General features: G+C 42.8%; 1 protein-coding gene and 1 long non-coding RNA gene across 2 annotated transcripts; one reads left to right on the top strand and one right to left on the bottom strand.

Moving 5' to 3' along the window:
- Window positions 1-8039: 8039 nt before the first annotated feature.
- GTSF1 (gametocyte specific factor 1) lies at window positions 8040-47389 on the top strand. Its single transcript, XM_063293956.1, has 7 exons — window positions 8040-8122; window positions 10729-10826; window positions 15536-15662; window positions 22654-22734; window positions 23056-23116; window positions 34409-34503; window positions 46886-47389. Exons 1-7 carry the CDS (start codon window positions 8101-8103, stop codon window positions 46897-46899), a joined length of 498 nt encoding a protein of 165 aa, XP_063150026.1. The 5' UTR covers window positions 8040-8100; the 3' UTR covers window positions 46900-47389.
- Window positions 47390-48350: 961 nt separating this feature from the next.
- On the bottom strand, window positions 48351-70405 carry LOC134492433 (uncharacterized). The gene is made up of 3 exons (XR_010067439.1): window positions 70293-70405; window positions 51791-51924; window positions 48351-49040 (listed from the first exon to the last, which is right to left on the bottom strand). It is a non-coding gene; the product is annotated as an uncharacterized LOC134492433 (long non-coding RNA).
- Window positions 70406-129641: the final 59236 nt, after the last annotated feature.

Genomic DNA, 129641 nt, shown 5'->3' with positions numbered 1-129641 from the left:
AGCTATCCTTGATTTGATCCTAACCATTAAGGAAAACCTACTAGGCAAATATAAGTAGTAGGAACTGAAGGTGGGAATGAGCATCTAATGCTAGAATTTTTGATGTTAAGGAAAATTGAAGCTGAGTGGCATATTTTGAACTTTTATAAAGATTATTTTTATGTACTCAGAGCAGTTATAAGCAGGGTTCCACCACAAGAAGCTAATGGGAAAAAGAGCACAAGATGGGTAGGAATTCCTAAAAATGAAATACTGAAAGCAGAATCACAAACAATTCCAATGAGGAAAAATGGAAGCCAATAGAAGGTCAGTGAGGCTTCCCAGAAAGATTTATGAAAAACAGAAAATATAGACTACTGCAATGCACTCTACATGGGGCTACCCTTGAAGAGTATCCGGAAGCTTCAGCTGGTCCAGAATGCGGCTGCGTGAGCTGTTATTGGTGCCCCAAGATCGGCACGCGACACCACTGCTGCATGAGCTGAACTGGGTACCAGTTTGCTTCCGGGTCCAATTTGAGGTGTTGGTTATGACCTTTAAAGCCCTACATGGCATGGGGCCAGGTTACCCGAGGGACCATCTCATCTCCTCAACATCGACCCGTTCCACCCGGTCATGCAGAGAGGGCATGCTGTGAATCCTGCCGGTTAGAGAATTCCACCTGGCGGGGTCCAGGAAGCGTGCCTTCTCTGCAGTGGCACCCGCCCTGTGGAATATTCTGCCCCCGGAGGTAAGGCAGGCTCCCGTGCTCCCAGAAGAACTTGAAAACCTGGTTCTGCCGCCTCATTTGGGGTGGGAGAGGTAATAGCTCGTCTTTGGGGTAGAATATAGATCTTTCCCACCGAATAAGAACGCTGCCCCTTGGGTTTGGTATTTATCTTATTCTTATTTATTGGCGTATTTATTGTAATTTATGTTTTATGATTTTAATTCTGGTTTTATTGTAAACCACCCAGAGTCCCCCTTCTTGGGGGAGATGGGCAGTAATAAAAGTTTGAAAAATAAATAAAATCAAAAGACACATGCAAGAAGTAGAAAGAGGGACAGGTCACCATATACACGGCAGTCTGGATTTGTGGAGATGATGCCAGGAAAGCAAATGCTCAGAATAAATCCAGGTTAACAAAAGATGCTAAGAACAAATGGCTTTGTCATGTATGTCAAAAAGAAAAAGATGTGAAAAGAAACCATGTCAGCTGTTCAATGAAGAAAGCAAAAGGATATCAGATCACACAGAAAAAGCAGAACTCAAGTCTTGTTCTGGCACAGTCTTTTCTGAGCAGTGTTCCATCTGACAATTTAATTAGTGATTAACAGTTAAAAGAGCAAAATTCCAACTTGACAGGAACACAGTTCAGATCTGCAGGACCAGATGGATTGCATCCTAAATGTCCAGCTCTTCACAGCAGGAAGTGAGAATTACACAGCCTTCTTTAAAGTTACTCCAGGATTATCTGTAAGATACAGAAGTTTGGAATCTGCAAAAACTTCCAGTCCTCATTATTAGTAAGTTCCTTAAGGCAGAGCCTTAATGATTTGACATTCAAGCTTTTTGCAGCCTGGACTGAGCTGCTATTATGAAGTAAGGTACTAATGAATTTTTATTTATTTCACATCTAACATTCCTCCCATTATTTTCCCAGCCTCCTTACAATCTCTCATATTATAATACTGAAGAAATCTACAGTTGGCCAAATCTCTATCCCTTATTATCCAGAAATCCTGGAAAATGGGTGAAGTGCTGGATGACTGCAGGACAAATGTTATCTTCCAAGAGAAAAAGGAGGTTTCAGGGAACTATAGAGCAATCAGTTGGAACATCAATAAGCATGTTCATAAATGGCTCCCCATCAAACTGGAATGATATCTTGAGGGAAATATTCAATTAAATGGTACCAGCTACAGGACCCTGGATAATCTATAAAAAAAAAACCTAAGCAAGATTTTACCTAATTAGAACTTTAGTGGGAGACCACACGGAATCCCAGGACTATAGTCTAGACTGGAATATTTTAAAAAATAACCTGGAAGGATTGAAATTTGTATTTTCTTCCCTCCTCCCACATATGCAGGATCCTTTCCTAAGATGCTGATTTGAACAGCTCTGTATTTTCATCTCCTCTACCAGGGAATGTTTTTGTTGTTTTTGTGTAATATTTAAAGCTAAAAAGATATTGCATTGCCTTTTTTGAAGTTTGATTCTATTAATCTCTTCTACTCACAAAGGAAAATGGGCTGATTTCCCCATGCATACAACTACAGACCTAGAAACAGCTACAGAATTTCTTCTTTTATCATTTTTTTTCCTTTACTCAACAATAACATGCACAAGCTGTGGGAATCCATTTCTCTTGTACATTGGAGGAAGTGAGGAAGATGCTAAGTCAATGTTTCCTCTTGGAAGATGGTGGTGGCCATAAGGACTACCAAGCTACTACACACCAAGGCAGGGGTGGACCATGGGTGTGCAGACCTGTTTCTGGGACAGGAAGTTCGAAACTTCTAACCTTTCGCCATATGGGCTTAACCATGCTATTACATACAGGTAACAAGATAAATTGTAGTTGATCCCAAAAGCCAGTTTGGTGTAGTGGTTAAGGCAAAGGGCTAGAAACCACAAGACTGTAAGTTCTAGTCCTGCCTTAGGCAAGAAGTCAGCTGGGTGACCCTGGGCCAGTCCCTCTCTCTCAACCCTAGGAAGGAGGCAGGGCAAACCACTTCTGAAAAACCTTGCCAAGAAAACTGCAGGGACTTGTCCAGGCAGTCACCAGGAGTCAAAAACTGACCTGAAGGCACCAAAAAAAAATTGATCCCAAACTAGGTATGAGTTACTAGTATAACATGGCTGCTGAACAGTCAAAATGTAATTTTAGGGTGCATTAATTTACGTTTTCAGAAACTATGCATTCATCTGTTCTTGAACAGAATTTATGTAACAGATTTAAAGAATTTTCAGAAAAGGGACACACAAATGCTGTTCATAAGATGCCCTTACTCATTAACTGAACCAGATTTACCCAGCTGGGCCACTTTTCTGATTTTTCATGGCACGTTGAACCATAAATCCCTAAGCTACGTTGTGGCTGAATTAGAAAACCGCTCTCTCCCTCTTTTGCAGTCAAACTCAGTCGAAGCCTACACTGTCTATTTAAAATCACCCCAGCCTGTTCATGGCAATAGCGAAGCAAAATTATCGCAGACCATCCTATTCAACCCAGCCTTGCGCCAGAAATCCCAGCACGCCAGGGCGGGGCCCAGCACGAGCCACACCGGAGGCAGAGAAAGAGGGAGGAGCCAATCGTCCTTGCCCCCCCACCCGCACCCGCCGAGCCGAGCATAAAAAGAGCGGCTGGAATTGAGGCGGTGCGCAGGCGCAGCTGGGCTTGGAGGGCCCTTTTCGCATGTGACTGTTAGCAGCTGTAGGGTTGGCTTTGTAGGTAACGGGCGCTCACGTGGCTTCGAGTGTTTTGCTTCTCATCTCTCTCTTCACCGCCCCCGGCTCGAATAAGGGGTAGTGTTTTCCAAAGGGCAGGCCCCCATTTATTAATTTCCCGCGCCCTCTGGGGCGTTTTTCCCGTCCTCCGCCGAGCACCTTCATTGTTCCCGCGCTGGGGGTATAAAGACTCCCGCGCTTACTGGTGAGCCTGCGGGTTTCGACCTGCTCGCGGAGATGTGTGAAAGAGGTGAACCTAGTGGCATCCGTGGGAAACAGAATTGACCTGGGCCTTGTCCCACCTCTCCTGTTACTTACTTGTTCGTTTATTATACCCCCTTTTTCCCCGGGAGCGCCAAGCGGGGTACGACGCATTCACTTCCGTTTTTTCTCACAACAACCGCTCTGCAGCAACGGCTTCCCTTAGCGTCGTCTTTCCTCGGGATGCATGATTTCAGAATGGTTTAGTGATGGCCCTCTTTCTCTTGGTATATGCAGTCCTGCCGTGTCTCAGCTGACAGTGACAACGAGGGTTTCATGTCTGCAGAACCAGCGGCTAATCTATTTCTGAAATGTTTTCTTCCCTTTTTCATCCTGGCTCTCAAAATTTAAAATGGAAATAGCGCGTGGTTGCAGCATCCTTAACATGTGTCCTATGTGTGTCCATTTGATTTCCTGTTTTTCCTTTCCTTGGCTTCCATTTTTCCCCCCTTTACTGGGTCATATAAGTTCAAGAGCAGTTATAAATCCAATTCTTACCAAAATAACTATTCTAGTAATTTTTCTGGTGGTCTTTCCTTGAGGTCAGTCCTCTGAGCTGGTGTAATCACAGCAATGTTGTGAGATCTATTGTTTAGCTTATTTGTCAGATAATGTCTCTGTTCAAGTGGCTTTATAATTTGGCTTTTGGATCACCAGCAAGGCTGTTTTAAGGGCTGTAGACACCTTTCCCATTTTTATCCAGGAAATACATTGTGTCTGAATCTTCTCTACTACCATTTGGAAAGCAGGCTATTATCATTTTACTGCACTTTCTGATTATAGAATGTTACAATAACTGTCCTATAATTCTTTCAAATGGTTGTCGGGCAAGCTGTCACATTTACTTTGCTCCATAGGGTTATTATTGATGTAAAATTTGTATAAAGAGTAATAAGATTATATTTTTGTAAATGCTAAGAAGTTTAAATACTGAGCAAGAACATATGAACAATTCTGTCTTTAAAGTTTCTTAAATTTTTTAATTAAGTAGACTTAGGTTGCAAATTTGTACAGAAATGTTAATTTTTCCTAAAGTATTTTATATCTTTTGAATAGAAAAATGGCAAGACTTAGAAATTTTTTGGCATAAATTTATGTAAAGGTAAAGAAACTTTAGGAAAGTATATACAATTGGCAATTTATTCCTGGAAGGTGAAAATTTATTCCCTTGTTCATCTCCATTCAGTCTGCCCATACAGTCATGTAAAAAAGAACACCCCATTGAAATTTTTGACTTTTTCAATATACAGATATCTGATCTTCATTTCAACAACATTGATAGGTAAAGGGGATATAATATAACAAATATCATGCACCATCTACATTTTGTAGTCTGCTGTATAATTTAAATAAACCTAAATGCGAATTTCACATGTGGGAAAAATAAGTACATCCCTACATTTATCACTACCTTAAATATCTAAAACAATCAAGCGTACCAGATCAGGTGTAAATGATTAGAACAGTAGGCTCTGGGAAGGACCTGTCTTATTTAAACCTCAAACATTTAGTTTGATTTACTCTTTATTGTTGAAGTGTATAGAATCACCATGCTTAGATTAAAAGAGCTCTCTGAGGCATTCAGAAAGAAGGTTATAGATGCCTATTAGTCTGGAAAGGGATTTTAAAAGCTCACCAAACAATTGGATATCAATCATTCCACTGTCTGGAAGATCATCTACAAGTGGAGATTTCAAACAACTTCCAGCTTGCCCATATCAGGCCATCCCTGCAAGTTCAGTCCAAGAGCAGAATGCAAGATGCTGAAAGGCTCTAAGAACCACAGAATTTTATGTGACCTACAGGTGGCTCTCACCACTACTGATGTCAAAGTGCATGAGTCAACTATTAGGAGAAAGCTGCACAAATTAGATATATGTGGGAGGTGTGCCAGGAGGAAATCTTTGCGGTTCAGGAAGAACATCAGAACAAACTTAAAGTTTGCTTGTGAACACCTAGGCAAAAACCAGGACTTCTAGGACAATGTGCTCTGACAGATGAGGCAAAGATAGAGTTATTTGGCCACAGTATCAGAAGACATTTTTGATGAAAGCCAGAGACGGCATTTTACCAGGGAAATCTGATGCTAACTGTAAAGCATGATGGTGGAAATGTTATGGTCTGGGGCTTGTTTGCTGCATCAGGGCCTGGGTAGCTCACTATCATAGAATTCACTATGAGTTCTTCATTGTATCAGAGGGTGCTTGAGGATAATGTGAGACCATCTGTCAGAAGATTGAAGCTCAACTGAAAGTGGACCTTGCAACATGACACTAACCCTAAACTTTCCAGTAAATCCAGGAAGGAATGGCTAAGGGGAAAAAAAGCCTTCTGGAATGACCAAGTCAAAGCCCATATTTAAATCCCATCAAGATGTTGTGGGGTGATTTGAAATGGGCTGTGCGTGCAAGAAACCCTTCAAATGTTGCACAGTTGAAAAAAATTCTTAATGGAGAAGTGGGAAAAGATATCAGAAACTAGTTTGACAGTTATACGAAATGCCTACTTGAGGTTTCTGTCAAAGGGGGCAATACCAGGTATTAGAGTCAAGGGTGTACTTACTTTTTCCACAGAAGGAAATAGAGTATCTTTTAATTGTTTGTTGAATAAATAATTGCAAAGTCAATTTTTTTGTTCAGTTACTTACCTTTATCTTTATATACTGTTTGAATGAAGATAAAATACTGATATGTCCACAAACTTTACTTTTTCACATGACTGTAGTTCTTTGAAAGGGATCTATTAATATAGCTGATTCTTGTTATTTGTGGTAATTATGCTCTCTAAAGTTGCCGTGAACACTGAATTAGCAAATACTGAACCATTGCTCTTAGGAGAAACACAGGACAGTTGTTTACAGTATGAGAACTGAAACAAGGTAGAATGTTGCCTTTGACTTCAGCTGAGCATGTGCACATCAGGCAACTCAAATTTTTTGCCTTCTGCACATGTCCACAAAAGACCACAAAAGTGCCATGAGTATTGATTCTGGGGTTACAAATGCATTTTAGCGAGTAGGTGAATTTGCAAATATGGAATCCATGAATAATGAGGACCAACTGTATCTGGTTTGTTTTGCTTAGAGTTAGCATTTTGTTTGTATCCAGCTACTGTTGTTTCTGCTTCATGATTTATGGCTTGGCTTGTTGTGCAAATTTGAGAAACTATCTGTGTTTCAAAGAGCTCACTGTAGCACCTTAGGAGTAAAATGACTATATTGTAATATATCTTGAGCTGAAAGGCAAATTTTCTGCATCAGCTCTATTGTCTTATTATTTAACAGTTAACAGCTGTTTCTTTCAGCTTAGTGCTTTCCTTTGTGCATATAATTCATTCTGAGTGTGCTGAGAACAGAGAGGTAGAAATTCAGACAAAATTAAAACAGTTTTATGAGTTCTTAACAACAGTGTTTGAAAATTCTGAGTGATCTTTTTGTGCCTTATTTTTTGTGTTAACATGAATAATAGTAACAGTGATACCTTAAGAAATGAGTTATTTCAGGTTTGAGCTTTGTACCCTTTTCTACTGGTTGATGTTCTCAACCCAGAGATCATTTTCTTTTATCCCAATTGTTTTGCTACCCAAATAGCACTTTTGGGTGTAATCTGTAATATTCTAGTATAAGTTTATATCTAGCATAAGTTATTTCAATATTTTGTTGGAACCACGGTAATCACTCAAAGGAATGATACCCAAAAGTATTTTAGGGACTGCTGGTTGTTGGCTGCCCACTAGGGGACAATACTACCTTATCCTTCCCCTTGGTGTACACTTCCCCTTCCCCCAATTATTATTTTGAAACTTAGGTGATCTCCAAATCTCACAGTATTTTGCCATTCTTGCATTAAATCTCTCAAGGCTTTAATTGGGAACACAAAAATCTTACAAGGTTTGGCACTCTTACACAAGTTGAACCATTGTGTATTTATTGGCTACCTGTGAACTTGGACATTAAAACAACTCTATTTGTACTAACTGCTCTAGAAAATAAAGCCTTCTCTTTTATTATGCCAACTGAGCAACTAGCAAAAAATAGGGTAATTGTAAGTATAATTGACTTTATTGTAGAATGTGTGTGAGTCTGTTTTTTTAATTACCTATTATGAAAACTAAAATGCCAGTTTCTTTTAGTAGTGGTAGCCAACAGTTCTGGTGTCCATTTAGAGTATAAGATGCATGTGTAATATTTGCTGGATTATTTGAAGTTTCTCACAACTTCTTTGTATGATTGCCTCCCCACCCAGCTTTTCTGACAACTATTCGTTATACGTGTAATAGCTGTATGAACCATAAAAGGTATTAATTGAAATAATTTTCATTATATCCTGGCATCTATTATTTAGAAGACTGAGAGTCCCAACAGCAGAGTTACCATAGTTTTCTGCAAGCTGCTCAGTTTCCAAACTATGGATAGAGAAGACAGCTATGGTAAGATAAATTTAGGTTAATGAAAGCAGCAGCTAGATGTGACTATACGTGCATGAATGAATATCGTGTGTTTGTTTCTCCTTAGCTGCCACCTGGGGTCCTCTTGATAATCACCCACCTGAGCAACTTGGAAATTAAGGGAAAAAGAAGACATGTTACATATTCAAGGGGAGGGAGGAATAACTGTAAATAAATGCAATAAAGTTTGGTGACATCGAGGCTCACACACATTATGGTTGGTCTTCATAGTCAAAGGTTTGTGTTGAGCAGTACCCTGTCTTACCTACTAGATCAGGAGCAAAGGGGAAATACTTTGTCCCTGACCTTGTATAGTTCTAAAACACGGCAGAACAGCAAGGACAATTCCCTGTTCCATTGTCATCTCAGTGATTGAGACTAGTGCTACAGTGCACTAATCTAGCAGTGTCACTGCTCATCTTTATTGTACTGCATTTCTGCAGTGCTAACAACTTTTCAAAAATACAGTGCTGTACAGAAAACCCCCAGCTGTGTTTGAGCTGTTGACCAGTCTGGAATCATCTCTGTAGGTCACTGAGCTTCTGAGTCCCATCAAGCACCTCTGTAATTACAGTAATGATTCTCACATCTTCTCCAGCTTAAAGCTTAAAAGAAGATCTGCTTTCCATTTCTAAGGCATCCTGAGCACTCAAAAGTGCAGTGAAATTGTACATGCAGTCCCACTTGTGAACTTCACATTGGGGGAAGTACTGGAGCTCATTTGTATCTGTTCTGCTTAAACTTGCTGTGAGCTATAGAAATTATTCCTCCACCCACAATCCAGTCCCAGAGTCAGAAGAAAGGCATGTCATACTCAGGCCTTCTTTCTACAACACATTTTATTATATGCAGAGAGGATAACATGCTGTGTGAACTCACTAACCCAGACAGTGGGTGGGTGGGAGGGGGGGGGGTTATAAATTCAGTTTGCCTCCAAATAACTCTGTGGGATGAGACTATTTCCCTAGGGCAGCCATGTCATGCACATGGAACAAGACAATTGATAAAGGGTTATCCTTCCCATCCAGCTGTTGAAACAGATGAAGTCCTAAGACGGGCTTCTTGTACGCACTCTGTTCCCTCTATGCTCGTAGCAGCCATCTGGAAATTAGGAAGGAAAAAGGTGGGTAAATCCCAACCCTAATCAGGGTACTGCAGATTTTTAAATATTTTTTTCCTCTCTGAGGGGAGAAAACCAATTGACAGCCTCCTTTGTGGCAACTAGGAGGACTTTGAAAATGCCAGTTTTCAATTTTACTAAGACATTGAAGAATGTGCACTTCCAGTGCATGAGGTAAGTCAGTTGCCAGAAGAATGACTGGGCTGATTTCGTTGGTTTACTAGTAATAGGTATGAGATACAACAGGAATTGGATCCCTTTGTTTGAAAGTATCTAGTGCTTTCAGCTACAGATCATATCTCTAAAAACTTGTCAAGTAGATATGATTTTGCTGCACTTGGGAAAATGATTTGTTGAATCGTTTCATTTCTAAAGGGAGTATGCTAAATTGTATTTCAGTTGTACAATCCAAGAGCATCTCACATATGCTATTTTGTTAAATGTATCCTTTGCACTGATGGAAGTGCAAAGGATATAGGGATGCGGTGGCGCTGCGAGTTAAACCGCTGAGCTGCTGAGCTTGCCGATCGGAAGGTCGGCGGTTCGAATCCATGTGACAGGGTGAGCTCCCGTTGCTAGTCCCAGCTCCTGCCAACCTAGCAGTTTGAAAACATGCAAATGTGAGTAGATTAATAGGTACCGCTTCAGCGGGCAGGTAACGGCGTTCCGTGTAGTCATGCCGGCCACATGACCACGGAACTGTCTACAGACAAATGCCGGCTCTTCAGCTTTGAAACAGAGATGAGCACCGCCCCCTAGAGTCGGACATGACTGGACTTAATGTCAAGGGAAACCTTATCCTTTGCACTGATGGAAGACATTTTGTTCATATAGCTTCTCATTTGAAATACCCATATTGAAGAAAAGAAAAAAAAGAATGAGAACAGTCTGCTAGTAAAGATTCAATCTTAGGCTTATTTTTTTATAGAACAATTGGGATTTTAATGTTGTTCTCCTCAGATTTTTCCTGTAACAAAGTGTTGTTGTGATCTCTGAGTTGAAAGCACAGAGGATTTTGCCAAAGGTGTGGTCTAACACAGTGAGCCTCTCTTGGCTCAGCAATAGTCAGACAAATGCCACTTATCTTATAAGGCCAGTGGGGACCATGCAGCAGCACCTCTTCAATTTTCTTGAATAACTCTTTTAATTGGACTGTCTAATTGAGTAGCTTCAGGGATACAGATTCTCTGCAGTTTTCTGTTCATTTCATAAATGTGCTCATTAACATCTGCAGCACTGTCTTGCACTACTGACTACATTTCTTTGTTTAGTACCCTAATCGCCTAAACCTTCTGAGTGAATTTAATTAGCCACCAAACTTGAAGTAATTTTGTGATTATGGAATACCAAGAACTGATAGCTGTTCTTACCTATCTGATTAATTCCAATACATTAGTGGTTTTTTTGCATTTCACTTACAAGAATACTTTTGGGATACTCATTAGATCTTCATGTTCTTTTCTAATAGATGCTTTGGATCCTGAAAAACTAATGCAATGTCCATATGACAAAAACCACCAGATCAGGGCTTGTAGGTTCCCCTATCACCTTGTCAAGTGTCGTAAGGTAAGGCATGGAAAACTTTTGTTTATATGTAGTTGCTGATACAGAGTATACAGGTTATCTGCCTACTTGCTTATTTCCCAGATGATACATTTACTTCTTCTTTTTTGGTTATGTCAGTTTTACTGCTTTTCCCAATTTCTTCAGGGTATATTTCAGTCACTTTTAATCTCCCTCACTCCATTCCCTCCTTTTTAAAATGTGGCCCTGGTGTCCTTTTTTCTATGTATTTCCAAATGACAAAGAAAGAGTTGGCTATCTGCATTTGGTCTGAGTGGTACCAAATTTGAAACTGCATTTTTAGTCTCGTAAATATGATTCTAGTAGGAATCATTTTCCAGAACTTTACAACAATGTCACCAAATAATGAAAAAGTAATCTGACCTGCTCATTACATTTCCAGCAATTTTTAGAGAATTAATAAGGCATTTTAGCAATTAAGACTGGAGTAATATACCAATAATAGAAAAGTTGTGAACTGAATAGCTGGATCAGGGAAGTAGTTATTGGCTTGTTGGGAGAGGGGATGATGCCAGCTGCTTTTTTAGGAAGGTTTTTGAGAAGATTGTGAGGCTTCGGTTACAGTGTGCCCTAAATGAAGTGAATTATCTGGATTCCTTCCAGTCAGTATTCAGGCCTGGGAATGAGACAGAAATATAATTACTCACTTTGGTTGACAGCTTATGGAAAGAGAGTGTGTCCCTCCTGGTCCTTTTAAACTTCACAGTGGTTTTCAGTATCGTTTGACTGTAATATCCTTTTGTACTGCCTCTGAGGGTTGGATGTCAGTGGTACTTCAGTGGTTCTGCTCCTTCCTAAGCAAGACAGTTCTAGTCAGAGGAGTAGAGTGGGGAGGAAATGTCAACCCAGCAGTTACTCCATGTTGTCAGAAGTAAACAGTCTGACCACTCCATTATCAGGACAGTTGGAAACAGAGCCCCTTACCCAAGAAGAGAATGGCACCTAACCTTTATGGATAGAATGCCTGGAACCTGTGAGGGACTGGATGAGAAAGAACAAGATGGAGGTACCATGAGGCTCGCTTTTGGTTACTGCCCTGATGGAACAGGTCTGTGACGGGGTGGTCATGCTATTCATGGTTAGAACAGTTCCAAAGAACATTCTTAATGTTGCTGGATGTTTTAATTAATATTTTATGGCACTATTATTTGATGAATTCATGTAAATTGCCAAGAGTCCATATATAGTTAGCAATGTTATTTGCTAACTATACAAATGTTGTAATAAATATGTGTAGAAAATTCCTTTTCAGTATAAAGTTGCAGTAATTATAGCCCCATTTGTGGTTCGAAGAAGGTGGCCTCTGGCTTCATAAAAAGTATCAGAGTAATTCTTGATGTTATCTATAATAACTCCATGTAAACATAATTCTTCCTGAAAGTAAAGGGCTTCTGTAGTTGAACACTTTTATTTTATATTCTGCAAATAGAAAGCTAGGTCAGAAAAGAGATTACTTATAGGGTTTTATTTTTGTATGGGAGATGTTTCAGTCATGTGAAGCCCACGCAGCAGCAGACTTAAGTGGCATATCTCAGAAATAGGTTCATCTATTTAGTGAGAATTTAGGCCATAGGTTTCTGTTGTGAGATATTAGGAAGGCATGTGAAATAGTGTATCTTCATTTAGAAAAATCTGCCTATGCAGGTGCTGATTCAATCCCTTGACCTGTTATATAAGATGTTATATAAACTATATAAGATAGTTTATAATATTATTCAGATGTTATTCTAGTGCACTTCATTGCTCTTAAATAAGCAATCGTACATTAGCTCACACAGCCTAGGCATAGTCTGCTTTACCTGATAATGTATTTGGGCATTCCTTGTTCCTTATTCCCCCCACCCCCAATTATGGCATAAGCTACCCATTTATTGTTAGGTTGATGTGGAAACCTTAGAATCAATGACTTTATTCATCTGTAAGAAGTTACAGAAAAAACTCTTACACAAACATTAAAATAGTGAACTCCCTTTCTGGCTTTCTTCTAACTGGGAGAAATTGCCAAACTTGTATCTTTCTCAATAAATCTGTACACTTCAGCATATCACCTCAGTTTAGCCAGCATACTCCTCAATAATAGGCCAAATCTTCATGTCCTTCTTTGAGATCTTTTCATAATATCTTAAACTGGAGGTTCCTTGGTTCCTTACTTTTGATGAAATTTATACTCCTGGAGATACGACTTTACTTTCCTTTTAGAAAACTTTATTAAAGCATTTTCAAAATATACATAAAAACTAAAAAGATTGAAACAAAGAAGCCTACAAAGAAAAAGAAACAGAACTAAAAAGGTGTGAAGGGGCTTGAAGACCTGGTTTTGCTGCCTCACCTGGAATGGGAAGGGCAATAGCTCTTCCTGGGGGTGGCTGGATGTAGAGTTCTCCCAACGGAATGGAGATCTCCCACTTGGATTTTATATTTATATTTTTATTATTTTAATATTGGTGATTTTATGATGTTAGGTTTTAAGGTGAATTTTATTGTAAACTGCCCAGAGTCCCCCTTTTAGGGGGAGATGGGTGGTGAAAGAAATGTGAATAATAAATAAATAAATAAATAAAAATCACAAAACAAACTACTACAAAGTGACTTCTGACTTTCTATTAGAAAGATATACATAAATCAGTATCAGTCCCTTACTCCATATTATAGTAAACGTTATTTCTATAAAGCATTTAAATTCTCATTATTACATTCCCTTCTAAAACAAAGTTACCCTCCCAATTAAAAACATATAAAACCCTTCAAACATAATTTGGAACCTAATATAGTAACAAACACTACCTCTCTTCACTATAATTTGCTCCTATCTGCCAACTAAACTAACATTAACCAAAAATACGATTTTACTTTCCCAAGAATATGATCAAATATTTTTCCAATGATTTGTGCAGTGCGACACTATTATTAACTCATTCAGGAAAAGGCTGAGGGTTTTTTTTCCTCTTAATATAGGCCACAAGTCCTTTCTTGGTACCAACAAGATGAATGACCCATCAGCAGCATTGAGACCACTGAGTTTTTACATGATAAAGGCTTGCATTGCAAGCAAGATTTACATTTGGAAGACTCAAACTCATACACTCCTTGATAATCTCCAGAGATTGTTCCATACACTTTTTGGGCTTTTTGGAAATAAAATAAATTTGATTTGATTTGAAGTTCCATACAAGCAGTAGTCAGTTGAGTAGAATAGTTTATCAATTGTCTCATCACCAGCCTTAGCAGTAGAAGACAGACTCTGAAGTAGTTTGTCCTCAGCCAGTCCTTGAATTGTCACAGTATCCTCAGTTAACCTATCTTTAATCTTTATTCCTGTTGCCAGGGAAGATGCATTTTTAACCACACTCTAAAACCTGGTCCCTTAACTGCAGACTCTAAATTTGCTTTCTTAAATTAATGCAAAATGCATTAGCTTCTGTACATTTTGAATTTGATAAAACATTTCAAACTGAACTCAACTTCTTTTTAGACACTATTCCTTTCCCTGGAGCACCTGGCCTTCAATTTCTTCATGTAGCTGAGATTTGGCAGTATAATGGCTTTCCATGTTTACTTCGTCAGAGCAACTGATTCACTGCTAATGAGGCAAACTGGCTTGCCTTTCACCTCCCTGCAAAATAAATCAGTTGTCTAATTCTCTTTTAAAATATGGCCCTCAAAATGAAATGATAGAAATTCAAGTTACCTCACTTCAAGAAAAGCACCATCAATATGTTTCCATCATGCATCATAAGCTTTTCCTATGCAAATCTGCTCAAAAGTGGAAGTCTTATTGAAATAGTGTTTCAGATATCACCAGTACATATCAATGCTGAAATACCTAGGCTGTGCATGCCTATGCAGAAGGAGGTGCAAATAACAGCCCCAAATGTAGTCAAACTAATTTCTCTTCATAAATTACAAAGCACCTTTAACCTTATAAATAATTATTGTATTTATGCATTGATTAATATTTAGTCATGTCCAAGGAGCAGTTTATAGAGGTGCATCGACATCTCTGGAGAACAATTAAAAGGCTTTGGAAAACAATGGACTGCCTAAGGCATGGGCAAAGCTCCAAAAGAATACATAGGAGTAACATATCTTGCCACTCAAAAGCTGCTAATAGATCAGAGAGAGGGAGAAGGACAAGGAGAATGATGCAAACTAGTATGCCAAGCATGTAGGGGAAATCCTGGTTTCAAATCATGATCTGGATGACCAGATAGATTTTCTGAATGTGACCACTATGTAAGGATTTGTGCTTGTGCCAGTGGTGGTGACAGTATGGAGAATCCAACAGGAGGAGGTTTCTGGGATAATGTTTCCCTGTGTCTTACCCCTCTATAGAGTTACTTTAAAAGAACATATTTGTGCACTTGTTTTATACAGCCCAACTAAATAATGGCACTTAGCCACCTTTGGCTGATCTTGAAAAACAAAGCAAGATTGGATATGGTTAATAGTTGGGCTGTAAGCCAGACTGGGAAGTTTTTTTTTAAAATCCCCTGAAGGAGATGATAGCAAACCGCTTCTTATTCATGCCAAATGGACATTTCTTGAAGAAATAAAGAGACTACTTATTTTGTTTCATAGCTGTATTTCACTGTTAAGATTTGTATTAAAATGTGCACATGTTGTAAAAACAATGTTCTGGTGACATGTCAGTAAGACAGCTGTGACTTTGTTATCTGTACTTGTCTTCCTAGAACCATCCTGATATTGTGCAGCAGCTGGTCACTTGTCCATTTAATGCTCGTCATCAAGTCCCCAGGGAAGAGATCAGCCAACACATATCAAGCTGCGATGACAAACGATGCATTGAGCAGGACATTGGTAAAAATAAATCTTTGTGAACTGTTGACAGCTATAACTGCACCTTACTTTGCTGTTGGGATTTCAAAAATGGTTTCTTGAATGAGTTATCTTTTGTCTTATAGATCCTTTCAGCATCTATTACAGGTATTATAGACTGTCTGATTCTCTGTTGATTGTGATTTGGAGTGGCACAAGTGAAATAACTTTTTTTTTTATGACATAGCAGGTCCTTTGAGCCTTTAGCTTCATAAACCAGTGACTTTTTATTGTTAAACATTGTGACATAAATTGTGCATGTTACAGTAAAAGCTATTTGGGGTTAGGATTCTTACCAGCAGAAAAGGGCAGTGGTAATAATAATTTTGGGTCACTGGCATCTCCTGTTCATTGGAGTGAAGAACGCAGGGCCAAAAGCTATATAATTACTTGCCCTTTTATGAAATAAGTGAATGTCATTGTGTTCTTAGTCCACAAACCCTAACTGATATAATCATTTATAGACTGTCCATTCCCTAAATAACTCCAGAGGGTTTACAGTGTTATACATAAAAATACAGTGATTAAAAATAATCAGAAACCATTTAAAACTTAACTAATAGAAACAGCCCAGTACCCTCAGCACCCAAATGTTCCACAGAATAAAAATATTTTTAAGATTTTCTTAAAAACCAGGAGGTTTGGGGCATTTCTTACCTCAGGAGGTAACGTTTTCCAAAAGGCTGGGCAGCTACTGGGAAGAGGCATCCTTGAGCTCTCAGCCCCTTCACTTTCTGTGGTGTGGGAACCTCACTCTTAAAAGATTGCATGAGCAGATTGAATCTGGACAGGATAGACAGTTCTGTAGGTACCTGGGTAACTTTTCCCATCTGCAAGTTGGACTGATACTGCAAGGAGAAAGCATTCTCTCTTTTTGCTCTTTTGATTGAAAAAAGTAGCAAAGTTTTAACCACATTTGTCACATTGAAGTACTTTGGTAATCAAAATCTCACTAGATGTTTAAGGCCTCTTCTCTAGTACGTGTATACATGTGCCAGGATAAGTAAGTGTGAAAGAACCAATACAGCTTGAATATCACTTGGCATAAACCTGAATACTTAACCCTAATTCGTGTACTGTAATCTTGGGAGTAATTCCTGCTCTGACCGAGCCAGTGCAGCTGTGCCTCATAGTAAGTGAGTATCAGATTGAGGCCTGTATTTGACAGAATATCATCACACTGACTCAATTGTTGACAAAAGGTTTGTTGGCACCAAGATTAAGTGCAGTTAAGATTGGCCAAGGATCCCCTTGATTTGGATCTGAAACTCTCTTCACACAATTTTAACTTGAACTGTATTGGCTACAATGTAGTATATATCAAGAATTAAGGCAGGAGAAGGGAATTATTCTGGGGAGGTAATGTTATGTTCTTGCAGCATAGCTCCTGATTGTAAGAAAAAAGTAAATTGGGATAACAGGAATAAGAAAAACTAGTATTATATTTGCAGTTGCCTTCAGACTTGCTCGCACAACGAAAAACAGACAGGTCTGAATGCTGAGCTTCTTTTGAACGAGGGCTAGAATGTAATAAAAGGAAATGCTTCTGTCCAATTTAAATTAGGGGAGTGTATATTTTGAACTCAGAATGCATTTCAGAGTTTTGGTTTGGAGCTTGAAGCAAAACAGGTGTTTTAGTTCCATGTTCCAAGTGTTTGTGTGTAGGAAGCAATGGGGTCCTGAAATGAACTCGTGCTCCTTCATTTTCTGGGGCCTCCAGATAAATGTTATAGAAGATGTAAACCATGCTGAGTGCTACCTATCATTCAACCAATGGAAGAAATGGTCAAGGGGATATTTTTTAAGAAAAATTGTAAACATATTAAATTCCTGTGCTCTGTATAGGTTACCAGCTCACATACACTTATAGCCTTATAACAAATAAGCAAGAGGCTTAGTTTGAATTCTAGTTGTTCCATATGGCAGAGCACTTGAAACATTTTGAGTTTGTTTTGTCTGAGCACAACTCACTTAGAGTAGGGATGTTTTTATTTCAAGTGCAGAAATATTTTGTGTATATCCCTACTTATGGCCATTTAAAGTGAGTAATATCACACTTTGTTGTTGTTATCATTTTGTTGTTTATTTGTCTAGTTGCTTCCGACTCTTTGTGACTTCATGGACCAGCCCACACCAGAACTTCCTGTCGGTCGTCAACACCCCCAGCTCCCCCAGGGACGAGTCCGTCACCTCTAGAATATCATCTATCCATCTTGCCCTTGGTTGGCCCCTCTTCTTTTTGCCTTCCACTCTCCCTAGCATCAGCATCTTCTCCAGGGTGTGGCCAAAGTATTTCAGTTTTGCCTTTAATATCATTCCCTCAAGTGAGCAGTCTGGCTTTATTTCCTGGAGGATGGATGGTTTGATCTTCTTGCAGTCCAAGGCACTCTCAGAATTTTCCTCCAACACCACAGTTCCAAAGCATCTATCTTCCTTCTCTCAGCCTTCCTTATGGTCCAGCTCTCGCAGCCATATGTTACTACTGGGAAAACCATTGTTTTAACAATGCGGACCTTTGTTGTCAGTGTGATGTCTCTGCTCTTAACTATTTTATTGAGATTGGTCATTGCTCTTCTCCCAAGGATTAAGCGTCTTCTGATTTCCTGACTGCAGTCAGCATCTGCAGTAATCTTTGCACCTAGAAATACAAAGTCTTTCACTGCTTCCACATTTTCTCCCTCTATTTGCCAGTTATCAATCAAGCTGGTTGCCATAATCTTGGTTTTTTTTTGAGGTTTAGCTGCAAGCCAGCTTTTGCACTTTCTTCTTTCACCTTCATCATAAGGCTCCTCAGTTCCTCTTTGCTTTCAGCCATCAAAGTGGTATCATCTGCATATCTGAGATTGTTAATGTTTCTTCCAGCAATTTTAACTCCAGCCTTGGATTCCTCAAGCCCAGCATGTCGCGTGATGTGTTCTGCGTATAAGTTGAATAGGTAGGGTGAGAGTATACAGCCCTGCCGTACTCCTTTCCCAATCTTAAACCAGTCCATTATTCCGTGGTCTGTTCTTACTGTTGCTAATTGGTCATTATACAGATTCTTCAGGAGGCGTACAAGGTGACTTGGTATCCCCATATCGCTAAGAACTTGCCACAATTTGTTATGGTCCGTACACTCAAAGGCTTTAGAATAGTCAATCAAACAGAAATAGATGTTTTTCTGAAACTCCCTGGCTTTTTCCATTATCCAGCGGATATTGGCAATTTGGTCCCTAGTTCCTCTGCCTTTCCTAAACCCAGCTTGTACATCTGGCAATTCTCGCTCCATGAATTGCTGAAGTCTGCCTTGCAGGTTCTTGAGCATTACCTTACTGGCATGTGAAATGAGTGCCACTGTTTGATAGTCTGAACATTCTTTAGTGTTTCCCTTTTTTGGTATGGGGATATAAGTTGATTTTTTCCAATCTGATGGCCATTCTTGTGCTTTCCAAATTTGCTGGCATATAGCATGCATTACCTTGACAGCATCATGCAAGATTTTGAACAGTTCAGCTGGGATGTCATCGTCTCCTGCCTTGTTATTAGCGGTGCTTCTTAAGGCCCATTCAACCTCACTCTTCAGGATGTCTGGCTCTAGCTCACTGACCACACCGTCAAAGCTATCCCCGATACTCTTATCCTTCCTATACAGGTCTTCTGTATATTCTTGCCACCTTCTTCTTCTGTTAGGTCCTTGCCATCTTTGTTTTTGATCATACACATTTTGGCCTGGAATTTACCTCCGATGTTTCTAATTTTCTGGAAGAGGTCTCTTGTCCTTCCTATTCTATTGTCTTCTTCCACTTCCGTGCATTGCTTGTTTAAAAATAATTCCTTATCTCTTCTGGCTAGCCTCTGGAATTTTGCATGTAATTGGGCATATCTCCCCCTATCGCTGTTGCCTTTTGCTTTCCTTCTTTCTTGGGCTACTTCTAGTGTCTCAGCAGACAGCCATTTTGCCTTCTTGGTTTTCCCTTTCTTTGGGATGTATTTTGTTGCCGCCTCCTGAACAGTGTTGCGAACTTCTGTCCAGAGTTCTTCTGGGACCCTATCTACTAAGTCCAGTCCCTGAAATCTATTCTTCACCTCCACTGCATATTGCTTAGGAATATTAGTGAGCTCATATCTAGCTGCTCTGTGGGTCTTCCCTAATCTCTTTAGTCTGATCCTAAATTGTGCAAGAAGAAGTTCATGATCAGAACTACAGTCAGCTCCAGGTCTTGTTTTTACCGACTGTATAGATGTCTGCCACCTTTGGCCGCAAAGGATGTAGTCAATCTGATTTCGGTGTTGTCCATCTAGTGAAGTCCATGTATAAAGTCGTCTCTTAGGTTGCTGGAAGAGGGTGTTTGTTATGCAGAGTGAGTTCTCCTGGCAAAATTCTATCAGCCTATGTCCTGCTTCGTTTTGTTCTCCCAGGCCATGCTTACCTGTAATTCCAGGTGTCATTTGACTGCCCACCTTAGCATTTCAGTCTCCATTTCATCAACAGTGATGAAAATAACATCTCTTTTAGGCGTGTTGTCCAGTAGGTGCTGCAGATCCCCATAGAACTGATCAGAACTATCATTATTATTATATTTTATATTTTATATAATATTTTATTATATTATTATTTTTATTATTATGATTATTGTTATCATTACTGTTTATTAAATTTCTGTGCCATGAAATCAATAGGCTAATTGCAGCTTACCAACATAAAATATAATAAAACATCCATGGTAAAGTAACAAAACAGTTCATAAATCAATTACAACAATATATGACATAATACAAAATAAACATACAGGCAGTCCTCAGTTAACAACAGCAATTGGGACTGGAATTGCAATGCAGTTGTAAAGCGCAATATCACATGACTGTGCCGCTTAGCAACAGGAATTCCAGCACTCCTGGGTTGCTGGCGTTAAGCAAAACACCGTGGGTTGTTAAGTGGGGACATCATGTGGTTGCCATTTGTGACCTCCTGCCAGTTTCCCCATTGACTTTGCTTGTTGGAAGCTGGCAAAGAAGGCCACAAATGGTGACCGCAGGACACTGCAGCGTCATAATTGCAAGCTGAATATACAGTCATTGCCCAAGAGCCTCTGGAAAAGTATGATCTTCACTACCTTCTGGAAAGCCAACATTAAGCAGGCCAGCCTGGCTTTTTGAGAGAGGCTATTCCAGAGTATTGGCTCCATAGTTGAAAAACAATATTTTCTGATTTCAGCCACCTTCATCTCACAAAACTGGGATATTACAAGCTCCTTTTTCCAGTAGAATCTTCTCTTACAGGTCAGCTCTGACTGGAGTAGGTGATACTGAAAGTATCTTGGTATCAACTCATTTCAATAAAAACTAGCACTTAAATTGAATCTGGAAATCTATTGGCAACCAGTGTAAAAGGTAAAGGTAAAGGTTTCCCTTGACGTAAAGTCCAGTCGTGTCCGACTCTAGGGGGCGGCGCTCATCTCCGTTTCAAAGCCTTGGAGCCGGCGTTGTCATAGACACTTCCGGGTCATGTGGCCAGCATGACTCACGGAACGCCGTTACCTTCCCGCCGAAGCGTTACCAATTAATCTACTCACATTTGCATGTTTTCGAACTGCTTGGTGTGCAGAAGCTGGGACGAGGGCCTTGCAAAATAGATGGAAATGTCTAAAGTGAATAGTGCTAGTCAGCAGGCAAACTGCTTTGTTTTGGACCAACTATAGCTTTTGAGATTTCTTCAAAGGTGGCTCCATGTAGAGCACATTGCAGAAGTCTTAATTATGTGGCAATAAGGCATGAGGCACAGTTAATATTTGGGCAGGCCCATGTCATGCACCTGAATGGGGTCAAGATTTACTGTACCTCCTTGGCTGGGGAGAGTGCCTATTCTTTAAAATGACATTAAACCTGTGTTAGTATATGCTATGGTTTTTGCATGTTTCCAGCTCTGAATGGAGCAAAGTAATGTCAGTTGTTCTTGGAAGTTGCAGTCAGAGGAGGCTGAGTGATGCAAAACAGAGGATCATCTAAAGAATAAGTCTGCAGAGTGTGTCTTTATTGAATATGAAGTCTTTTCAGATGAAGTACTTGAGTTACTAAAACTCTGGAGCTGGTTTTGCAGGATACATATATTTCATATAGTTTATAGTAGTATGAACGTGCCTTAAAACAAGGTTTTAAGGGTAGATTTGTATCATTTAAATAGTAACACTTTCATGTTAATGCAGAGTAGATGTTATAGTGTAAATAGAATACTAGGATCTATATTCTATGATTATGATATGATCAAACATGATTTGATTTGATTTCTCAGATATAAGAAATGAAAAAATTGATTAATACTGCCTATTCAGTATTTCAGAGATGGTTCTACAGATTTAAAAATAAAACAGGAGTGAGATAATATATGTTATGGCATCCACTAGTATTTTAAGATGCTATGAATAAGTTTCTAAAACTCCACAGAACTGCCCTTCAGCTCTTGAGCAGACAGTAGCAATTACATTCAGCACCCAATAAAAGAGTGCCTTCCAGGTATTTGTAAATCTAATATGTATGTATGTATAAAATACCATTTACTTTACAAGCAGGATGTTGAACATTTTTGGCATTTATTCTGTGTCAGAATTATGGAAGAACAGGTAAATGGAGCAGAGACTTAAGGTCCTTGTGCTGTCAGTATTATACTGTTTATTCATAAGAACATAAACAGTGCCCTGCTGAATTGGACCCCTGGCCCATTAGTCCAGCTGTCTGTTCTCACAGTGGCAACAAGTATACAAGGAAGCCCATTAGTCTTCCAGCAGATGGCCTTCAGAAGCAGTTACGCTGCCCGCAAACCTCACAGCCATCGAGCCCCACGACTTCCATGAATTGAAGCCATTTGTAGGTTACCCCTTCAGATAGGTTTGTATAGTGTAGCCATGTGTAGTCCCAAAAGATGCATGCTGACAGCATAACACAAAATTTGGCTCATCTTAAAAGCATTTTTTCTCATTGTGAGTCTTTTTTGTTATAGCAAATCAAGCAGAGAATAAGAGGGAAGTGAATGTGATAAGTTCATGGCAATCTCCTCCATGTGAAGAAGATTGGGATAAAGGTGAGAACCGTGTAGTTGATATTTCATTAGAATACTGCAAGATTGAGCCTTCCCTCTTGAAACTATAATGTTTAATATGAAAAGGTACTCCTACCAAACATCTGTTCTTCCACATCCATTATTTTCTACCACCTGTGCTAAGCAGAAATTGGAACATTTTATAATCCAAGATTATGCATTTTCATGTTAATTAATTATATTTCTGTACTGCTTCCTTTGACAGCAAACCCTCGATCTGTTTTATTCTTCTTAATAAAATACATAATTTATTTTCTTTTCCACAAGTAAGAGTTTTAATTGATATTTTTTGTGCCATAACAGATATAGCAGACCAGTCAGACTCTACCTTCATTTGGGGCACAAGCTGCTATGCAGTGAACAGGTAAGTTGTGTTTCCTTTCTATTCCTAAACTAAGGGTCATCCTCCCCACCCTGAGGTTTTAGATAGAGAAGTGGTTTTTAGTAAGTTTTATGGAAAGGTTTTGCTATAAATTAGAGACATTGTGACTTTTTGCTGACATTGAAGAAAGATATTTCTTTGTATACTGTTACACATTTCTATTTCTATCCTAGTGGGAAGTTGGGGAAAATATATATAAAGGGGCTCAGGACTCTATCCATGTGACTTGGCACCAAATTTGCTATGGTGAGATAAGCCAGCAAACAAAAGGACATGTTTGAAAATGGGCCAGCAGGGGCTGCAGAGAAAATCATTCCAGAAGACGTTTCCCTGATGCACCCCTACAAGAGAGTTAGTTCTGCATTACTCAGGATGTTGCCATCTCCTCCATTTCTAAGCCTTCTTCCATCTTCTCTCTGGTTATGTGACCCAGACGAAGCATATGCATCCCACCATGTACTGTGTTTGCCCATGCTGTGCTTGCCCATGCATATACACACACAAACACACACAAATACACCATGAGTGGAAAGCAGACAGTGATGCAGCACATTCTTTTGTTACTCAGTAGAAGATGCAGACACCACCTATAGCCATTGTTGGTAAAGAACCTGGATAGAATTCAAAAAGCCAGATTGGGAAGTAATGATGTAAAGGGGGTTAAGCCTATCCATCAGCATGATAAGTTTCAGAAAAGAGGAGAAAGAGGGAGAGAAGCTGGCAAAATAAAGATTGAATTCAAAACTGGACTAGATCTTGCCGGGGCTGTGGAAAAGAAATTCCAGGATAGTTTCCTCAATTCATCCCTATGGAAGAGGCAGTTGAGCACCAGATTGGAATGTTGCTGACTCCTGACTTCCAGTGGGGACATGGCGGACTGAACAGCTGTGCCCGTGGGCTCAGTGGGCAGAACTGACAACACGGCAGTTTTTTCAGGCTCAGGCAGGTTTTTCCTGAAGCCCAGGAGTGTTTTTCCAGAAAAAGGAAAACACCTGGAATCACCCCATCTGTCCTCTGGACGGCTGCTTGCAGCCAGGAGATCGCAAACAGTGTTCGTGCTTGACTGATACACATTGAATTGGCTGTTTTGAACTTTCAGTTTTCTGCTTCTACTTTCGCTGGGGAATTGTCTGCAATCTCACTCTCACCTGTGTAAACACATTCTTTCATATTTTTGACTTTTGCTGGTTAAGCTCCTAGGGGGCACCATAATCTACTGCTTGAGACATGGAAGACTTTAAACAAACTTCCTCTGACTTCCACCAAGACTTCAAACAGATTTTTTCTGATTCTTACCAAGTTTTTATGCAAGGCATTCAGGACATTGTGGAAAATAGGAGCTCTACAATGTGTCACCTGGTTGGGGATGTTGGGGATGAAATTGAGGAATTTAACAGCGACAGAAATGTCTCTTCGACTTCTGTTGAAATGCTGGATGAAGATCGGATAGGCGAGTTGGAGAAATTTAAGGGAGAGATCGAGCTGCAAGCCACAAGTGAAATTGATCTTCTGGTGGAATGCCGTGGAAAAGAAGGGGTTATTATGTATGGGAGGTCTCCTGAAGGGAAGTCGGAGTTTTTGTGGGGTTTGGCAGTTGGGCTGTTCGATTTTTTTAAAGAAAAAGCTCTGTGCGCATTGTGGGGATATGTAAATGCTCTGGTTTATTTTGAAGTGGGATGAGGGTTTGAGAATATTTATCTGGATTGCTTTTGGGGTTTGGCTGACCTCATTTATCATTAAATATTTGGATTAAGATTATTAAGGTATAATAAAAGAATAATGTCTGGTTTTGGGTTTAATATGATTAAGATTATTAAAATTGTTGTATTAAATGTAATGGCAGACAATTTATATGTTTTTTAGTTTGATCTTTATTATAGTAGACAGGAATGTATAAAATAGTAGTAGGGAGGAAATAAATAAATGTTATCTTTGGTGGGGGAGTTGATTAGGAGGTGTGTGTGTGTGTGTGTGTGTATGTATATCTATATCTTCTTTTTCTTTTAATATAAGGGGAGGGAGCAGCTGTATTTAGTGATTTTTATAATGTGCCAATGGAATGATTTATAGAAATAATGTGATTTTGGTTTAATATAGAGTAAGGGATTGATTATGGAAAATGGTTGTATATCCTTGCTGTCAAAAATGGGAAGTCACCTCTTTTTGTAATTTAAAATTTTTTTCTCATGTGTTTCCACACTTTTTTAGTTCTTTCTTTTTTTTTGTAGTTTTTTGTTTTTCTGTAGCTTTTATCTTTGCTTGAACCTTAATAATATTCTTATTTTAAAAAAAAGGAATGTTGCTGACTCCTCTTTGTAAGCCCTCCTTCCTCCCAAAGCAGAACTACTATTAAGGGGTTGGAAAGAATTCTAGCAGCCATGCACGGCAAACTCCCCACCCCCAACCCATTATTGAGAATGACAGGGCATAGTACAACCTGACACCAGCTACAGTTCTCTAGCTTTATTCAAGATGACTGACTTCATGTGTTCTACAAGTAGGTCATGTTAAAATGAGGATTACTACTATCTAGAAAAGTTAGCGTCCATTTGTCTTTCCTTTATTGTATAAGCACAGAGAGGTCAGACCCTCCTTAAACTTTCAGATTTTCTTTTCCTCGAGACTTCTCTTGTCTTTTTCTCTCTTCCCCAACTCCAACTTAAAGATACTGTATAGGTCAAGCAATGCTTCTAGGCATTGGCTGACAGCACAGATAGCATAAGATCTCCTGAAAGCATAATCAGTGTTCCTAATAACCACTCTTGAAAATTCAGGAAAGCAAGATTAATACTCCCCTCCTCCCATCCCTGATTTCTTGATTAGGCTTTATCTTTTTATCTTCCCACTACCACCATCAAGTGGATGGCCAGTTGACTTGTCTGCATTAGGCAAGCAGCAGTAAAAGAAAGCACTCCAGGATGCCTCCATTAAACGTCATCTTTTGGGACCAAGGACGTGTGCTTTCTCTATCGCTGCCCTACCCTCTGGAACAGCATCTCCAGAGAGATACGTTTAGCACCCACTTTCCTGGGGTTCCAGTAGGCCCTTAAGACCTGACTCTGTTCCCCAGGCCTGGGGTTAGTGTGTCTGTGGAGCTCCTGTTGTCTTTTTATTGTTATGGTTGTTTTTAGTCTGGGCTGCCACATTCTGTTTCATGCTTTTAACTGTTTTAATTGTGGATACTGTAAGCCACTCAGAGTTTTCTGGAGTGGAAGGCCATAATAAAAATTTTATTAACATCTGCTCACAACTAGCTGCCTGTCACCTCCCTAGGCATCTTTACCATCCAGGTAGAGGAAGGATCTAATCCAAAGGTGGCAAAATACATTGCACAGAGGTCCTGGCTACTTCCTCAGAATCCACAGGCTCAAACTGATTCTAGAGAACTCCAAAGATGAAGCCTCAGTAATTTCAGCTCTGTTTGCCCAATTCTGTCCAACTCCTAGTAAATGCAAGCAATCTTATCTTTCAGAGACTTAGCAAATTCATTGCAACAGCCCAGCAGACTCTCTCTGGTTCAGTTTTCCATTATGGGTACCAAGTCACTTTAAACAATGCTGCTAGGTGGGTATTCTTTATCAGTAAGAGCAAAGAAGTAAGCTCACTTCGCTACTTTTACCACCATGATATAGGTCAACATTGAGTTCTTACCTATATTTGGTCACATTCATGTCTTATGCCAGTGTTTCTGTATATATCTCTTCTGTCACTTCATCTTCCAGAGCTGCTCAGTAAACCAGGTTGCTCCCATGGATCAGCAACAAAGGAGAAATCACTCAGGAGCAAACCTGTCAAATGATACTGCTGACCTCTTATTTCAAAAGTTGACCAGGCACTCAACATAACTACTTGTCAGGGCTTCAGGAAACTCCCCAAATGCCCTTGGGAAGCCAAAAGGATCCATTAGTCATCTGGGGCAAACCAGTTGAAATCCATGCATCAATTACCTCCATGGAAACCAGAAACTGATTATGGCAAGAGACTGATGAAAATGTTCCCCATCCTCAGATCAAGCAGACCCAGAGATCAGCTTTTAAAGCTGCCTCCGTTTCGCTTCAATATTTTCAGTAGCCTCGTGTTACAGTAAGTTACAGCCAGTTTTCTTGCCACACCTGCCATTGTGCCAAGGCTTTGGCAATTGAGCCAGCTGGTCTGTTAACACCCCTTTCCCTCCATAAAGGGTGATGGGTTTTATTACTAAACTGCTACATGTCGAAGGTTTGGACTCCTGGCTGAATGCCTCCCACTTGCAACGTCTTGTAATGAGCTCCTGTAACAAGTTCCTTTTATTTCTATTTTATCACATTTTAAACTCACCATTCAACTTCAGATAGTTTTTTATCCTACTACGGAGCCTCCCTTGCTTATTTATATTTGACTTATACCACTTATCTCTTGATATGGGGAAAAGGAGGAAGAGACAAAGGATTCCCTCGGCAACCCAACCCTCTTCTAAACTGCTAAAACAACAGAAGGTGGACAGATTTGTTACAAGTAAGCGAACCTTGCCAGTAAACTATGATTCCCCAACTTATTTATTGAATAGAAAGGATTCTTTGGAGTGGGACTTACAGGCTGAGATAGAGAGTCAGCAATTGTTGGAGTTTTCTTCATCATTGATAGAAAATGTTTCTTCCCCAGAGGCTGTTGCTGTCTGCACAGCTGCTGAACAATTAAATAAGGAAGGACTCCTTGATCATAAAAGCTTGGAAGTCCAGAACTCATTGGAATTTATAACCAGACACAGTCTATTGACGGCACAGACAGTTCTCTCAATCTTTGATTTACTGACTACGATCAAAACTCAAGTTGATTCTTTAAGAGACTCCCTGGTTGAATTTGGCATGAGTCTTGCAAATCAAACTGAGGCCTCTGATAAAGCTAAGGGCTTACACCTGCACTGCTCCTCTCGGTCAGGCTGCGGAGGAAAGGAAGTTTCAGCCTCTGAAGTTAACCCTATATTAGGAGCTAAAAGGGAAGACAAGGAAATGACAAACATCTGTATAGAAATGGATGAAAAGGGTAAAAAACCTGTATTATACAACCCAATAAGATAGCCCTTCAAATACAAACTAATAGAATTAATGGAGGCAAATGGGAGTCGAAAAGAGCTATACTGCAATCATTAAGTCAGTTACTACGATGTGAGAAACGATTTGTGGATTTACAAAAGATAGACTGGCTACCAGCCAGAGGCAGCTTTAGATGGATGCTTCTAAAAATGAAACCTTTTTTGAATACTTTCTCAATATTCCCATTTCAAGTTCTTCATTCAGAGGAAGTTAGTCCCCTTATAATTCAGCATAGTCAAGAGAATGTTATAAATTTAACTCATAGTAGAAATACTCCTGCAGATAAATTCAAGGACACCTCATTAATGGAGACTATGCCAAGGAACAATAATAGTAAACATTCTCTCCACCTGATAACAACTCAGTTGCCTCCTGTTCCTTTAGAACGGAACTTAATTAACTTACCCAGTGCTCCACCAGATAACAGACAAGTTGATACACTTAAGAAATTAAATGACTTAAAAGGAGCTTTAATGGCAACTTGCCACACAGCGAACCCTCTATTAAATTTAACATCTCAAACAATGCAAGAAGAAAATCCTCACTTGGGACAACAATATGAATGCACTGAAAAGAGAGAGCAAACTAGCTGTAGGCAGAAAGCTGTCAATGAGAACCATGAACTACAAAATCCAGATGTAATATCTGAGATAGAGGAGCCTTTGCTCTCACTACAAGTATTAATATCACACAGAAGCGAGTGGAAACAACTAAAGCAAAAATTATTACAGTGGCCCAAGTTCACGAGCAACCCTTAGAAATTTCTAACCTTGGCTCTTTAGAAGATGGGAATATGGATGGGACCCATTTGGATCATAAAGAGGGTTTGTCTAGATCAAGGATATTAACGCATATGGCCTGACAGTACGCAGACTAGTGTAAGATAAATCCCCTGAAAATTATTTCGTGGAATATAGCCAGATGGTATCGTAACAAAGGCCTTAACCATTTAGATCATTTGTTAGATACGGATATCCTTTTGCTTCAGGAAACTTGGACAGCTGATGATCTTGTATTCAATGGCTATTATTCGTACAAGTTGGAGGCAACCGCTGGCAGAGGGCCAGGGCGGATGAAAGGTGGACTGGGAATTCTTATTTCTACTGCTCTGAGAGTAGGCCATAAATCCATTCATCCACTTAATCAAATAACTATGGCTGTACTCTTAGATCTGGGAAATATTTCCTTATTAATAATGTGTATTTCTCGCCAGTACAAAGAAGAGCCGAAATAGAGGCAATGTGGTCAGATCTAGAGCAGTACGTGGATAACCTCCTTTTGGAATATCCTAGTGCCTCGGTACTACTTGGGGGGGATTTTAACGCCAGGCTAGGTCCTGATGACCAAACACTGTTCTCCAAATTTCAGCAGTACCCGCCAACCCATGCTCCTAATTTACCTGATGCCACTCTTGTACACCTCTCCAAAGATAAAAGATCTAACTATGCTGGGATTTGTCTGGCCAAGTTTGCAAACAAGTTTAATCTATACATACTAAATGACTCCATGAAAAGTGATCACCCAGGAGAATATACATTTATGGCTGGAACTAGGAAAAGTACTATTGATTATGTGCTAGTCACTATTAATTCATTACATTCAGCGGAGTCCTTTAAGGTGCTTCCGCATCTAGAAAATGACCATCTTCCTTTATGTCTACATTTGAAGATACCTACTAGTCAGCTGCGGCCGGAGACATATTTTACCCCTGTCATTGTACCAGCAGGACAAGTAAGTTGTCGTGCCAGATGGACCTTACAACTTGATCAAAGGGTGAGGAAGACATTGGCAGAGGATGATTTACAAACAATTCGATCATCGTTTATGTCTCCCAATACCTCACAAGACCCATTGATTTTGTATAAAACTTTAATACAAAAATTACAACCGGTATTGACTTGCATTACTAACCCTGACAGCAAAAGGGTTGTGACTTCTCTAAGACATGGTTCGACAAAGAATGTGTTGAAGCTAAGAAAGCCCTCACTGCAGCTTATCACTTATATAAATCCAAGACAGAGTCTATTAACAACGCAAATACAAAATCTCTTGAACACCTCCTTGCTAGCAAAAAACAGTATAAGAGATTGGTGGCTGTTAAGTAGAAGCAGGATATGAAAACCACGTGGAAACAACTTATTGAAGCTGCCAAACTGAAGAACACCTCTCTTTTTTGGCAACTATTATCCAATCAGACTGTCAGATCATCTACTATTCTAGACTCACATTTCACCAGAGGTGTGGGAATACCATTTCCAGAAAATGTATGAGGATCCTAACAATGCGATGTTGACACAAATGAACGAAGGTCTAATCGAGTGGCCCTCAGTCTCGGTGGCTGAAATCAAATTTCTTATTGGACAACTTAGAAAAGGGAAGGCTCCGGGAATGGATTTTATTTCAGCGGAAGTATTAAAGAATAATGTTGAATGGTGGTCCCCAATTTTAGCATCACTTTTTACCTATATTGATAATTCGGGGAGAATCCCAGAGGATTGGGGCCTGGCTATTACAGTCCCGATTTTTTAAAAAGGGAAGATAAATGATCCTGCCAATTACCGACCTATTAGTCTACTGAATATAATTAGTAAGCTATATGCTAGACATTTGCAAGGAAAACTCAAAGACTGGCTGGACCAGAGAAATCTTATAGCGGACAAACAGGCTGGCTTTAGAGAGGGCAGAAGAACTATTGAACAATGCCTGATTCTTCAACACTGGATTGAAAAATATTGTTCCAACAAGATAACGTCATTGTATGCTGCTTACATAGACTTAAAGGCAGCTTTTGACTCTATATCTAGGCCTAAGCTGCGGGAGAAGTTGGAAGCCGCCTCAATAGATAGCAGGCTTCTCTACCTAATACGTGCCCTACACTCAGATACGGCCTTGAAGGTCAGGTGCAATAGATCTGGGTCGCTGTCCAAGCCAATTAAAGTACAAAAGGGGGTGAAACAGGGTTGCATTTTGGCTCCCCTTCTTTTTAACTTTTACATTAATGACATGGTAAGATGCCTAAGTCACCCAGACTTTCATCCTCCTAAATTAGGGGACCAAAGTATTGCCCTGCTGCTGTATGCAGACGATGCGGTCATACTCTCCAGGACTCCTGTAGGTCTCAAGAGAGCTTTGACATCCTTGGCCCAATATTGTGTTAATAATCAGTTAGAAATAAATTATCAGAAAACAAAGATAATGACCTTCGCTAAAAGGCTGAAACTTCGCTCCTGGCATATAAATGGGCACAGAATAGAGCAAGTGACAAGCTTCCAATACCTAGGGGTAGTTGTGCATGCCACTGGATCTAGGAAGCCTCACTTTGAGTATGCAGCTGATTCTGGACAAAAATCAGCCAATGCCATTCCAAAGTTTTTCCGAAGCAAAGGCGGGCACTATGTTCCAGCAGCTCTTAAGCTCTTCCAGGCGAAGTCATTAGCCCAGCTCCTTTATGGGTCCTGCATTGGTGCTCCGACTTCAAGCATTACACCTCTGGAAAGAGTGCAGTCCACATTTATTAGAGCAGTACTCCAAATGCCCAAATGTGTGACAAACACTCAACTTCGATTGGAAGTCGGCATGATAAAAGTCGAGGCAAGAGTGCGTCTAGCCTCCCTGAACCTTTGGCTAAAACTCAAGCACTATCCCCAAGGTTTAGCACCACTCATTTTTCAAGATTACTTCCAATCCTCTTGGTTAAAGGACATTGAATTTAGCCTCACAAAGCTAGGATTTTCTACAGATTCAATTCTTAGGATGGATTACGAACAGGCAAAATGGACCCTGAAGCAAAGGATAAAGGATATAGAGAGACAAATGGTCTTGCAGAAGGCCCCTCATTTCCTATCTTCAGAGCATAATAAATATATTGTCAATACCGCTAACTACCTTTCTCAACTTGAAATTCCTAGCCAGCGGAAAGCTTTCTCCCTAGCTCGAAGCCGTGCACTCCCTTCTGCAGTCTTGGAAGGCAGATACAAAAAAATCCCAATAGCTGCAAGGCGGTGCCCTTGTAACAATGGAGAGATAGAAACTACAGACCATATGCTTCTCCGTTGTCCTTTTTATAAAGAGCTCAGGAGTAAACTAACATTACCTTTGATTAGTAAATGCCCTAGATGGAAAGATATAGATTGTATGCAAATGTTACTTATAGATGAATATCCGTCACAGCGCAAGCAGCCAGATTCTGCACAGCTGCTATGAAGATACGTGAGATTATGATTGGAAAAATGTAGTAATGTATCCCTTGTAATAACTTTGTGGTCTATATAACACATTTTATATATGATATTTTACTCTTTTTATCACTCCTTTTAATATTTTATATATATTTTTATAGACACTTATACCTGATAGAATATTAGTCATGATAATGCAAATTAATAAGATTGTTTTTAAATTTGATTAAGGGGCTCACTTGTGATCCAAACGTATTTTAACACCTAATTGGAACTTGTAAACTCAAATTTAAAATTATTTTAATTTAGATGGCTCATATTTTATGGCTAATGGCTAATGTGCATATTTTTATAGAATTGTATCTTGTACTGGTCAGTGACCATAATAAAATCAATTGAATTGAATTGGATGCTATTTTGGCTAATTGTAGAGCTGTTTGTTTTTTTTTAAGGCTAGTTTTTTTCCCATGTGGGGGCTTCCCCTTTGCACTGGAGACTGCTTAGTTATTCATCATGTAAGTACTCCAGCAGAGGCAGGTCTAGTCATTTGATCTCAAGTTGTGGGATTCGATTCATAGTCCAGTCTTGGAGGGCTCTGTTTCACCTTCTGAATGTTAACGTTCATTGGCATATCACCTACTATCTGATGGCAAGACAGATGATATCTTGGAGCAGTGCATCAAGCCTTTATATATACAATTTGTTATTGCCTTGTTTGTCTCTTTGTTATTTAACTTTTTCTTTTCCTTTTGTCTCTTTTCTGTTTTATTACGTAAAACAAAAAAATAAACCCCCCATGTAAATGTCAGAGAACTACTGCAGTGTAAGAATTTAGTAATGGCCTATGATTTGAAAGCTCCTGATTTAGGCTTAATTATGAACTTAATTAGGTAACCGTGGCTGCTCATTTCTCAGTCTTAGTTTAATTGTGAAATGGGAACAATACTTACCTACTGGGGTGTGAATAGAGATTGTTCAGTTTGTTTATCCATAGAGCATTGGAATAGCACAATTAAATGCTGAGTGGAACTGTATCAAATGTCACTTGCAAATCTGTTTATCTTCCTGTTACAGAGGGTCATACAGAGTTATTAATCCTGACCTACAGAAACTTACACGAATTCTTGTTGAATAATGACTAGTACAGGTAGTTCTTGAGTTACAACAGTAATTGGAACCAGCATTTCTCTCACTAAGCGATGTGGTCTTAAAGTGCGACATCACATGACTGCATCACTTACCAACAGCAATCCCAGTGTTCCCCATTGCAGGTATTAACTGAATCCCACTGGTTCTTAGGCAAGGACCCACCCCGATCCAAGCCATTCCTGGCTTGGTCCCTCCCAGCCCCAAGCCTCGTTAAGGTAAGGGACTGCCTCCTCTTCAACTCCCCCCACCTGCTTATCTCCACCTCATCTATGCCCTTTTGGCCACCCTGCACTCCACTGCCTCTGCCAGCCCTGAGCTCTGCTTGCCCTATGGAAGGCTTCAAAACCTCGCGAGAAGGCTGCATGCAATTTGGAGAAGGCTGCACTGGCCTCAGGAAGAAGGCCTTGCGTGGCCAACAGCTGCCTTGTGAAGGGCCAGGACGGGCATGCCTTGTCAGTAGCAGGAGGAAGATGACGGCAAAGGTCAGCTGGGGGCAGCAGGGCTGGTAGGGGAAGTGGAACCCAGAGCGGCAGAGCCCAGGGCCGGTAGAGGCAGTGGAATGCAGGGCAGCCAAAAGGACGGGGGGGGGGGAGATAGGTAGGGGTTGTTGAAGCACCCCTGCGGTCCTAAGCGCGGGTGGGCTGCCAAGCGCTCAAATTTTGATCATGTGACCACAGGGGCACTGCAACCGTAACTTCAGGGACTGGGTGTAACTACCATTCGTTCAGCACTGCCATAACTCCAAACGGCTGCTGAATGAAAGGTCGTTAAGTGAGGACTACCTGTATATTAAAGATGTTTCTCCCTCCTGTAAAAATACAAATATGAAAGAAGTAAAGCAGGAGCACAAATTTTTCCTTTTTTCTTTTCCCTAGTTCAAGATCCAGTGCAGTAATGGGACATAGGAGCTACCTAGCTTCAGGTCTGCGACCTCCTAGAAGCTTGCCCTATGTTCTACCATGGAAGAACAGTAAGTAACGTTGGGGATGTTTTCTGCATAGTAGACATTGGATTGTGTACCATAAAGCACTTCCATGCAATACAGTGTTTCTTATTAAAATCACCATGTTTCTTATTAAAATCCCACATCTATTTTTCTTAAAAAAGCAAAGCCTGTAACCTCAATGCAGTATGTGCTGGCAACTATGTCCGTTATAGATAAATAGGTAAGAACCTGGGAAGATTTATGTATGCACCAAACTGAAATTAATTACATAGTTTATTATTTACTGATAACATCTGATGGAAGTATTTATATGCCTGAGCATTATAGTGGTCATTATTTGTCATTAAGGGGAGCTCATAATTGCTATTTGGTATATGAATGTATAGTAATATGTGTAGTAGTATACTGTCTGTTTGTCTTGATCAGAGGCAGCTGTCTCTCCTAAGGGGTAAGGGTCACTGAGACATGGCCCAGCTACATATGTAACTAACAAATGTGAATGTGGGTCAATAAACACGAGACATATTTAAAAATATGATTTTATGAGAACAAGCTAGTTTTAATTGTCATCAAATTGAATGCTTATTATGAAAGTCAGTCTCTGTACTTTAAAAAAAATGAAATGGGTTTTCAAATGAATAGGGTTTCTGTTTATGGGAATTATTCCCTAGGCAGATAATTAATACAATTAAAAAATGCTGTGCTGCTCAGTTCGTCCTGGTTGATGCAGAATAGAAAGCAAGTCTCCATTGCTAGCCTTGCTAACAAATAGTAACAATTGTTTTACAAGAAGGTTGCCACTTACATAGTGGCCATGTTTCAGACAAAATGCTAATCCATGATTATGTGCTCTGTGAATTTTCCTCCTCTTGCTACTCAGTTAAGGGAAAAGGAATTTCAAAACTTTCACTTATAGTCAACTGTAGTTACTTTGAACTTGGCTGGTTTAAAGTTTGTAAAGATTATACCAGGACTGTACAAAGCAACTAAAGGTAACTCCTGTTTTGCCACATAGCTATAGCTCAAAAAAGAAGGTAGATTTGTTCTTATAGTGGTAAACCATAGGTAAGCAATGGTTTGCTTGATTCATAAAGCAACATTTTCTTGGTTTCTTTTTCTTTGACATCATCCCCTGTTGACCAAGCCTGAGATTTTTTTTCTTCCCATTCTTTGCTTTCCATCCTTAGCCCATCAATGTGAACTACCTTAAAATAAAAAGTGTTTTCTCTGTTTCTACTTGAAAAGAAGCCAATCTTCATTCATATTTTAGTCATTTCATTCTGGAATCCACATATAAGTGCATGGTTATTAAGGGCAGTTAAACTTTTTAATCACTTATGGCCTTCCTCCTGAATCTCTGGAAAGGGATGAGTTCCTTATATGTGCTGGATATCCTGGGGCATCAGATCGCCACAGGATACCAGGTAACTACATCTGTAGATTTGTCTTCCATGTTCAGTGTTGCATCTCTCTCAACTCTGGACTTCTGCTCCCATCATGTCAGTGGTCCTTTATCCACGTTGGCCAGGTAGGAAGCAGTGGGCACAGCTTGACCACTGCAACTTGGGAGGCATTTGCAGATACTCCCATGCCTTAGCAGTAGGGAAGCAGCTAATGTTTCAGCTTCCCTGCAACTCCAGCTGTCTACTGACTAGGTGTATATGTTTCAGACCATAGCTGACTAGAAGGAATAATTTAATTAACAACTGATTTGTTCCAAGTTAGTTTGGGGTTAACAAGAAACCTTTTCTGTCCAAGACTGTCTAGTTTGGTATGCTTGCTGTCGCCCATTAGTGACCCGTTTAAGCCTGTTGAGTGGAATCCAGCCTCTGTATAGGTGTAATGGAAGAAGGGTTTTATTTTACTCTTGTCTTACTAGACAAGAGAGGGCGCCATTTACCTCTAACTGCCCTGAAACAGCTGCTTTGAAATATAAGTGCTTGAGAAGAAGGAGCATAAATAGTATCTAACAGTTGTTAGATTTTCGGTATTAATTCCTGTTAAATTTGGTAGGAGCTTCATGGTGAACAGCTGCATTAGGCTTGGTTTGCAGAGTCTTTCCCCATTCAGCTCTCATAGGCTGTAACAATCTGGAATATGTTGCATCGTTATTCTTATCTCTCCTTGGGTTGGGGAATGGCTAGACTAGCATCATTTTTTTTCTTTCCTGTTCTATCCCTGAGGTGACAAAATGCTTCTTCCATTTCTAAAGTTATAAACAGATACAAGGAAGAATGCAAAGGTCTTCCCATGCTTCTTTTTCCTGGTTATAGCATGTGGCTGAGTTAATGCAAAATGGCACCTCACAATTTTGAGAGAGCTAAAAACTATGATTGTTCCTTGTGTGCGTGCCAGAGATTGTATTTGCAAAAGTAATGTGCAACAAAGATTTTAAAATTGGGCCAGGACAACATTGATTGAAATTAAATATAAATAAGATTACTTCCTGTGAATGCAATTATCTTATTCTTCTGGCAAATTAAAGATTTGTGGTATAAATGCAAGGATATCTTCTTACATTTCCCACTTAAACATTGGGATAGGTGAAGACGTGGGAGGATTATCTTGGAATTTTTGCTTTTTTGAAAGAAAGGGTCCCATCTTTCCTTAGACAGTGGCATCCATGAATCAAATGACTCCAGCCATGAAATACTGGAGGAATAAAACTATGTACCGATTCCTTAATGAGTCCATCCTCCAATTTCTCAGAAGATAGGTGTCAAGCCAATGTAACTGAAGTAGATTTGGCTGTGTAAACGTATGCAACATAAATCAATTTATAAATCAGCTTGCTATAGATGAGAGTGAATGTATGAAATATGAAAAGGTGTTTGGGGAAAAGTAATAATTTTCTCTGGCATGTAGGTACATGCATATTTGCATATGTGCTAAAGGAAAGGGAGGGAGAGAAAGCTAATTGAGGTTGTAATAAGAAATGATTTTCCTTGGGACATCCTTGGGTAGCTAAAAAGGGCTATTCAGCCTAAAGGAAGATTTGAGCTGGGAAAATACATGCAAGAGGTGAGTCTTAAGATCCCTCAATCTTTTCTTGTGCTTTTATTGAAAGTTCTGAATTTTTCAGAATACAGCTTCACTGGTCTTATTGGTGCAAGGCAGCTTCCCCTCTAGCTGTGTGAAGCTAGAACATTTACAGTGGAGTGCAAGACATTTACTTAGCCTGCGTAAGGTAATCAAGGAAATAGTAACAACATCAGCATCTGAGTTAAGCCATGGTGTCATTGAAAGTAACTTAAGAGTCGCTCTTCACTTTAAAATGCTCCATTAAGCACAGTGTTTTTGGAGCAGCAATCCAAATGTCTCTTCTCTTTTTTCATTAATCTGTCTAATTGAACTATCTGGAGAAGATTGCATAGTGGGAGTTATATGTCAAATTTTTTAGGAAAAAGTATGGGTTGTACAGATTATTCTCATCACTATCCAGAAATATATTTTGAGGGAGACTTAACTGCTCCATAGTCTGCTTTAATCCACTATGCTGCCATAATTTCTTGGCTGGCTCTGGTGATGTTGCATTTTTCCCAAAGCGTAGAAATAATACTTTCAAAGCGCTCAAAAGAAGGCCTAGATCCAGACATTGTGTCATGCAAACTTTAAAGCTTATCTGCATGTCCTGCTTGCCTTGCCCCAACTGTGACCTGATAACAATTTCTCAAAGACAGGAACACATGACATTATTCTCAACCTACTCCAGGCCATTGCAAGGCAACCTCTGCCCATCTTTTCTTGCTGCTTCCAAAGTAGTGTTTTTCAACTTCTGATAGCACAGGTCATGCTGTGCACTTTGATGGTTTGTTGTTTATTCGTTTAGTCGCTTCCGACTCTTTGTGACTTCATGGACCAGCCCACGCCAGAGCTTCCTGTCGGTCGTCAACACCCCCAGCTCCCCCAGGGAGGAATCCGTCACCTCTAGAATATCATCCATCCACCTTGCCCTTGGTCGGCCCCTCTTCCTTTTGCCCTCCACTCTCCCTAGCATCAGCATCTTCTCCAGGGTGTCCGGTCTTCTCATTATGTGGCCAAAGTATTTCAGTTTTGCCTTTAATATCATTCCCTCAAGTGAGCAGTCTGGCTTTATTTCCTGGAGGATGGACTGGTTTGATCTTCTGGCAGTCCAAGGCACTCTCAGAATTTTCCTCCAACACCACAGTTCCAAAGCATCTATCTTCCTTCTCTCAGCCTTCCTTATGGTCCAGCTCTCGCAGCCATATGTTACTAAGGGGAACACCATTGCTTTAACTATGCGGACCTTTGTTGTCAGTGTGATGTCTCTGCTCTTAACTATTTTATCGAGATTTGTCATTGCTCTTCTCCCAAGGATTAAGCGTCTTCTGATTTCCTGACTGCAGTCAGCATCTGCAGTAATCTTCGCACCTAGAAATACAAAGTCTTTCACTGCTTCCACATTTTCTCCCTCTATTTGCCAGTTATCAATCAAGCTGGTTGCCATAATCTTGGTTTTTTTGAGGTTTAGCTGCAAGCCAGCTTTTGCACTTTCTTCTTTCACCTTCATCATAAGGCTCCTCAGTTCCTCTTTGCTTTCAGCCATCAAAGTGGTATCATCTGCATATCTGAGATGGTTAATGTTTCTTCCAGCGATTTTAACTCCAGCCTTGGATTCCTCAAGCCCAGCATGTCACATGATGTGTTCTGCATACAAGTTGAATAGGTAGGGTGAGAGTATACAGCCCTGCCGTACTCCTTTCCCAATCTTAAACCAGTCCGTTGTTCCATGGTCTGTTCTTACTGTTGCTACTTAGTCGTTATACAGATTCTTCAGGAGGCATACAAGAGGACTTGGTATCCCCATACCACTAAGAACTTGCCACAATTTGTTATGGTCCACACAGTCAAAGGCTTTAGAATAGTCAATCAAACAGAAATAGATGTTTTTCTGAAACTCCCTGGCTTTTTCCATTATCCAGCGGATATTGGCAATTTGGTCCCTAGTTCCTCTGCCTTTTCTAAACCCAGCTTGTACATCTGGCAATTCTCGCTCCATGAATTGCTGAAGTCTACCTTGCAGGATCTCGAGCATTACCTTACTGGCATGTGAAATGAGTGCCACTGTTTGATAGTTTGAACATTCTTTAGTGTTTCCCTTTTTTGGTATGGGGATATAAGTTGATTTTTTCCAATCTGATGGCCATTCTTGTGCTTTCCAAATTTGCTGGCATATAGCATGCATTACCTTGACAGCATCATCTTGCAAGATTTTGAACAGTTCAGCTGGGATGCCGTCGTCTCCTGCTGCCTTGTTATTAGCAATGCTTCTTAAGGCCCATTCAACCTCACTCTTCAGGATGTCTGGCTCTAGCTCACTGACCACACCGTCAAAGCTATCCCCGATACTCTTATCCTTCCTATACAGGTCTTCTGTATATTCTTGCCACCTTTTCTTGATCTCTTTGTCTTTTGTTAGGTCCTTGCCATCTTTGTTTTTGATCATACACATTTTGGCCTGGAATTTACCTCCGATGTTTCTAATTTTCTGGAAGAGGTCTCTTGTCCTTCCTATTCTATTGTCTTCTTCCACTTCCGTGCATTGCTTGTTTAAAAATAATTCCTTATCTCTTCTGGCTAGCCTCTGGAATTTTGCATGTAATTGGGCATATCTCCCCCTATCACTGTTGCCTTTTGCTTTCCTTCTTTCTTGGGCTACTTCTAGTGTCTCGGCAGACAGCCATTTTGCCTTCTTGGTTTTCTCTTTCTTTGGGATGTATTTTGTTGCCGCCTCCTGAACAGTGTTGTGAACTTCTGTCCAGAGTTCTTCTGGGACCCTATCTATTAAGTCCAGTCCCTGAAATCTATTCTTCACCTCCACTGCATATTGCTTAGGAATATTAGTGAGCTCATATCTAGCTGCTCTGTGGGTCTTCCCTAATCTCTTTATTCTGATCCTAAATTGTGCAAGAAGAAGTTCGTGATCAGAACTACAGTCAGCTCCAGGTCTTGTTTTTACCAACTGTATAGATGTCTGCCACCTTTGGCTGCAAAGGATGTAGTCAATCTGATTTCGGTGTTGTCCATCTGGTGAAGTCCATGTATAAAGCCTTCTCTTAGGTTGTTGGAAGAGAGTATTATGCAGAGTGAGTTGTCTTGGCAAAATTCTATCAGCCTATGTCCTGCTTCATTTTGTTCTCCCAGGCCATGCTTACCTGTAATTCCAGGTGTCATTTGACTGCCCACCTTAGCATTCCAGTCTCCCGTGATGAAAATAACATCTCTTTTAGGCGTGTTGTCCAGTAGGTGCTGCAGATCCTCATAGAACTGCTCTACTTCAGCTTCTTCAGCATCTGTGGTTGGGGCTTATATTTGGATCACTGTGATGTTAGATGGCTTGCCCTGAATTCGAATTGTGATCATTCTATCGTTTTTTGGATTGTATCCAAGCACTGCTTTAGCCACTTTACAATTAATTATGAAGGCTACTCCATTTCTTCTGTGGTCCTCTTGTCCACAGTAGTAGATCTGGTGGTCATTTGATGTGAAGTGGCCCATTCCAGTCCATTTCAGTTCACGGACGCCCAAAATGTCTATCTTTAATCTTGACATCTCACCAATAACCACATCCAATTTGCCCTGGCTCATAGATCTTACATTCCAGGTTCCAATGGCGTGTTGATCCTTAGAACATCAGATTCGCCGTTCACCACCAGCACCATCGGCCACTAGCCGTCCTTTCGGCTTTGAGCTAGCTGTGTCATCACGTCTGGGGCTAGTTGAACGCATCCTCTGTTCCTCCCCAGTAGCATTTTGACCATCTTCCGACCTGGGGGTCTCATCTTCCGATGGTATACCGACATATCTCTGGTTGTACTGATCCATTTAGTTTTCATGGCAAGAATACTGGGGTGGATTGCCATTACCTTCCCCAGGGATCGCATTTAGTCTGACCTCTCTGTCATGACCTTCCCGTCTTGGGTGGCCCTTCACGGTTTAGCTCATGGCATCATTGAGGTGCTCAAGCTCCAGCACCACGACAAGGCAATGATCCTTTGCTGAAGTTTTCTTTCTTATCTTTCTTGATGGTTTACTTAATTTTATTGGAACCAAACACCCTCCTCTCCAATTGGCTATTACGTGCTATGGCAAGAATACCCCCTCCTGTCTTGTCACTCGTTGCTACCCTCCCTGGACATGTTGTGTTAGGCTCCTCACCTCCTTATGAACAGACCTTCCCATAACAGACCAGTAAACACTACATTCTTTGTTTTTTTGGTGGATTTTTTTTTAGGTTCAGTGGACCAATGAAATGCTAGACCTGTTGTTTTTTTTAAAAAAAAAATCATGGATCTTTCTTTTTTTAACCATGTGAAATTGACAAAGAGTTCTGTTAATTTTTCTTTCTAGCCTTAGTGAGAAGAAGGAAACTAAAACTGGTGGGGGTTGGGGGTTGTTTTTGAACTTGTCCATCAGTGAATGAGCCAGAAGGAAGGTGTCAAGTATGAGGAGGGTTCAAGAGAGGTTGACTTATGGAAATGGAAGCCATGTATCCTCAGAGACTAGTCCATGAAAAGGAAAGTAATTGGGAAGCGTAAAGAAGCCGGGGAGTCTAGTAATTGAAGCCCTGTTAACCCACCAAAAAAACAAAGAATGTAGTGTTTACTGGTCTGTTATGGGAAGGTGAAATGAAATGAAATACCATCTCATTGGCAGTGATCAGTCGATAAATATTTAATTATTTAAATAAATAAATAATTATTTAAATAAATAAAGGCCACATATCTTAAAGCAAAACTCTGAGCAGATCACAGCAACAGTAAAACCACAGAACCATAAAAAACCAAAAAACATAAAAACATAAAAACCCATCACCTCAGTCATCCCCCTGGGATGCCCCAACAACCAACCTCAGACACCCTCACTCTATCTCAGCACCTGAGTAAAAAGCCTAGTCTTGATGGCCTTCTGGAAGGCTAAAAGGGCGGGGGCCTAACAGATCACCGGGGGGGGGGGGTGATGAATAAGGTGAATTCTGGACAGAATTTCTTAAGCTGTCTTTATTTCCAGTCAGTTTTGGCATGGGAGATAAGCAGCTTAAGGGTGCTGTGCAGGAGATTCCGCAATGGATGGAAACTACAGTGACAAATCTCTGATTTAGAAAGACTTTAATTTTCTGCAGAATTTCTGCTGGAATTAAATGTCTTGAAACAAAAGGCTTTGAATGGAAGATAATTCCATTTAACAGAATTAAGTAATTCAGTATCAGTATGGGTATTTGGATTATGTGAATAGTTAAATCGCTAATAATTAGATAAATAAGGTTAGGTGTTATACAATCATTGCATTTTTGAGACAACAAAATGACTTGTTCTGTGAATTTCACTGTGGTAGTTCTTTTGGTTTGTAAACTTTCCTACGGTGACTAGGAATGCTGCATTTCAGCATCAAACCTCTCAGTGCAAAGCACCTGGAATATGGAAATAGTCTTTGTGATTCTGTACATACCTAGAACTTTGCTACTGCCTTTCAGATGTTAGTACACTTTCCAGTACAACTGTAATCCTTACTGTAACTAAGACAGTGTTATTCTCGAACTACAGTTGGGGATCTGAGAATGAGAGAACATTTGTTAATAGTACCAGTGAGCCATTGTTGGTAGTGAAATTGACCGATGTTCAAGTCCTGCTCTCAGCCATGGAAGCTTATTGGGTAATTTGGGGCTCTCAGCTCAAGATGGTTGTTGTGGGGGAAAAGAGAATGATGCGTATGCCACCTTGAGTTCCTGGAAGAAAGGCGTGATATAAATCTAATCCATACAGGTTTCAAAACTAACAGTTATATTAGCTTTGGAGGAACTCTGTATGATCTTTCCAAACTCTGTGGTTGTACATACAAATTCCACTTTCTTGCCCAAGAGTAAATGTCACCTTCCACAAGAGTCACAGTCTCTGCCTGCCTTTGTTTCTGCTTGTGTCCAGCCATACTGCTAGAGAAGTGGAGGCCCAAGCTGGATATCCAAAGAGCCATCAAGTTTACCTCAAAAGGACTAAGGACTGGTACTGGTCAGACCTTTCTTACCTCTTTCCAGTGAAAGTTCCATTCAAACACAAGGGGCCCTATACAGCAATTACTAGGTGGATCCAAACCTGCATTTTTCACAGCTAGAAAACCGTGGCCTAGCATATACCACATCCTTTTACAAAAAGGAGCATGGGAACACTGCTATCTCTGTCATCTTTTCTACCTCCACTGAGCAACATTTGCAGGGCATCAGCATGGTTTTCAGTCTCTTTTTTTGTTGTCTTAATTCAAAAAACTCAGTGCTGTCTTCAGCCAAAGGGTCCTGTGACAAGTAGTGCCTCCTTTGTGTAGCATGTAGTTACCTTTATATTGGGCCCACTGCTCTAAGTTACAGCTGAGATTACCTTCCAGCTACTTAGGAAAAATAAACATTGTGTGAAATGTGAAGTTCTTTTTTTAATATTGGTTCTTTGCATCTGTACCTTTTATGAAACTTGTGTTAAGGGTGCTTCTCAGTCCTTAAAGCAGCTAGAGGTTGCTCTTTACTGCCACTTAGGGGTTGGCTGAAGAAAAATAGTTGGTTCTTCCTGCTGGAGCAAATGAAAGAGTAATGCTACTAAGTAAGTAATGCTCCAACCACAGCAGAAGGAATTTCATGGAAATGCCGGTGTTCTGTTCAAAGCCATTTATTTATGTATTTATTTTATTAAATTTATATATCGCCCATCTCACTATAAAGTGACTGGGTGGCTTACAAATAAAAGTTAAAAAACAATTATAAAAATACAAAAAATACAAAAAAATAGAATATGATAGGAGAGGGAAACTAAAAGGTGGAGAGAGCCTCTTTAAGCCACCAACCACCCCCAGGGCTGCCTATCACTCTTGGGCCCCCAAGCTAGTTGGCAGGGCCAGGTCTTGACACTCTTCTGGAAGGCCAGAGGAGGGGGGGCCATCCTCACCTCAGGGGGCAAGATGTTCCACAGGGCAGGGGCAAAGGAGAATAGGTTTTCCTCCTCAACCCCACCAGTTGGAATCCTTTAGCCAATGGGATCCATAACGTGCCATTCCTGCCAGACTGGGTGGGACGGGTCGATGTGATTGGGAGGAGATGGTTCCTCAGGTAACCTGAGCCCATGCCATGAAGGGCTTTAAAGGTCATAACCAACACCTTGAATTGTATCCAGAAATACAGGGGCATCCAGTGTGACTCGCACAGCAGAGGTGCTAAATGCACAGTCTTAGAGGCACCTATAACTGCCTGCACTGCCACATTCTGCACCAGTTGCAGCTTCCGGATACTTTTCAAGGGTAGCCCCATGTAGAGTGTATTGCAGTAGTCCATACAGGAGATGAACAGGGTGTGAGTGACTGAGACAAGGGCTTCCCAATCCAGGAAAGGGCACAGCAGGTGCACAACACAAAGTTGAGCAAAGGCCCTCCTAGCCACAACTGCCACCTGCTCCTCAAGCAGGAGTCATGAGTGCAGGAGGACCCCCAAATTGCGCACCAGGTCCGCCTGGGGCAGTGCAAGCCCATCAAGGACTAATGATGGTAGATTCCCAGATACGGAGTGGCTCCTCACCCACAGCCACTCCGTCTTACTCTGTTCAGCTGAAGCCTGTTGTTCCCCATCCAGACCCCCACAACCTCCAGGCAGCAGGAAAGAACATCCAGAGCATCACTTAGTTCGCTCAGGATGGAGACGTACAATTGTGTATCATCAGCATACTGATGATACCTCATCCTGTGGTGACAGATGATCTGACCCAGCGGCTTCATGTAGATGAAAATGGGAACCAGTTTGGTCTAGTGGTTAAAGTGCTGGGCTAGAAACCAGGAGACTGTGAGTTCTAGTCCCGTCTTAGGCATGAAAGCCAGCTGGGTGACCTTGGGCTGGTCACACACACTCAGCCCAACTCACAGGGTGGTTGTGGGGAAAATAGGAGGAGGAAGGAGTATATGGTATGTTCCCCACCCTGAGTTATTTATAAAAATAATAAAAGTGGGATAAAAATAAAATAAAATAATGTTTAAAAGGAGGGGGGAGAACACCAAACCCTGAGGCACTCCACAGAGCAGGTCACTAGAAATTTGCAAACAAATTTTTCTGTTTTAGCAAGTTATTTTCAAGACTTCTGTTAGATCAAAGGTGAGGATTTTGTCCCCTCAAGAAGTTTTGAACAGTCCAACAATCTTTTGTCGTAGCCAAATCTAATGGAAGTTGAAGTCCAAAACATATAGAAAATATTAGGCAGCCAATGCCAATGTGTTAGACATTGTCAACTATTGTGAAGGTGCTTTGATTGCTATCACAGTATTAACCATTGATAGCTTTCTGTGTTATCTTCCAATAGGGAAGTACTTCATGAGAAAACAATGATATAAGAAAATAGCTTAATTACAGAAATAATTGTTGCTCCTTGGTATATCATTCAGATTGGTCTTTTCTAACACTACTGCAGCTTAGGAATAACATTTGAGAAGAACTATAATGGCTAGATACAGACAAGATCTGATTGTAAAGGATCCTCAGCTTAATATTTCTGTTCTAGGGACTTGCTTATCTTTCGTCAAATATTGTGATTTGCTGAATGCAGATATAGACAGTAATCACTTCACTATATTTCCAGTTTTGTTTTTGTCCTACCCTCTGTTTCTTACTTTTATTCTAATTCTACTGGGGAGCAGTGGATGAGAAATTAGCAGAGAATGTATGGAACTTTCCCCCCCAAAAGATTGTGCCTTTGGATTACAGTTTCTCCATGACAAATATAAATATTTATGTATTCATTAATTTGATTTATACCCCATCTTTCATCCAGGAGCTGAAGGGAGCATACATAGCATCCTCTCCTCCTGTTTTTCCTCAGAACAGTAACCTTATGAGTAGCTTAGTCTGAGACACTGTTATCCACTGAGCTTCCAATGTCAGGGACAGATGTCAATTTTGTTCCCCCTACTAGTCTTTTATCTCAACTACTGTACGGGAGAGCTGCTTCCAAAGTTTTTTCCTGAGTGCTTCAACCATTGCTTCAAACTGTAGCTTAGAAAGACTCCTCTAGGAATACATTTGTCAGCCTAAGGTTGATTCAAAGACTGGTTTGACAGAACTTGCTTTGTTCAAGTGGATTGCAAAAGTTTCAACCAACTTCCATTTCCTTGGATGGCTAAAAGATCCATTACTTTAAGCCACAATGCATATTGGTAAGATAAATTCTGCTCACCATTCTGGTTAAGAAGTTTTGTTTGTCCTGCCTATCACTGTAAGCATGCAAACTATGTAAAGAATTGGTGGTATTTTCTTGAGGTAATGGCTGTTGTGGAGCCACAAAGCTGGCTTGCCTGACACTTCTTGTGTGTGGATTATCATAGCTTCTATTTTGAGAACTAAAACTGCTTGCTTTTAATTTAATTGCAGATGCTGAAAATTGAAGGCCATGGCAGAAGCTGTTCCTTCCATTGGCTCTCAAGTATTCATTATCTACTCTCAGAAAGATTGAAGTGCCAGCAAAGAAACTAAGACCAAACTGTTTTCCTGTTTGGGGTGGCAAAACTAAACAATTTAGGCTCTTAACTGCGTATGCAGCAGTTAACAATATAGTTGCCAACAGTGTGCTACTTAATTGTTACTATGCACACAGAATTTCACTCCTAAAAGCCCAGTAAAACAAATTAGCCTTGTATAAAAGCAGGGATGAAGAGTAGGAGAAATTTCCAGACAATGAAAATGGTTTACTGTGTTTGAGACCCTGGAGCTTTCTAGATGTTGCTGAAGTACAATTCCCAGCATTCTTTATTGACAATGCCGGCTGCGGCTCCAAGAATTGGAATCCAGCAACATTTGGAAAGCCACATGTTTTCCACCCCAGTTGAATGTCTTGATATGAAGAGTCAGGATTCATTCCCTTTTCCAAGGTAGTCGATCTATTTCCTAGCACACAGTCAAATCTGATTCTGCAATTCTGGGTTATTTTTCTGAACAATTTATGACATGCTCTTTATTCCAGTGCTTTTTGTTGGCTTATTTTATAGAAACGAGTCAAGAAGCATTGCTCTACTTGTATTCCTTACACCTTTGTATATGCAGAAAGCTGTCTTTTAGCATGTCCAGATGTATTTTGATAAATGTAACTTGGCCATTGATGGTTCCTCCTGCAGGTTTTGGGGGTCTGTAATTTGAGGGGAAATGACATCTTCAGTTGCTGAATCAAGATTGGCAGTTTATTTGAAGAATTTCTTCGTTGCCCCACTCTGGCTAGTTTCAGTAGTTAAGCTCAAATACAAATGTATTCTTGTTTATGAAGGTTGTAATTTTTTATGTTGATATAGTCATTCTAGATGCTGAGGAGCAGTTACTTCAATTTCTGGTAAAATTTCTTTGTCCCTTTTTCTGACTGTTTCTGCAAAAAAGATTACTGTGAAACTGAATTTAAACATTTTATTAAAACAGCTCTTAGTAATCAAGTTGTTGACTCTTAATTTTATGAAGAGCAGTTAATATAGAACATTGGAAGACAACCATTTGGTTTGGATGACAGGCTACTTTCTAGCTCTCTCAGGAGTATTCTAGTCCCATTACTACTTACTGTATATAAAAGTTTATTTGGGGAAAAGGAAAACAGAACAAAGTAAGTAAACAACAAACCGTATTGTATTCCAAACCAAGGTCAAAGTTTTACATATTAACTGCTTGTATAGAATATTGGGCTTCTGAACAAACTTCGCAGAGACAGCCACCAGAGCATCTTAGCCTCCTGCTTAGTTACTATCAGGTAAGTTCTTCAATTCATATAAATCTCCATAGTTAATCCCTTAGAGGAGAGGTGCGTTTGTTGCTTGCCCAGATGCTTTATGCCATTCCTGTTACCAGAAGTCTAGCCGGCAATTACAAAATTTCCTGAGTGGGCTGGATCCATCTAAGCAAACCTATATCTGAATAATGGAGTTAGCCAATTAAAATTGGACAAGCTACTGTGTAAAAGAGTTGTGTATTGAAAAGTCACTAAGAATTTTAGTCTGTCAAGCTTTCCATTTTGGGAAAAAAGGCATTTCGTGGTTCTGTCAAGTTTTAAAAGCATGTCAGGCTTTGTCACAAAGTAATACCTCAGTGTCATGTGACACTGGAGAGGCTTAAAAGACCAGCTGGGATTCCAAGGATGCTTAGGTTCATTTAGACAGATGGTGGTGGTAAACATGTTTAAATACAAGTCCTGTTGTCTTGCTTAGCTGGAATGTTCCCTATCACTGGAATGTTACCTATAAATCAGCCTTCGTTAATATGTCCAATTTTTTTGTGCTCCTTTGTGCCCCAGGCGTGTAACTGCTAGTCAGGTTATAATTTTTATAAAACATCAATTTGTTAAAGCACCAGTAGAAAATCCATTGGTAACTTCATCCTCTTGTAATTTGTCAGATAGTCAATAGGAATGTGGTGGCAGCTGAGAGAGCTGGTCTGTTCTTTTTCATGTAAAGTCAATCTTCTGTTTGCAAAAGTAGTATTTGCTGCATTTCTGCATCTGTGATTCCTTTCTCTTGCTTCCCATGGCTTTACTTCTTTTTATGTTTGCATTGTCCTAGGTGAAGAATAGAACAATGGGAACTCAGTTGTCATTGAGAACACAGGTGATTTTAGAATTCATTTGGGTGACCTTTGGAAAAGAAGAAAATGTCCAAGTTTGCCAGGCACAATTGCAAGCATCATTAATAACAACTCTGTCTTTAGATAATGATTCTAAATTTTTAAAAAGTGGAGATCTTCCTGATGGAACGTTTTGGGAGTAATATATGGAATGAAACAACACTGTTCAATTTCTATCCATATATTCTGAGTGCTGCTTGTTCCTAGTACTAAAGCATTCATTTAGATTATCTCAAAGTTTATTGCAAATATGGGACTTCAGATAGTATCTTAACTAAGGTGGCTTAACTTCTAATAACTGCTTATTAAAATACACTGACTATTCATATAAACATAGCAATTGGAATAACAAATTTATTTCTGCAGTGCCATGGGTTTTTAGGGCATGGCACTTTACAAAAATAAATCATCTATATACAACTAGAAGGAGAAATACTCAATGTTAGCAAAAAATCTTAATTTTTTGAAAACATAAACAAAATACAGAAGGCTGAAGACCCCATTTTTGATCTTTAAAGTGTAGAGTTGGTTTTTCATTTATTTATTTATACACAAACATGATTCTCTTCCCTGGCCTTTAAAAGGAGCAGAGGATGGAAGAGTCTGAGTGAGAACCAGTGTACTGACCCTTCCCCTTTTCTTGTTCTGTTGTGATTATGTCACAGGTAGGAAGGGAGTAATGTTTTATTATATACTGCGGCTAGGCAACTCTTGGGTGAAACTGTAGACATCTCTGAAATGTTAAGAGTATATCGTAGATCTTTCTCACAAAATGATCTCCATGGGAAAGGGAAAGGTGCAGTTGCTTCCTATTCATCCCTCTAACCTTCTACAGTGCTCTCTGTCATCCCAGTTTACCTTTATGTTTTGTTCTAGGCAAGTGAGCATATGGCCATGAAAATGCTATACTGCAACCGCACATCATCTTTATTTTCTGGGAATGCCAACAATATCTCTCATCCATAATTGGACTATGGATGAGAGGGCTGACCTGACATATATAACTGAGGCCTGGGTTGAAGACTGGGATGATATTTTTTGGGTGGGGGGGAGGGATGGATTAGTTTCTCCCAGCTGAGCCTCCCTGCAACACCACCAAACAGGTTTAGGGTAGAGAGAGAAGAATTGATATAGGAGTTTTTTCTCTCTCCAGGTGTCCTGTCCATTGAATGCCAGTCTACAGCATTTATGTCTTGGGTATTTAGGAAAAACGGGGGATTTTGCTGAACTGACAGAAATGCTAATGTATATTTCTTGTCAATTATTGCCTTACCCCACTTTTTGTGTGAACAGATCAATGCAAGTATACTATCACATCTAATGTCTGTTTTTTTTAATGATCATTGTCAAGAACTAATCACTATCTGAAACTTCTGCTTTTCATCTCCTTTCTGACTCTAATTTAAGCAACCAACTGTTGCAGGATAATGTTCTAATAAAAGAGACTGTGTTCCACAAAAGTTTATGTCACAAGAATTCTCCTTGCTTTCAGTTCTGTGATTTAGGTAGGCTCACTTTTGTAAAAGTCCCACCTATCTTAAGATCACGTCAATATTGAAAAGGTCTGCATTTCCTTTATTAGAGGGAATTGAGTTAGCAGCTATCTATCCCAAAGAGCCTTTGTTGCTTATGTTTGAAGTAGCACTGGCTAAGTCCGTGAACTTTTTTTTCTTTTTGCAAGAGGATCTTTCCAACTTGTACAATTTTATAGAAATGAGTTAATTGTAAGTAGCATTCCACAGCTGTGGAGTTAAAAAGGCATTGTGAATACATATAAACATAGTCAAGGTTCTCCTTTGCATAAATATTTCTCAATCCAAATACAGGCCAAATTTTGCACTACAGTTATTCTTCTGTTCTATGACAGATGCTGAAGCCTGTCTCATGAATAAGCAGACAGGGACACTTGCCATGACTTCATTTGTGGTACTACATTGATTAATAATGTTGGGCTTTGTTTGATGTGAGAGCCCTGCATATTACGAGTCCCACCTGGACTGACCAATAGATTCTTCCACTAACATCTTATGGTTCAGTACTTACGGGACATGAGATAATTGAGTTGAAAGACTTCATGTTTTTTCCTAATATTTAAGGGTGCTCAGGTCAGTACATAATGTATTGACTGAATGATAGAACTAAAGCTTTCTGTTAAAGTTAATTTATATGAAAACAGTTGTAGTTCTTGATCTAGACAATAGTATATAAGGAGTCAGTTGAACCCATCAGTAATATTTTAGTCCCTTTTCAGTTCTTGTTCAAAAAAAAAAATGAACACAGACAAAAAAAGTAACTTGGTTATTCTGAGAAAGGAACAAGAAGAAATTAAAGGCTTTTATTGTTGGTACTTTAAAAAACAAAACAAAAATGATGATGGAAAGGAATCTGCAATCATGACCTGCAGTGCTTGCTGTGTGTTTCTGTTCCTGCCTGAAAATAACCTGGCATACATTTGCAGCAAGGTCAAGCCTGCACAGTCCTTGAAGAAAAAGTTGGAGGAGTGAAACAGTGAATGGTCACATTTCATTTCATTTCAGTACATGAGGAGAATGAAGATTTATCAGGTCAAAGGAGGTGCTACAACAGAAACTGTTGGAGGAAGCAGTACATAAAAAAAATAACAAAGGAGCAAGTTCATGAGACAGGAATAACAACTAGAAGCAAAAGATACAGAAGATAGCTTACATCACTAGAACTCAGGAATCATTTTCAGGCCCTCACAGAAGAGCTATCTCTGAGTCTTCAGGGTTACTGAAGATGCTATGGAACAGGAGCTAGGATGATGGATCTCTGAAAGGCAAGGGAGGTGCAGCTGCATTCTGCAGGAAGACAAAGGTAAGAATTACGGTAATTGGTGATCTGCTACTAGTAAGAGCCAAAACTAATATGTGCAGCTGGGGCCACATGATTTTTAAGTGCACTGTCTGCCAGGAGCAAGGATCAGGGATGTGACAGAACAACTTTCAAGGTGTATCAAGTGCACTGACAACCACTTCCTGCTAACCTGCATGGGGACAAATGCTGCAATCATATTGTATGAACTTAAGTTCTAAGAAGGAAAGTCAAGAGCTGTAAAGGGAAGAAGGAATAACCTTGAGGAACAGGAGGAAAAGCTGCTACCAAGGCAGTGGTCGGATAAAAGGAATTTGAGTCCAGGTCAGAACTGTAATCTGAGCAAGTGTCTCAGACAAGAGCCCCCCCCCCCCACTTCTCACCAAGAAGGAGGGAAGAAGCGCATTCAGATGCCAAGATTCTGTTACTGTAACCTTATAATAAAAGTAGTATTAGCATTCATGACTTTGGTTTCCTAGTCAGGTCTACCTTGGAAGGCTGACAAGACCCTTGGGGCTAAAATGGTATTCTCATCCACGTTTATCGTTCGTGGAAGAAGACGAAAGAGAAGGAAGAATACTATAAGTAAATGATTGATTGTACAAATGGTGTTGATAGGAGATATACAATTTCTGGGACATAGTCTGAAAGATGGACTTTATTCCAATATCTTTCAGGAAGCAAATTTTGACAAAGTTGGACCTTGCAGAAAGTTTTTAGCATGTCTCTTGCTGATTACTCTCTGTTTCAAAGCATGGAGGAAAACGTAAAAGGATCAGTTATCCTTTCCTTGATACTAACTAAACATTTTGTCAATGAAGTGGAGTAGCAGGGACAGTGGGGATATGATTATATAATGCTGGTGTTCTTGATTAGAAGGGAAGCTAAAGTTGTGTGTAGTTGAACAAAGGTGTAGTACACATTGGAGGGCCAATATGATATGAGTCAAACGCAGCATGGACAAGTAGAGTTTGTCATGACTGTTAGTGTTTTCTACAGATACTAGAAGAGAAAGATGAAGCAGTCAAGGAATATAATAGTAAATAGAGTAACAGAATCCCAGACTTAGTTAATTATAGACAGAGCAGATCCCCCAGCTGCTGATAGCCACTGCTATAGTTAAACATTTTGTGACCTTAGATATTTCAACACACTGGTCTTGTAGCTGCTTTATAATTACTGATTGCAATAGGTGGGAAAGCTTGCTAACAACTAATTATATGAGTTCAAGACGTTGGATGTGATGTAAGGGGTAATTTAGCAACACATTCCCTGGTAGGGAATGTTGTTGTATCTACCTAGTTTCATCACTGAGGGCAGGGCATCAGTATCTAGATATAATAAAAAGTTTGCACAATCTCATGATATTGGAGATGTGAAACTTTCAATCTGTCTTTTTGCTCTGCCTTAGCTTTTTCTGGACCCAAAGAGCATATAGCTAGCGGGCTAATCCCAATAAACCAAATCAGATTTTTTTTTTTAGGAAGAAATGTGACTATCTAAGAGTGTGAGCTGGACCACAGACTCACCCTAACATTTGTGTTTTAACCAGAATTGAAGTTGGCAGAGTGCCAGTCAGACCTCAAAGAGATGTAGCCAAGAATAGGTTCTTTTGGCTACTTCGAAGCCTTTCACGAGGGCTTCCTTCACAATGGAAATCCTTCCAGAAAAGAAAGATTTGCCCCAAACAGCTATTTATACCCTGCAATATCAGGTGTATCACATTTTGGCCTCTCTCTTGTACCCATTGATTATTATTTATTGTTAGATTTATAGCTTGTGTTTCTGCTTATATAGCCACTCAAGATAGTTTAAAACCATAGGAAAATCAGTTAAAATCAATATTAAAACTTCACAGAGTGTCCTCCTTTTTTGTCATCAGGCAATACTTTTTTCCAACCTGTTAAAGCTTTTTGTGAAAGGCCTAGTACAGACCTCTAAGTCCCAGCATTCCTTTTGTTTCTGACCTGGAGCATCTCCCATTCCCTCTGTGTAATGGTCACTTTCCATTTAAGTTGATAACCTCTGCTCTGATTATCCTCATGGAAGATCAATTTTTCTTTTGATAGTGTGACACAAGCTCAACCAAGAGATCCTCTCTTCCTTAATGAAGATGGGAAGGTTGGAAAGATTGAGCTTACAACTAATCATGCTTATATTTTGATCATAATGGTGTTACTGCTTTTATCAGGATAGGGAACCTAGTCTGAATTCAACTCCAGCCAACCTAGCAAATGATGAGGTGTTGAGAGATTTGAGTTTCAGCACTGGAGCATCACTAGTTCCCCATCCTTCTCAATAAACTACTCTGAAAGGATACTACTTCTAAATAACAGAATTTTTAAAAGATATTATGGATAATTGTCAAGTGTATTTTTAACTGCATCTGTGCTTTGTAAAAATTACTTTAAAATACAGTTTTTAAATGCAGAAGATTCACCACCTCTTTTCTACAAATCCATGTCTTTTGATATCGTACACATACGTGGAGACTGGGAAGCTTCCAACTCCTTATAAGAATCACAGATACCCCTATTAAGTAACCCTGGCCAAATAACTCTATCTTCAGTTCCATCTCCCACCACTGCTACCCTAAGACCATAGAAATGGTGACCAATAACTAGTGGTGCTCTGTCAATATGGAATAGGTGTTTAAACAGATTTTTATTCTATGGGAGGATATTCTCTATAATAACAATATTGGAGAAGCTATTGGAAACACAATTCCACCAAAAGTAAAAAAACCTTTGTTGAGTTGTTTTGGAAATAGATTTGGCATCAGATGAATAAGAACTGGAAAGGAAATTTTTCTAAACAGAAAAGTATTCTATATTTTCAAATGGTTGAGTGGGTGTTTGTGACATATTTGATGTGGGTGGGACGTATTTTGATTTTGGATGCATGATGTTGATTGACTTTTGGAAGTCCTTCAGACATACCTATTAAACCTTTCCTGTAATTCTTTATGTGGTCAGAATTGGGTATGTTATGGTGCCATTTACCTTGATTGCATTTCAGGTTCTTTTGTGGGGGGGGGGGGTGTTCCTGGATTATTTGAATTTACGTAAAAGCAATTTTCTTGTTCGAAATCAAAATCAGAAGAGTTGTTTGGAGTATTCGCTGCAGAAATCTGTTACTTCCTGAACTATCCTGATGATGTATCCACCCCACCTGCTTTTTATTTTTGAAAAAGATAAGACAGAAATAATAAACAATTACTCCATATACAGTATGTGATTAAGTTTGGACATAAATCATTGGTGGATAGTGGAAGCTGAAAGTAACTTGCATTGTGCTCCCAATCTTGCCATGAAAATAAAAACAAATTCTGTATTAATTTTAGCCAGCCTCCAGAGATACAGGCGCTTATTCATACCCAAGCAAATTTGAGACCACTGAAATCTCTCATGCTAGGCTTAATAAGAATATGTTTATAAGGTGTAACCAATATATTTTGGCTCAAGATGGGGGGACCTTGGGGCAATGTGCCTGTGGGACCTACTCTTTCTGTCATCCATAGGCTCATACCTTTGACTGGATTTAATTCTCACTGCTCCTCGGAAGGAAAAGGGCAAGTGAATAAGCTGCTATTCATTGTTAAAACATGTCTTAACTCAAGTTTACATTCAGAAATGTCAAGGAGTGGCTGCAAAAGCAGAAAAGATTAGCAGTCAACCATGGGAATATATAGAGGCACTGGTCGTGGCAGATGCTTTATAATGCCACATCCTGATCAGTTATTTCAGTGTGGTTGGGCTTGTCACAGAGATGCCCTGTAGAGTAGCCTTTCCTGACCACGTTTGTCCCATAGAGACATTGCAGCTTCCATCCACAATATACCCATCAGCTGCTATGACAAGCTGTATTCTCTGATGTTGGTCAACATAGCTTCTTGAAGCATCTAGGTTGGTTTGATGCAAATATTAATAATTACCAACATGATCAAACTTGGTCAAATCTCTGTTTCTTCCAAAAGACTTACTCAAAACTTAAGCTCCTCAGTGATTTGCCTGGCTGTTTTATAATTAGAGCATAAGGTACTGTAATTAAGATGATTAACTCATTTGCTAAGTGCTTTGCTAATTTCTTATCTAGACATCAATCAGAAATGGAAGCAGGGTGGTAAGAGCTCTCTTTAAAGCAACTGGCTTGAGTTATGGATGTAAGCATGCCTACCTAGTCTGGAGTTAGCTTAATTCTGGCTTCAATCAAATTTCATCTTTGGGAGATCTGACCCCATATTCATAGCATCCTTAAAGCCCAAGTATGGTAGATCTGCTTTCCCAATGTGTTCAAGATTAACCAGGGATGGTTAAGAGTACCCATAGGCATGGGACTGACATCCTCCAAGGTGGGGGTGAGGGTGTACTGCTTGGGGAGCCCTGAGGTCAGTTCCTGGGCTTTCTTCTTGCTCATAGGGGCAGACCTTACAAATTAAGAGCTTACTGGCTGAATGGCTGATGCTGCCATTATCTGTTAGTAAAGAAGCTAAAACTCCCTCTCTCAGTATATGTATGTATAAGAGGTGCTGGTGAATGAACAGCAAAAGTTCTGTATGTGTATGAAAGAAAAATACGTCTAGATGAGGAAAAGACTCTGTAGAGGTTTGGTGACTACACATCTAACATTACTTTTTATTGTTAGAAGATTTTGCTGCTGTTAGATTCTTTTGTTAAAACACTAATCACTGTTCTTTTTATCATGTCCTCCTCCTGGGGGGAATTTTAAGGTCCACCTTATTTGATCCAGACATCAGTCCCTAATGTGTGGTCCCTTGTTCTTAGAAAATGGTCAGACTAATAAAATAAAAGCTAAGCTGCTGGACGTTCAGGCCTGCTCTGCTACCAACTAAGTTCTTCAGCATTCCATGTGATTTTGCTGAATTATCTTTCTTCTGGAGTTCGGGTGAGAAAATCTGAGGTGCCTGCTAAGTGGATGGAAAGGAGCCATAAAGTTAATAAAGGTGCATTAACATATTTCATAAATATGACTTCATTTCAATGAAATTCAATCAGTGTGAAAGCAGGGAGCGCTGAAGTTGCTCATATATCAAGGAAGGAGGCCAACTCCAATAGTTGATTCACAACTAAATACTTAAATGCTTCACACTGTTATAAGAAGCACTTTTATGCGATATTACCTCCAGCAGATGCATATAACTTGTGTTGGATTATGAAACAAAGCTGAGCTCCCGAAAGCATGGTCTCACCCTACTTGCTTTTCAGCTGAGTACACTAAACACAGAGGAAGCGATGTTCCCACACTATTTCCACCATCCTGTTTTACATAGGGGCCAAACTATGTATAACACGAAGCAATTGATGCAATGTTGAGGGTAACTAATTTCAGCGAGAAGCTGCAAGATGTTCAAAACGAGCTTAAGATGGCCTATAGATGGGATGAGTTTAAACTACCCCATGGCCATCCGAACCAAATTTCCTATCAGAAATGCAATGCGATAAAAATTCTCATCCGCTGTTCAGAGTGATGATGTCAGCAGGGCCTGAAATAGGATGGAATTAGAAAAGGAAAGAAAAGGGGAAAGGATGCTTAGGAGAACGTCCCCCCTTTTTTCCCCTTTGAATGACTGAAAACTGGGAAGAAAAAATGTGTATGTCTTTTTTTTTCTCTTTCAGAATAACAGCACTTTTTTTTTTAGATTATCGTGTTGAAATCAAAATATTACAAGGTAGAAGGTAGTCATTTTGAACTAGTTGGTTATCCTGAAATTTAAACTTGCTTGTGTCCGATGATCAGAAGTTCAGACTTACTCCTGTTAAATTCTATGAATCTGGAATGATTGATCTTGGATGTGAGTAAAATGTTGGGTGTATGTGGCTCTGTTAACTGAGCAGGTTGACTTAGAGTATTACGCAATTTTTTTCCTTATTATGAACCATGTATTACTTGGGCTGGGTTCACACACCAAATCCAAATCTCACTATGGTTTAAAATAAAGTATGAAGCCAAACTTTGTGGTTCAGAAACCATTCTTTATGAAGTAGGATGTTGATCCAATCCGTGTGAATCCAGTCTGTGTAGCTTACTTAGTAAACCTTGGTTAGATGAATGGTGGCCTAATGAGATAACTTTCTTCCAGTGTCAGACGAAATTATTTCTGCATACCTGTTGCAGGGGTAGGGGTGGGGGTGGACATAAGTAGAAAAAAAACATGGGTTGACTTGACCCAGCAGCAGGGCTGCTTGTCCATTGGTTCCACAAGATGGAGATTTGCATACAGGTAGTCCTTGCTTAGCAACCACAATTGGGACCAACAACTCCATCACTAAGTGCCATGGTCGCTAAGTGGAAAATAACGTGACTGTGATGGGCTTACAATGTCACTTCTCATTTGGTTGTTAAGTGAGACATTGCATGACCGCAACTTACAATTTTACTTCTGTATTCTCCATTCTGCTTTTCGGAAGCGGATGTGAAGCACACAAATGGTGATCACATGATCGTGGGACACTGTAACGGTTGTAAATGTGAGGATTGGTCACAAAACTTTTTATACCGTTGTAACTTTGAACAGTTGCTAAACAAGGCAGTTGGTAAGTGAGGCCTACCTGTAAATGCACAACCGCCCAGAGTCGTCATAATATGAGATGGGCGGGGTAGAAATATGATAAATAAATAACCTGGCAAAAAGTCAGTAGGCTGCACTCCTGCATTCAGTTCCTGAAGGAGCTTCTGGCCCAGCTGCCTGTTGTTTTTCCCTATTTTATTTCCTTGACGCTCAACTGTTCTCAGTGGATGTTCCTAGCACCTGCTTTTGTTGTTCATTTAATAGCTATTGATCCCCCACAGCCCCGGATCAGATCAATAGCTTAGTGCAGCTGCCATGGCTACAGCCCCCCCCCCGCCCCCCGGAGATCCTTTCCAGCACTCTCCTTCTCCTGGAGGGCTTGGAGGACAAGCAATGGATTGGCTGGGCTGAAGCTATTTCCGTGCAGCTGCACGGAAGCTTTGGGGAAAGATGGGATTTATGGCCTCAATCGTTTGTTTGTTCTTTGTGCATCTTCCTCTAATGTCCTCCTGCCTACAAGGATCTACATTGGAGCCAGTGTGTGATGTAGTACTGAAGACTGTTGATAGATGGCAGCGCAGCGCTATTTTCCTTCTCCAGGGGCTATTGTTAGAAAGCCAGCCCTGCTGCAAAGGAGAAATCATTTATAGCCAGCCAGGATTGCTGGGTTTACTTATTTATATTAGGGAAGCTTTATAATAGGAAACTTCCCTCAGGATCGAGAACAAATGTTTAAGCTTATCCAGTTGCTAAATCAAAAGCTGCCATACCACAACAAGCAGGCGTGCTCATCACTGAAAAATCTCCTTTTCAGTCCCAGATAGGAAGGGGGACAAAGCTGCTGTGGCTGGGAAGCAGTTGGAATGCTGCGTATGTTCAGACATTCTCTTAATTCCTGCACAGCTGAGAAGGCTGTGTCATGTAAGTGGAAAGAAGACTGAATTGCCTATCTTCTGAAGAAGCAGCAATCCAGAAGGGGTTCCGGGTCAACGCTGACTTCCAGAATCACCTATGAGGAAGAAAAAAGAGGCTCATAAATGGTGTCACGAACTTTGAGAGAATGTGAGGACTGAAGAGGCACCAATTAAGAGCTTGCACTGCATTTACCAGAAGTAGGTTTGGAAACCTTTAAGGAAAATGGCAAGGCAGGGGATTGTTCCTGTAAGCAGGGCTACCATATCTGGGCTGCAAAACTCAGGCCAGTGCCTGGAGGGCAACAAACAGGGACTTCTCTTCAGTATCGTGGTTAGCTGGGATTTTGCAACCCAGATAACGGTAGCCCTATTGTCAGTGCCAGACACTGGAACATTCTGCTACAATCAGGGGTAAAGCATATGCATAACCTGCAAAAGGTCTTGCATTTGATCCATAGCATCTCCATATAGGACTTGGAAAATCCCTGCCTGAAATCCTGGAGCGGTATTGCTAATATGCATAGATGACATTGGACTAGATGGGGCAATCTGTTCTGCTGTGCATTTTTTTCACACATTCTTAAGCAATTCTTGTTTTTTGGTTCAGAAGCCAAAAAACCCCTCTTTTGTTTTCCTGTACTGCCTTATGGTAGCAATCAGTTTTAGATTTTGCAACTGGGAGCAAAGAAATGCCTGATGACATCCTTTAACAAGCCTTACAGTTGCTAGTAACTGCAGGATATAGCAAGCTGGATGACATCACTGAGCAGTCCCGCTTTAGAGCAGGAAGACACACAAGTACAGGTAGTTCTTGTTTAGTGACCACAATTGGGACCAGCAACTTGATTGTTAAGCAAAGTGGTCACTAAGCGAAACCACGACAGTGCTTACAATCTTACTTCAGCTTTCCTTTGCTTTACAGACTTGCGAAGGTGGTAAATGCGAGGATTGGTCACAGAGTTATTTTTTCATCATGTAACTGCAAATGATCATGCCACCAGTGGGCTCAGTATTCAATCCTTGGGATTGGGGGCGGGGGGTAGGAACATAATGGGTCATATCCCATAACCATGAATTCATCCAATCAAAGAGCTTTATTGATTAGTCAATTGACCATATCAAGAAGATTAATGTAATCCTGCATCATTGAATTAAACCATAATACGACATTTGATCAGTTTATAGTAGGGGGCCCAACCTGTAGCTTGTGAGCCACAGGTAGCTTTCTGAGTAATTTTTTGTAGCCTGGAGCGATGCTTTGAGGACCCTGCAGATGCTGCCAAGCAAGAGCTCAGCACCAAGAACCACAGAGACATATGGCCTGGAATATGGAAAACACTCCAGGAAGTTGAGGGGCCTCAAAACTCACCTCAGCACATCCACGTGGATCTCCTGGGGCCAGTAGGCCAGGCCTCACCATTGGCATTTTGAGGCCCGTTGCACCAAGCACTGCTGCTCTCTGGGAACCCCACCTCCTCTCCTCTTGCACTCCATGGCAGGACTGCATCTGAGGGCAGTCCTGGATTTCTCCAGGCAGGGGTAGTGGGGAAGAAAGGCAGGCCAGGAAGATGGGACTGCCCAAGGAGGGAGGTGGCCAAGGAGGAGGGCTGGGATCTGGCTGCCCCGCTGCAAGGATCTCTGTGTTAGGCAAGGGGCAAAAAGACAGCAATCAAGCAAGATCACTCCCTTAGGCAAAGGAGCAAAGGACAGACTCAGCCAAGCAAAGGGAGAGAAGGGCAGGAAAAGCAAACAAGACTGAAGGCAAGAAAGATCTCTGCTTAGCCAGAAGACAGAAAAAAACACAGAATTTGTTGGCAGCTCTTAGTGAGATGGTTTATCTAGTTTAGATCCCTGAGAGATGATCTTGAAATCAACCCGGGAATAAAAAAAATACTAATTAATAAAAAATGCTGCCAGCTAAGCGGCCAAAGTGAAATGGCTGTTTCACAACTGTTTCCCACATAGCCTTGGGGCATGTGTGTGTGTGCATTTAAAGAAAAACGAATACAGGTATGTTTGAAGGCACCCTGGGACACTCTTAATTCTCGACTTAAGGCTTTTGTGTCTATGTATGAAGAGGCTTTGGTGTCCATCCCTCAGGCTAGTGAACTAGTTCTCATGAGCCATTTCTGACAATTTGCGTTTGAGACCCTTGGTTTAGAGCTTAATGTTTGATGTATGAATCCAGCAATTGTGATTTGCTGAAGCCACATCTAAAACAAGGCAAGGTTTTCCTCTGCCGCGAAGGAGATGCTAGGGATGGAACCTGGGATCTTTGGCATTGCAGATCAGATCCTCCATCCTAGAGCTGCAGCGGGGAGACACCAAGTCTGCTCCTGAACAGCTACTTTCAACAAAGCGGAACTAGCAGCTCATACCTAGTAGTTCCATTCTACTAACTGAGTTCCTCGCCCACTTCTCCTTGCCTCTCCTGTTCATCGCTGGACACCAGTTGGACCTTCTCTCAATTACAATAGTAGACCCAGAGGAGGAAGTTCTATTGAGGTTCCATTCCTACCCATTGTGGTAGGCGGTATAGCAGGAAAATAATTTGGGAAACTTGCAAAAGGATTGGAAAATTGGTGCTGATGGGAGGACTGAAAGGAAGAACAGATGGATTTTGGACTTTATTATCAGCATTAACTTTGCTTCACCACCATCACGCCCCCAGCAGCATCTAGCTACCAATTATTGCTAAAATTACTTAAGGACAGAGTTATGGCTCCATAAAAAGGGCAGGCATGTTTTTCTTTTGAATCATGGATGCTAGCCTTTGCCAGCATACTGATGAGGAGGGGGAAGAGATGACACAGCAGTTTTCTGCATATCCAGAGAGAATTCCCACAATGACTTCACTTGCTGGCCAGCCCAGAGCTTGTGTAGGTCGTTCAAGCCACCCACAGTAAAGCATTTGGCTTGGACTTGTGGGAAGACCCTAAACCCCTCAGTTTCAAGGTTGAGCAGTTCGTCAGCAGGGGAATTGACTTACCATAACTAAGACTGTGGGTTGAGGTTGCTTGTCTGTGCTTTCTTTAAAAAGCCAGCTCTGATTTCAAAACAATCTCACTCTTTACGGAATGTCTCTTTTTGTACTGAAGCTGTCCTATAATGAACTGGAACAGAGAATAGAAATGATTCAGAGCTGCTGTAAGATAGGCTTTGGAGTGGGGAACTGATACAGTCTCCATCATCTGTCTTGAGAAAAGATAGAAGCTCTCGAAGGGGTGGCAAACAGCAGAATGCCATGACCTATGTTATTCCAGAGTGTAGGATATAGAGTATTGGTTTTAAGTTACAGGAAGGCAGAATCTGGTTAAATGCTAGGAAAAACCTCTTTACAGTAAGATCTATCTGACAGTGGAAATAATTACCCCAAAACATATTGACGTATCTGAGCAGAGGCTACACTGCTATCTCTCAAGGATGCTTAATTTGGATTTCAGCGTTAAACAGGGGTTTAGACTCAAGGGCTAAAGACTTCCTGAGAAGAACGTCATATTAACCCCACTATATTTAGCTGTTCTAAAGGGAATGGATCCATAATTGGTTTCCTTTTTACTACAGTATAGGAGACGTACCAATAAGCAACAATCCATCTTTTTTAAAATTATAACCTTAAAGCGAGCGAGTTTTGTGTAGGGGTTAAGGCACCAGACTAGAAACCAGGAGAGCAGGAGTTCTAGTCCTGCCTTAGGCACAAAGCCAGCTGGGTGACCTTTGGCCAGTCACTTCTCTCAGCCCTAGAAAGGAGGCAAGGGCAAGCCAATTCTGAAAAACATTGCCAAGAAAACTGCAGGGACTGGTCCAAGAGTCAACACTGACTTGAAGGCACAAAAAAAAAAAAAAAACCCCACAAAAACCCACAAACAACCTTAAAGCATGATCATCGTTACCTTGATCACATTTCTGTTAGCTGAAAAGGCACCTCATAGACTAGATTAGCAACAAAAGCACTTCAACAGTAGAACCCATTCATTCATTCTACCTCGGCATTAATGGGGGGTTTGGACTACAAAGCTCCCTCCAGCTTTTTGATTCTACACCAGACTTCCCAAACCTGGTGCTCTCCAGAAATGTTGAGACTATCTGGAAAAGTTAGGCATTGCAGTCCCACTCATGAATTTTTGCTAGGGGTAGTCTCCACCACTAGAGATGTATTTTGTTCTGTAATCTCCATTGGGACAGTTTGTTCTCGGAAATGTGGTTTTAAAATATATTAAATAGTCTAGCAAAGGTGCTTGGTTAGACCAGACTTCATGAGGACATCTGCAGCAGTGATTAATTTTGCTAGTACATTCCAAAGAAACAAGGCAAACAATGGAGGTGGAGGCTGCTGAGTTTTTCCCCTTCTTGATAACTAAAGGCCAGTCTGTGCCTCGCTGCCCTGCTGCAGGACACTGAGAACGCCAGCCTGCTAAGTCAGCATCTTTATCTGGTGAGGTTCATTTGTTATTGTAACATAAACAGGCTTTGAGTTTGTCAAAAGTAGCCGTTGCTTTGTTGAAAATAGGCTACAGTTCTTCGCTAAGGATAATGTTGCATTTCTGAACTGAAGACATATATCCCAGGATTTCAAAACCTGGTGTCTTGGACTACAGTTTCTAACATCCTGAGAGCAAGATTTTGGGTTAGAAAGGAAGTACATGATTGTTTCTCCCAATAGTTTTATTTTTCCTAAACAGGGAATTGTAAGCAGGGAGGAGCTTCAGTTTGATTAGACCATTGATCCTAAAAAAAGGATCTTTAATACTTTTCTTTCTTGTGCCATTTTCCTGGTATGACTCTATACCCAATGTTTTACCTGCCTTTCTTGATTGATCAAAGGCATGGTCAGAGAACAGCAGAGCATGCAGAGATGCAGCATCACCCATGTATGGGATTAAGGAGCTTCTCCCACTCCTGAGTTAATGGGCACTCCACCCATCCTTGAGTTGGCACTAAATTGAATTAGTATGAGATTTGCCCTCCCCATTGTTGATCCCTACCCTGCTGCTTTTGCCTTTGTTCCCAGTCACTGCAGTGACTTCCTATAAGCTAATAGATGACAAAGGCTAAGGGAATTCACATCCCTTGAAGATGTCCTAAGTAATAGTAGTAATAAGGGGGTAAATCCTGCTTTAACACAGGTACTGCTAAGGATGACTTAGCCCCATCTCGCTCACAGGCTGGGATGAGATGCTGTTGCTCCGGTGCCATGGGATGAAATAAGTATTGCCAGGCCTTGATTTGTCGTGTTTAGGTTCAAGTGGTGACATAAGGCATGAGGCCTGTTTGTTATTTTCTATAGGCAGAGATAACTGTGCTGTATAGCAGTGTGGCCTAGCAATCTGCTTTGGGTGACCCAACAAGAGGTAAGATAGGGTTAGGATTAGGATTAGGGTCAGGGTTAGGCAAATTTGGGAACTGATGTATGAATGGTCCAGCAATATTTTATAATGTGGCAGCCTTACTGAGTGGCAGCAAAGGGCAGGGAGGAGGACATTTGGCCTAACCTCCTGCAGCAAAATCTCTGGCTTGTCATTGTCCTTAAAGAACAGCATGTTGCTGCTCAATTTATGTATGTATTTATGTATTTTAAAAATAGGCTGCCCCAATCTATCATGACTTTGGATGGCCTACAAAATACAAATAACAACATTTAGAGGCCACCCGACTCCAGACGACTCTGGGCAGCTTACAATGAAAAATGAGAAGGGAAGAGAAGACCGAGCAAAAAAGAACCACACGTGGCCAGGGAACATACAAAAAACAACCCACAGGGCTCAACAGCCACTGTCACTGCAGGCCTAGGAGAAGAGCCAGGTCTTCACGGACTTCTGGAATGTCATCAGGGTGGAAGTGTGGTGGATTTCAGTAATGCTGCTGGTTCTTAGGAAGGAGGGAGCACATTCAAGGAGGAGGGTAAGATAAAAGGAGACGCAGTCCAGAAATGGAATATGGGAAAACAAAGAGGTTCCGAATAGCCCTGCCCTACAGCCTTCCCAGCTATTTCCCTTTAGGTTAGATAGAGTAGCTTTAGTCTGGCAAGATTCTGTCTATGTGGTATAAGCAAATACAGAACTGAAGTTTGGCCGGACTGATTCTCGGGCCTGACAGGAAGCCATATAGATCTCTGGGGGGAAAGTGTTCCAAAGGGCAGGATCATGACAGAGAAGGCACGCTTCCTAAGCCCCAAAAGGTGGCACTCTTTCATTGAAGGCACCTGGAGCACACCCACTCTGCCCAATCTCACTGGCCAGGCAGAAGCAATTGGAGACAGGCAGTCCCTCAAATAGCCCAGCCCCATGCCGTGAAGGGCTTTACAGGGGATACCCAGCACCATGAATTGCACCTGGAAGCAAACAAGCTACCAGTGCAGCTCATAGAGCTGCAGTGACACATGAGTATACTGTGGCATGCCCATATCCACAGATCTCAAACCGGGAGCTTCTGCTGAGATATCAGCACACATTTTTGAATTAGCTGAGAAACGTTCAGTGTTGCAACAATGAAATTCTGTGATATAAGTTAAGCTGGTTTGCCTGCTGTCTCTTTCAGTACAGTAAAGGCTTTGGTTTTGAAGTAATGCCCTGCCCAAATTTAGGTTGCATTTTCATAGCTGTGTTTTTTGCAAAATTCAAACTACTTTTGTAAGGATTTGCTTGAAATACACCCCCACGTGCAAAAATGACAGGGAGAAATGGTACAAGGTCTTAAGCAGTCCAGTTCCATGGGCCAGCTTGCTGCATGAGGAAATAGGCCTGGGCAGTTTGGGAAATGGTTGCACAGCAGCTGTTTGGGCTTGGAAAGTATCTCTGCAGTGAGATAATAATGGCTGGGTGAAGGGTCCCCTCAAACTGCAGCTGGTGACTCCATTAACCACTTCCAGCCCCTGGCTTGATTCTCTGCGGCAGGAAACGGTGATGCGTTTTACACAGGAATGTCTGACCCAGACTGAATGGTCAGGCTGTGGGTAGGCCTGCTTTTTCTCACTGGAACTGAGTAGCCACATTTCCCATCCACTCAACCAAAAGCTACGCGCTCCCCGGTGTCCACACAGTAATTACTTCAAAACATTTTCTTTTCCTGCTTTCTCTTAAAACGTCCATAGCAGTTAACGAGGCAGACACACTGTGGTTCTGTTTGTGCACACATACATGTGTGTGTACGCTCACACATTCAGGAAGTAGGAGAAGGGCGGACAACTTTTGGCATGCTGGTGCTGCTTAATGGGGCTGAGGGCTGTAGGGCAAAGCAGTGGCGTAAAGTGGGTGGTCCCACGTGGCCAGGGGCACGAGGAAAATGGAAAGAGATCAGTGTAACATTAATATACTTTTTTTCTTTTCCAAACGTTTTGAGTTTATTTTGACTGCAAGTATATATCCTTTTTATTGCATAGCTGCTTTGACTTTTGATTGCATTATCATTGCTGTATTTTTTGTTTGTTTGTTTGTTAAATTCATAATTTTTAAAAATTGAATACAAATTCCCACAGGCAAGATAAGGTTTTCTTGGGGTGGGGGGTGGAGAGAGTTTCTTTCTTTCTGAACCTGTGTTAATTTTGTAGAGGCAGTTGAGCTCATGGGGCAAAAGCTTGGAGATTTCTACCTCCTATCCCAGATGCCTTCCCAGTATACACATTCTAGCTCTGCCTCTTACCTTGGTGTGGTGGCTTGGGGATGCTTCTACCTCATATCCTCCTCCTCAAGCCCAACTTGTGGGAGAGATGGGATTCCCCAGACTACTACCCTTACTGACAAATACAAAGGAAAAAAGATGATAATAATGGAATTCTCTACTGCCACGACCCAGACCTGTATCATGGAGATGTGTGACTAGGGAGAATCGGCACCACCAACTTTGCGAGGCAGATCAATCTCACAAGGGATAATCAAAATCAATATTTATTCTGAAAAAAAGAAAAGTAAGACTTAAAAAAATCCTTTTTAACTTTAGTCACATGTGAAACCATTCATCATTAGAGCAAGTAAATATATAGCACTGCTAAAATTACAGAGAGTGTTTTAAAGGACTCTCCCATAGAAAGCTACAGAGGAGAGTGGAAGTTTGGGGACAGGTTCAAGATGATGTTAGTTTTCTCTTAATTTAGAGACATTCCCTGTAAAGAGGTTCCAACCTGCATAAAAATGCAAAAAGTACTGAGCATGTAAACATAAATACTAGATATAATTATCACCAGAGGCAATAAAGTGGAGTTAGATACACAGAAAATGCATTAAAAGTAATCTTACATAATGCTTCTAGCTAAACATGTTTTGAGAGCCAGTTTGGTGTAGTAGTTAGGGCACCAGGCTAGAAACCGGGAGACTCTGAGTTCTAGTCCTGCCTTGGGCACAAAGCCAGCTGGGTGACCCTGGGCCAGTCACTCTCTCTCAGCCCTAGGAAGTAGGCAAGGGCAAACCACTTCTGAAAAACCTTGCCAAGAAAACTGCGGGGACTTGTCCAGGCAGTCGCCAGGAGTCAACACTGACTTGAACCACCAAAAAAAAGTTTTACTTGTCCTTTCAAAATAGCAGCTTTCCCCGGTTTTTCCTAGACTCAGTCCAGATCCCTGATGATTCAGTTGGTTAATTCAGAGACTGCTTGGGAGGTATCTTCTTTCTCATCTCACTCTCTGTTCCCAACTTCTTGCTCCTTTTCTCCCTGAGTCTCGGCTGCAGAACCATCTTTTACAAACCATGCTTTGCAGAAGAGCAGACGCTCCTTCATCTGGAAAGGGAGAAGGTGAGGGGAATCTCTTTTGGCAATGGGATCCAGGGCAAACAACTGACCCTCCTGTAAATGCAAATTGGGAGGATGAAAGAATATGTTTTGGAAATATTTGCGTGCTGCCAGCTTGCGTGAGATGCTGGCAAGCAGACAGCAGTCTTGAAAAGCAGGATGGCTATTCACAGCTGATTGGGTGAGCTCAATCTATGGTACAGGATGGTTGGGGGAGAAGTAAAAGGGAGCCTCAGGTGTGTTGCCTTCAGCTCATAAGTGAAAGGTGGGATAGCAAGCTAATAAATAAGCAAGCCCATCTCCATCTTTACATTACAGTGTTGGAATGGCAAGAAACCCCACTGCTGCATTTTAGCAGAGGGATTCTGGAAGCCACAAAAAGAGGCTTCTTGTAGGCCCTGGGCTGAGGTTGCCCTTCTTTGAAATAGACTATAACAACTCTAGGAATTAAAAATCTAGAAATTGCAAAGAACAACAAGACCAGCTAGATGGAGAGAATACAGCAACAATATTTCTCCAGAGGCGGTTCTCCTTCTCCTTCCCCCCCCCCCCATTTTTTCATGCCCCCTTTAAAGAACAGCCCCATTTTGGTAAAAATTCTCCGCATTCTTCAATGGCAACCTTTAGGTGGTTCTCAAGATATTTCAGATTGATGCTCAACATGGGAGCTTTGTGGAAGATGCAGGATGGTGGACAGGCTGTCAACACAGCTGCTGTTTCAAGTACCAGCAGAAGATAAAGGAGTTTGGGAAAAGAGAAGTCAGGCTGCTACCATGATAGGCTAACGCTTCCCCCCCAAAAAAATTTTGGACTATGTCTCCTCCCACAGGAAAATATTCGAAAAGTCCCTGCATCTTGTGGCCATCAAATAGGGTGGAGGCCTATGAGGGGAGTGTTTTGATTCCATTCTGTGGCATCATTAAAATTTCTACAAGCAGCGGAGTTAAGTCTACAAGCCAAGTTCCAGTATCGTGTAAAGAATGCTAAGATGGAGATTTGGAACCAAGCAAAACACAGTAAGGGTCAGAAAGTCAGGGTCTCAAAAAAGTCACTGAATTTTGCAATCAAAGGACAGGACAAAAAATAAAGGGGGAATAAATAATTTTTTTTCCTGGGCCTAAGAGGGGCTGTGCTCTTGACAGGAAGGGAGGAAGAATGAAGGGAACTTTGGCAACTGGGAGAGGGAAGTTTATGAGGCAGGATGTGACCTTAAATATCCCATAATTTTAACCATGCCGCTGCTGTATTAGTATATATTTCCCACCCTTCTAAGATCAAATTAGGTAGGTGATTCGAGTTATGCACATAGAGGAGTTTCAGGCATGTAAATATGTATCAACACCCAAACCAATGCATGTGATTGATGCTTTTGCTATTCCAGTCTCGCTTCCAGACCAAGAGCTTTGGCATTTGGTATCTTTGCATAGATGCCAAATTATTCGTACATACCTTCCCTTAAGCCAGCTTTCTCCATAAGCACTTCTCTATGTGCCCCTCAGTTTTTCTCTTCCATAAAATGGAACAAGCAAAGTATGTGCTTCCACTGAGCCTTATCCATACAATACATTCTTTCTGGGAAGCCTTTGAATGTGACCAGCTGCCATTTGCAGGACTGGCCTTCTTCTCTGATAACCCCATCAAGAGGTCCTGTCCATCCTTATAATGGACTGACATGGGGCATTCTGTGGGCAATTGGTCTGCAAAAAAGTAAGGGGTTTGGGTGTTTCTGGAAGGAGCACTTCTGTTTGGAAGTCCTTCCTAGCCTGCAATGCATGTTGCTTTTCTGAAGTGAAAGAAATGCCCTTGGCGCCTATTCAGAGGCCCTTTCATTTATTCTAATTTTAATTATTTGGAATTAGAAAACAGGGCTGGGGTGGAGCCCTGGCCCAAAGCCCTGATCCTAATAAGTCCTACATTCAGCAACAGAAAGGGGAGGAACCCTCCTCCTTCCACCTTGCCAACTTCTACGCCTCCCTCTGTAATGTCACAGGGGCACCAGTCACCCTTTCAGAGGCAAGTTTTGCCCCCAGCAGGTACGGGCTCGCTTTCGGAGCCCGCTCACACCATCTGTTTGCTCTTTCAGAGGCCAAGGAAAGCTGCTGCTCTCAGCCAGAGCTGCGTCAGGCTGGATTTATGCTCCTTGTTCTGCTGGGGAAGCGCAATCCAGATGGAGTGCTGGCAGCCTGCTTACCTTTGGCTGCCTCCAATTCTCTGCCCATGCGGGAATGCTTTCTTCTGCCTTCCCCAGAGGCTTGGGGGAAGAAGGAGCCAGGGTGGGGCTGCTGGGCTTAGGGGAGGTTTGACTAACACATGCAGATTGGCTTGGCAAGGCTTAAATTGCTGTAAGGAAAAGAGCAGGGAAGGGGAAGGGGGGAGGGGCTTTCCTTGGAACACATCTCTGGCCTCTCTTTGTGGAGGGAACAGCCACAGCGAAACCAGGTGCTGGAGGAAATAGCTTTGGCCAACAAGGGAACAGCCAATAAATCTCCTTCACTAGAGAAAGGAAAATGGCATGTTCTTCTCCCAAAAATAAAAAAAATGCACTGCTGCTGCTGCTTTCTTCTCTCCTGATCTATGTCTGACCATTTTGCCTAGTGCTGAGAAGCCTTTGAATGTGACCAGCTGCCAGGTGCAGGACTGGCCTCCTCCTCCTCCTCTGATAACCCCATCAAGAGGTCCTGTCCATCCTTATAATGGACTGAACTGTGGCACTGCGGGTAATTTGTCTGCAAGCGGTGGGCAAGGAAAGTGCTCAAATGGATTAGCCTCAGATCTGGATCCATCTGAAGAAGCAGCAGGATGCTGGTTGTGCCAGCTTTCTTGATAAGCCAGACCTAATTAATGAGCTTGATGAAATAATGTCTCTTCTTTGGTCATTCATGCAAGCTGTTCCTGTCTGAATCCTAATGTTGATGCCTAGGGTTGTTTTTAAAAAAAAATAATTTTATTATGGTGATGCCTAGGTTCTGGTCCAGAGAGATATTGTCATGAGTGCCGTTGAGCTAAAGTCATCAGCGCAATGGCACACATGACAATGACAAGGAAATAGGTGAAGGGGTACAAGATAAGTAGCCATCAACCCACAACGACTAACGGCTAACAAACAATAGCTAAACGGATCACGGAGCCACCCAAGCCATCAGCGGCAATACAACGGGGATCGCCCAGCTGAAAGCAATCAGCAGAGGAATGGGAAACCTGATGATGGGCGATCCCGGAAACCCTCACCCACCGGCAGGGCAACGTATTGGACAAAGGGGAGTGACGTGACCGTGAGCGAGGGGGCGCTGACCGGCGCGGGGTATTTAAACCCCGCACCGGCGCGCTCCTGTCACTCTCAGCTTTTTTCTACCAACGCTGTACCTGCCCTGCAAATAAACCAGAGCCTGATCCGCAAACCAGTGTCTGAGTGTTATTCAGAGGTAGGCAGCGCATGACATAAAGCTGAGAGTCATAAACTCAGCCTCGCCGAGCCCCACCGGACGACAACGAGCCGCGGGAGGAGTAGACGGCGAGAAGACCAGCAAGATGAGGCCGGAACGGCGCGGGCAAGGAGGGCGAGCCGCGCGGCAAGAGACAGAGGAGGACCGACCAAGGCCAGAGGCACCGCGGACTCCCGGAGCCATGGACGCCCACCCCACCCGACCCGAGCCTCAGCTCCAACCCCAAGGGGAGATGGCGACGGAGGCAACCCGACCGCGGGAGGGAGCAGCACGACTTCCGAAACCAGCGGAGGACCCCGCGCCCCACATCGCACCCCAGCAACGGGCGTGGAGCGACAGCCCCACGGCGCTCAACACGGAGGAGGACGACGGAGACACCCATCAGACGGCGGAGGAAGCGGACCCGCGGCAGAGGGACGATGAACCCCGCCGGCAACCCACCCCCGAGGACGCGCCAACGGAACCGGCCCCAGCGGCGGCGCGGGCTGTGGACGAGGAGGCACGAGCTGAACTCGCGGCCATGCGGGCTCAACTGACGGAACTCCGGACCATGCTCCAGGCGCTTATGCCCCCCGCGCCACCCAACGACGTCCCCGCACAAGCCCACACCCCGAGCGAAGCACCGAACCCACACGGGCCAGCGGAGGACCAGCAGACGGCACAGGCGGCCGACACCACACCCCGGGAAGCGAGAGGCGGGGCCGCACAAAACGCCCGGGCCCCAAAGGACTTCCCCATCTTCTTCGATGGGACCCCCACAAAACTCTCGTTTTTCGTGACCAACGCTAGGGAGTTCATGGGGAGGCACGGACACTCCTATGACTCCGAGGCCGACAAGATCGCCGCCGTGGCGATCAAACTCCAAGACAGGGCGGCGGACTGGTACGTCCAACTGTACGAGTCCAGCTCCCCCGCCCTCGCCACCTTCCCCGCTTTCATCAAAGAGATGAAAAACTACTTCGAAGACCCCCTAGCCAAAGTACGGGCGAAAAGCGCACTCCAAAGACTTAAACAGGGCACACGCACGGTCCCTGACTACGCCCTGGAGTTCAAAGCCCTCGCGGGGAAGGTCAGCGACTGGTCCGAGACCACCCTGCTGGAAATGTTCAAAAGGGGGCTCAACCGCGACGTTCTCCAATGGGCCCTCTACCGTGACGACCCAGAAACGTTACACGGGTGGATCCACCTCGCGGGGAAAGCCGAACACGCGCACCGCACCTTCCTCATGACAACCACGGAAGACACAAACTATGCCGGGAAAAAGGTACCCGCACCACACGGGGGGATGGCCGGCCCCATATACCCAAAAAAGAAGTTCAACCGGGAGCCCTGCGGGAGGTGTGGCAAATTAGGGCACAAGACGGCGGATTGCTTCGCCAACCGACCGCCGACCAGCGCGCCCAAACCCACTCCGAAAATTAGCCCCAAACCACCCAACCCGGGGCCGCCTCCTCACCGCCGAATGACCGTGGCCACAGCGACACCGGAAGAGGGCTGGGACGCTTACTGGGGGGAAGAGGACAATACAGACCCCGACCAGCCGGCGGGAAATGCTCCCCGCTTGCCCTGAGACGCGTGGCGAGGCAGGCGGTGGGACAGCAACGCGGACCACCTCAACGAAACGACGAAAGCCCCGTAATATTGGCAGCAATTCAACTCTCTGCCAGCAACGGAGCCACCACGGCCGCGGCACTAGTGGACTCGGGGTGCTCAAAAAACCTCATCCACCCCGACCTAGTCGCCAAACTCGAACTCCGCTGCTTCCCCCTCCCCACGCCGCTGGCATTCCACCAGCTGGACGGCTCTACAGCGGGAGGGAAACCAGCCACGCTACAAACCGAGCCGGTCACCCTGCAAATGGGCACTCACACCGAGCGCACATCGTTCATAGTCACGCACATCGGACGGCCCATTGCAGTCCTGGGGATGCCATGGCTCGCGACAAACAACCCGCGGATCAACTGGGAGACCCGCACCTTCACATTCGGCGACGGCGAGTATCGAGCACCAGTTCCAGCGGGCAGAAGCCACCCCACGGTAGGACGAGCGGAGGCGACCACACAAGACAACGCCGCCACCACAGCAGACCTACCAGAACAATACGCCGACTTCTCCGAGGTCTTCGGAGAGGCAGAGGCTGACCAACTACCCCCCCACCGCAAGACGGATTGCCGGATCGACCTACTGCCCGACGTCCCCTTACCTAGACCAAAAATCTATTCGATGACCCCGAAGGAGATGGCAACCCTCCGGGAGTTCATCGATAAAAATCTAGACAGGGGATTCATAGAGCCAGCATGCTCACCGGTCGGAGCCCCCGTCTTATTCCGGGAGAAGAAAGACGGGACCCTACGGCTCTGCACCGACTACCGGGGCCTAAACGCGGCTTCCCTGTCCAACAAATACCCCTTACCCCTGGTGAAGGACATGCTCGCCCACCTGTCCACGGGCAAAGTCTTTTCCAAATTGGACCTTCGCGAGGCGTACTATCGCATCCGAATCAGGGAGGGGGACGAATGGAAGACGGCGTTTAACTGCCCCCTAGGCGCTTTCCAGTACAAGGTACTGCCCTTCGGACTCGCGGGGGCCCCTGGGGTGTTCATGCAGCTCATCAATGAGGTACTGCATGAACATCTGTTTAAAGGGGTCCTGGTCTACATCGACGATGTCCTTATTTACACAAAAACGCACGAGGAACATGTAACCCTAGTCAGGCAAGTCCTCGACAAGCTCAGAAGGGCGCAGCTCTATGCAAAGCCTACAAAGTGCGAGTTTCACAAAGAGCGCCTAGACTATCTGGGGTATCGAATCTCCGGGGACGGCATCGAAATGGACCCCGCAAAAGTCGAAGCGGTGCTAAACTGGGAGCGGCCCCGCAACAGACGGCAACTACAGAGCTTCCTCGGATTCGCGAATTTCTACAGGTCATTCGCCCGGGGGTTCGCTGAGATAGCCCTCCCCTTAACGGACCTCCTCAAAACCAAAGGGGTGGGGGACACCCGATGCGCCAAGAACCCAGGCACAGTGCTGAATTGGACTCCCGCGTGCCAGACCGCATTCGACAAGCTGAAAGCGCTGTTCACTACGGAGCCAATCCTCGCGCACCCGGACCCAGAACGGCCGTTCGTGGTCCAAGCCGACGCCTCAGACTTCTCCCTGGGAGCCATCCTGCTACAGAAAGACCCCACGGGACTCCTGAAACCATGCGCCTACCTGTCAAGGAAGTTCTCCGAGACAGAGAGGCGATGGCACGTCTGGGAGAAAGAAGCCTTCGCGGTGAAATCGGCACTAGAGACATGGCGACACCTACTCGAGGGAGCCACCCAACCATTCGAGGTCTGGACGGACCACCGAAACCTCGAGGCCCTACGAACGCCTAGACGCCTTAGCCCAAAACAGGTCCGATGGGCCCAATTCTTCAGCCGCTTTGATTTCCAGCTGAAGTTCATGCCGGGCAAGAAGAACTTCCTGGCCGACGCCCTCTCCCGACTGCCCCAAGACGAAGAGCCCGCCCCAGACACCATTGGGACGGTCCTATCCGCCTCGCAACTGGGGATGGCCGTGACCACCCGAAGCGGTGCACGGAGGCAGCTCGACTCTACGGCGCAGCCGACGGCGGGACAACCGGCGACGGAAAGAAGCCAACCGCAACTACCAGGGGGAATGCGCACGGACCTCGCCGCCGCCCTCAAAACCGACCCCTGGTTCCTGGCAAACCCCGACAAGGTAACGATGGCACAAGACCTGGCATGGGGGGAAGGCAGAATCTACGTCCCGGACTCGCAACGCCAGGCGATCTTGCATAGGTCACACGACGCCAAGCAAGCGGGACACTTTGGGTTCCTCAAGACCCTACACCTAACACGGCGTCAATTCTGGTGGCCCGCGCTCAGGCGAGACGTAAAAACCTACGTGGCGTCCTGCCCAACGTGCGCTAGGGCCAAACGGGCACCAGGCAAACCCGCGGGGCTATTGCAACGGGTGGCAGAACCCTCCCGCCCATGGGAGGAAATCTCTATGGATTTTATAGTGGACCTCCCACCCAGCCAGAAGAAAACGGCCATTTGGGTGGTGAAGGACTACTTCTCAAAGCAGGCCCACTTCATCCCCTGCACGTCGGTCCCATCCTCACAACAGCTAGCCAAACTCTTCCTCATCCACGTGTACAGGCTACACGGATGTCCCGCACGTGTGGTGACCGACAGGGGCACACAGTTCACCTCCAAATTCTGGCGGGCCTTCCTGAAGCTGACGGGGACCCAACAGGCCCTATCTACGGCTTGGCACCCTCAGACGGACGGAGCCACTGAGGTTCTTAATGCCACCTTAGAGCAATTTATACGATCATATACTAACTACCACCAAGACGACTGGGCTGAACTGCTCCCGTTCGCCGAAGTCGCATACAACAACGCCGTCCACACGAGCACGGGGAAAACTCCGTTCGAAGTAGTCTCGGGGCGCGACTTCGTCCCCATACCGGAGCTACCTCAACCCCCGGAACCCCAGGTGGACGCTAGCGACTGGGGACGGAAGATCGCGGAAGCATGGCCAGTAATCACGGCGGCGCTGAAGGATGCACAGGCTGCCTACAAAGAGCAGGCCGACAAGCACCGGCGCCAACAACCGACGTTCCAGGCGGGGGATATGGCCTATCTATCCACCAAGTTCCTAAAGTCAACCCAACCCTCGAAAAAACTGGGGCCTAAGTACATCGGGCCGTTCCGAGTCACGCAAATAGTGAACCCGGTAGCAATACGCTTGGACCTGCCACACAACCTCCGGAGACTCCACCCGGTGTTCCACACCAGCCTCCTGAAACCGGCAACCACCTCCCGATGGCACCCAAGCACGCCACAGCCCGCACCGGTAATGATCGACGGGCAACACCACTTCGAGATAAGGGACATTCTCGACTCCCGCAAGCAACGAGGAACTCTACACTATCTGGTCAGGTGGAAACACTTCCCCCACCCGGAATGGGTGGCGGCGCACAACGTTAACGCGCCTGACCTGACCAGAGCATTTCACCGGGCATACCCCGACAAACCGCAACCAAGGTCAGCAAAACCAACCCCCCCCCGCAGGCCCCCCCCGCCTCCCGTGCCCCAAGGGAAAGGGCCCCCCCAAGCCCGCGACTTGGGTGGACCTTCCCCCCCCGGGACTCACTCCCCCCGCCCCGGGCCCACGGGGTGGTGACAAACGTTCGCCAGCACCCTCCCCCCGCCCCCCGGCCGCGGGGGAGTGGCAAGCAAGTCAACAGGGCAACCTGGGGGCAACGCCCAGGAGACACAACAAAGGCGACGCACTTTAAATAAGAAAAAGAAGGGCCCTACCTGGAGCTGAGAAGCACCCGACCAGCCACGCCTCTCGCCTCGCCGAACTGAGCCAAACAAACAGGGTGTGGCTGGAGCATGCGCACGCCAGGTCAGGACCCGAGCATGCGCACCATGGACACACCCTGGGAAGGCACGTGGTAGAGGGAGGAGCAAAGGGAGGGGCGACAACTACTCCGGCGGGAACTTTGAAAAAAAAAAAAAAAATGTGGCGTTTTGACAGCTCCACGGGGAAAACCCAGAAAACCGGGGGAGAACACTATTCGAAAAGGGGGCAGTATGTCATGAGTGCCGTTGAGCTAAAGTCATCAGCGCAATGGCACACATGACAATGACAAGGAAATAGGTGAAGGGGTACAAGATAAGTAGCCATCAACCCACAACGACTAATGGCTAACAAACAATAGCTAAACGGATCACGGAGCCACCCAAGCCATCAGCGGCAATACAACGGGGATCGCCCAGCTGAAAGCAATCAGCAGAGGAATGGGAAACCTGATGATGGGCGATCCCGGAAACCCTCACCCACCGGCAGGGCAACGTATTGGACAAAGGGGAGTGACGTGACCGTGAGCGAGGGGGCGCTGACCGGCGCGGGGTATTTAAACCCCGCACCGGCGCGCTCCTGTCACTCTCAGCTTTTTTCTACCAACGCTGTACCTGCCCTGCAAATAAACCAGAGCCTGATCCGCAAACCAGTGTCTGAGTGTTATTCAGAGGTAGGCAGCGCATGACAGATATGTCTGGAAGGACCCTGCTTCTCCCCTTGATATTCATTGGCCTCCCTAAGTCTAGGCTAAGACCTAACCTTAGAGCTGTGGGTGAATCCTTGCATAAAAGGCTCCACATAGCTGCCAATTCTATTGTGGCCTTGGGTCCATGCCCTTGATCGTTGTACAAAAGGCTTTCCCATACCATTGCTTAATCCAACCAACCTCACAGCATCGGTCACAAGCTCAAGGTCAAGGGATAAGAGCTTTTGAGCCAAAAGCTGATGCCTCCACTTTGCCTAGCAGATGTTTGAGAACTGCTACTAATATGCCTGGTGCTAGTGATGCATGGATATTTGCAGCCCATTTCTGCTCACTAGGAAGGAAGATGGTAGCAAAAGCCAATGCTGGCTCCCTCAGCAGTCTCTGTGCTCTGCGGTTGACTTTGCCAGCTGCCGACACTGAAAAGGAGAGGGAATCCACCGACACAGGTGAACTTTTATTTATTTATTTGTCATATTTTTATTACCGCCCATCTCCCCCACTTTCACCCTGGTTTAGTCCAGTCCATGGAAAATCTTCCCTGGAAAAAGTAAGCTCAACAAGCTAATCTACTCAATTATTTCTGGATGAATACTAAGGGAAATCAACTTTTCTTCCAAAGAACTCTATTATTTGACATACATTGAAGCTTTCATGTAATTTTCACGTTGTGTTTTTTTCTGCATTGCGTTTTGCTCCAAGCTTACTGCATACTTTTCCCCTTATGTGTATATATGCCTGCCAGCTTAGAGTAACTAGTCAAGAATCTACTGTAATTAAATAGTCTCTGCTAATCTACAAAAGCTCACCCTGGGACCAATTTGTCAGAGTGCCACAAGACTCTTGTGTCTTCACCATACTCATACAATGTCTTCACCTAATCTATCTCTAAGAGAGCTCCCTGGAAGAAAAGTGGGATAAAAATGTCAAACATGAAGAGCAGAAGGAGAACACTTATTGTCACAGCAGGGATGGGAAACCTCTGACCCCTGGGCCTAATCTGGTTTAGAGGATAGTCCATCTGCCAACATGGGGCCACAGGGCAGGTCCTACCACCTCCCTCAACGCCTCACTTATCCCCTAGCCTTGTTTCTTTGTTTCTTTGTTTTATTAAATTGATTATGGCTGCCCACTCCAGAAGACTCTCGGCATCTTGCAATATCCAAATATGCAATTAGAACCATTAACTTCAGGCCTTGGAACAGAATCAGGTCTTAAGGGCCTTCCAGAACCCCCGGAGAGTGGGAACCATACATATGTCACCATTCAGGGGGATGCTGTTCCAGAGGGCAGGGGCAGTGACAAAATTGGCCACCCCACTATGTTCTGTCCATGTCATGTCTTTCCTCCTGAAGGGGAAAAATAGACATATGGCAAAAACAGCAGAAGCTGATCTTGTTGACAAAAGTATAACAAACTGCAGGGCTTATTGTGTTTCATCCCTTCCCTGTCCTAGCCCTTTGAGAGTGAAGTGTGGCGTACAGCTGAAGCTGAAGAGGGTCTTGGGAACTGGCCCAAACTTTCTCCTAACAGAGAACATGTGGTGTGGCACCTGTCAGATATATTTATTTATTTGAATTATAGGCCTACCCAACCAGCTAGCGACCCAAGATGGTGTACAAGAGGGTTAAAAAACATAATTGTCAAGGCTACAAAACAAAGCAGCACCTATGCCAGGACAAGATAAAAATTTAAAACCCAGACCCTCCAGCTTTGGCCCAGGACCTGCTGGAAAAGTCAGGTTTTAAGACCTTCCTAAAGGACAGCAGGGGTGGGACCATATGGACCTCAGGGGGAACGCTATTCCAAGGGCAAGCATGTTTACAGACAAGGAGCATCTTCTGAGTCCTATAAGATGACCCTGTTTTGTTGATGGGACCTGGAGCATGCCACCCCTGTCAGATCTTATAGCATCAGCAGAGATAATTCGAGATGGGTGGTCCTGCAGATATGTAAACCATGAAATGCTTAGACACCCTAAGCCATGAAGGACCATCAACACCTTGAATTGTACCTGGAAGCCAATTGGCAACCGATATAGCTCACAGAGTCCAGGCATCACATGGACATACAAAGGTGCACTACTTTCTGGACCAGCTGTAACTTCTTAATGGTCTTTGAGGAAGTGAAGGATCTCTGTCAGTTCATCCTAGAACTTAATACAGAGTGAATGAAACAATATTTCTTTTTGCACCAGCTGAAAGAATATGCCAACTGTTAAACATTTTTATCAGGCAGAATAGTAGAAGGTGAGGAGGTGAAAACAGATTTAGCCTTATTTTTAATTTTGCTGGATAAGCAGACCCCAAGATGCCACTGAATTCTACTCATGTTCATTCAGAGAAGGGGGGAGGGGGGAGGCAAGAAAGTGCTGTCTTTGAAAGCACAGAAAGCCACATGACCTGGTTGTATGCAACTCCCAGAAGGACTCCAAGTCCCAGCATTCCAGCCCAAAACATCAGAGCGCACGAGGGAAAAGTTAGTATGAGCCGAAGACGCAATAGACACCAGATTTTGCTGGCAAGGCTGGAGAAAATTTAAGCCAAGAAAACAGAAACAAAGCCAGACAATTCAGGACTGGAGAGAGGGAGGGAGGAGGGGAATCTAATCAGGACCTTTCCAAGATTTACACAAAGGAATCCAACCCGGAAATCTTAGGCATGAACAAAAAAACATCATGAGGAAAACAACTAGTCCTGATAGAACACCGTCAGAAAACAACAGCAAGTCTCCTGGGCATCTCAAGACAATAGGGCACACTGTGGTGGGACCCAGGTTGGAATGCAAAACCAGGAAGTTGCATGAATTCCAAGTGTTCAGCCAGCTGGGATGCTGAAATGCCAGATTTGGATGCTTTCAAGATGCTCTTGATAAAACAATTCACATCTTAATTGGGTAGCCTTGGAGAAGTCAGTTGCTGTTAATTTGCCATCTTGTAAACCAAAAACAAAAAAGTATCTTTGCACATTTACTTAGAAGTTCCACTGTTCAGTTTTCACATGGTACTGAGGTCCTTACGTAGTCCTTTGGTTGGCCACTCAACAGACAGCAATTAAGACAAACTCAGGGTTGAAGTGTGAATAGTGGAGGGATGAAGTCTGATATGAACTCATTGAGTTGCCTGATCACACTTCATTAATGTTTTTCATGGGGAAGGTGCAATTTAGTGAACCTCTGAATCTCTTTTGATCTGCTTATTAGGAATTTTATTTGTAACAGTTTTATCATATTTGTCTTCCAAGGATCTCAGAGCAGAGTGAATTGTTTGTTTTGGCCAAGCTAACCTAACAATTCTAGGAGGTGGATTGAGCTGAGAGATAATGCAAGACAGGGCAAGCTTCATTTGAGTGGCAAAGTGGAGTGAGTTTTGTACACTAGGCTGTCCTGTCCCTGTGTAGTTTTTGGGCATCATAGGAGAATCAGCATTGTGGTATTGTTTATGAAATGTATGTCCCACTTCTCCTCCAAGACCTCAAGGCAATATACGGAGCATTCCCTTCTTCATCGTGTCCTTACAAGAAGAAGCCTGTGGGGTAGATTGGGCTGAGAAAGAGTAACTGGCCCAAGGTCACCTCCTGAGCTTTTCTGGCTGAAGGTGGATTCAAACCTGGGTCTCCCCGATCTTTTGCAACACCTCAACTCACTGGCTATCATTGAGCACTAATTCAAGAACATTGTGGACCTGAACCAAAGAACATTGTGTTGTTGTTTATTCGTTTAGTCGCTTCCGACTCTTCGTGACTTCATGGACCAGCCCACGCCAGAGCTTCCTGTCGGTCGTCAACACCACCAGCTCTCCCAGGGACGAGTCCGTCACCTCTAGAATATCATCCATCCACCTGGCCCTTGGTCGGCCCCTCTTCCTTTTGCCCTCCACTCTCCCTAGCGTCAGCATCTTCTCCAGGGTGTCCTGTCTTCTCATTGTGTGGCCAAAGTATTTCAGTTTTGCCTTGAATATCATTCCCTCAAGTGAGCAGTCTGGCTTTATTTCCTGGAGGATGGACTGGTTTGATCTTCTGGCAGTCCAAGGCACTCTCAGAATTTTCCTCCAACACCACAGTTCCAAAGCATCGATCTTCCTTCTCTCAGCCTTCCTTATGGTCCAGCTCTCGCAGCCATATGTTACTACGGGGAACACCATTGCTTTAACAATGAGGACCTTTGTTGTCAGTGTGATGTCTCTGCTCTTAACTATTTTATCGAGATTTGTCATTGCTCTTCTCCCAAGGATTAAGCGTCTTCTGATTTCCTGACTGCAGTCAGCATCTGCAGTAGTCTTCGCACCTAGAAATACAAAGTCTTTCACTGCTTCCACATTTCCTCCCTCTATTTGCCAGTTATCAATCAAGCTGGTTGCCATAATCTTGGTTTTTTTGAGGTTTAGCTGCAAGCCAGCTTTTGCACTTTCTTCTTTCACCTTCATCATAAGGCTCCTCAGTTCCTCTTCGCTTTCAGCCATCAAAGTGGTATCATCTGCATATCTGAGATGGTTAATGTTTCTTCCAGCGATTTTAACTCCAGCCTTGGATTCCTCAAGCCCAGCATGTCACATGATGTGTTCTGCATACAAGTTGAATAGGTAGGGTGAGAGTATACAGCCCTGCCGTACTCCTTTCCCAATCTTAAACCAGTCCGTTGTTCCATGGTCTGTTCTTACTGTTGCTACTTAGTCGTTATACAGATTCTTCAGGAGGCATACAAGAGGACTTGGTATCCCCATACCGCTAAGAACTTGCCACAATTTGTTATGGTCCACACAGTCAAAGGCTTTAGAATAGTCAATCAAACAGAAATAGATGTTTTTCTGAAACTCCCTGGCTTTTTCCATTATCCATCGGATATTGGCAATTTGGTCCCTAGTTTCTCTGCCTTTTCTAAACCCAGCTTGTACATCTGGCAATTCTCGCTCCATGAACTGCTGAAGTCTACCTTGCAGGATCTTGAGCATTACCTTACTGGCATGTGAAATGAGTGCCACTGTTTGATAGTTTGAACATTCTTTAGTGTTTCCCTTTTTTGGTATGGGGATATAAGTTGATTTTTTCCAATCTGATGGCCATTCTTGTGCTTTCCAAATTTGCTGGCATATAGCATGCATTACCTTGACAGCATCATCTTGCAAGATTTTGAACAGTTCAGCTGGGATGCCGTCGTCTCCTGCTGCCTTGTTATTAGCAATGCTTCTTAAGGCCCATTCAACCTCACTCTTCAGGATGTCTGGCTCTAGCTCACTGACCACACCGTCAAAGCTATCCCCGATATTGTTATCCTTCCTATACAGGTCTTCTGTATATTCTTGCCACCTTTTCTTGAACTCTTCTTCTTCTGTTAGGTCCTTGCCATCTTTGTTTTTGATCATACCCATTTTGGCCTGGAATTTACCTCCGATGTTTCTAATTTTCTGGAAAAGGTCTCTTGTCCTTCCTATTCTATTGTCTTCTTCCACTTCCGTGCATTGCTTGTTTAAAAATAATTCCTTATCTCTTCTGGCTAACCTCTGGAATTTTGCATTTAATTGGGCATATCTCCCCCTATCACTGTTGCCTTTTGCTTTCCTTCTTTCTTGGGCTACTTCTAGTGTCTCGGCAGACAGCCATTTTGCCTTCTTGGTTTTCTCTTTCTTTGGGATGTATTTTGTTGCCGCCTCCTGAACAATGTTGCGAACTTCTGTCCATAGTTCTTCCGGGACCCTATCTACTAAGTCCAATCCCTGAAATCTATTCTTCACCTCCACTGCATATTCCTTAGGGATATTAGTGAGCTCATATCTAGCTGCTCTGTGGGTCTTCCCTAATCTCTTTAATCTGATCCTAAATTGTGCAAGAAGAAGTTCGTGATCGGAACTACAGTCAGCTCCAGGTCTTGTTTTTACTGACTGTATAGATGTCCGCCACCTTTGGCTGCAAAGGATGTAGTCAATCTGATTTCGGTGTTGTCCATCTGGTGAAGTCCATGTATAAAGCTGTCTCTTAGGTTGTTGGAAGAGAGTGTTTGTTATGCAGAGTGAGTTGTCTTGGCAAAATTCTATCAGCCTGTGTCCTGCTTCGTTTTGTTCTCCCAGGCCATGCTTACCTGTAATTTGAGGTGTCATTTGACTGCCCACCTTAGCATTCCAGTCTCCCGTGATGAAAATAACATCTCTTTTAGGCGTGTTGTCCAGTAGTGCTGCAGATCCTCATAGAACTGCTCTACTTCAGCTTCTTCAGCATCTGTGGTTGGGGCGTATATTTGGATCACTGTGATGTTAGATGGCTTGCCCTGAATTCGAATTGAGATCATTCTGTCGTTTTTTGGATTGTATCCAAGCACTGCTTTAGCCACTTTACGATTAATTATGAAGGCTACTCCATTTCTTCTGTGGTCCTCTTGTCCACAGTAGTCGATCTGGTGGTCATTTGATGTGAAGTGGCCCATTCCAGTCCATTTCAGTTCACTGACGCCCAAAATGTCTATCTTTAATCTTGACATCTCACCAATAACCACATCCAATTTGCCCTGGCTCATAGATCTTACATTCCAGGTTCCAATGGCATGTTGATTCTTAGAACATTGGATTCGCCGTTCACCACCAGCACCGTCGGCCGCTAGCCGTCCTTTCGGCTTTGAGCTAGCTGCGTCATCACGTCTGGGGCTAGTTGAACGCATCCTCTGTTCCTCCCCAGTAGCATTTTGACCATCTTCCGACCTGGGGGTCTCATCTTCCGATGGTATACCGACATATCTCTGGTTGTACTGATCCATTTAGTTTTCATGGCAAGAATACTGGGGTGGGTTGCCATTACCTTCCCCAGGGATCGCATTTAGTCTGACCTCTCTGTCATGTCCTTCCCATCTTGGGTGGCCCTTCACGGTTTAGCTCATGGCATCATTGAGGTGCTCAAGCTCCAGCACCACGACAAGGTAACGATCCTTTGCTGAAGGAACATTGTGTAATGATCCCTAATGTTTTATGAGTTCCAGAGAAGGTCAATGTTCAACAGCTCAAGCTTTGCCCAGGGGAAAAAATAAAAGTGCCCCTGACAAATGTGATGCTTCAGAGTTGTTCATGGGGAAGGTGCTCTTTCCATTGGTGGAACAGAGTCCTACTGTCTTGCTCTTTGTGGAGGAGGGAAGATAATGTTGAGCCATGCAAGCAGGATTTTGCCATTAGGGGGCAACCTTGTTCTAATCCATAGGGTTTGCTCCCAAAATAGGAAAGGGAGCAACATTTGTTTAAAGGAGGCTTGAAATGTGCACATTAGCATTTCTCTTGGGAATACTGAGTCAGCACTCTGTAAACAGACCCTCCCCAAAGTGTAACCTTCCCATAGAAGTCAAAATGACCTTCAGGCTTTCCATGTAAGAGAGATTTGCTATTCGGGCTGCTCCCATCCTATACTCTGTTCTTAGGAAAGATCACATTACACTCAATGAGATTACATGCTTTGGAGCAAGCACACAGCTGCAGGGCTGCACCATCAGGTATTGACCTTTCGGGACATCGCACAAGAGAGACAATTGAGTACAGAGGATCTGATTGCGCACAAAAGCATAGGTGGACAAGTAATGTGGTCCTGCCTATGCTGCCTCATTGGCCCTGTCACCAAAGCCTTAACTGTAAGTCTGTGTTGCTCAACCTTGGCAACCTGAAGATGTGTGAACTTCAACTCCCAGAATTCCCCAGCCAGCATGGCTGGCTGGGGAATTCTAGGAGTTGTCCACGTATCTTCAAGTTGCCAAGGTTGAGAAACACTGCTGTAAGGCATACTGCCTCTGAAAAATGCAGGTTGCAAATCATGTTGCTTTATATATTTATATGCTTTATATAAGCATATATATTTACATGCCTTTCATAAACAGACCTAAAAGATTTTTAAAGTCTAGTGGCCAAGATTGTATCTTACAGCAACAGGTCCTATTGCGTAACTCTTTGCTGTGTACCTTTCTTTATCCTGAATCTCCCACTCCCCTGCTTCATGGGATGATTCCCCACATTCAGCTATTCTGGGAAGGAGCCACATGTGTCTCTAGCCATGCTCCGTAAATTTATTGTCTGAGCATAAGAGGCATAAACACAAGCCGCGAAACAAACAGCCCTGCTATGCAGGCACATATATCATGTTTTGCCCTTGGCTCCAGACTAGACCAATTCCTGGAGACAGAATGTCGTGCCCTTGGCAGAATCGAAGGAAACACCTTGTTCCTTGGAAAATTGTACTGCCTGGGCTGGCGCAGCGGCCTCTTCCTTCAAGTGCATTGTTTGGAATGTGGGTTTCCCCTTGTGATGCCTTATAGCAACACGTGAGGGAACCCCATACATAAAATGTATGCAAATGCACCTATGTAGATTTATTTGGAGCAAGTCCTGAACGTGCAAGTATGCTCTAAGGCAGTGTTTCTCAACCTTGGCAACTTTCAGATGTGTGGACTTCAACTCCCAGAATTCCCCAGCCAGCCACATCTGAAAGTTGCCAAGGTTGAGAAACACTAAGGCCTATTGAAAACAATACATTTTTTTTTTCAGTTTCAGCAGTATTAAAGCACAACCATCACTTGGCAGAGAGGCCCCCTGGCTGTGTTCACATGAGACACTGAGCCACCAACTAGTCAACAACAGGACAAGTTACGATATAGTACACAAACTCAGGCTGCATGGTTAGTTTATAGTTCAGCATGTTGCACAAATCCAGAAAACTGCCTGTCAGGGTGGTGCAAACAGCCTCAGAATACATAGGATTTCAACCTAAGCCATGATTAAGTTACTCTGGAGTAAGCTTCATGGAATTTAGTGGGATTTATTTTTGAATAAGTATGCTTAGGATCCTTGGTGTAAACGCAGTTCATTGTAGGTGACAGTCAGGTTTGTATCACCAAGTGGTAGATAGCCGATACTTCAGGCACATAGGACTAGAGCCATTTGTAACCTATCGTGCAGGTTTCCCTAACCCGACACTCTCCAGATGTGTAGAGACTGCAATTCCCAGAATTCTAGAATGGCAGGAACAAGACATCTGGAGAGCACCCAGTCAGGGAAGGGTGTACTAGGAGTCCTAGCAATTGTACACTAGGTATGCTGTATATTTGGCCTTTTCCTGTTTTTGAGGTGTTAGCAGGTAAAGTCTAAGTGAAGCTCAACTCCTGGTAACTTCACAGACACATCCATGTCATATCCTGCCAATAATATAGAAGCAATTTGCTATTGACTTTTCCTAGGCTGCATTTTTTCCTCTTCAGTTTACCCCACTGCTCAAGGATTACCTGGTGGTCTCCCATCCAAGTACTCACCAGGTATGATCTTGCTTCGCTTTTCCAAATCAGTGAAGGTCAGCAAGGTGCTTCTATCTGTCTGGGCCCTGTGATATTATAGGTTGACCAACCCACATTTTTTTCACTGCTGTTTGCTGTTCGTAAAGTAGAACTAGTAAACCATAAAATAAGAATGGACGATTTACTGAGTTGTTTTGAGAAAGAATGTAAAGGTTAAGTGACTCCATCTAAAGGAAAGCACTTTATGTCCCACTAGTTTCAGCAGAAGCTGTTTGGGTTCAGTAACTGGTACTTACAAAATGTATGGGAGGATAATTAGATGTGGCTGGCTTTTTACATATCATGCTGGTGGAATGATAGGATCCTTTAAATCTGTGTTTCTTAAACTGTTCAGTTTTAAAAATGATGGAGGACCCCAAAAGGGCTTTTGTTTGTATGGGTTATACTTCGTTTTATTTATTTTTATTCTTCAAATTTGTATCACCGCCCATCTCTCCCAAAAAGGGACTCTGGGCGGTATACTTATACTTATCAATATTTACCATATTAAAAGTTAAAATTGACACATTCATAGAATATTTATTTATTGAATCATGTAAAAAGAACAATATTAAGCCCATTAGATATTAAACATAAATAAAATATTTTTTCATGAAAAAAACCTAGTTTTTTTAACAAATAAGAAATAATAATGAGAAGAGTGACATTGTTTAAAATGTTTGCAAATATCTTCAATATCTGCCAAATAATTTTGATTTTGCAGATCCCTGACAGGGTCTTGGGGGACACCCAGTGGTCCTCAGACCATACTTTAAGAAACGCTGCTTTAAATAACCAATTATTTATTAGTGAAAATATGATGCAGTCAATTAGATCATGCATAGCAATGAATGCAGATCAGTTAACTTTTTAACCATTCTTGTGTGAAATACATACAATTCCAATAGAAGACATTATGGATATTTTCAAAAATCACTCTTCATACCAAGTATTGTAAGAGTTGCTCCCTGTGAATCTGCAAGTCTGGTAATCTTATGTTAGAATAACGTGTTCACATACTTGCAAAAGGATACTAGCTGTGAATTCTTCAACTCCACCTAACCTCTCCCACAAGGCCTCCTGTGGGTTTTTGGGTCTTTGAAATGGTAATGATTTGACCCCACAGCACAACCCTCCCCCCTACTTTTTTCTTCTTTGCTCTTATAATTTTGTCCTTACCTGAAGAGGTGTGTTTGTGTGTGTGTTCTTCTGTAGCTTTGCTTGCAATAAATAAATCTAAGATACTTAAGTAAAGCTAAAAGTTTTAATCATTGGGCAAAAACGAATAACAACAACAACAACAACAATAATAATTTATTAAATTTATATGCCACCTGACTCCCAGTGACTCTGGATAGTATCCAATGGGACTAGGGTTTCATTTCATTTAATTTCTACTGCTGGGATTCAAATTTGCATAGGAAGTTCCATCCTCAGCATTGGAAGATTTAATTAATAGTAAGAGATTAACTTTTATGTACTGTTATACCTGTGCTTTAAAAGGTCAGAAGCCACTGGTCTGATATGCTTTTTTGTTTATTCCTGCACTGTTTTAGCTTTTCCTGTTTCTTTTTTAGACTTGTATTCTATCGGTCTTATATTCTGCATTATGTGTCTCAATTATATCTTGAAAAAATAATAATAATAATAATAAAAAAGGAGATATAAACTCACTAAAAGTAAGAAAAAAAGGAAGATTAATTTCTGGAGGATGAGGAATTTAATATCATGGCTAGAAAAAGCCATCAGCGGTATCTTCTTTGTTAAGCGCAAACCATTCTAAATATGCTCAGATACTCTAATCACTGCACATTTGCCTACATTGAGCCTTGAAAACTAGCTTCACCGCTAAGTCCTGATCATTTTTGACTGGGATTCCAATTCTGAATTCATTGCCTACCCAGGAGTCCTAGGTTTTAGAACAGTAAGCCAATGTTTGATTAGCTTTTCCTTCCATTTGGAAGTCTGTGTGCTCTGGTGTCTGCCTTACTGGTGTTGAAATGACACCTAGATGATTGTAACAGAGCTGACAGATTTTTCCTCTCAGAATGATTGGAAGGGATGTGAACAAGACTGCAGTTAATCAGTTTCCTGCAAAAGATGCTGCCATTGCATTCTTAGAGAACAGGCTCAAGTCTGTGCTTTTTTGAACACTCGTTCTTCCCAAAAGCCTCTTAGCATTCTAAGATATCCAGCAAATTCCAGTCTATCTCCCACTTCAGCAAAGGACACATTCCAGATCCTTGTATGTTGTACCACCTATATCTACTGACCTCACTGATGATGATTATAATGACGATTATACAGGCAGAAGGCTCACAGTCCATTGGTTCCTTTTCTATGTTCATTTAGATAACAGGGATTCTCTAAATTAAGGGATTTTTTAAAACAAGCAGCAACCAAGTTAGGATCTCCAACCACTCTTAGGAGATGTCTCCTTCCTGCATCGTGTGCTTCAGTTGTGCTTCTCTGATCTTACTGTCCAAATCCAGGTCCCAGGCCTGGTGATCCCATTCCTCCCCAAGCTACACACACAAACACAAATACACACATCAAAGGGAAATGTCAAGGATGGTGTCTCAGCCACAGCACCGCCTCGGTCTCCGGGGCGGAAGGGATATTGATTTAACAGCAGCAGCTTGGGGGCAAAAGCCAAGGGGAGACAGCCTGTGTTTGGCTGATCTGCAGGGGTGTGGAGGCCTGCCCAGCAGCAGAGGCTGCCAGAGTGTTGAAAGAGCCCCAGTGACGGGAGAAGAAGCAGCTGCTTTGTTGAATGCCAGCTTTCCCGCAGAAGCAGTCATGTGACAGCCAGGCTCTAGCCAAACAAAACAGGCCGCCCTAGGGAACTGGGCAACGTCTTCCTTCTCTTCTTCTTTCCCCTTCAGTTCCTTAGCAATTGCTTACTCGCACACACACGTTGATGTTTAGCCCTGTGCAATTTTAACACGATCCGTCAGCGCCTAGGGCTGCATTGGTGGATCGTTTCACACGTTGCCTGATTCCAACACAAGTGGCACAAGGCAATTGGTTCCATAGCTTTCCTGGCCAGGGACAAATATATACAGTACTCCAAACCCAAATGTGTATGAGAATCCACAATTCATTCCTGTTCCAAATTCTACTCCATGCAGGGCTTGGTAATGTGCAAGATGATACTTCTATAGGCAACCATTTCCTAGATGTTACTGTTTCAGGCTCTAAACCAGTGTTTCTCAACCTTGGCAACTTTAAGATGGGTGGACTTCAACTCCCAGAATTCCCCAGCCAGCCTGGCTGGCTGGTGAATTCTGGGAGTTGAAGTCCACCCATCTTAAAGTTGCCAAGGTTGAGAAACACTGCTCTAAACTGAGGGGGTGTTGGCAGGAGAATGACGTGAATGAAAACTCAGTCATTCAGTGAGGAACTACTAGAAGGCAAAAAAGTTCAAATTCAGCCCTTCCTCCAACATTCTAGTTTTCTGTGGTGGAGTTTAGGGACATTCAATCTTGCAGAACCTGCCCCCTCCCCCAATATGCTGTGTGAAAAGTGGTACAGTGGTACATTATGAATTGTTTTCATTGACAGAGCTCCCACCTGGAATGTGTGAAGTCATAATAATGAATTGAATATAAATTCACACAAGGCCATACCATTAAGCAAAGTGAGGAGGCAGCCACATCTCATGGGAGATTCTGGGTGACAGGAAACAGCAGGAATCTGCAATATCCTTCAGTCCTGAAAGAAAGAAAGAGTTGATTTCAGATGCAGGAAAATATAAGCCCTTACAGTATGTATAAACCCAGGCTCCAATTTTTAAGGGGTGGGACAGTGTGCAAGACTTCTCTCTCCCCAACAAACTCATTCCTCAGTTGTTATTTTTTGCTAGAGACCTGTTGTTCAGAAGAAGGTCAAAGCCAGCTTTTCATTTCAGAATGCAGGACCCTGAACAAAGAGAGGCATTCTAGGAAGGCAGATTCTGATTGAATGTTAGAATAAACCTAATAATACAAGCAAATTATCCAGAGAGGTTGGGGGGCACACCTCAGATGAGGTCCAGTGGAGGCTGGAATGCCATTTGTCAACAATGCTTTAATTTAGATTTCTCTACTGAACTGGGGGTGGGGGGTGGGGTGGCACTTGGATTTGAGGGCCTCGGGGATCTCTTCCAACTCTGTTATGTACTGGCCTAGCACAGGTGGTTTCTGGAGAGACATCTTGCTTAGTGGTGACAGCCAAATTGTGTGGGATTACAGGACTACCCTGAAACTATCAGAGGAGTCTTCCTAGGCTATTAATGGCCAAAGTTCAGCAGCAGAGGCTCCCCCTTTCTGTGAAGATGCTGTGTTAATCCCTGAGCCCTCCAGCAACAGGAGGTTAGGGCAGCGGGCAATAGGAAAGACCCCAGCTTGAAGTACTGTGGCTAGAGCAGAAAATGCTAAGATAGACAATACCAACAGACGAAGAGTATCTTCCTACATTGGTTGTTAACAGCCACACTTCCAAAGCCGATTTATCTTTTGCTTACTCTTTGTTACTTACAGACAATTTGGAAAAATGCACCTTTTTTGCTGTCACATTTCTTTATATATCCTAAAGAAACAATTAAATAGCCTGGGATTATTTGGCAAACTGACCAGGTGGGGAAAAAAATGCTAACTGGAAAGTGATTTCCCCAAGGGATGGAGAACTGTACAGTTGTCATGCCCAACATTTCTCTGCGTGACCCAACAAGCAAGGGACAGGGAGGAAACTTTTCCTAAGCGTGTTAGCTTAAAACCCTTTGCCCCTGCAAGTAAGAAACTCAGAAGTCCATCAAAGTTGCACATTCCTACAACTGGATATCCGGTTGGAAGCATCCATGTGTTTGGTCTGTTCTGACTCAGCAGTTGAAACTTGAGGAATATCCAGGGTTTCCAAAGGATACTTGGAAAATCCGACCTTGGGGTTTCCTGTTGGACAGCAGAGAATGTGGGATGTTCATGTTCTCTTTCTCTCTCTCCCTCCCTCTTTCTCAGCTGGTCCTTAGTAGACTCTGTACTACACCACCTTTTCTGCGACTGCTTTTTCCATATTCAGTGGGCCACTAATGCTCTAAAACCCCTTTGTTGGACTGTCTTTCGGGGAGGGGGGAGGATGGTGGGGGATAAAGTCACGTTTCTTCCCCTTTTGGTTTCCCCACTTCTTTTCCTTGTTTTTTGTTTTTTGTTTAATACTCATGTGTATGTGTGAGTGATGTCATTTGGCTATTAAGATGCACATTCTCCTCTAAGAATTCAGAATGTTGGATGCCTTTACAGTGCAGTCCTATGGAGGTTACTCAGAAGGAGATCCCCTTGAGTTAATTGGTGATTACTTCAAGGCAACTGGGGATAGGATTGTAGCCTAAATATCTGTATACATTTGCTAACCTGCCTGATTTATGGTGTTCTGCTGCAGCGATTTGTTTGGAAAAATGTTGGGAGGAGGGAAGGGAGAAATAGAAGGGGGTTTATTGCCATCATAGTTTCCATAGTGGAAGAATAAGAAGCAGCAGTACTCTTTTAGGATGTGGGGAGCTGCAGCCAGGTCCTGCATAACTGTGCAGCCCCCTCCCATCCTTCATGAAGTGTGTGCAACTCAGAGAGCTTTATGTGGCAGAGGTTTTCCATCAGACCTGCCTGCAGCCTCCAAACAGTGAAAGAATTGAGCTTAGCTGCAGGGCCCCAATGCAGTGAAAGACCTGGCCAGCTGTGGCTGATGGCAAAAGTCAAACAGAAATGAACCTGGTTAGGACTTGGATGGGCAACTACCAGGAAACCCCAGGACTGTAGGCTAGGTTGGGAAGTTGTCCACAAAATCACCAGAAGTCAAGCTTGACTTGAACAAAATTTTTTTATCAAGCTCAGAAAAGAAGTCAAATATAGACACAATTTTCCCCCCTAGGGCACTGTCATTTTTTATTTCTGCTGGGGACCTCAAAAGCTGGGCCTCCCTGAATCTCTGAGCTCTGTGCTTCTCTCCTCTTCCTAACTGCAGCAGGCCAGGTAACCACAATGGAAGATTCCTACACACTTTGATCTTCAGTCTTCAATAGATGCTTCTCCTGCCAGTGCCACCCCCACAGCCCCAGATGTGATCTCCGATGGGTTCTGAAGATGTTTAACATGTTGCTTATCCATATATAGCTGCCCTCTTCTTTTCCTGGCCAGGGACTGGGACTCCTGGACTCATGCCCAGGCGCAGGGTTGCGATTCTAGGGAGTGTCCTAATTTGGGCATTTCCAAGTACCTTTCTGTGTCTCTGGGATAGGATTTTCACAGTGCAAAGCTGATTCAGAGATGATGACATCCCACCGGTTGGGACATAGTCCATCAGTCTCAGACCTCCATCTCAAATCTAACAGTTCTCAGAAAAGGGTGCTGAGAGTCAGCTACACTTCTATTTTACTTCTCTTCCATCTCTCTTTTCCTTTTGAAAAAAATGAATTTGGAGGAATTTTGGGAAATGCAAAATGGATATATACTGTAAGCACCAGCCTTGAGTGTGAAGAGGCAGCCATAGAAGGAGGAAGCATGAGAACATTAGTTGTCCCATCCAACTCCTCTCCTTAGTCTGCAGCTGTTGCCAGAAGAGAGTTCTCAAACTGCCCCTTTTCTCCTTAAGTATAGTATGATCAAGAGCAGTTTGGGGTAGTGGTTGAGGCACCAGGCTAGAAACCAGGAGACTGAGAGTTCTAGTCCCACCTTAGGCACAAAGCCAGCAGGGTGACCCTGGGCCAGTCACTCTCTCTCAGGCCTGGGAAGCAGGCAATGGCAAACCATTTCCAAAAAACCTTGCCAAGAAAATGGCAGGGACTTGTCCAGGCAGTCTCCAAGAATCGGACATGATTGAACAGATTAAAAAATGATTAGGGGGTGACAAAAGACCTTTTTTTTTTCTGCTTCTCCTATGCTTTGCCTGGTTGTTGGTTGACAGTAAGCTTGAGCCGAGATAACTAGAGCAGCCCTCTTAATGAACCCCTGGGAGGAAATGATGGCTTGCTTCCTTCCACTGCAAACACAAGTTCCCTTCAAATGGACTTTTTTGCTAGTTGATGGTGAATAGCAGCACTAAGATCAAAACCTACTAGGACTTCATCAAACTCTTGCTCAATGGCTCTCAGCCACTTTGCTGACAGTCTGAGATAACCCTTGGAGCCAGAAACTGGCCTGAGACACTGGGGCTCCCTCCTTGGGCAAGTGTGGACTGCTGTTTCTTAAGCTTACTTCATCTATCTCTCTGTCAGCTACTGCTGAGCCTGAGACTGATTTACTGTAGAATAGGCCACCTCTCCTCCGGTTTCTACATCTGCATTATCAGAGGCAGGAACAGAATTAAGAAACCTTGCAAGCCTGGATTCCACAGCCTCTCATCCCATTTCCTCCAAACAGCTGGGAATAGGATACTAGAGCAGGGCTGCATTCTTTAAAAAAAGTAATACATGCACTCACATCTATCCTGTAAATACTGTATACATAAACCCCAAGAAACAGCATCCTGTTACAGGGAAGGGGAGTTTGCAGCAGAATGGAAAATTATTTATCCAACCTACAATTCTTGGAAGAACAGCGAGATATAAAAAAATGTAAAATATACATGCGGGGACATATAGAAGTCAAAAGTTCATTGCTCTGTTTCAAAAATATCTAACAAAACCAGGGCAAAGTAATGAACATCCTTTATTAAGATGTTTAAAAAAAAGTCACAGATCAATGCGTCAGTTACTTTTGGAATTTTTCAGAATTTTCTTCTGTGAACAGCTCAGGCTTTAACATGCGGCTGTAATATGCTTAGCCTTTTGTTTTACTTAACATCTACCCTGGAGAATTCAAAAGAATGTACTCATTATTTTCTGTTCATTGGTCCTTGGATAATAAGCTATTACCATGCAGGAATCTGCACACAGCCACCTTTATGACAAACAGCTCGTGAAAATACACCCTCTTTCAAGTCAGGCTCGACCCCTGATGATTTCCAAGATGTAACTCCCTAGTTTTCTTGGCAACAGTACCGAGGAGGGGGGAGTTGTCTTTGCCATCTTCTGGGATGATCCAACCTGAAGTGAGGGGTGCTGGGAGTGAGAAATCAGCACAATCTGCAGGGGAACACGTTCCCTGACTCTGTGCTGCGCCAAATAGGCTAAGTGGACCATCCATGTTGCCTTCAAAACAAGAACAGCTTCTCCAGTAGATTCCCCAGGAAGAGACCTCTCTTAAAGAGACAGTGCTGGCTGCTGGACTTTTCCCTCCTTCCTTTCATCTTGCCAGCTGGCAACCTGACCAGTGCTTAACTCCCTAACTCCAATTCCAATTATATTCCCCTGAATGGGCTACAGCTTCCAACCCCTGCCTGTCCACTCCGCTGAGCCAAGCTGGCTCTCGATCATGTCATCTTTCCGCCCACCCTCCCACCCAGCCTCCCTCCCTCCCTCCCTCCGGATGCCTGTTATTCCGAACATATCTTATCAGCCCCAAGAATCCAGTTTGGGCGCTGGTGATTAAAAAGCTGCAGCCCCGTTGCTTCTCTAAACCCTTACTGACCCCAAGATTTGGCCCGGCTCTTTCCTTGCCTCCTCCTTTAGTATGATTTATGCCTTTGCTAGATTCTGACGTGGAGCCCCAGCGCCTTTGTTTTGTCACAGTTCAGCCAGCATGTCCAAATGGAGAGGAAGAGGGGCTGAAAAAGGTTTGGCTCCTGCCTTCACACCATTTTTATACATGTGTGTGCTGCACAGTGATTTATGCCTTTGCAGTCAGGATGTCTTCAACATCCTTGCTTGGGTGATAGCAAATGTCCCCATGGCTCCAATTCACATTCCATTTCAGTGACACCAAATGGATGTCTAATAAAGCCACCATAACTGGGCTGAAAAACTCCAAACAATTACCAGATGGCAGCCAAGAAATACAGAAAATCCCAGTTCTGTTCCCATCCAGCGGTCATCTAGATTTTTGCAGGCCGGATTTGATAGCCCTAGTCCTAGGACCGTTGTTCTTGTTATCGCTGCAGCATAATCACTGTGATATCCTACTACAGTGTACTTTCCTCCACATAATTAAGAATGCATGTCCTTTCCTTTCATATTAGCCTTTAAAGTGAGAACAGGCAGAAAGGAGATTAGGATCTATTGAAGATTTCCAGGTGGTTTAAAGTAAATATGCATGCATTCCTGTCTCCTCACTGTTTCACAACAGCAACAAAACAATCCTAAATTAACTGTTCAACAAAATGCATAGAAGGGCAGTGAAGCTCAACATTAGTCTGGGATTCATAATTCTTAAATTCTCAGGATTCTAAGTTTGCTTTTGTTTTAAGCAGACTAACATCGTAGCTTGTCAGATGTGGGCTGCAAAAATCTGAATAACCACCAGATGGAAACAAAGAATTATTCTGTATCTCTTTGCTGTCATTGTATTTATTTCTTTATTTATCAAATTTTTATCACCGCCCATCTCCCCCCTGAGAAGGGACTCTGGGAGGTTTACAATAATTTAATGCGGCTTTGAGTTTTGCGGCCCAGATCTGGTAGCTACACTTGTTTAAAGCAAACCACCTCCCAGTAGATGGAGAAGTACTCTTTCCCACATTTAATTAGTCCTCATATTTAACCATTTTAGGGGTTAAAATGCTCCACAGAGTGGGAAACACATACTGCTAATTTGGAGTTATTATGGCTGGAGATAGTTCTGGGGGTGGCAGCAAAAGATGCTAGAGGATTGCACAGCCCTAATTTATGCATGAGCAGTACGTGTGACCTCAGCTAATTGTGCCTTATATGGTAAAATATGGCAAACTAATTGTGGCTTTGCATAATTATACAGTATGATAGCTTAGTGCAATAAGTGAACCTAGCCAGGGTTTCTGGAATCCTGGTCCAGACTGAATATTACTTATTCTGATTGGAAGGAAGGAGGAGTTTAAAAAATCCTCTCTCTCTCTCTCTCTCTCTCATCAGTCCCTTGTTGAGAAACATTTGTCTCTAGTTTCCAGCGTGAATTGGTGATATTTGTAATGGACAAAAGGGCTTTGAAGTTGAACAGATGGAAGGAAGGGCTGGTCCTCACCAAAGTGGGCACGATTCCTTGGTTTGGAACGTTCTCCAGAGCCCACCTAGGAACAAGATGCAGCAGCTGTCCCATTTTGTACCTCTGCAGCTGGAGCCTGCTGACTTTTATAAGCAGGCAGGGCTGTTTGTATTTTGCAATTCTGCAGAGTTGTTTGGTGTGGCTTTGGATGCCTGAAAATTTCCATCACTGGAAAATACAAAGTGATCTTAAGTTTAGAATGGGACTATTGCATTAATTGGACACCCCTCGACATCTAAATGCCACTACTATATATCACAGCCACTGTTAGAGTCAAAAATCGTCGGCCAGGTGTAGTTAAAATAAAAAACAGAAAAGGATTTTTTTTTAATTTGGTCACACAATATTGTCTCTCTGTCAACTATGATAAATCAATAGCTATAGGCTGGATGAAACCTTTGAAATAATATTCTTTGTCCTGCAAAGTTATATATAAATGAATCATTCAATGTCAAAAAGGGAATAATTTATTTTTTAATATTACATTAGTAGTCTAGCTGATAGGCATTCAGATACTTATAACTAGATTATACATTTAGAAGTGAGGGAAGCTTACATTTTTAAAGACCGATTAACTAGTTACAGTTTTCAGTGCATTCAAATATGAGTAATCTAATTAATCCATATCCGGATTTGCATAATACATAATAAAGTAATCAGCCAGACTGGGTTCATACAACGTGATAACCTATTAAAAGCCTAACCCAAATTAATGCTAACCTAGCTTAGCATGCTGTACAACTGCATTTAGCTTAAATATATCGGTTCAATATGTTGCATATACACAACCATAAAGCTGATTGACCAATAAAAGGAATTTCCTCTCCTTTGAAGCTGCTATGGTTTTTATAGTGTTACCATAAATAAGAAGGAAAACAAATTATTAAAGATGTTTTGACTTCTAAAAAGTAACTCAATTTTTTGCTGATTAAATCTCCTTCTCAGTTGATGCTACATTGACTGCCTTTAACTTTTGGGCAGTCTGGGCCAGGAATGTAATTTCTGGCCTTCAGCCTAAAAACTGGAGTGGCACTTTAACCTGCAGAAGTTTTAGGAGTCTGACCTGCCCTTACTTGGGAGAAAATCCTACTGAATTCAGAGGGGTTTTTTTCTGAGTAAACTTGAATAAGACTGCAGTGTAAGGGGTAAGGGAGGAATGAAATCCAAAAGATTAAGGGACAAGGGAGAACGTCCTGCAACCAAGACCTTAATGGTAGTTCAGATAATGTGAGCAGAGAATTGGACAAATCTGAAGGAAAGGCATCCTTGACAAAAAGAAAGAGGTGGGATGGGGTAGAGCAGTGTTTCTCATGGCTGGCTGGGGAATTCTGGGAGTTGAAGTCCATACATTTTCAAGTTGCCAAGGTTGAGGAACTCTGGGGCAGAGACTGCTCCAAAGATAGGGACCAGCATGGCAGAAAGTTTAGTGCCAGCGGTGATGTCTGAGCAACAATAAAAGGTACTAAAGAGAGTTCTTTTTAAATGGGGAACCCAGAAGGTTTTCTACCTCATCAAATTACTCAGCTTTTGGAAAGATTGCTCCTGGGGCCTTGTTGGAACTCACAGGTCTAATTGTTCCGGTAATAAATCTGTTTAAAAGCATCCTGTCCCCAAGAAAACAATTAGAAACTCTTCTCGGAAACATGGGATGGTAGCCATTCACACAGGGCCATGAAATCTTCCATGGACCTGTGGATGTTTTAAGTATTATCTGGACTGGCTATTCACTCAGAATGTAAAATTCTTGCATTCACTACATTTAGAGAACCAATTGGGTGTAGTGGCAAAGGTGCTGGCCTAGAAACCAGGAGTGTCACTGTGAGTTCTAGGCCTCCCTTAGGCATGAAAGCCAGCTGGGTGACTTTGGGCCAGTCACTCTCTTAGCCCAGCCCACAGGGTTGTTGTTGTTGTGGGGAAAATAGGAGGCAGAAGTATTAGGTATGTTCACTGCCTTGGGTTGACCTAGATAGATAGATAGATAGATAGATAGATAGATAGATGGATGGATGGATGGATGGATGGATGGATGGATGGATGGATGGATGGATGGATATAAATAGGATAAAAATCAAATAATAATAATAATAATAATAAAGCATGCATTTCAAATACTTTCATCCTTAAGAGTTGGACACAGCAGGTAGCATTGCCTAGCCAACTGATCTTGAAAATATCCACCAGGTTTTGGCTTCATTTGTCCTTGGATGGGAGACCACCAGGAAATGCAACGCCTCAGGCAGCCTAAATTAGGGAGTTGACAAAATATCCTGCAAAAAGGCAATGGCAAACCATTTCTGTAATGCTGCCAAGAATGCTTCTTGGATGCAGTCCCCAGAACTGAGCTCAACTCAAGGGAGACTTTAAAAATCCAATGTGCTTTATTTGGATCCTGCTGGAAGGAACTGCTGTATATTAGGGTGAGTGTGATCAGGTTCTTGGTCCAAGCAAAAACAAAACACAATATCCAAAGAGGGGGTTTGCTGTATAGTAGGGAAGAAGTAGAAAAAGGAGGATGAAAACTGGTTGATAAGGACAGCAGCGTTACCCTGGAGTTTATGCCCCAAAGCACATCTGCATTAAAATGCCCCATCCGTACCCAGAAATACAACATGACGCTAGTAAGGATAAAGTTGCCATCTAATTCGCAAGATCCAGAGTGTGGATGGTGGCAGAATGAATTAGTAATATCTGATGTCAACCCCTACCCACAACCCCAGTGGGAGAGATTCCATCCAGAAAATAACAGGTGATCACCTTATCTGCTCTTTGGATCAAGGGCTAAGGATACTTCCAGAGAGATGGCTCCAACTGTTGCCACCAGGGAAATGGCAATTATTTTGCTTTTTCCTTCTTCTGGGGTAAGAAAAGAGGAAAGAAGTGTCAGAAAAACGTGGGGAGGTCATAAATGAGAGACAGTGTCTTCCCCATAAATTAGGGTGGTGAAATAATGATGATGAAGATGGTGATGGTAAAAAATACATTATGCCTTTGCACAGTATGCAAACTCAGACAGGGATCATTTCTTGCCTTTCCATTCAGAATGATGACGTCCTGATTCCAGTGTCTGGAATCCAGTTTATGGCATCTGTCTAGTTTTCATTGATGGTTGTCAGCTTCTGAAATACCATGTTGTAGCTAGATCTCTAGGTGGAGTTTGAGAGAGCCAAAGGATGGTGCTCACAGAAGATGCTCAAATAGGTATAGAGCAGGAGAGCACCTCCTTTTGGGGCAAACAGACATACTTAACAGTTTTAGAAAGTGAAGGGTTTGAAAGGGGAGGGGAGCACCACATCACACATGAAAGACACTTTTGTGAGGGATCTTTGTTTTTTTTTTAAACTGATCTGCCTATTTCAGGGCTTGCACTATAGTTTTCATCTGCTTTCTATCTCAAGATGGGAGGAAACATTATTGTCAGTTTTAAGAAAAAGGTCAGAGGAGTCTCCAAAGGCCAAGAAAAGACAATTTGAGGGCCACATAAGGTCCTGGGATTGTCCACGGTTTATGTCAATCTATTACTGATGACCAAGCCCTGCCAACAAAGTAATATATATATTTATTTATTTGTTTATTGGGGGGGGGGAAAGCCTGCACCATCTCAAGCCAACAAAGATCAATATAGCCCAATTCAAACCACAACTATCCTTTCAATAATCTGCACATTTGGGGGCTTTAACAAGATTGTAGATTAAAATACGCTCTGGATTGCAGTGAGATGGCTGCTGAATTTTTGCAGCCCAGATCTGGTATGCTGTACTGGTTAAGGTTGTCAACTATAACCAGGGGAGATTTCGGTTCAAATCCACCCTCAGCCACAAAGTTCTTCTTTCACCTAACCTCTTCCAAGCCTGATCGTTTGTTCAGTATATTTACATGGCCACCCATCTACCAAAGGGACCCTTTGTTGATAAAATAGGAGGGGGACACCACAGTGTGTACAGTGCCTTGAGCTCCTGAAAGAAAAACAGGATATAAACCTTAACAAATGAAAAAGTAAAATAAAACAATAATAAAATAATAAAATAAAATAAAATAAAGGTTCCTTACTATAATCCTGAAAATCAATTTTAAAGGGCCACCCGCAGTATTCCAAAGGCTTAAAAACCCTTAATATTCCCCCCATTTTCCAAAGCTTGACCATTGTTATATAACATTCCTAATTTCATCATTTTACAGGTTTGGAGCACACCAAAACACAATTCCTCTTTCTAAACTCAAGCCTATTTGACAACAAACAAACAACCTGAGCCCTTACTGGAGCTGCTAAAAAGGAAGCAACTTCAAACTGGGCAAACAGAGCCAGAGCTGCATCCAGATGTGTGGGAAAGTACATAAGTCGCCTGCCCAGCACATGCTCAGTACAAGGAGACACGCTCTGCTCAGCAAGCAGACGTCTTGCTGTGCATGGGTTGGCTCCTTTTCCTGCCTCTCTGGAGTCTTTAATGCTGCATGGAAGAGATATAAGAGAAGGGAATCCAAGACCAGTGCAGAAGAAAGCTGAGGGCTCTCTGGAGCCGTGTCAGGCACACTTCCTTGGCACATCTTTGTCAGGCAAGACATCCTGGGAGAACGCACATCAGCTCTTCACTGTTCCGGTACACCAACATTGGGCTTCCGTTCCCATGGGGTTCCCCAGGGACGCAGGATTTATAGCTCCCAGCTGGGGAGCATGTGGTGACTGCTTGATTGCTCGCACATTTCTTGCTTCCTCTGGAGGGATCTCATCAATTAACTCTTTTTGGTTTTGTTATGCTATTTCCTTGGGTCAGGGAAGGAGACTTCCTGATAGGCTGGGAGAGAAAAATCTGGGTTAATCCACCAAAAGGTATGGGTCAGACATCTCATTAATTCTGTATAATTTAGCACTGAGTCCTGGAAGTTCCAGTGCAGGGACTGCATTAAGCAATCCTATGACACTTCTGGCCATGGCACAGAACAACTTCTCCATCGTTAGGAACAGTGGCTGAATAAAGCAAACTGAAGCAGCAAGGGGGAGATTCCACAATCGTTACAGAACAAATTAACCCCCTACTTGACATCTTTTTGGTGTAATTCTGTCGCTGCTGTTAATGCTCATGTTATTGAAGGTGGAAGTGCACATCTGAACATCTGGATTTTGAGAAATCACAAAGACCAAGCTTTTTATAAATTTATTTGTTTGTTTTCTATCCCGCCTTTATTATTTTTATAAACAACTCAAGGTGGCGAACATACCCAATACTCCTTCCTCCTCCTCTTTTCCCCACAACAACAACCCTGTGAGGTGGGTTGGGCTGAGAGAGAGTGACTGGCCCAAGGTCACCCGGCTGGCTTTCATACTACAATGGATGTTTGTTCGTACAAATTCTGTCCAACCGTTCAGGAACGTAGGGGTTCTAATGCATATTGCTCTTCCCTCCTATTTTTCTCACAACCATAACCCTGTGAAGTAGGTTGGGATGAATGTGAGAGACTAGCCCAAAGTGCCCTAAGCAGCTTCTGTGGCTGAGGGTAGACAAGAACCTGGGTCTTCTCATTCCTAGCCCAATGCCATCAGATTTTCTTCCAGCAGGACCTGTGATCCCTTCAGAGTGGTTCTGAATATCATTATTTGGGCTGCTGTAGATGTGATTGCCTCCCACAGACCCATTCCAGGAGCACCTTCTTGGCACAACATCTTTTTAAAATTATCATGCATGCAGCTTGCCCCACAAAGTCTTAAAATGGGCTACAAACATTACTCTTTAAGAGACCTTTAAATGGAAGTGCATTTTTATGGCTAAAGGTAGACTTGAATCTGAAAGCAAGCAACAAATTATGAAGTGGGACACAACATTGCAAATTAAAAAAAATCTGTAAAATTTTGCACTTCAGTTTTGAAGGGGGCTTCTTAAATCAACACTAAATTTAGGGCTTTGGGGTGGGACAATTGCTCCTGCCCATAGAGATTGAAGAGAACTCATCCAAAGCATAGCTTGATATATGAAAACATCAACACATAGATCAGTATTTTTCATTTGCGGTGGTAAAATTAATCTATTAAAATAGAACCTAAACATTGGTTTCGAGTTTGGGATCTCCCCACACTTCCTTGTTTACTGGGCTATTGACATCAGTGGGCAAAAAAAAAAAAAAGGATGGAAAATAAGTGGCAACCTTAGGCCAACTTTTCCTGGCTTTGGAAGCTTAGCATGTTCAGACTTGATTAGCTTTTGGATTGGAGACCACAAAGGAAAACCTGGGCTGTATGCTACCCTGGGATGTTGAAAAAACATCCCTGAAGAAAGCAGTGCAAGCCATTTCCACATTGTTGCCAAGATAACTACTTAACGTGTCTCTGAAGTAAACAGGACATAAACACAACTGAAAGAAGACTTTGCCTTAGATTGAACTGAGAAGAAATGTGATTGCTTGGGGAGAGGGGGAGCAGAGTCAATGAACCAGCTCAATCTCCCCTCAGAAGTTTAAAAAGGGGGCTGGCTGAAACTTACCTCTTTTTGATGGCATCTTACTCTGGTTATTTTTACAACTTGGGTCTCCATCTCACAATAATAGCAACAATAGTTCCTATCGCTTGGAACAGAGGGAAACCAAGTCCGATGAGATGGTGGTGTGTAACTATTTGATATACCTTGCTAAGCAGTGCAGAGAAAAGCTCATGAGAGGAATGGCAAGCACTGGGATGTAAGGTGGGAGATTCCAGAAAAACCTGAGGAAGAACTTGATGAAGAGATCAGATCTCAAAAGCTTTAATATTTTTCTGATGTTGTTGATCTGCTGAAAGTATTGCCTTAGTAGGAGATAACATAATTGTTCAAGGTGCCACAGATCTTTGCAACAGAGTAGCTTGACTATTTCTCTAGAGTTAGCCTCGAGTTAGTACGTTGACTACTCTTCTTGCTTGGTCTGAGGCAATGTTCCCCAACCTGGCCCTCTCCAAATATCTTGGAATCCACCACCCAGGCCACGTTGCCTGGGGGCAATGGGAACTATAGTTCAACACATCTGAAAGCTGTCATATCGGAGAGGCAGGAAGGAGCTCAGCTATTGGAAAAGCTACCTCAGCTTTATCATCCTACCCAAAGAGTGTGTGGTTTAGTTATCAACAGTGCTTGTGCAGCAAAAGAGAAAATTCCCAAATGAAAAATCTTCCTTAACGGAGAGCAGCAGCTAATAAATTTCCTGGGGGTGGGGGGAGGAGGAATGGAGCGAGGAGAGGATCTAAAAGCTTTGTCTAAGCCAAGAGATTTGAAACGGCATCCTCTGGCCTTGAAAAACTTGTGGAGAATGGACGAGCAGTGAATGGACACCTGGATCATTTCAACGTCAACGTTCCCAGATCAACCTGAGCACTGACCCCGAAAAAGGTCATTTTGGAACCTTCCGGAACTCTTCATCTAAACAATGGTCTATGGTGTTTGCTCTTTTTCTTCAAACTTTTGTCTGAGGGCGAGCTTTGCTCAGAGCCAAGTCAACTCTGCTGGGAATCTTCATGCTATGAAAACTTAAAGGGAGGAACCTGCTTTTTCCTTCCTTGCAGGACAGAAGTGCGTGTTACCAAGCACAGTGTTTCCTATAATGCTCCTGAAACATTATTTTCTAATATGCTATCTATTTGTGGTTCCTATAATGCTTATTATGTTTCCTCTAATGCTCCTGAAATATTGTTATTTGGGTGGCGCTGGGGGTGGTTGAGAGAAATTTAGGATAGTGGCAGCACTTAGCCAAGTCAAGCTAATCTTGGAAGCTAAGCAGGGTGGCTGTCATGGAGAGAGACTGTCTGGGAATTCCAGATGATTAGCCTTTCTCACTTCAGCAAAGGATCGTTACCTTGTCGTGGTGCTGGAGCTTGAGCACCTCAATGATGCCATGAGCTAAACCGTGAAGGGCCACCCAAGACGGGAAGGTCATGACAGAGAGGTCAGACTAAATGCGATCCCTGAGGAAGGTAATGGCAACCCACCCCAGTATTCTTGCCGTGAAAACTCAATGGATCAGTACAACCAAAGATATGTCGGTATACCATCGGAAGATGAGACCCCCAGGTCGGAAGATGGTCAAAATGCTACTGGGGAGGAACAGGATGAGTTCAACTAGCCCCAGATGTGATGACGCAGCTAGCTCAAAGCCGAAAGGACGGCTAGCGGCCGACGGTGCTGGTGGTGAACGGCGAATCCGATGTTCTAAGAATCAACATGCCATTGGAACCTGGAATGTAAGATCTATGAGCCAGGGCAAATTGGATGTGGTTATTGGTGAGATGTCAAGATTAAAGATAGACTTTTGGGCATCAGCGAACTGAAATGGACTGGAATGGGCCACTTCACATCAAATGACCACCAGATCGACTACTGTGGACAAGAGGACCACAGAAGAAATGGAGTAGCCTTCATAATTAATCGTAAAGTGGCTAAAGCAGTGCTTGGATACAATCCAAAAAACGACAGAATGATCTCAATTCGAATTCAGGGCAAGCCATCTAACATCACAGTGATCCAAATATACGCCCCAACCACAGATGCTGAAGAAGCTGAAGTAGAGCGGTTCTATGAGGATCTGCAGCACCTACTGGACAACACGCCTAAAAGAGATGTTATTTTCATCACGGGAGACTGGAATGCTAAGGTGGGCAGTCAAATGACACCTGGAATTACAGGTAAGCATGGTCTGGGAGAACAAAATGAAGCAGGACATAGGCTGATAGAATTTTGCCAAAACAACTCACTCTGCATAACGAACACTCTCTTCCAACAACCTAAGAGACGGCTTTATACATGGACTTCACCGGATGGACAACACCGAAATCAGATTGACTACATCCTTTGCAGCCAAAGGTGGCGGTCATCTATACAGTTGGTAAAAATAAGACCTGGAGCTGACTGTAGTTCCGATCACGAACTTCTTCTTGCACAATTTAGGATCAGACTAAAGAGATTAGGGAAGACCCACAGATCAGCTAGATATGAGCTCACTAATATCCCTAAGGAATATGCAGTGGAGGTGAAGAATAGATTTAAGGGATTGGACTTAGTAGATAGGGTCCCGGAAGAACTATGGACAAAGTTCGCAACATTGTTCAGGAAGCTGCAACAAAATACATCCCAAAGAAAGAGAAAACCAAGAAGGCAAAATGGCTGTCTGCCGAGACACTAGAAGTAGCCCAAGAAAGAAGGAAAGCAAAAGGCAACAGTGATAGGGGGAGATATGCCCAATTAAATGCAAAATTCCAGAGGTTAGCCAGAAGAGATAAGGAATTATTTTTAAACAAGCAATGCACGGAAGTGGAAGAAGACAATAGAATAGGAAGGACAAGAGACCTCTTCCAGAAAATTAGAAACATCGGAGGTAAATTCCAGGCCAAAATGGGTATGATCAAAAACAAAGATGGCAAGGACCTAACAGAAGAAGAAGAGTTCAAGAAAAGGTGGCAAGAATATACAGAAGACCTGTATAGGAAGGATAACAATATCGGGGATAGCTTTGATGGTGTGGTCAGTGAGCTAGAGCCAGACATCCTGAAGAGTGAGGTTGAATGGGCCTTAAGAAGCATTGCTAATAACAAGGCAGCAGGAGACGGCGGCATCCCAGCTGAACTGTTCAAAATCTTGCAAGATGATGCTGTCAAGGTAATGCATGCTATATGCCAGCAAATTTGGAAAGCACAAGAATGGCCATCAGACTGGAAAAAATCAACTTATATCCCCATACCAAAAAAGGGAAACACTAAGAATGTTCAAACTATCAAACAGTGGCACTCATTTCACATGCCAGTAAGGTAAATGCTCGAGATCCTGCAAGGTAGACTTCAGCAATTCATGGAGCGAGAATTGCCAGATGTACAAGCTGGGTTTAGAAAAGGCAGAGGAACTAGGGACCAAATTGCCAATATCCGATGGATAATGGAAAAAGCCAGGGAGTTTCAGAAAAACATCTATTTCTGTTTTATTGACTATTCTAAAGCCTTTGACTGTGTGGACCATAACAAGTTGTGGCAAGTTCTTAGCGGTATGGGGATACCAAGTCATCTTGTCTGCCTCCTGAAGAATCTGTATAACGACCAAGTAGCAACAGTAAGAACAGACCACGGAACAACGGACTGGTTTAAGATTGGGAAAGGAGTACGGCAGGGCTGTATACTCTCACCCTACCTATTCAACTTGTACGCAAAACACATCATGCGACATGCTGGGCTTGAGGAATCCAAGGCTGGAGTTAAAATCTCTGGAAGAAACATTAACAATCTCAGATATGCAGATGATACCACTTTGATGGCTGAAAGCGAAGAGGAACTGAGGAGCCTTATGATGAAGGTGAAAGAAGAAAGTGCAAAAGCTGGCTTGCAGCTAAACCTCAAAAAAACCAAGATTATGGCAACCAGCTTGATTGATAACTGGCAAATAGAGGGAGAAAATGTAGAAGCAGTGAAAGACTTTGTATTCCTAGGTGCAAAGATTACTGCAGATGCTGACTGCAGTCAGGAAATCAGAAGACGCTTAATCCTTGGGAGAAGAGCAATGACCAATCTCGATAAAATAGTTAAGAGCAGAGACATCACACTGACAACAAAGGTCTGCATAGTTAAAGCAATGGTGTTCCCCGTAGTAACATATGGCTGCGAGAGCTAGACCATAAGGAAGGCTGAGAGAAGGAAGATCGATGCTTTTGAACTGTGGTGTTGGAGGAAAATTCTGAGAGTGCCTTGGACTGCCAGAAGATCAAACCAGTCCATCCTCCAGGAAATAAAGCCAGACTGCTCACTTGAGGGAATGATATTCAAGTCAAAACTTTGGCCACATAATGAGAAGACAGGAGACCCTGGAGAAGATGCTGATGCTAGGAAGAGTGGAGGGCAAAAGGAAGAGGGGCCGACCAAGGGCAAGGTGGATGGATGATATTCTAGAGGTGACGGACTCATCCCTGGGGGAGCTGGGGGTGTTGACGACCGACAGGAAGCTCTGGTGTGGGCTGGTCCATGAAGTCACGAAGAGTCGGAAGCGACTGAATGAATAAACAACAACAAAAGCCTTTCTCAACTTTTAGACCCTGGAGGAACCCTTGAAATATTTTTCAGGCTTCAGGGAACTCCTGCACATTCAGGCCCAAATATAGGCCAGAAGTTACAAAATATTTGTTTCCTGTGCAGGCCTGTATATATGCATTAACAGTGTTCTTAAACTAAAAATAAAGAATGAAACTTACCTCTTTAATGTGAAGTTGCCAGAATTTGAAATAAATTTTCAAATAAATCCTGACCTCCCAGGGAACCCCTAGTGACCTCTCGCAGAACCCTAGGGCTCCATGGAGCCCTGGTTGAGAAACCCTGGTAGGAAGTCCCCCCCCCCCAAATCCCCGAAATAAGCAATTGCCAAACCCACTTCCATATTGCTGCCAAGACAACTGCACAGTTGCAGTCACTGGGAATCAAGCCTGAGCTTTATTTCCTAGGCACCCCCTGAAGAATGTCATTTTAATGTGGGGATGTGTTTCCAGAAGGACTGACTTCTTGCACTATTTATCCTGTTGACCACTAGGGCATTATGAATATGAGAACATGCAAAGAACTAATTCTTCCTTCATATTCTCTCTGCGTTGCTTCTCCCTGACTGAAAGACTGACATACTAGACTTCCCCTTTCATATAGTCCTGATTTCCTTCTTCTCCATTTACCTAATACAAGAATAGGAAGCTCAGAGATGCAGGCTTTCTGCAGAACATGTAACTTACTTAATAAACTTTACTTATGGACCTTAAGCATCTGTCCTTGCATCTGGGCTTGGTTCTAATCACACCCTGCTGAATACAGTTCCCAATAAATGAGGTGGAGATTTCCAACCAAGACTGCTTCAATAGTTTTCCTACAAGCAGTACTGTAGGACATTTAAATGGCAACTTCTAGCTTTACCTCCCTCCCTGGCATTAATTGAAACAAAATCAAGGTAAAGGGCTTACTCATCCCTCCAATTGCCTAAGGAATTGTATGAGCTAATATTGGCCTGCAATCCACCAAGCATATACTGTGGCTTGCCAACTGTTTGACAATCACTGGTTTTTGGTAGGAGGGTTTTGTGGGGGGTTTTGGTTAGTGCCAGGCAGACTCTGTTCTGAGTGCCAGAAGGTATGGTAAACTTTTCCTAATGACATATGCTTTTTTGTAAGGGGAAAAAAAATCTTGAGAAGCTGATGTCCTCTAGATGAGCTGAACAACAGTTTTTATCAACTGCTGTAGGCTGTCCAAATATTGGACAGAGAGTTCGAAACACAACTGATCAGGGCCCTTCCCTTAAACCCATCTCAGAAATAAATCCAGAAATAAAAATAAATAAGAGCTTTAGCTTTAGTTATTCAAGGCCCACCAGATAATAAGTTTTACAGAACTGGGCTATTGATGCCAGTGCAATTCTGACAAATCAATGAAGGCAACTATCAACATACAAATAATATTTTGAAATTAGGGGTTGGCAAAGGGGGAAGACAGCAATCACACCATTATCCATAAAACTGATTTACGCATCATTCTAAACCAGAGTGTGGCCTGTTTTCTTTGGCTAAGGCAGATGTGTGAATCAGGCTACTGTAACTTGGAAACTTTTGTTTAAGGCTTAGCATTGTATGTGTGAACCCAGCATTATGATTTATCTTACAACTTGTGGCTCAGTACTATGTTTGAATTCAAGAGTTCAAATTAAAAGGAAAAAAAAAAGCTGATAACTTATATATTACCTGCTTGAATAAAACCTTAAATTTCAGAATTCATTGTAGGAAGAATGATCTGAGAGAGAAAGAGAGAGAAAGCACAAAAAGATCTTCAGACTTCTGCCCTGAATGGCTCCAAATAGCCCTTGCTGGCTACTTAAAAATGGATTTAGAGGCCAGTTTCATCTCTTCAGTTATCTACGCGTTACAAAAGAACTAGCTAAGTCCAACCAGATGTGTTATTGTAAGGAAACAAAAACAAACCTTGTTTGTGCACATTTGAAAATTAAGACAGGAGAATTCAGGACTTCACCTCTCAGCCACTAGGATGCCAGTCACAAACACTCCAGGTAGTGCTATGAGGGATTCCTAAAACCCAAGACAGGAAGCTTGGCTGGTAGACATTTTGTTTGATGGATGTCTAATATAGACCTGACACAGAGATGAGATCCAAATGCCAGCAGACTCTTCAAGAGTCTGCAAGTGTTCAGTGTCCCATGTGTACTAGGGGATGCTTAACTAGAGGTAGTCCTCACATTACGACCCTCCTTGGGACCACAATTTCTATTGCTAAGCAAAGTGGTCATTAGGCGAAACATCAAGTGACCGCACTTCTTAGCAACAGCAGTAGTGGGTAGTCCCACTTGCAGTTGTTAGGTGAAGACCATGCTGTCGTCAGGCAAGGACCTCACACTTCTCCTGCCCTGCCACCCTCGCCTCCACTTCAACTCTCCCCACCCACCTATCTCCACCCCATCTCTGCCCTTTTGGCTTGCCTCGTCAGCAGCGGGAAGAAGATGCTGAAGGTTAGCTGGGTGCGGCAGAGTATAGGGCAGCCAAAAGGGCAGAGATGAGCAGGGAGGTAGGTGGGTGAGGGGAGTTGAAACACGACCTGCAGTTGTAAATGTAAGCTGGCTGCCAAGCACCCAAATTTTGATCACGTGACCAGGGGGGTGCTGCAACAGCTGTAACTTAGAAGACTGGCTGTAACTACCATTTGTTCAGCGTTGTCGTAACTTTGAACAGTCGCTGAATGAACGGTCATTAAGTGAGGACTACCCGTAGTTGCTCAGATATCCAGACCTGGCCTTACTTCCTATTGGTGCTGCCTTTTCCCAAGATTCCTCCATCACAAAGGTCCTTACTTGGGCTGTCTCAACTCATGGGTGTGAAGTATGTGAAGCCCATTTGTCACCAGACCTGGGAGGGGTGTGTCTTAGTTCTGGGACTGATCTCTAGGTCTGCTTTTTTTCCATCCAATTTGCCAGTGATTATTCTGTACCAGTATGTACTAGGAGTATTATAGATGAGGTCCAGTGGTTTCTGTGAGACTGTCATTTCAGGAGGGACCCTGGATCGTATCTCACCAAGAGTCCATCCAGATGGCTTTCATTTGCAGTGATCAGGCGAAAAATGTTTTGAAAAATGTTTTACGGCATAATGCTGTTTTATGTTATGGCTTTTTTAAAAAAGGAACAGCTGTTTTTGACATTCTGCGTTAGATGGGGGATAGTTACAGATCAATGTATAAAACTATTGTTCATTGAGTGGGATTCTGGAAAAGCTCCCTGAATAGGTATTTTTAGTACAATTTTTAATGATACACCTATATCAAAATGAAACTGGTTTGTTTGTTGGTTTAGGTTTAGATGCTGCTCCATTCCCAAAAGTTCTGCATGCCCTTAATGGAGAGCAATAGGGAATAAGATTAAAACAATAGAAATAACAGGACAAATTAAGGAACAACCTTAACAGCCAACTGACTGTGCCTCCACTTGGGAGTAGTATGGTCTTCATTCATTTCCTCCCCCCTCAAAAGCTCTCCTGAAAAGCTGTTTTCACAACTCTTCAGAAACATAGTAAGGAGAGAGAGCTGTCTGAATATCAGAGGACAGGCTATTCCAAAAGCTTAACACTCATTCACTGTCTCGAGAGAGTCCTGAGAACCATAATTCATAAGGGAGGTGGCTAAGGATCCCTAAAAGTGAATTATTGTCTTCAGCAGATCGTAATTCCTGGGGTGTTTATTTGTAATCACCATTACAAATAATAAAACAGAAACAAAACAAAACCCTTCAACACTGAATATGCATCAATAGTGCACACTTTCCACACTAAGTGTACATCTTTAATGCAGATATACTTTAACTGAACTTAGGTTCCTTATTACAAGCCATCACCTATTATGGACTGATTAGGTAAATGTTCGTATGCTTACATGATGAAATCCATATTAAGTTGAAGAAAACTGGGAATTCCAGCTCAGCAAGATTTAGAGGGTCACAGGTTTTCCATCCCTGCTTTTAAAAAGACCAGAAGGCATCCATACATGTGCACATTGTGGTACACCTTATCTACACAAAGTGGAACCCATCCTCACAAAGAGGGACATAAGCAAGCTTAAGAGAGCCTCAGATTCCACAGAAGTACAAACCAATGGCAGGGAGGGAACCCCCGAAACAGAACAGAGAGGATGGACCTGTTCAGTGGACAAGAAATGTTGGCTAACTTGGGAGAGATCTTCAAAAATCACAGGTCTCACTTACTTTACAATATTTTACACAAAGGATATCTGGTCTCCAATCCTGCATTAGCATTTTTATGAATAACATTTCTGTGTGCATGTTTTTAAAGGGGATACTGTTTTAATACCTCCTGTTTATGTTATCTCTCTCTGCATGTGCATCCAAGCTGGAACTGATGGACCTCTATTAAAAACCTTAACCATGAAATATTAAGGTTTCCTTGCTTAAAAGTCTTGTGTTCTTGCTTAAGATCCTGTTAGCTAAAGCATCTATAGGTTTATTCTTAAAACATTTTTAACTTTCAATTTAAAAAATCATAATCGTTTTGGTTCTTGTGGCATCACACAAAATTGGGGCACAGCAGTGGCAGCTGCCTAGACAAGTTCCTGTTGCTAACTCCTTAGTGCAACGTGTGAGCCAGTTTTGTGTATTTTGCCTGCGTTGCTCCTCACCCCAGCTCTGTTGGGATGAGCAGCCTAGCCATTCAGATGAAAACCAGTATGCAAACAAAGGGGAGCCTTTATTGGGAGAGTTGCTAATCCTGCAATCCAGACTGCTGACTTCAGGAGAACCAATTGCAAGGGAAGGCTCCTGCTGGGCTCTGGAGAAGACCCAGACAAAGAGGAACGGAAGCGGGAGGAGATGTTTGCTACATTCTTGCTTCCCTTTCTCTTTACCTGGGCCGCCTCCTTCTTTAAGGAGTGCTTGCTGCCTGGGCCGGGGAGAATTTTCCACCTGCAAGAGGAGCTTGAGGAGGTGGAAATGACAGTTCAGAAAAGTGTAGAAGTGACATCAGCTAACCGGGTGTTAACTTGCAGTCCTGGCCACTTTTATGTCCTGCTAAATTCCACCTCTGTATGTTTTCTGCCAACTGTATCCAGACCATTGCAGTGCTCCTGTCCTCCCAGCCAACCCTTGCCATACAGAGTCGCTGGGAGTCGGGAGACATATAAATAATAGTAATAATAGTAATAATCCTGTTCCACAGTCAACAGTTGCAGGCCTTCCGCCAAGGAGCAGTTGCCTTACTTGCAGAATTGGAATGTGGCTCATCCATTTATACATTTCCCAAGCCTAAGATGTACGACCCTGGGAATGAACTGCTGGACAAATGCTCAGGTAGAGAGGGAGAAGTTTTAAATAAAACAAATTGGAATTAAGGACTTGTTTTACTCTTAACATGGAGCCCTATGAAACAAGGGTACAATGTTTATAAGGATTTATATAGCCTTTTATAAAGTGTTCTTGTTTAATCAGCCCACTTTGTTTGGGAAAACAAATATTTTCAGTACAAATATTTAAGAAATTATGGAGGGCAGGCAGGATTCTTTTTTCCCTCTTATGGGTGTGGCATGCAGCAGGATGAGGAGGAGGAGGTTAAAATAGGACCTAGAATGTCACATGTAAGCAGAAACTAAAAATGGGACTATTTTCAACATTATGTATTAGAGATGCACATGTGTTCTGGTTTAACAGGGCTTATCAGCTATGCTGTCTTTAATTGGTGGGTGCCTAAATTACTACCATTGTTAAGTGCCTCTCAGTGCAAATGGGTTTTGTTCAGTTTTGGCTTCCAATATGTGAACCTTGCCATTTTGGCTTATGCCTGAGAGGAGCAATCATTGACAAAAGTCTTCTCCTATTGAAGGTAAAACTGTATGGAAACACCAGCCTTAGCAACCATGGTGGCCAACTGTCAGATTCAACCCCAGCAGAGAAGAGGGTGGGCCCTTTTTCTGTTTAATATCTATCTATCTATCTATCTATCTATCTATCTATCTATCTATCTATCTATCTATCTATCTATCAAATTTTGCCCCCGCCCATCTCCCCCCAAAGGGGGGACTCTGGGCTGTTTATATAAATTCCTTGGTTAGCTGTCTGCAAGGCCCAGACGAAGAGCTACCAGTTTTCGTTTATGCAGATGCTGCTGCAATCTTGTTCCTGGAAGTGGCTGACCTCAGAAGAAGGCTCAGTACTATAAGGAGGAAGATTTGACCATAAACTAATAGAAGACAAAAGCGTGGCATTCTCAGATAGCAATAGACACCATAATTGTCACAGAGATAATGATAAAAATCACGCAAGTGTTTTAAATATTTAGGTCCTGGTGTTTCAAGCCTCTAGAACACTGTTTCTCAACCTTGGCAACTCTAAGATGGGTGGACTTCAACTCCCAGAAATCCCCAGCCAGCTTAGAGTTGCCAAGGTTGAGCAAGCCTGCTCTAGAAACAATTAGGCTCTTGCAAATTATACTTTCAATATGACCCATAAAAGTACAGTTGCCATTTTATGTTTCCATCAGAGCCAGAGAGGGTGCTTTATTCTAGCTGATATTAAATGGTTTGGTGCAAAATCTGCTACTCAGCTATGGATGTAGCTGGGATCTGATTCCAGTTTTGTATCCTATGAAAAAATGCAGTCTGGGTTTCTGAAAATGGTGTTTATGATAGCCAGATGTGTGTGCAGTGCAGCACTAAGATTGGAGGCAAGATGCACCAGAATGGAGGCCAGGGTTTGGCTATCAAGCCTGTATATGCGGCTACAGGTTCACCTGGCCCCGACTGGGTTGATTTCCCTAGTTACAAGGGATATATTTAAAGTAAGATGATGGATGCATGCAATAAGTAAAAAGCATATAATTGGACTGAGTTTCTGCTAGAGTCGTGTTTGAATAAGACCAAAGAATTGATTAGACAATGAATATGAACTGACCCATATTACAGTGATTCCCGAGCCAAAGAAGGAAATACAGATGCTTGCACCTGGAAAATACTTGTGTTCTCTACTTATTCCAATTAGTATTAATACTGTCCCTTCTGCCTACTTGGAGGGCAGATTTCAAAAAATGCCAGTATTGCAGAGGTAATGTTCAAGTGGATCAGATGTGATTCAATCTATGGAGCACCTTTTTTAGATTGTGCTTTTTATTCTGATGTAAGATGGCAGCTCCTTTAGCCATTACTAAAGAATCTCCTAGGTCATACTGGAGAATTTTATGTAAGTTGCCTTATAGCTGACTGAAATCCTAAAGTCACCTATTCTGTGGCAAAATGTTGTTAAGAAGCAACAGGGATAATGCCATGAGAAGTTCACCATTATGGGACAGAATGATCACTGGTAATTTTGCTTATGTATGAAAAATGGTGAATACTTTAAAATATTTTAGGTTTTATTTATTATATTGGATTCCTGGCCAATGACTGTAAAATTTAATGTTAAAGTTTGAACATCTTTCCAGTTCCAGAGAAGGTTAGAAACTGCCTAATAGATTATTAAGCCTGTATAATTTTAGAAGATTTATGCCTTTATGTCCCTCCCTAAAATATTTTCTATTAGACTATTTTGATTTTTTTTAGAAAACTTGGCAATGGTCATAGAGGAACTTGTGCCAGATGGTCTGTGGCCACAGCATCAAGTAATGACTTTCAAGGGTGAAAGAAGTATCACAATCCAAAAAAGCCAAGGAATGTCCTTATCGCAGACCCTTTCTTTAGTGTGTTTCCACAATCCACTGGAATAATCAATTACTGAACCATGCATACATCAGCCATTATGTACTGGATATGCATTGTTATCCACTGAAGAAGGTGTAGCCAAGAGATAATTTCCAATGTTATGGGAATGAGAAGTTACAACATGTTCAAAAGCTAAGAGAAAAGTTGGCACAGGTACTTCACCTGCTACTAACCTCTGACCGATCTCCATACTCCAGAAACCATATGCTTTGCCCAAATCCAGCAAAGGCCCCAGAGGCACATAATGATAACATTGTAGATAATATTCACTCCCTACTGGAGAATTTCCAATAGCCTAAAAGAAGGGGTCCCCATATTCCCCATAAACCCTGGCTTGATCAGGACCGCTTATTGGCTAGGGCAGATTTAATTTCAGCCTTTAAGGCACACAGAGCAAGCAACTGCCCCCTCACTAGGAACCTTCTAAAATGTCCAGAGGAGTTTTGAGAAATTAATTTCAAGGAAAAAAGCAGGCTTTTATTCAAGTTAGCTGGAAGCAACTATTTCTGGCTGTTAAGGACAAGCATTCTTCTCTCTTCTGGAAACTGGCTGCTGGCCTGTCCTACAGAGGCAAGTGTGGCGTAGAGGCTAAGATTTCTGCCACTACTTGGGAAGAACATTTTGGTTCCCTATATAATCCCCCTTTTTCTACTGTGCAGTCCCCATCAGTTAAATACCCCTATTCCACTGTGGCCTCCAGTCTCCCTTTTGGAGATCACCAAATTTATTAGCCAACTACAATATGGGAAAGCAACTGGTAGTGACTATGGTAGGCCCCTATTTTGGTAGACTCCCTGTTTATCCATATCAACAATACTTCAGCTGAGTGAGTGAAGTTGCTTTATTATTCTTCCGATTCTCCAAAACGGAAACAGAACCCCTCAGACTGCAGCCCAGTCAGCCTCTTAAGCATTCCTAGTAAAATCTATTCTCGCTTCTTTTACAAATGACTCCTGGATTAGTTCAATGAGCAAGTAGGCGTTAGCTCCACTAGGGATAATTGTGCCCTCTTGCAGTTTTTAGTTGGTAAATATACGTGCAGGCAACATCATCCCCCTTAATTTGCCTTCATTGATCTAAAGTCAGCCTTTGATTCTGCTCCAAGTGACAAACTCTGGTGGAAGCTGTCAAGCATCACCATAGACTGGTGGCTTCTCTGTCTAATCAGGAGGCTTCATGAAGATAGCATCACCCATGATAGACATGACAGTGGTGGGCATCTTTCTGCGCATAGCCCAAAAACCAAAGGGGTAAAACAGGGCTGTATTTTGCCTCCACCTTCTGTTCAATATCTATTTGAATTCTATCAAAGCAGTCCTAACTAAAAGGGAATTTCACACACACACACAGACACACACCCCAAATTCAAAGACAGGCATCTTGCAGTGTTGCTTTATGCAGACAGTAATTTTCATTTGTCCACATGAGCCTTTGGAGAAGGCTTCAGGCCTTCATAGGCTATCCTAGGGAGGAAAGGATCACAATTAATGACTCCAAAACTAAAAAATATGTATTTTCAAGGGGGCTTATATGCCAAAAACACCACTGACACATTGATAACTATCAGACTGAGCAAGTTTCTGTCTTTAAATATTTTGGCGTTGTATTCTAGACCTCCAGTTTTTGGTGGGAGCAAATTAAATCTGTCTCCAACAAAGCCAGTAACAGTGCCAAGGCAACATTGGGCTTTTTCCACTTCAGAGGCAATAGGCACATCCCAGCTGCCACTAAGCTGCTTAAAGCAAAACCTGTTTCACAGATGCTTGACTTCTCACAGATACGTGTCTAAAACACTCTTAAGCCCTTAGAGATTGTTCAGTCCAAGTGCTCTCCTTCAGGTCCTATGTTGCACCTCAAATGCATTGATCCGTACTGAATCAGGAATGGTTCTCCCTCAGGCAAGAGCCCACATTTCCCACCACTTTTTTTTTAGATTTTTTATCCTGCCTTTATTACTTTATAAGTAACTCAAGGCAGCAAACATACCTAATACTTGTTCCTCCTCCTATTTTCCCCACAACAACAACCCGGTGAGGTGGGTTGGGCTGAGAGAGAACAACTAGCCCAAAGTCACCCAGCTGACTTTCATGCCTAACAGAGGCCTAGAACTCACAGTTTCCTGGTTTCTAGGCCAGCACCTTAACCACCACACCAAACTGGTTCTCTTATTGGCCAATGCTCTTTTACAGCAACTGCTTGCTGGCCCCATTATTATTTTTTTTTACAACTCTCCTACATGATGGAAGACAAACATTCTTCTGATCTGTTTTTCTGTGGTTTCTCTCCACAGGATCTGTTGCTTTTAGGATTTTTATTGGTGGGTTCTTCATCAGAACCCAGTTATACCTGATGTCATGTCCCCCGTGGCGATGTATACATACATCACAACGGGGAACATGCCTTTCCCGGGAAGGGGAGGAAGGAGGAAAAGAATCAGTGCTAATCCTGTAAGCACTGAAAGACAAATACAAATAAAGGACAAAGGAGCCACACCTTTGCCCTGACCCGAGAAGCCATCATCATATCTCCCTGACATCTCTGCATTACCACGGGGGACACACCTGCTCCGGACACAGGAAGAGGACAGAGGTAATCAGCGCTAATCCCCCTGATCGCCCATCGAGACTCCGGATCAGGACTTTGGGACAATGGGGGGTGGAGAAGGATCAGGTCCGCACCACGGGTATTTACTGGCTACCTTGCATGCCACGTGCTCATTCCCGTCTTTCTCAGTGTATGCATTCTATTCCTAATAAACCAGAAATCCTTAGCCCTGGCTAGTGAGTCTGTGTTTTTATTGGAATAAGGGCAACCATCACACCTGATAAGTACCTGTTTAATCTCATCTCTGCTCTGTACCACAGAGCTTTTGCCTGGCCTACCTTGGCATCTTCTACACAGCAACATTGGAGGGTTGATACTGGAAACTCCCTTTTGTAGAGAGTTGATCCTTGTGATCTGAGCAAGCCTGCCCACATTTTCATCCATTGTCCCTTCTATGATAGCATACGCTCTATCCTTTTAACACCCCTCATCAATAGAATTAAATCCCACCTTGAGGTAAATGCTGCACATCTCCTCTTGCAGGACCAGAATTCAACTCTTAGAGTGGCTAGGTTTTTATAAGCTGCCATCTCCATCCGAATGAAAATATTATTTCTATCCAGATGCTGTTGATATTTTGTTACCAGTTCTCTTTTATTCTCTGGTAACAAAATATCAGAAGCCTTATATTCTCTAAAGATCAGAATTGTACAAGCTGTGGTATTCCCTGTGACACTCTACGGAAGTGAAAGTTGGACTTTGAAGAATCAAGATAGGAAGAATATTGACGCTTTTGAACTGTGGTTGGAGAAGACTCCTGAGAATGTCATGGGTAGCCAAGAAAACAAACAAATGGATCATTGGACAAATCAACCCAGAGTTCTCGCTCAAGGCACAAATGACCAGGCTCAAATTATCCTACTTTGGACATACGATGCGAAGACCCAGCTCTCTGGAGAAGGTTCTAATGCTGGGAAAGGTGTAAGGAAAGAGAAGAAGAGGATGACCAGCAGCAACATAGACAGACTCTGTTAGAGTGGCAACAGGTGCAGCATTGGAAGACCTGAAGGATCAGGTTAGGGACAGATCATCACAGAGAAAATCTATCTAAGTGGTTGTTAAGAGTTGACAATGACTTGATGGCATGTAATCATCATCATCTCTTTTATTCTCTAGTTCTATTCTTTGTTTTTTTTCTTTTCATGCTTTTATTTTATTTCTATCTTTATTTCTATTGTATTATATTTTATTTCATTTCATTCTGTTTACTTACTTGCAGATCAGAGACTATATTTACTACTAAATAAAATAAGCTAAGATAAAAGGAGGGAGGAGAGAAAGTGCATCTAAGGCAAACCACCGGAAAGAGACAGTCAAAGGGCACTGAATCAGGCCAGTATTTTTCATGATCCCTCCCCGATCCATAAAGACAGCTCCTTTCATGTAGAAAATGAACATATCAGAGAAGATGCCTGGCCATCTGCCCATTCTCTAATTTTGTGCATGGCAGGCTACATTAAAAATGTGATATCCTCCTCTACAAATTGGAGTAGTTAAGTTGGATTGAAAAGTCTACCCTACTTTGCTTTATGGGCCTTTCCCTACTTGTACCTTACCACTAGATAAACATGTCCATGAAGCTCCTTGCATCTGTCATATCTTTATGACATTGCCCATTTCATCCCTTACATATCAGTGAGACAGACTGAAAGCACCCTGACCAGTGCTGTGCTTAAATAGCATTTCCCCCTTATTCCAACACTGTCCAAGAGCAGCCTCCAAGAATATAAAACTGATGAGTCTTTGCCACCCACTACTTTGAAGGAAAGTAAAATGACTGGGAACAGAGGCAATAGAGACAGGGTAAGGACTGGCAGTGGGGACAGCAAGCCTCCCGCCTGTAGTTTTCTGCCAGCTCAAGGTTGAGTGGGAAGCACTTCTGTTCAATAGTGGGAACAGTCCTCGAGAGACCTCAGTTGGTTATGCAGAGTGCAACAGCAGAGCAAGAAAGATGACCGTTCAAAAGGCAAGTGCACAGTGTTGAAGTAGCCCTACCAAAACCATGGAAGAAACTGCCCTGTTATACCCATTAATTTGTTGCAGAGACTTTTTAAAAGGGGTGGGCAGGGGTAGGAACAATTGCTCAGGGCCCCGTCTGTAGTACGATTCAATATTTGAAATGATCAGATTTATCAATGCTTTTCATTCAAAGCAGAAAACCAAATCAGCTAAAATGTAATTTTTGATTGATTGTGCCATCAAGTCAGTGTTAGGGACCACAAAGGCAGGTTTTCTCCAGGACAATCTGTCCCTTACCTGGTCCTTCAGGTTTTCCAATAGGACACTCCTCACCACTGGAGTGGAGTCCATCCATGGTTGTCCTCTCCTTCTCTTTTCTTTTACCTTTTCCAGCATTAGAGTCTTCTCCAGAGAACTGGATCTTTGCATAATGTAATGTCTAGTGCTATTTTATTATTTTAGGTTTCTGCACACACTTGAGATAATCAGGCAACTGACTTCAATAAAAGGAGAAAACATTTCAATGAGATAGGATGCAGTAAAAAGAAAGAATGGTGTGAGAGAGGGGTTTCAGATTATTATTTTTTTTGCCCCCAAGCTGCACAAAGCCTTTAAAAAGCCCAGATTCAGTACTTGAGTGACTCCAGAGTAAACACTACCCCTTGGTTCTGCAGCCACAAATGGGTAGTACTCATTGGAATCACAAGGAAGAGGAGGAAAATGAAAATGCACTTGCTTACTTATCACCATGATTATCATGGTGTACAATCTCAATAGTACACTCCTTGCTTTCCATATAGAAGATCTGAGGATCCATCATTTGTCTTTCCAGTTATACTGTCCTTATTCAGCATCAGACAGCTTTGTAATAGCTGGAATCACCCAGTGCACTTGTTTGGCTTGTATATCTTATGTTGTGTGAACCTAGCTACCATGACTGGTAAACAGCAATTTATGCTTGATCTCTCCCCCTTGACCACTGCTTGGCATTCTGTTCCTGATGAGCTATTCTACATAACTAGCTGACTGTAGTTGGCTCAGTCCCTTATGCTCTGCTCCTCTAAGTCTTTGCAACTGGGTTCTGGTAGGGGATGCAACTCCAAGCCATTACCCCAAGCTATATCCTGTCACCTAGGCAGGCAGATCACCAGGACGGTGTTTCTCCTCTTCTTTTATGGCAAGGTGGGGAGGGGGAGAGGGGGAGAGGAATCTAGCAATGCTCCAGTGTCGACCCCACCTCAAATCCCACTCTCCCAGGCTGAAGTCATCATGGTTACCGTTGTGTTTGTTTACATTGCTCCCCATCAACTCCAAGGACCCGCCTCTCTCTCTCTCTGGCTCCCCATGTTGGGCCTCTCCTGGACCCTGTACAGGAGGTGGGGATGGTATTCAGTGATGATTCACCTCATCTGGGAGGAAGGAGGGAGGAAGGCGGGAAGGAATTAGGAGTAGAGAGAAGGCCTTCCAATCAGCTGCTCCAGCACCATTTGCTGCTTTGCCAAAATTAAGGAGCAGCACGTGCGGCTGGGCACCATTCCCGTTCCCAAGACTCGACTCAGCTCAGAGCATCACCATATGTCCCCTCCCCTCCTGCCCCCTCACCCGGGGAAGCAGAAGGAGGAGAAAGCCTGGAGGCGCCAAAACACTCAAATGCCAAGGAAGAGTGCCCTGAGACCAACAAATTCAAACCAGGATTCTTAAGATCTGGCAAAAAAAAGTTATTTCTCCTTTCAGCTCAAACCAACAAATTTACTAGCTTGGAGGCACACCATCATTCATACTACTGGATGATGAAGAAAAAGTGTTTATCTGTTTTCTTTATACTTCCTGAATTGAAGCCATGCTGGTGTTAAGCATGGCTTGAAGGAGCCACACTTGGCTTGGTTCACAGATTGTGCTAAGCCACTATTGAGGGGTGCAGAAAGTGCAGTGCAAGGGCTTAATGCAGACAATCACCATCCTTTCTGTGGGCCCTTTGGCACTCCTGAATTATGGTTAAGCATATAATCCCTTAAACTGAGTGGGGCCAAACAATTTTTGGAATGAGGAGATTACATGGCGAAGTAAGAACCTCAAACCTTGATTTAGGCATCCACTTTGCCCCTTAAAAACTCCAGCTCCCCTCAAAATCTATCCTGGCAATACACACTTTTAAAGTCCCTCCCTAAAATCATCAGAATTGTTATATGCTAGCATAGTAAGAATAGTAATATATGTTTACAAAACCCAGTGGCTGGGTTCACACAAAGAAGCAACCTGCATTATACTTGAGTGCAATTGTCCTAACAGTGAGACACACACTGAGACGAGGAGTAGTTCTCTAATGTTTATTACTGCTACGTAAACAGAATCCTAACAAACTGAATAAGCGTGGGAAAAACCCAGACATATAAACCCCAAAGGCTAAGGTGGGCCTGATCTGTGTCTCTTTGAATGGCTGCTTAATTCCTCAGTACTACGCATGCACTTTACAGCCTGGATGGGAGCCCCCTGCTCGCCATCCTTACTCATGACAGCAATATGTGAACCCAGGTATAGAATGCTCTCTAAATGGTACAGCAGGTAAACATGAATATGTCCAGGAAACCTGGGAATACAGAGTCCACCTGCTTTAGGTTTATCTGAACAGTTCTCCCAGGTATCAGTCTGTGGGATTGAGTCATTCTGAGAAGCTGTCGGCTGGGCCCGCCCCTCAGATATAGAGTTACTTATTTCACATATTAACAATCATCCTAATTCTGGTATATTCAACCTTTCTGAGATAGTGAGAATCTTTGCTGCTTTGAAAAAGCACATTAACATCACAAAATGGCTGCAATGGGATCTGGTGCTCATTTACAAAATGGCAACCAGGATAGGTATAGCAATGAAAGATAAGCATTTGTATCTTGTATCAAGAAACCTAACCAAGACTGACACTAATCAAGCTGAATATCTTATGGAAATGCATCCACCAGGTCTTCTCCTTACCAGGCTAAGCATGTTGTATGAACACATCCTTAGTGTGTCTGTAAGCATGTTCAAAATCTTTTGATCCCGACTGAATTACCATTATCAGTAGCTAATTATTCATCATCTGTCAACAAATTTCTAAGTTTGGCTCCTGGCACATCCCCAAACTTCAGATTTAAGTGTGTGTCTTTTTTGTTAGAAATTAACTTCTACTACCATTAATGGTCTCTTCTCATCTGTGTTGGTTGTCTCTGTGCAAGGGTGATGTTGTGTTGCTAAGCAACCACAAGATGTGGACCAAGAGACATGCCTTCCTTCCTCTTGGAAGTTTTTTGGCAAATCCAGCATGCCTCATTAACGTGTAAATTAAGTTGCCCAAAATGCAATTCTGAGGAAGCTGTTTGTTGCCACTCCCACTTCCTCTTTCCCTCTTTCCCTCTTCTCCACCCAGGGAGAGGCAGCATGGATGCTGCTCTCTTCATCAGGGCCATGTGCTTGGGCCTTGATGAAGGATTCTGCCCCTTTCTTCCACACACCTCTTGGCAGCTGTAGGGCTGAGAGTTTAGGGCAAAACTATGTAATTAGAAAGGAAAGAAGAACAAAGGAACTTCATCTTTTCCACCAAGATGGATGTAGCAGAAGCAACAAAGAATAAAGTCAGTAAGCTTCTTTTTACTTCTTAACCTAATATGTCTAAGTGTGTGATTCTTTATGCTTGGGAGGGCTGAATGTGTAAGAGCAATAACCTGTATTTCTCTGGCATGGTCACTGAAGCTACCTAAGATAATACTCTTTTTCTATCCCAGCTTCTAAGCTGTGTTATAAGCTCTGCTCCATTTCAGTGGTTCTAGCAGGCTGCTGAATTGGCTTCACTTCCTTCCTTCCTTCCACAGCCGGTAAAATGGACAGGACACAGTGGCAGAGGTGAACCATGCAGCCAGCCAGAACCATCTTCCCATAAGATACAGCCAGCACAAAATAGGGATAGAGATTAAGGGTGTTTTGGGACACTGTATCCAGCAGGATATTGGGAAAGGCCACTACAGAGTTTCCAAAGGATTTCTTGAATGGAGGGTTTGTTCCACTCAAGAAAGCAATCTGTCTGTCTGTCTGCACAGCTTAACCTACAGTACCCTTGGAGAATGAAACTGCTAAAGCAGAATGGCATCAATCTAAAGTTCTCACTCAGACATTTATTACACCCTTATTGAAAAATTAAAAGAAACCAGGGTAAAAATAAGTTCCCCACAAAATTACAAGGATAAAAATGCATTAAGGCAGATGAAGGCTGCATCAGCTTTGGTGGGGCAGAGGAACACTGTGCAGCAGATTATAGTTTTGGGTAGGAAAACTCTGCATCTTGCATCCTCTATTCGCCTTCTTCTACAACTGAATGTAATTAAAGGGCTTAGTTCAGCAAGGGACATGTCCCCCCCCCCCATGTGATCCCTTGTGTGGAGGACTCATACAGATGGGTATGCAAACAGCTGGTCTAGTTCAAGAGCTCAGCAAACATCCCACAGTATGTAAAGAGAGAAAGAGCTCACCAAGCAACGAATTGGATCCAAATAGCATCCTAAAGCTTAAGGTACTGGGGTGGCATCCAAGAGACCCAGGTTCTAGTTTGCCCTTAGCCATGGAAGCTCACTGGGTAACTTTGGGCCAGTCACCCTTTTTTGCCTAACCTTCCTCACAGGGTGGTTGTTGTGGCACAAAACAGAAGGAGGGGGCATTACATACTCTGTTTTGACTCCAGAGATGTCTACTGGGGTGTCAAGGGGAGAGAATGGCAAAACAGCCTTGTCCTGTGGCTGGCAAACTCTGCTCCTTTTGCACATGCATTGTGACATCATGTGCACATACAAAAGGGCTGGAGCTTACAGTGCGACTCTGCTGTCATCATTTCAACTAAGGCATTGAATGCTACAGATGCCTTGGCTTGACTCCTGAACAAAAGATGGGATGTAAATCTAATCAATAATTTTTAACTTTATGACTGGCTTCATGCATCATACTAAGTCTTGATGTTGAAACCATGATTTGTTGTGGGAGTCACCATTGGCTGCATTCACTCAACAGGCTAAACCCAAACCAAATAAGATTAGCCTAAACCCAGCTAGGCTGCCTCAGCATTTCTGAGAAAACCTTGTGCAGAAGTTGTTATTTGATGTTGCCATCTGCAGGGGCAGGCACTTTGGGGTATTACTCCTCGGGGATTGTGGGTCTTTAGTGCCAGCATCTCAAAGTCAGTGTCTCCCCTCTCCACAAACAAACACACCCTGATACAAGAAAGGGCTGAATTAGGAATGGCAACAGAAAGGTTTCGGGGTGTGGGGGTGCAGGATAATAAAGAGACCACAAAGGCTAGGATGGACACATCACCCCCATCCTGAGCCCTCCAGAGGTCATCCAGAAGCACAACCAATGCCATCTCGGTACTACATCCTGACCTGAACCCCAACTGAAAAGGGTCCAACTTCCATCTGTTTCATCCAGGGCCCTCTGGAGCTGAGTGCAAACCACCAGCTCAACAACCTTCCCTAGAAAAGTTGTCCAACAGTCAGGTCCAAAGATGGCCTCTTGAGAAGGAGGCAAACCACCCCCTCCTTCACGGCTGGCAGAACCACCCCCTCCTGGAAAGAGGTAACCATTGCTTGCACTCAACAACACATCACCTCCTAGGAGGCCTGAACCAATCAGAACACAGGTGGCAGAGCTCACAGCCACAAGGACTCTGTCGGCTTCCTTGGAGCCAACTAGCTGAAACTCCTCCCAAATAACTGACCAACAATGTGCCTCAGTCACTTCAACAGGACCTTCCCAGCTGAAATCCAATTCAGAGTGAATCCGAGTGATTGTATCTGACAAATGTTGAGAATAGTCCCCACAGTGGCCCAGCAGGAGTTCCCTCAGTCCTTTCTTACCAAGAAGGCACCTGGCCACCCGAAAGAGGACTACTGGCTGGCCAGCTGCAGATGCAATAAGAGTGGAGAAGTCAGTCCATTTCTCCATTCTTTTCACCACAAGGTAGTTCTAATAAAGGCTCACGTGTGTTCAATCAGATTCACTCCTTGTCTTTCTCCAGTGGCACTCTAGGCATCTCTTGCATTGCTTAGTCTCCTGCAGCACCTCTGTAAAACAGGGAACTCTGCTGGAATCCATGGTCACAAAGAGTCTGCAAAGAGCAATGGGGTCTGATCCATTGTTGCATGCTCATTCCAAGCTGTGACTAAAGTCTTAGCTGAACCAGGCACCAGAACTTTGGGAATGATCCCAAATTCCCTCTGGAACCCCAATGGGTCGATCAGATACCTGGGGCAGGCTGATCAAGTAGGCCTTTCCTCCTTGCAGCAGTGGGCAGCTACAAAGAACTCCAGGGCCAAAAGGAGGTCATCTGTCCATGGCAGCCCTTTTCCAAGGGTTTGCATGCAGCTTTTCCCAATATACAGTATACCCCACACATGCCACCCTTGCAAGTGTCTGTGGCGTGTCTTTCTCTCTCTGAGTCTTTGCAATATATTTTTTAACCACCAGATGTCCTTGCATATTGCATTGTACTTGCACTTGGGAGATGCCCTTGGCAACCAATGTGTGAGGTACTTTGCACCAAAATTAGGTGTATATTGAAATTACTTGCTAGTTGCAACAATGACAGTAATAAGATTTGCAACTACCGAATGAAGACCCTCCACATAATACAACAATTCAGATCTGATGGGGATAGGACCCAGGGCAGAGGTCCTCCAGGGCTGACTCTACAGAGCCAGAGAGCTGTATTTCCCAAGGGCTTCACCTTGGATCTTGTCGTCAGCTAGACACAATCCTAGCTTTTGAATACCTTCTTTTTCAATTACATTTCTAGCCTACTTCACAGTTCTTTTATATTGTCATATAAGATATTCAACATTCTTCTAAAGCAGGGGTCCCTAAACCTTTTGCCATCACACCTCCCTTTAGTGTAGCCTTAATGTACACACCTCCCCTAAGAATCCAAACACTAAAATGAACACCAATGAACAAAGAAAGCAATACAGTGACACTTTGGGAGAGGTGAATTTATTGTAACAATGTACAACTAAAAGATTCTTCACACCTCCCCTGGACTCTGTCTGCATCTCCCCAAGGGAGGGCCACCTCACAGTCCAGGAAACTCTGTTCTGGGGGACTAAAGGAGTAACGTAACACTGGACTGCAGGTCAATGCTGCCAGTTTGCCAAGTAAATGTGACTATTTCCCTTGCTAGAATGATACCACACAGGCTTCCTGAGACCAGGATCTTCCAAGCTTAAAGTCCCAGGAAGTTGCTGGGGGATCTGCTCTTAAATCCAGCCCTGGTTCTGTCTACTCAATAACCCTGAGTAATCACAGCCATTGCAGTGAAAGATACGGCTTTTAGACTGCTTGGATTCACAGTAGATCCATGTTAGAATATAACACTAATATGACACTGAAATATTTTCAGTAAATGCACAAAGTTCTTTAAATTACATATTAGGGCAACAAACCACACAGTCCTGTTAGGTAGGCTACTGCCATGAGCTTGAAGACTCAGCTTATCCCATCTTTATGCACAAGTTTTCCTGTTGGCTGAAATTGAAAAGAATTCTTTTATTGCTCACAGAGACGGGAATGCTGGACCATTTTATGGTGGCAGACTAGATTCTTGAATGGCCCAAAGAGTCCTTCCTTGGCTTTATTTTACAGTGGCATCTGCCCATCCACCATCAGTACAGCTTTTGGCAAAAGAACAGGGATAAAGGGTGTTTGTGTGTTTCCCCATACTGAAAAATCCAGAACAATGTGCAGAGGAAATGAGCGTGGGAGGCCCTGCCCATCTGAAGCAGCACAAATTGCACCAGAGGGGGCAAGCAAACAAGGGACCTATATGCCCTCGGCACCCTCCCCTGATCTGCTGACAGTTGGTTGGGCAGGCCTGCCAAGAAGGTTTTCTTGGCAGTTGGCCAAGCAGATCTGCAATAGCTCAGCATCCCTCGCCCATCCTGGCCCAGTTAGTCAAAAAGGGAAATGTTAAGTAAGGCTGATTTCTTTAAGCTGCAGGAGTAGGGTGTAGGATTACACCTCTCATCATTCCCAGCCAGAACCATTTGCTGTCTGGAGATGATGGGCTGAAGTCCAAACACATCTGGAGAGCAGCAGCTGGGACTGTGTCAGTGGTAGTTGATAAGCCCATTCCAAGCTCCCTTGGGAAAATCTGAAAGGCAGTGGGCCCCTTTTTAAAATCAGATAAAGAGTATATGATCAACACACCTAAATGATCAAAGCGATACTGCATTGTCTCACTTAAGACATGAATAGAGATTGGATGCTTGGCATTTGCATGTGTGTGTGCCTTCAAGTCAACATTGACTCCTGGTGGCTGCCTGGACTAGTCCCTGCAATTTTCTTGGCAAGATTTCAGAAGTGGTTTGCCATTGCCTCCTTCCTGAGAGAAAGCGACTGGCCAAGCTGGTTTTGTGCCCAAGGTGGGACTAGAATTCATGGTCTCCTGGTTTCTAGCCTGGTGCCTTAACCCCTATACCATACTTAGCATCTGCGTCCCCCCTTAGAAAAAGGCTGCACCTTTTGACTCCAGTCATATCTTTGCAAAATGCCAGTTCAACAAGGGCTCTGGGTCTAGATGTTCTCTAGGACAAGCTGATTTCCCCTTCCACTGCCACCCCCACTCCTGCCCTAGCACTGAAGAGACTCCCCAGCCACTAACTGTGTGAGCTGATGGTGACGGTGATGAATTGTACCCCAATGTGTCAAGAAGAGAAGGCTGCTGCTGTACTTATAAAAACAGTTATACTGTAAACATAACCATAACAGGGCTTTATTTCCCTTCTTTCTCATTTACTCATTCAAATAGTCATGAAGTTGCTCTGAACACAATGGAACTTATTTTCTGAGTCAGACTGAAGTCCCTACTGGGTCAGCCAGTTTCTCTCTCAGCCTCTTTATAGAGTTGTTGCCATGGGGAGGGGGGGGGAATGAGAGGAGCCCCCTTTCATATCTACTACTTTGAGTTCCCCAAGGAAAGGGGGCATTTAAATACAATCAGTAAAATACAAATGAAATAACAGGTACTAGATTGCACTGTTCATCTCTTTGCTCCTCCATGGGGAGAGCTCCTTGCCATACTGCCGAAGCACCATGATTTGGCTAAGGAAGGGGTAAAGCCCTGAACATCTCTGATTAGGATAAAAGCACCACCCTAAGTAAACACATCTGGTGGTGCAAGGGCAACATCAGTCTTGCTAATCCACAGCCAGCATGGATTTCTGCTGACAAGGAACAAAGCTTAGATGATCTTTTTTCCATGATTCATCCCATGGGGTAAGATGTACTGAGTAGGTTCTCGCCCAGAGAAGTATTTGAGGGAGATATTTCTCAAGAACTTTTTTTTAATGAT

This window comes from Candoia aspera, chromosome 2, assembly GCF_035149785.1.
Source record: "Candoia aspera isolate rCanAsp1 chromosome 2, rCanAsp1.hap2, whole genome shotgun sequence".
NCBI lineage: Eukaryota > Metazoa > Chordata > Lepidosauria > Squamata > Boidae > Candoia > Candoia aspera.
The sequence above is the reverse complement of the archived record's forward strand: the minus strand, read 5'-3'. Positions and strand labels throughout refer to the sequence as shown.

Bases quoted from the DNA above. Each gene is read 5' to 3' on its own strand.
- GTSF1 (XM_063293956.1), top strand. From the start codon at position 8,101: ATGGATAGAGAAGACAGCTATG. The intron at 8,123-10,728 runs GTAAGATAAATT...CTTTTCTAATAG, and splicing joins GGATAGAGAAGACAGCTATG to ATGCTTTGGATCCTGAAAAA. The intron at 23,117-34,408 runs GTAAGTTGTGTT...TCTTTTCCCTAG, and splicing joins AGCTGCTATGCAGTGAACAG to TTCAAGATCCAGTGCAGTAA.